The sequence below is a fragment of the Aquarana catesbeiana genome, linkage group LG03 (genome assembly GCF_042186555.1).
Source record: "Aquarana catesbeiana isolate 2022-GZ linkage group LG03, ASM4218655v1, whole genome shotgun sequence".
In the NCBI taxonomy this organism is placed as follows: Eukaryota; Metazoa; Chordata; class Amphibia; order Anura; family Ranidae; genus Aquarana; species Aquarana catesbeiana.
In genome coordinates, this window is record NC_133326.1 from 172,224,846 (window position 1) to 172,369,024 (window position 144,179).

Sequence of the window (144,179 nt, forward strand, 5' to 3'; positions counted from 1 at the left end):
CACCCCCCCTTTTCTTTCCTTTTTTTTGGGGTTAGTTTTGATGTGGTGTGTATATGGACGAATGGAAAATAGAGGTACGAATTAAAGGAAATATAGGTAAAAGGATGTAAGAATTTAAGATAGAAATAGAACTGGAAAGTAGAAAGTATTATGGAGTATTATGGGATATGGGTAATCCCAAACTAGATATATATCCAATTTATCCAATTTTATAATATGCACACACACACATATACATAGTGTATATATATATATATATATATATATATATATATATATATATATATATATATATATATATATATATATATATATATATATACACACTATCTGTATAAAAGTGTTTTAAAATGAATAGAGATTGAAAACAGATTTAATCATTTATCCAATTTTATAATATGCACACACACACATATACATAGTGTATATACATAGTGTGTGTATATATATATATATATATATATATATATATATATATATACACACACTATCTGTATAAAAGTGTTTTAAAATGAATAGAGATTGAAAACAGATTTAAGTATACAGTTATGGTGGTAAATTCAAAATAACAAAATAAACCAATACCTAATGCAATGACCTAGTACCTAGTCTGTGCCACATCCATAACTAAAGCAAAAAGTATATAGGAAAAAATCCTATAGCAATGTCGGACTCTAATGGCACGAGACAAATCACTTATGGTAAAAGACAAAAATGTTATATATGGTTTGTCTCATGCCTCATGCCAGTTCCATTGAAGTCCAACATTGCTATAGGATTTTTTCCTATATACTTTTCACTTCAAAATAAACATCCTTTTATGCAAACATATTTTGGGTTAAAATAATGTCAAGGAGTTTCATAGAACATGTGTAGCTGGAGTCAACAGCTGAAAACAAGTAAGAAATCTAAAAAGTGGTCCTCAAACAGATGAAAACAGCAACTAGTATTAGAGTCAATTTGATTTTTCGGGCATACTTCTGAACATTGAACTTTTAGCCCATTTGGCTGGTGCCGAACTTCATATACACTATATCATCAAAAGTGTTGGGATTCCTGCCTTTATACTCAAGCAGAAAAAAAGAGCAGCGCCGCTCTAAGGGTAGTAGTGTGTATAAAAGACTTTAATAATGTTTAACCGCTTCCCTACCCGGCCATAGACAAATGATATCCACAGATGGGATCTCCCATCTCGGGACCCGGTGCGTGTGCCCGGCAGCCGCGATGTCCTCCGGGCACCCGCGATTGCCCGTTAACCGGGCCGGACAGTGGATCTCTGTGTGTAAACACAGAGATCCACATCCTGTCAGCTCAGAGGAGAGCGATCTGTGTTCCCAGAACGGAGGAACACTGATCGGTCTCCTCCCCTTGTGCGTCCCCTCCCCCTACAGTTAGAAGCATTCCCTAGGAAACACATTTAACCCCTCCCCGCCCCCCTAGTGGTTAACCCCTTCATTGCCTGTCACATTTACACAGTAATCAATGCCATTTTATAGCATTGATCGCTGTATAAATGTGAATGGTCCCAAAAATGTGTCAAAAGTGTCCGATGTGTCCGCCATAATGTCGCAGTCACGAAAAAAAATTGCGATCGCCGCTATTACTAGTAAAAAAAAAAATATATAAATATTTTTTTTTTTAAAATGCCATAAATCTATCCCGTATTTTATAGACGCTATAACTTTTGCGCAAACCAATCAATATATGCTTATTGCGATTTTTTTTACCAAAAATATGTAGAAGAATACGTATCGGCTGAAACTGAGGAAAAAATTTGTTTTTTTTTTTTAAAAATTGGGATATTTATTATAGCAAAAAGTAAAAAATATTGTATTTTTTTCAAAATTGTCGCTCTTCTTTTGTTTATAGCGCAAAAAATAAAAACCGCAGAGGTGATCAAATACCACCAAAAGAAAGCTCTATTTGTGGGGGAAAAAAGGACTCAATTTTGTTTAGGTACAACATCGCACGACCGTGCAATTGTCATTTAAAGTGTGACAGTGCTGAAAACTAAAAATTGGTCTGGGAAGGAAGGGGGTGAAAATGCCCGGTATTGAACCGGTTAAAATATGCACTCACATTTAGACTGATAAAAGCAGGCATGTAGTGTTACTCTTTAACATCATAAGATCACATCCGGTGGACCGCTGGGCTGTGGAGGAATCATTCCCCGGCCGCTTCTGGTGGCATCCGAAGCTCCGAGGTATGTAGTTCCGTCAGACAGTGCGTCAGCTGGTCCATGGCTGGAGATGACAGATGCTGGAGAGCCGGGGGGCGTGGCCGTAGCGCTCAAGTTCAGAGGATGCATGCTCCTTCATCAGGCGTGTGTGACGGCCATGACAAGTCCTGATTATATAGGGAAAAGGGGAGGGGGAAGGGGCGGGGTGCAGAGTTGGATTGATCTGTCACGCAGCGTTAGTGTGTGTGTCAGACACACGCAGGCTTGTGCAATCGTAGTAAGGCAAAGGGAGTTGTAATGAGGTAGACAAATGGAATGATCATGTGGCTCGCAAGGGAGTGTAAAAGAGGATTGTATGGCAGGATGGTTGTGCAAATAAATAAAAAATAAAAAATTGTGAAAAAAATATATAAAATATATAAAAAATAAATAAGAAAAAAAAATGTATTAAAAAATATATTAGAAAATATGAAAAAATATATAGAAAAAATAGGATTAAAAAAGTATTAAAAAGTAAAACATGCAAAAAAAAAAAAAAAAATATATATATATATATATATATATATATATATATATATATATATATATATATATATAAATATAAATATAAAAATATAAATATAAAAGGTGTAAAAAAAAAAAAAAAAATTTATGTGCAGTGGGAGAGAATTGAAAAAACAAAATAGTTAATAGATTATAGGTGACAGATGGGTGAAAAATATGAATGAGTGGAAGGAATAAATGATAGATGCATGGAGGGAATATTATGGGGAAATAAATATGGTAAGGAATATAAATGGCAAGGATGATGAGAATGAAGTGAGAAATGGGGAGGGGTATAAAGCATGTGGGAATGCATGCAGCAAGCGTCAAAAACGCATGAGTGCAAGCACATATGCATGTGCACACGAATGCATGCACATATGCAGCAGATTAATTATAGAGTATAGTGAAGAAGTAAGGGGGCAGGTGGTAATTAGACTATGATATAGTCGGAGGGCAATGTTAAGGGTGGGGTAGCAGGTTGTGTGTATGGTGTTTAAAAGGGGGGGGGTTGGGGAGGTTTAAAGGTGATATGGCCGTGGGAGAATGCGGATGATACGGAAGTATCTAGGGAGTTTATAGAATGGAATGGGTTTCGATCTCTTCGTTAAGGCCTCCTGGCTTAGGGTATATATTCAGAAGGTCTCCCTCTCGGGATGGCTTCTATAATCCAGACCCGCAGCCTATTGGTGGAGCCTTGGTGGAACTCCATGAAATGTCTGGGGATGGTTAAGTTCTTGTTATCTTCAATGGATCGTCTGTGTTCTCCAAATCTCTTGCGTAATGTCCTGGTGGTGCGGCCTACATAAAGTAGGTTGCATGGGCACGAGAGGCAGTATACCACAAATTCAGTGGAACAGTTGAAGAATTGGCCAAGTTGAAATGTTTTATCCTTAGTAGTGAAATGTTTTTGTTTGTGCTGTACGAATTTGCTGGTTAGGCAGTTGAGCTTGCGGCATTGGTACATGCCCTTGATATCGAGGAAAGTAGGTGAGGCAGAAGGTTGGGGTCTGCAGGTTTTTAGTTTGCTAGGAGCTATTTTTTCTTTTAGGTTTTGGGCTCTTCTGTATGTAATTTTGGGTTTTTCATCAAGGCTGTTTTTGAGATGGGAGAACACAGACGATCCATTGAAGATAACAAGAACTTAACGATCCCCAGACATTTCACGGAGTTCCACCAAGGCTCCACCAATGGGCTGCGGGTCTGGATTATAGAAGCCATCCCGAACAATCTCCCTCCAGCTGAACTCATCAAACGTCTGTGCGAGAGGGAGACCTTCTGGATATACACCCTAGACTGCCTAAAGCCAGGAGGCCTTAACGAAGAGATTGAAACCCATTCCATTCTATAAACTCCCTAGATACTTCTGTATCATCCGCATTCTCCCACGGCCATATCACCTTTAAACCTCCCCAACCCCCCCGTTGTAAACACCATATACACAACCGTCTTTCCCCAAAGTTACCCCACCCTTAACATTGCCCTCCGACGATATCATAGTCTAATTACCACCTGCCCCTGTACTTCTTCACTATACTCTATAAATTATCCGCTGCATATGTGCATACATTCGTGTGCACATCCATATGTACTTGCACTCATGCGTTTTTGACGCTTGCTGCATGCGTTCCCACATGCTTTATACCCCTCCCCATTTCTCACTTCATTCTCATCATCCTTGCCATTTTAATTCCTTACCATATTCATTTCCCCATAATATTCCCTCCATGCATTTATCATTTATTCCTTCCACTCATTCATATTTTTCACCCATCTGTCACCTATAATCTATTAACTATTTCATTTTTTCCATTATCTCCCACTACGCATACATTTTTTTTTTTACACCTTTTTTATATATATATTCCTCTGTTTATATTATTATTATTTTTTAATTATTATTTTATTTTTGCATTTTTTACTTTTTAATAGTTTTTTAATCCTATTTTTCTAGATATTTTTTCATATTTTCTAATATATTTTTTAATACATTTTTTTAATTTATTTTTTATATCTTTTATATATTTTTTTTTTATTTTTTATTTATTTGCACAACCATCCTGCCATACAATCCTCTTTTACACTCCCTTGCGAGCCACATGATCATTCCAGTCTACCTTATTACTGTAGGGAGATGTAGGTTGTCTAGGGATATTTTTAGACCCTCGATAAGTCTGCATAAGATGTACCTTACAATCCCCACAGGCCTGTGAGATTAGCCCATTGAGACAATGATAAAAAAAGAATGGACAAAGTCTCGCCGAGCAAATCTAATCTTTATTCTTTGGTGTGAATATTTAAAGGGGGCTTTCAGAAACTACCGCCCCTTGAACGTGTCATACAAATTATGCAATCAAATACAGAAACATTTTATGACAAAAGTGAAACTAATTATTTTTAAGAAATCACGTGCTTTACAAGAAACGAAACACAAAAGAAGATAACAGGAGCATGAGAAACGAAACTAGATTACCAATATGCACCTAGTAATATGTGCAATGAAGTAAAGAAAAACACAAAATGGAAACTAAATTGTAAAATGGATGTGGTTAAGTCATATATGCCTTCAATCCCCTCTTAGATCATATAAGATGATCTCTACATTCTATCTAGTGTTCTAGTACTTCTTTGGGATTGTGGCATAGATTGCCTGATGATTCTTCATGTATGTCATGTAGGATAGAACCTTATCATCAGGAGATTGAATGCGTGCAATTATGCAAATACAACACTTAGCACAATGTCTTTTAACCGTGAAAATATACCTCCAAGCCCAAATCCTGCATTGTCAAATGGACTCCATGCTTTAGCAATGTCCCTAGCTTTCTGCTGGAGCTGGCCTACTTCTTTTCGGTGTTGTGCAATAATATCATAGTAGTCAGGCACCTTAGCACTTGTGTTAGAGATCCAAGTACAGCATTCGTAGTCCTCAGTCATTTCACATAAACCTGTGAGAGCTGCACTCATGCTTTCTATAGCTAACTCATGTAGTTCTAGCTGTTTTCTAATTGCTCTAGTTTCTATGTTTAACATAGCAATGTCATCTGAATTCCTCTCCATTATCTCATCCAATATAATTGAATAATTGTTCAACCTTTTCATCATATCTATACCCCATCCTGTCCAAGAAAAAAACAATGCCCAGGCAATATCTTGTTTATGGAACAATTCCCTTTTGTCGCGGTGTTTGAGGGGGGTATCTGGGGTGTATGCTGGCCTCTAGGTTGGCACAGGGAGATGTTAAATATTGACCTACTACAAATGGAGGAGTTAGTCTGTGTCTCATTCCCTAAATTAAAACACCAATCGGGGGAATGACTTTTACCTGCTATTGGAAAGGTAACAGTGTTGTTTATGTACAGAGTGGATATGTTACTTAAGAAGACAGGAGGAGTCTCGTTGAGGAAGGAGGAAATATTTAAAGGTACAGCCAAAAGGGGAATTCGGGCAGTGCTAGGATGTAATTTGCTACATATCCAACATTCTTCATACCCTGATTCTTTTAGCATAAGCATACTTAAATTTTAGCAAAAGCATCTTATCAGTAAAACGATCTCCAATCTCTCTCTTTGTTCTAGCTTGTGTCACTGTAATGTTCTCTTGTGTGTGTGTGTGTTGCCACAGATACTTTTAATTGCACCCAAATCTTCAGGGTGGTAGATACAGTTAGTGATGATCCAGGTGGGCAGGAACACTATTAGAGAGATCAGGATCAGGAGGCCAGAAGTCTGTGGTGAAATAAGCAAGGTCATCTTCTCTGGCCGGACCTGCTTTCCCAGGAACTCCTCTTTCGTCTGCTTGGACTTCTGCTTGAGGGCCTCCTTTATCCAAGGTCTCCTTCCTGCTCCTGGGGCTTTGGGCAACCTTTTTTACTCGGCTGGCATGGATCCAGGACTGGCAGTTTTCCACTAGGATGGCTGTTCTGGTCACTGCAACCACTGTGGTAGGAGGTCCAAAGGGATACTCTTGCTTCTTATTTCTGTTCAGCTATTGGACCACCGCGGTGTCTCCCACCTTGAAAGGGTGAGTAGCTTCCTGTGAAAAAAGGAGAGGTGCAAGCAACATTTCTTTCGACTGTATCCAATGTTTCAACCATTTTTCTTACATATGCTTCCTATATTAAGTCTAAATCTCCCTTTTCTACCATTAAAGGTGCTCTGGCCCATGGGGTGGGGAAAGGTCTACCCATCAAAACTTCAAAAGGTGACTACCCTGTTGTTTTGGAAGGGGTCATTCTTATTTCTGCCAGGACTGCTGGGAGGACCTTTTTCCAGTTGGCAAAGGTTCCTCCTGTGGCCTTTCTTATCTTGTCTTTTATTGTTCTGTTCATTCTTTCTACTATCCCTGAGCTTTGAGGGTGGTAGGGAATGTGGAACTTTCATTCTATCTTGAGAGTTTTTACCAAGTCCTGGCAGACCCTGGCCATGAAAGCTGGACCATTGTCTGAGTTTATTCAAAGTGGGCATCCCCATCAAGGAATAATTTCCTGAGTGAGGATCCTCACTACTGTCTGTGCATCTTCTTTTGTGGTCACAAAAAGTTCGACCTATCTTGAGAATATTAAAATCTCTACTCAGAAGATCAGCTGTTACCTGTATACCTGCGTGGCCTATTCTGTGGTACTGTAAGATGAGGAGTGATGCACTTGCCACTGGTAAACATAGTTTCCCCTCTTTGCAGAGAAGTCCAGTTTTTGAATCTTTCTGCACACCCTTTTTATCCCAGTCCCCTAACTCATAATTTGATGCATAATCCTGGAGATCTGCAAGTGACTGTTCAAATGGGGATAGGTCAGGTATCAGCATAGCCATTTGGATGTCTGCTGTCTGTGAGATAGCAGCTTGTTTAGCAGCAAGGTCAGCCAGGGCATTTCCCCTGGCTATCTCTGTCTGTTGGCCTGTATGTGCTCTGCAATGTACTATAGCCAGTGTTTTAGGTAGCTGGATAGCTTGTTAGCAGTAACATTATCAAAGAAGAACATGAAATGTTCTTTCCATCTGCTGCCACAAAGCCACGCCTACTTCATATAACACCGAAGTCGTGTACCACGCCGTACCCATACTTCGAGTGTAAATGTTTACATCCTGACCTTCAAAGAGCTGGCATGCTCTAGCAGTGCAATTAATTTAGCAGCCTGTGCTGATTGATATGGGATAGGCTTGGCCTCATGTATAACATCTGGAAGCTGCACAACTGCATACCCTGCATGGTATGTGTGATCGTTTGGCCTAGAGCAAGAACCATTCACAAAAACATTCTGTGTATCTGGTAGTGCTGTGGAAGATAAATCAGACCTGGGTGATGTGTATCTTGGTGAATGAGGTTTATGCAGTCATGTTGTGGCACAACCTCATCCTGTTCTCCTTTTAATCCTAAAAGGGCGTTTAAAATTGGTGCTGGGCCTGCAGTGGGAGAAGCATATTTGATGTGCAATTTTGGATTGGACAGCAAAATCACCTCATATCCGCTCAACCTCTGAGCAGACATGTGCTGTGTATGTACATTTTTCAACAGGATTGACACATTGTGGGTGGTGTGAAGTGTGGTGTCATGTCCCAGAGTGAAAGAAGTGGCCATCTCAACCACCACCGCACAGGACGCTAGAGTTCTGAGACACACGGGCATGCCCTGAACCTGCACCGGGACCATCTTTGAGAGAAAAACTACAGGGCGCAGTCTCCCACCATGTTCCTGGGCCAGTACTCCCGCCATGGTTCTGCAATTTTCCCTGGCAAAGAAGTTATACATTTTGCCATATTTCTGGTAACCAATGCACATTTCAACATGGTAAAAACATTTAACATTTCATCAGCCCATTTTACAGTATCAGACATTTCAGAGGGGGTTGCTTGTCTCAATATATTGTCATAGAAAGAACAGTCAGGTATTCATTGGCAGCAGCAACCAATCATTCCAAGAAAGGTAAGCATGTCTTTCTTGGTAAGTGGGCAGGGCAAACCCACAAGAGCAACAGCTCTTTTTTTTTTTTGACTGACTTTCCTAACTCCCGGAGACAGCACAAACCCTAGGTACTCAACCTCCTGTTTACACCATTTTAACTTTTTCTTAGACACTTTGTGACCACATACATGTGACAATTTCAATAAGGATAGGCTATCAGCTTGGCAGTCCTCCTCTGAAGAACTACAAATAAAAAGATCATTAACATACTGCAACAGTACAGAACCATGAGGGGCAGTCCAAGGCCCGAGGGTGGCTTGGAGTACTATAGAATAGACCACAGGTGAGTCTATATAACTCTGCAGCATTCTACACCAGATAAACTGACTAATGTGTTAGTCAATCGATACAGTAAAAACAAAGAGTGGCCGTGTCTCCTCGTCTACAGGGATGGAGAAAAAGAAAATTCTTTAAATCAATCACAGTAAAATACTCTGCATCGTATGGTATAGCGGTAAGTATTGATGGCACATCAGGCACTATTGGGGCAATCGGTACCACTAGGCTATTGATGGCCCTTAGGTCTTGTACAAACCTATAATCACCATTTGCCTTCTTTACCAGGTTAATGGGAGTGTTGTAGGGCGAGGCAATTTCCCTTAAGATTCCATTCTCCTCTTTTTCTCTGTATGTAACTCCCTCTTTGTCCTTGCTCCCTCCCTCTTTGTATATAAGTTTCCCCTTTGATTTCCTGAGAAATCATTTTGATAATGTGTCTGCACTGGTGTTTGTTTAGGAATGTCAAAACATCCTGCAACATCCTTCTCTGTCAGCTTCTTGCAAAAATCAGTTACAGTGCTTGTAGCCCAATCTGATATTTGCTGTCTTACTAGAAGTGCATGTTTAAGGCCAAGGTTGCTGAGATATGTCTGAATTAAGAGACTGTGCATGTTATAATGAACAAATCCTCCCTATTGTGTCCAAAAGTCTATAAATCTTTTTTCCAGAATTCTAACACAGATTCTGCTAACTTTTGCTTGCAAGCTGTTAAAAAAAAAATTTGTTGCTGTGTGTCTTTATGTGATGAGGTCCTTATCTGGTTGTGGAATGTAAGGGGGAGGAGGCGGGGCACACAGTACAAGCATAGAGAAGGTTGATTTAACCCTTAAATTTACCATCCTATGACTCTGCTAAACCCATCGTGGACAATGTTTGGGCTAGGATGCTATAGGGAGCCTCTTGTCCAGCCGGGGGATCTCCACAGCATGCATTTTTATCTTCATCTTTATTTTTCTTTGTAAGCATTCTAAATTCTTGTAGATACTAAGTCTCTGTATATTATTACTTTTCCTATGTTTATAACCAAACAATTTTTATTTACATTTCAAATTTTTGGCAGAATGCCAACAGGTTCAAACAGTTCCTTCAATTGCGGTAGCACTAATGCCACAAACAATTCCCCACTATCTATTACAGTCAGTGAGATATTAGCACTTGAACCCTGTTGGCAAAAAGCCAAATGTCCAAATTTTGCACCTGACTTTCCCTTCGCAAAAAAAGTCAGTAGCAAAAAGAATTATTCAAATAGCATGTTTTAATTAAAAGTTAGCCCCACCAATTTATGTATTACCTTAATAAAGTGTTATTAACGCTCTACCCATATTTTAATTGGTAAAAACGTCCCTAATGTCACAATACTTCCAAGACCTGGGACAGACTTGATAAGTCTCCCCTGCTTTTGAATAAGTGACATTACTCCCTTCACTGTCAACCCTTCTTAAAACACAAATTTGTTATATAAATTAAACCTTAAAACTTGAACCCTTGGTTTACCTTCTCTAAATAAGGATCCCTTACCTAGTTTAGAATAACCTCCTGGGACACTGGCTATAAGATATGTCCGAGGACCAGTATAACAGAATAACAAACCAATAATACAATCAGGACACTTTAGAGACATTTGTTAGTACATAAAAAGAAATTAACCTCGATACTCACCAATCCAGGGTTCCTTATAAACTCTAAAATTCTTATTCAACTCTATACAGATAAATCAGTTTCTTGAAGCCCACCCAGGACTTATCTATCGAGGTCTAAAAAACTAATTACAGGTCCCTTAAAAGGAATCAATCTCTAAATAAATCATGACAAGATAAAAATAGATATAAATCTAGTTCAACGGGCGTATTATGATCAATTCCGGACGAGCCGCCAAAACTGTAGGGAGATGTAGGTTGTCTAGGGATATTTTTAGACCCTCGATAAGTCTGCATAAGATGTACCTTACAGTCCCCACAGGCCTGTGAGATTAGCCCATTGAGATAATGATAAAAAAGAATGGACAAAGTCTCGCCGAGCAAATCTAATCTTTATTCTTTGGTGTGAATATTTAAAGGGGGCTTTCAGAAACTACCGCCTCTTGACCGTGTCATACAAATTATCCAATCAAATACAGAAACATTTTATGACAAAAGTGAAACTAATTATTGTTAAGAAATCACGTGCTTTACAAGAAACGAAACACAAAAGAAGATAACAGGAGCATGAGAAACTAAACTAGATTACCAATACGCACCTAGTAATATGTGCAATGAAGTAAGGAAAAACACAAAATGGAAACTAAATTGTAAAATGGATGTGGTTAAGCCATATATGCCTTCAATTATAACTCCCTTTGCCTTACTACGATTGCACAAGCCTGCGTGTGTCTGACACACACACCAACGCTGCTTGACAGATCAATCCAACTCTGCACCCCTTCCCCCTCCCCTTTTCCCTATATAATCAGGACTTGTCATGGCCGTCACACACGCCTGATGAAGGAGCACACATGCTCCGAACGCGAGCGCTACGGCCACGCCCCCTGGCTCTCCAGCATCTATCATCTCCACCTACGGACCAGCTGACGCACTGTCTGACGGAACTACATACCTCAGAGCTTCGGACGCCACCGGAAGCGGCCGGGGAATGACTCCTCCACAGCCCAGCGGTCCACCGGATGTGATCTCATGATGTTAAAGAGTAACACTACATGCCTGTTTTTATCAGCCTAAATGTGAGTGCATATTTTAAACATTATTAAAGTCTTTTATACACACTACTACCCTTAGAGCGGTGCTGCTCTTTTTTTCTGCTTGTCTTCACCACAGAGTCCCTTCTGCTCTGAGAAGCTGGCTGCCGCCTACCCCATCTATCTGAACCCAGTACTGTAGGCCTAACGACCACCTCAACGGTTTGCCTCTTGCAAACACCACACTTCCTGATCCACACCACTGTCCGATTTTTCATTTCAATAGTAGCACCTGTCAGCGCTCCATTTCCCATTTGTTCCTGCCTTTATACTCACATGAACTTTAATGGCATCCCAGTCTTAGTCCGTAGGGTTCAATATTGCGTTGGCCCACCCTTTGCAGCTATAACAGCTTCAACTCTTCTGGGAAGTCTATCCACAAGGTTTTGGAAAATAATGTGTAGGTCTTTATGGACCTTGCATTGTGCACTGGTGCGCAGTCATGTTGGAACAGGAAGGGGCCATCGAAAAACTGTTCCCACAAAGTTGGGAGCATGAAATTGTCCAAAATGTCTTGGCATGCTGACGCCTTAAAAGTGCCCTTCACTGGAACTAACCAAGCCCAACCCCTGAAAAACAACCCCACACCATAATCCCCTCTCCACCAAATGATTTGGACCAGTGCACAAAGTAAGTTCCATAAAGACATGGATGAGCAAGTTTGGGGTGGAGGAACTTGACTGGTCTGCACAGAGTCCTGACCTCAACCCGATAGAACACCTTTGGGTTGAATTAGAGTGGAGACTTCTAGACAGGCCTTCTCGTCCAACATCAGTGCCTGACCTCACAAAAAAAAAAATGTCCTAGTTATCAAAGGGGTAAAACCTTCTGGAGGGCAAATAGTGAAGATAACAGATGCTAATATACCTTTTTCTCTGCTCAGCTATACTGTATGTCAACAGCAATTTTACCAGTAAAAGAATATATATACATACATATATACAATAAAACGTAAAACCTTGGATTGCGAGCATAATGGAAACGCAAATGATTCGTTCCACAGCCATTTATTCATAAGTCCTTCATTTATAGTTCATACACAAGGGGATTAGAAGCAAAATCCAGCAGGAGCTACAGTGTATAAAAGAGAAGGTCCAACATTTAGCTACTCACATCTAAGTATGCAGGCATCTGGGGTAAAGCTGTCCACATAGACCATCCCCCACACTACCAGCTCTTATCGCTGTCAGTCTGCAATCGTGACCGGGAAGATTACCCTGTAGTAGAGCGAAGCTTGAACCGCTCATGGAGTGCAGTGTAGAAAGGATGACAACGATGGCGGTGTGGAGAATGGTTTACTGTATGTGGACAGCTTTACCCCAGATGCCTGCATACTTGAATGTGCCTATTTTAATCATCAACCACGTGAGTCTCTAAATGTTGTACCTTTATTAAATGTAACCATATTTCTACACTTAGAGGCACTCTCCTCTCATTTATACTCAGTTGTGACGCTACTTGTATATCAAGATAACGCTTGTATATCAAGTCAAAATTTATTTAAAAATTTTGCGTGTCTTGCAAAACGCTCTCAAACCAAGTTACTCAAACCAAGGTTTTACTGTATATATATATATATATATATATATATATATATATATATGAAAAATGTATTTTCCTATTTTTTGTTTAGTAGTTCTTAGAAGATTGATCCATAGTTTGTGTGTCAAATCAAATAATGTATGTGAAATCAGCCACGAAGAAGAACATCTGGAAGCATTAAAAAGAATTGTATCCCTTTATACAAACCATTCCAATTTGAATATTTTGTATACATATATTCGGAAAAATAATGGTTTTCAGAAATTTGTATAAATTGGGATGTGACAGACTTTGGAATTAGCTGCCAACTACAGCTGGAGCGTATCTTGGAGCGGTACCTTAGATTTATGAGTTTGAGAGCTCCTGCAAAGCTGAGGCTCATATTGCTCTTTACATATTTGTTTTGATGAAAGCTAAATGGGTAACTTGCAGAGTTGCTTATTTACTGTAGATCACATTTAATTTTGTTTTCAGCAGTCTTTTGGCACATTTGAGTGGTTAAAAGTCTATTCAGACAAAATGTAGGTTGTAATAATAGTCTGTAGGTAGGGTTACAGAAAAAACTATATACAATTATTGCTGCTGTCCCAAAAATGGACCATTAAGGATATTACCAAAAGTGTTGGGACGCCTGCCTTTACATGCACATGAACTTTAATGGCATCCCAGTCTTAGTCCGTAGGGTTCAATATTGAGTTGACCCACCCTTTGCAGCTATGACAGCTTCAACTCTTCTGGGAAGGCTGTCCACAAGAAGAGTTGAAGCTGTTATAGCTGCAAAGGGGGGCCAACTCAATATTGAACCCTATGGACTAATACTGAGATGATATGAAAGTTCATGTGTGTGTAAAGGTGTCCGAAATATATTTGACAATATAGTGTATCTCTCCCCGCAGTAAAACCCCCACAGTACAGATCTTTCCCCCCACTTAGTTTATACCTCCTCACTCCATAAAACACACTCACCGATCAAACCAGTCAGATGAGGGAAATCCTCCCTCAGCTGTGTCATGTGTAAAGGCAGGTGTCCCAATACTTTTGACAATATATTGTATAGTACTATTGTTGCTTCCTTAGCAACCATTGATGTCACCAAGCCCCATTCACTTGCTGGCCAGAAATTCCTGACCATTTAAACAAAGCAACTGGAAATAGTTTAAAAGAGAAAACTACATGGGGTTCCCCCCCATAATTCATACCAGTTCCTTCAGGTTTAGTATGAGTTTTAAGGGGAACCTCACACAAAAACAAAAAAGAATGGCATGGGCACCCCCCATAAACTCTATGCCAGATCCTTTGGGTCTGCTATGGATTTTAAGGGGAAATGCTATCTAAAAATCAAGAAAATAATGTGTTGGTTCCCCCAAAAAATCAACACCAGACCTGAAGGGCCAGAAAATAGGGGGAGGTGAGCATATACCCCCCTCCTGAACTATGCCAGACCACATGACCTAAAATAGGGGGATTGGCTTGCCAAGGAAAATACCCTGGCAAAGCATCTTGTTTCTATATTGATAAGGACTAGGGCCTGTTCCCCACCACCCTGGCCTGGTGGTTGTCACTACTTCCATACTGGCCAGGTCAGTATGCCTTATAATGGCAGTGTTCCCCATTCAATTCCCAGTCCCCTCATAAGCTTATGACCACTGAGGTGACCACAAACTCCTCTCAGAATGGTCCTCCTGACTGTCCTGATTAATGAATAGCTATGATTGTAGCAATAGATATAATACTAATAATCATTAAAAAAGTGACCCCCCCCCCCCCCCCCCGCTGCTAGTCCCAAGACCTGCCGACATAGATGAGATCCTACACAAAAAGCACAATTCTGTGTCCCCTGCACAGCCCAATCACCCTCAAATTTCCTGCTTATCTGCCCACCCGTAGCAGGGAGAGAAGGCTGTGCAAGGGGGTAGCAGCCTACACAGCCCTCTGTTTCTGCTGTACTCTCTGCTCCCCCCCCCGAGGAGACAGAAGGATATGCAGGGCAGAAGAGTGCCGGCAGATCAAATGTTCAGGATGGCCCAGCCAGGATCAGAAAACATGTAAGTCTTTTTTACTGACCCTTTTATTGTCCTAAATGAACACAAAGGTGATCAATGTTGGTGTTCATTAATAAATTCTGAGATAGTAAACATGAATGGTTATTCCTGGCTACTATCTATTGCTACAAACAAATTTTGAGGAGGACACGCCCTGTAGAACAAATAGGACTTTCACGGCTGTGTGGTTGTCTGTGAGGTAACACAATACATGTAATGTTTGTATAAAAAAAGGACTTTATTACAAAATAGATAAAAACAAGTTTTAGGTCAAATATGACCATACAAATTCTCCTTTAAAAACATTCTGACTGGAGGACGTGCAGCTTTGAGCTCTTCAGACCTGAGGCTAATCCACCGCCATCCGCAGCCCAACCTTGCCCTGGGAAGCCCCCGGTTTGCATCCTACGGCGCTTGGACTCTCCCCAGCCTGCTACAGGGAGTTAGTTTCTGTACACCTGGGTCGGGATCGGCGCCGGAGGAATTAATAGTGCGGCGGCCCCCGCCATCTTGGGGCCTAGGATCCGTCTGGCGTCCCTTAACTTTTTACGGCAGCAATCCACCTAGGGAGAGTGTACCCGGACCTCCGCTGTAGGATACCCCACCTCCGGAGGGTAGTGGCAATAATAACAGCCGAAAAGCGGAGTGTGAATTTGCTCCGTTCCGCGGCCGGATGTTTCCTGGAGGCCTCCGGCCTCAGCAATAGATCTACAGGCCTCCACCCGGTCCGCAGTGAGTACTATCGCCCCTCAAAAGACAATCCTAAGGGTACCTGTCCCTCTGAGTACTGGCATCTGTCCCTGGCTGGGGGTTTTGGGCCTTAACAGAGCGGTCTTTACACATCCAGCGGCCGCTCCTTAGGAAAGTCCGCGGCTTCGGCCTACTCCTGGAGGGAGGCGGCCATCTTGGTACTCCAGGGACTCTCAAAATCTCTTTCTTTTACTGTGACTTGGCTGCCCACTTTTATCACGAATCTTTAAACATCATTTGCCATAATAAATCACCACCTTACAAGCACTACATAGGCTCACAGAGATACTGAACAACAACTTTCATCAAGTTTAAAGGAGCCCTTTCTTTTGCTATGTAAGACACTGTCCAAGAGGGGGGCATACGCGTGAGCGAAGGAAATGGATATTTGATTTCTCCGCTCCGCGCCGTCGGAAGTAAATACCCGGCCTGATCTGACATAGAAGTCACGAGGGGGAGATTACTTTACCACAAAGGTCAGGGGATTACCTGGAGCCCCAAGCGGTAATGTACCGCTCTACAAAAAACAAGCTAAAAAACAGGCAGAGCAGCAACAAATCCCCGGCCCCAGGCAAAGATCTAAAATGGCGCCTGAACCTCCAGAACCTGATGATGATACACAACTTTCTGATTTGGGTCAAGGATCCCCTGCTGAAAGCCTTCATCTGTTCCCCACGGAGCGCATAAGTCCTCATCCTGCTGATCCTGATGCTACGCTAGCCAAATTCCGTAGCATTGTGAGAGATGAGATAACGGCCGCCTCCCGTAAGCTTTCCTCGGACTTGGTTCGAGGCCTTAAAGAGATAGGACACCGTACCAACCAATTAGAACACCGCATGGACCTGGCTACCACCGTGTTGGAGGGTCATGAAGAGGAGGTGGACAAAATGTCCGCAGAACTGGACGTTCTCAGAGATAAATTAGAGGACGCAGAAAACAGGGCCCGCAGGGCTAACCTTTGTATCCGCAGACTTCCTGAAACGATCATGGACCTGCAAGGAACAGCCACCGCTTTTTTCCAAGAACTGGCTCCTGAGATCCCGGTGGAAAAGTTAGAGTTTGACAGCATACACTGGTCATTGGCCCCTAAGCCTTCCGAAGGTCCCCCAAGGGACGTTATTATCAAATTCCACTACTATAGAACCAAGGAGAAGCTATTACAAGCTGCTCGAGAACAAAGGGATATCTCTTTTCAAGGCAACCACTTTCAAATATTTGCGGACCTCTCGCCGGTCACCATTGCCAGGCGACGAGGTCTCAAGCCTTATCTCCAAGTTCTACATTTCAATCAGATCAAATACAGATGGGGGTTCCCCTTTAAGCTTTCTTTCTCCCACCAGGGTCATCAGTTCCATGCCACCTCCCCATCAGGCCTAAAGCAACATCTCCAGGATCTGCAATTGGGCATTCCTCTGTCTCAACCTGATGCCCAGGTTTCCAATTCTCAACCAGGTCCCTCTAGGCCCCCTCGTAAACCTCCTCAAGCATCACAACGTTCACAATCTGGATCCCAGGCGCTGCGTGATCTGCAGGCCCAAAGATTCCATCAAGCTAATAATGGATGATAATTCCCATTTCTTCATGATGTGCAGTTCATTCTTCTTGGCCGTTTGGTTCTGAGTGTCAATGACTGTTAGTGTTCTGATTTCTACCTTCCAACCTAACTGGAGGATTTCAGCTGTTTTCTTTGGAGGACGTCCCCCTACCGTACCTCTGCCCACTTGAATTGACTGAAGATTTGCTGGGTGGGTCGTTGCCCTATTGTAGACTGCCCCACCTGTGAGATGGCGGTCTTGGGCATGGACCACCCCACATGAAACTCCCTGAGGGGTCTCTGACAATAGTTTGCCCCCTGTACCACCTCTACGTTGCTGATGGCCCTCATGGAGAAGAGGATTCATCAGGCACAAACAAATTACTTTTATGTCCTGGTGGGGTGGGGGGTAAAGGGCAGGTGGTTTTTGGTCGGGGACAAAACCCCCACTGATGGTTGTTTAGGTTGTATGTTAGTTTTCTTCACTCATCGAGTCCCCTTGCTCCTGATCAGTGGGGTGACGGGGCTGGCATTTGGAGTTGGGTGTGGGGTCCCACCCCATCCTCTGGGGGGGGGCGGTCTTGTGGCTTTCGTCCCTGGGGGGCGGGGGGGGCCCTGCATCCACACCCTCAAACTGCCAATATTGCTCTGAGGTTCTCATACTGTAACTCATCCAATGTTGATTGTTTAGTTGCTATCTCTAAGTAGTGTTTAAAATTCATGTCAAGTTTACTTAGTCTGTTTGAACTATCTACATTATAGGCTGGTGGTTCCGAAGGACCACTGCTCCCCTCATGGGTTGGCACATGGCTAAGATTTTTGTCTTGGCCATGGTCCCACCTTATTGTGGGCCTTGCTGCCCACGGCGTGATACGTCAGTGTATCCACTACATATTCTAATTAGAATTTACCTCTGTATTCTCATATCTTATGTTCTTCTCTGCTCTTACCATTTTTTTCTCTCGTTTCTTTCCCCCTCCCTTTCCCTTTTCCCTTGGCCCCTGGGGTGTGTGGATGGAGTAGTCCATAGCGTTATAACTCAATCCCAATGACTCTTCATTGGCTGTCACTGAACGTTCAGGGCATGAATTCCCCACAAAAAAGAGTTAAAGTTTTTAAATACCTTAAGCAACAAAGGATAGATATAGCCTGTTTACAGGAAACTCATTTTTCCTCTTCTTCCTGCCCCAAATATTTCGCAGCAAATTATCCCCAAGTATATTTAGCTAAGGGTCCTACTAAACAGAGAGGGGTTCTTATAGCTATAAGAAAATCTGTCCCATTTATCTGCAATAAACAGATAGCTGACCCTAATGGCAGATATCTTCTATTACAGGGTTCTGTTCAGGACAATGAAGTAACCATTATGACCTATTATGCCCCAAACGAAAATCCGAGCCCATTTCTGTCTCATGTTTGTTCCTTGTTACAGGTCCACCAAAGAGGCACCCTCCTGTTGGCGGGTGATTCGAACGTGACGCTCAATCCGGCCCTTGATAAATACCCGGCGGATCACAAAGCCCCCCCTCCTGCGGCAAAAAAGTTCTGGCGGGCCCTACAAAACTTAGACCTAGTAGACCTATGGCGAGAGTTTCATCCCACAGGGACTACACTCACTATTCTCATCCTCACCACTCTCACTCTAGAATCGACCATTCGTTTATGTTACGGAAACACCTTCCCTTAATAGAGTCGGTATCGATTCTAGCAGTCCCTTGGTCAGATCACGATCCAGTTCTAACTGTATGTCCTACTCTACTCAACAACCCACAACAAGCTCCCTGGGTGATGAATGATTCACTTTTATCTTTCAAACCGATTCTCAATGAAATTAAAGAAGCTACTATGGAATACTTTAGACATAATGCAGGTTCGGTCTCATCCCCAATAACATTATGGGAGGCTTATAAAGCGGTCATCCGGGGTCGCGTTATTCGAATAGCGTCCCAGCACAAGAGGGAAAGAGTTCAGGCCCGACGTAAGTTAGAACAGACGTTAGAGGATTGCTCAACGTGCGCAGAGTCAATGGTGGCCTTTCAGTTCCTAACTTGCAAGCATACTATATAGCAGCGGGCATCGCCCCATTATCTCACCTTCATGCAAAGCAACAAATGCCAGTATGGGCCACCATTGATTTGGTCAATGCACACCCAACACCTCTAGCTTCTCTTCCTTGGCTTCCTAAAGCACATCGCCCCCCTACCATAGGTCCCTGTTTGGCTCATTCCCTCAAATTATGGAATGGGGTTAAATACTCAGCAGGCCTAATTTCTCCTCATCTCCCGTTACTCCGTCTCCTCCACTGTTCTTTATTTCAACCAGGTTGTGATAATCCACTGCAATTTAAGTGGTGGTCCGACAATGGCTTCATAGATATCCATTCGTTTTTCACCCCAACCAAGATCATCTCTTTCGCGGCCTTACGTTCTTCACATGATATCCCCCTTAGGGAGCATTACAGTTACTTGCAAAGTAGACATTTTCTCAGACAACTTACAACATCCCATTCTGCCCCCTTTGTCATGACACCATTTGAAAGCCTTTGTAGATCACGCCTCCCAATCCTTGGGTTTGATTTCTCGAATATATACCGCTATAATTAATTCTAAGACAACACCATTGAGACCCTACCAACTCCAATGGGAGGCTGAGTTCGGGAAACAATTAGACCCGTTGGACTGGCATAGTATGACTACTGCGCTATCTAAATGTTCCAAGAATGTTCTCTTTTTAGAGAATGCGTATAAAGTCTTCTATGGATGGTATTATACTCTGGCTAGATTAGCAAGTTTCATCCCATCTTACTCCCCCCTATGTTTTCACGGGTGCTCACAGGAGGGAACGATGGCGCATATTTGGTGGACCTGTCCCAGGGTCTGCAGACTATGGGTTAGAGTATATGCACTATTACGTAATCTTTTTAATACTAACATAAAGCGGGATCCTTTTGAAGCCCTTTTATGGAAACCAATTGCAGAACTTCTTCGTCCTGAACATCAGTTAGCAACACAGATTTTTAATGCAACTAAACTCACCATAGCAAGAGCCTGGAAAACCCCGAACCTTAGTTTTGAAGCAGTTAAAAATACCGTGAATGATATCATGGTAAATGAGAAACTTACGGCCATATTGCTGGACAATCACGATAAGTTACTCAGGATATGGCAACCCTGGGTGACTTACAATCGCCCATCAAGATTTGATCTAACGCTCCTCTCCTTATAACAAACCTTCGTTCCCCCCACCCCAGGGTCCTTCCTTCCTTTCTCTTCTTTCTACCCCCCTCCTTTCCTACTTTCAATTTCTCTCTCCTTCTCTTTATTCAGGCCCTCGGGCTTAATTCTACAATGATCAGAAAATTAATATAACAAACAAATTTATTACATTCAGAGGTATGTTATCCTCTCTGAGGTTATTCAATTTAATCTGAATTTATTACTGGTTCTTTATATTTTTCTTTATTTTATATTTTTATTTTTATTCCACTTTTTTTTATATTTTTTCATGTAAAGTTAGGTATTGCAACAATATTTCGCATTGTATTTTTTAGTTATTCATGTATGTCTGCAATCATATTAATATGTACTGATATCATACCGCTACGCCAGAATACGTGGGATGTAGATATGCTTTAGTATGCCGTCTGGACTCGGCATTGAATCGCCTGAGTCCAGGCTTAAATCTTTGATCAATAGCTCCACCCGCCGGATGCCGGCAGCCTTATACCAGTTAATTCATGATGTATCCATTACTGTTTTGCACTTTTCTGTTGATATATATTTTCAATAAAACCTTTTGTACAAAAAAAAAAACAAACATTCTGACCACCGTAAAGCAACGATACAATGTTAAACAGCTTGATATAAGTTGATCTAGATCATTCCAGATATTCTGTTCCAGTGCGTTTCGCAGAATATATCTGCTTCTTCAGGGAACTTCTTAGATATCTAGAAAATCATCAATTTCAACAGAATATTATTACATAATTCAATTCCAGAGTACATTGTTCATCCTATTGCAAAACAATAATGCTGACCAACTGTGCGTGTGGTTAGAAATAAATGTTCACCGCAGGCCAAAAAGGGAGAAACCACATCCGCAAACTACCCAGCCCCTGGCTAAATCAACAGGGAGCAACCAGACGGCCACACTTATAAGTAAATGTTTCCATTTTCAGCTCTTGCAGTTGGCTCGGTTGATGCCACCGTTTTCCCCCTTCAGTGGTCCAGTGCCCATCTGGTCGCCCCCTGCTGATTTAGCCAGGGGTTGAGTAGTTTTCGGGGACATACTTAAAAAAGTAAAAAGACACCTTTATTTTGTAAATAGCACTTTCATGATTTGTAATAGAAGTGCAATTTACTGTAATTATGAACAGGACAAATTATAGAAAAAATGGCCACTTTTAGGTTATAGTAACACTAATTGTTTTATAACTACCAGTGAGTAAACTAGAAAAAAAGTTTTGTTTGTTTTGTAACACCATTTGGCTATAGGTTCCATGTAAAATAAAATCATTTTTGCAAGACAACATTGTCCTTCGGTGGTCCAGTGCCTGCCTGGTCGCCCCCTGCTGATTTAGCCGGGGGTTGGGTAGTTTGTAGGGACATATTAAAAAAATGCCACCTTTATTTTGTAAATAGCACTTTCATGATTTGCTATAGAAGTGCAATTTACCGTAATTATGAACAGAACAAATTATAGAAAAAATGTCCACTTTTAGGTTATAGTAACACTACCAGTGGGTAAACTAGAAAAAAAGCTGTGTTTGTTTTGTAACATCTTTTGGCTATAGCCTGCATGTAAAATAAAATAATTTTTGCAAGACAACATTGCCAAAGAAAAAGCCTTGTTTGTACAAAGAAAACATTATATGCATTACTTGGTTATCCTAATGCTCAATTGAACTGTCAGTTTAAATTATCCTAATACATTCTAGGTGCATCAGGTATTGAAAGTCTTATTGTTTATTTTAGAAAAGCATGTCCCTTGTGAGCATGCTGCAGAGTGGGACATTTGCTAGCTGTGGGGAAGCAGTGATCTCTTTTTAAAGGTCTGACACCCCCTACTGGGTCAGAGCCAGAACTCTTCAATGAGCAGAGAGCAAAAGCTTTGCTTATTGCAGAGCTATTGGACCTATTCAGCATGGGGTGTGTCAGACTTCTGCAGAGGAGTTACAGAGAGAAAGGATTCCACACTGCAGCTGCTGGCAGGGGATAGACTTTTCTACTTAGGCTGTAGCTGCTTTAGAATAAAAACAAAAATCTAAAAGTTGTTTGTTTTGATGCACCAGGAGTGTATTAAGCTGATTTAATCTGAGAGTTCAGCTGGGTTTTAAGTAATGGCAAATGTATGGCCAAATCAGTAGCCACAAAACAGAAATTTAAAAATTGCTCTGGTCTATAAGTGCGTCAAACCTAACCCTGCGCACTATTTTATGTATGAATCTTGTTTAGAATGGAAATCAGTCTTGTCTTCAGTAATTGGTCTTTGAACTGTCTCACTTGGCTGCCCAGGAATACAGACACACAGGTCTATAAACCCATCGCAGAGGCTTTGCAGAGGGAGACGCAGCATGATTTGCATCTCAGCATGTCTCCAAAGACATGCTGATAGGTTAATTGGTTTCTGTCCAAAATTGGCCCTGGTATATGGGTGTGAGTTGGGGACCTTGGATTGTGGGCTCCTTGAGGGTAGGGACCGATGTGAGTGTGCAATGTTTGTGTGGAGCGCTGCATTAATTGACAGGGCTATATGGGCACCTTAAATAAATAATAATAATAGATGAGCATCTTAATAAGACACAATGTACAGGGATAGGGACAATTGTAGACATGCACCCACACTCACTCAGGTTGAACTGGATGGACTGGTGTCTTTATTCAACCTTACCAACTATGTAATTATATGTAACTACCGTATTTATCGGCGCATAACACACACAGGCGTATAACACTCACATTCATTTTAAGAGGGAAGTTTCAGGAAAAAAACTTAAATTTTAAATAAGGAACTTTGAAGCAAAATAAGGGTCAGTGCCCATCTGCAGTCTCACCATTGGCATAAATACAGCCTGATCAATGCCCATCTGCAGCCTCACAAGTGCCATCAATGCAACCTCATCAGTCCACATCAATGCAGCAGCCTCACCATTGCCATCAATGCAGCAGCCTTACCATTGCCATCAGTGCAGCCTGATCGATGCCCATCTGCAGCCTAGAGGGGACAGGGAGGGGGGCGGGACGAGCGCCGACAGATTATATACAGTGAGAATCTCCTATGATAGGCAGAACAATGGTCCAATGGCGGCCCAGGAGACGGGACTTCCTTTTACAGAGGCCGCCAAGTAAACAGGAGATTCTCACTGTATGTAATCTGACAGCACTCGTCCCGTCCCCCCACACCGTCCCCTCCGAGGCATCTAAAATTAAAGTATTGTCGTATAACACGACACGCTATTTGCACCCAATTTTTGGGGTGAAAAAGTGAGTGTTATACGCCAATAAATACAGTATGTTGTTAATAGGCTTGATAAATGCCCTCCATTGTCTTAGTATCATTCTGTTCGGCAAAGTTTCTTTAACCACTTGCTGTCTGCACCATAGAAGTTTTACTGATACAGGGCAGCAGCTGTGTGCCAGATCACACACACACACACACACACACACACACACACATATATATATATACACAGTATCTCACAAAAGTGAGTACACCCCTCACAATTTTGTAAATATTTTATTATATCTTTTCATGTGACAACACTGAAGAAATTACACTTTGCTATAATGTAAAGTAGTGAGTGTACAGCTTGTATAACAGTGTAAATTTTCTGTCCCCTAAAAATAACTCAACACACAGCCTTTAGTGTCTACACCGCTGGCAACAAAAGTGAAGTTATACAAGCTGTACACTCACTACTTCACATTGAAGCAAAGTGTCATTTCTTCAGTGTTGTCACATGAAAAGATATAATAAAATATTTACAAAAATGAGAAGGGTGTACTCACTTTTATGAGATACTATATATATATATATATTATATATATATATATATATATATACACACACACACAGTGGGGACTGAAAGTATTCAGACCCCCTTAAATTTTTCACTCTTTGTTATATTGCAGCCATTTGCTAAAATCATTTAAGTTAATTTTTTTCCTCATTAATGTACACACAGCACCCCATATTGGCAGAAAAACACAGAATTGTTGACATTCTTGCAGATTTATTAAAAAAGAAAAACTGAAATATCACATGGTCCTAAGTATTCAGACCCTTTGCTGTGACACTCATATATTTTTAACTTAGGTGCTGTCCATTTCTTCTGATCATCCATGGGATGGTTCTACACCTTCAGTCCAGCTGTGTTTGATTATACTGATTGGACTTGATTAGGAAAGCCACACACCTGTCTATATAAGACCTTACAGCTCACAGTGCATGTCAGAGCAAATGAGAATCATGAGGTCAAAGGAACTGCCTGAAGAGCTCAGAGACAGAATTGTGGCAAGGCACAGATCTAGCCAAGGTTACAAAAACATTTCTGCTGCACTTAAGGTTCCTAAGAGCACAGTGGCCTCCATAATCCTTAAATGGAAGACATTTGGGACGACCAGAACCCTTCCTAGAGCTGGCTGTCCGGCCAAACTGAGCTATCGGGGGAGAAGAGCTTTGGTGAGAGAGGTAAAGAAGAACCCAAAGATCACTGTTGCTGAGCTCCAGAGATGCAGTCGGGAGATGGTAGAAAGTTGTAGAAAGACAACCATCACTGCAGCTCTCCACCAGTCGGGGCTTTATGGCAGAGTGGCCAGATGGAAGCCTATCCTCAGTGCAAGACACATGAAGGCCTGCATGGAGTTTGCTAAAAAACACCTGAAGGACTCCAAGATGGTGAGAAATAAGATTCTCTGGTCTTTTGGCCTTAATTATAAGCAGTATGTGTGGAGAAAACCAAGTACTGCTCATCACCTGTCCAATACAGTCCCAACAGTGAAGCATGGTGGTGGCAGCATCATGCTGTGGGGGTGTTTTTCAGCTGCAGGGACAGGACGACTGGTTGCAATTGAGGGAAAGATGAAAGCAGCCAAGTACAGGGATATCCTGGACGAAAACCTTCTCCAGAGTGCTCAGGACCTCAGAATGGGCCGAAGGTTTACCTTCCAACAAGACAATGACCCTAAGCACACAGCTAAAATAATGAAGGAGTGGCTTCACAACAACTCCGTGACTGTTCTTGAATGGCCCAGCCAGAGCCCTGACTTAAACCCAATTGAGCATCTTTGGAGAGACCTAAAAATAGCTGTCCACCAACGTTTACCATCCAACCTGACAGAACTGGAGAGGATCTACAAGGAGGAATGGCAGAGGATCCCCAAATCCAGGTGTGAAAAACTTGTTGCATCTTTCCCAAAAAGACTCATGGCTGTATTAGATCAAAAGGGTGCTTCTACTAAATACTGAGCAAAGGGTCTGAATACTTAGGACCATGTGATATTTCAGGTTTTTTTTTAACTAAATCTGCAAAAATGTCAACAATTCTGTGTTTTTCTGTCAATATGGGGTGCTGTATGTACATTAATGAGGAAAAAAAATGTACTTAAAAGATTTTAGCAAATGGCTGCAATATAACAGAGTGAAAAATTTAAGGGGGTCTGAATACTTTCCGTCCCCACTGTATATATGTGTGATCTTGGACTTCCGCCCTGCAGTGGGCACATATGTGCCACTGGCAGGCCGCTTCTGCTGTGATAATTCACAGCAGAAGCCGATCTGTGGATGCTGGGCACTCCATTTCCTTCAGCACCCGCTGATCGTTGGCAATACACAGAGAACTGAGATATATTAACAAGGCACATCTCAGTTCTGACGATGGAAAGAATGAGACTAGAATCCATTACTTCTAATAAAAGCAGCACACAGTTAACACACAAACACTGGCTAGGCACACAGTTAACCCCTTGATCGTCCTAGATGTTAACCCCTTCCCAGTCAGTGTCATTAGTACAGTGACAGTGCATATTTTTAAGCACTGATCACTGTATTAATGTTACTGGTTCCCGCAAAAAGTATCAAAAGTGTCAGTGTCAGAACGTCTGCCACAATATCGCAGTCCCGCTATAAGTCGTTGATCATCCCCATTACTAGTATAAAAAAAATTCCATAAATATAGCCCATAGTTTGTAGACTCTATAAACTTAAATCAATCAATATACAATTTTTGGGATTTTCTTAAAACATGTAGCAGAATACATATTGGCCTAAATTTATGAAGAAATTAGATTTTTTTCATTTTTTTATTGGATGTGTTTTATAGCAGATAGTAAAAAAAAATTGTTTATAGCACAAAAAATAAAAAATGCAGTGGTGATCAGATACCACCAAAGGAAAGCTCTATTTGTGGGAGGAAAACAATGGCATACATTTTATTTGAGTACAGTGACTGCGCAATTTTCAGTTACAGCAACGCAGTGCCATATTGCAAAAAATGGTCTGGTCATGAAGGGGGTAAATCTTCCAGAGGTCAAGTGGTTAACCACTTCCCGCCTGGCCCATAGCAGATGACGGCCAGGCGGTGGTTCAGTTATCCTGACTGGGCATCATATGACGTCCAGCAGGATAACATGCCGCCGAGTGCCCGCGGGGGCGCACATCGCGGCGATCGGTGGAGCGGTGTGTCAGTCTGACTCACCGCTCCACCGATCTTGGTAAAGAGCCTCCGGTGGAGGCTCTTTACCATGTGATCAGTCGTGTCCAATCACGACTGATCATGATGTCAATAGGAAGAGCCGTTGATCGGCTTTTCCTCACTCGCGTCTGACAGACGCGAGTAGGGGAGAGCCGATCGGCGATTTTCCTGACAGGGGGGTCTGTGCTGATTGTTTATCAGCACAGCCCCCCCTCAGATCACCACACTGGCCCACCAGGGATGGCCACTAGGACCACCAGGGAAGGGGGCAACATGTGGATGGCCAGGTTTGTACCCCATGGCCATCCACATGTGCCCAATGTGAGCAGTCAGTGCCCAATCTGTGCCAATCAGTGCCCACAAATGGGCACTGATTGGCACCATTATATAGCACTGATGCCCAGCAATGCCACCCTTAAGGGCATCAGTGCCATCAGTGTCATCAGTGCCACCCATCAGTGTCCATCGGTACGACCTGTCAGTGCCCATCCATGCCCATCAGTGCCCACCTATCAGTGCCCATCAGTGCCCATCCGTGCCACCTATCAGTGCCACCCATAAGTACCCATCAGTGCCACCCATAAGTACCCATCAATGCCACCTACGAATGCCCATCAGTCCTATGAGTGCCCATCAGTGCCACCTATCAGTGCCCATCAGTGTCCGTCAGTGCCATCTCATCAGTGCCACCTCATTGGTGCCACCTCATCGGTGCCCATCAGTGCTGCCGTATAAGTGCCCGTCAGTGCAGCAATATCAGTGCCCGTCATTGAAGAAGAAAACGTACTTATTTCCAAAAATGTTTAACAGAAACAAAGAAAAACTTGTTTTTTTTCAAAATTTTCGGACTTTTTTTATTTGTTGTGCAAAAAATAAAAACCGCAGAGGTGATCAAATACCACCAAATGAAAGCTCTATTTGTGGGAACCAAATGATAAAAAAATTGTTTGAGTACAGTGTAGCATGACCGCACAATTGTCATTCAAATTGCGACAGAGCTGAAAGCTGAAAATTGGCCTGGGCGGGAAGGTGTCTAAGTGTCTGGTATTGAAGTGGTTAAATAATGATGTCACAAAAGAAAATGGCATATCTTGTGCTGTACATTCCTGTTTTGACTAGCTTTTCACTGAAAAAAAAGAGTGAAAAACTCTTTTTCCACCTTGGCCAATCAAAGAAACTTTGTAGTTATTGAAAAATACAAGGCTTCCTGGGAATGGCTGAGCAGCGCTCGGACCAGAAAAATTTTGTTGTGACAGCAAATGGGAGGTCGCTGTACTGCTGCCAGAACACAATAGTGTATGCTGTATTTATTTGATGCTAAGTACAGTATATATTACACTGAGAGCAGCCACATCAATTAGTAAAGAAAATAGTACATTTGGCCCACTTGGTCCTAACAAACTATTAAAAGTGAGAGTAAAGATGGAAACATTTACAAAAAAAATGTTGAAATAAATATAGCTTATCTGGGACTGCTTTTCCCTTAACAAAACTGGAATCTCATGAAAGGATACACTTATAACATAATGACATTTTATTGGTAATAAACAAGAACACTTTAAGTAGGAAATGAAAAATTCTTCCTTGAAGTGGGGATGCACCCACACCGCAAGGGTTAACTGTTTAGCTCATTAGCTTGTTTATGCCTAGGGGCATGGAAAAGTAGACTACGACTACTACTTACCTGATACTTGGCTCCAGTCCTCAGCACTGCTGAACTTGTCCCTGCAAGCATCTTTCCCCCCATGCTCCAGTGGTCTAAGGTCTTGATGTTATAAAAATTGATGTAGGGTTCACAGTCCTGTCTTGGACGTGAAGACACGGACACCCTGACCATTGCCAGAGCACGGGGGAGCACTGTTTGCCGGGTGGGAGTGGAGAATTGAGTAAGTAAAAGTGCTTGTACTCTCCCCTAGACCTAAAAGAGCAGATAACCCACACAGTGCGTGCGCAGTCTCACCTCAAGGGAGAATTTTCAAATTTCCTGGAGCTGGGTTTTAACACAATAATATCAAAAAGAAGTGATATTAAAAAAAAAAAAATTGTGAGGATACACAACATTAGCACAAAAGTGTCATTTTATCTTTTTTGTTTGATTATATACACTATATTGTCAAAAGTATTGCCTTTACACGCACATGAGCTTTAATGGCATCCCAGTTTTAGTCCGTAGGGTTCAATATTGAGTTGGCCACCCTTTGCAGCTATAACAGCTTTCAACTCTTCTGGGATGGCTGTCCACAAGGTTTAGGAGTGTGTCTATGGGAATGTTTGACCATTCTTCCAGAAGCGCAATTGTGAGGTCAGGCACTGATGTTGGACGAGAAAGCCTAGCAGTCTCCACTGTAATTCATCCCAAAAGTGTTCTATCAGGTTGAGATCAGGACTCTGTGCAGGCCAGTTAAGTTCCTCCACCCCAAACTCGCTCATCCATGTCTTTATGGACCTTGCTTTGTGCACTGGTGCGCAGTCAGTTGAAAGAGGAAGGGGCCATCCCCAAACTATTCCCACAAAGTTGGGAGCATAAAATTGTCCAAAATGTGTTATGTGTTATGGTATGCTGATGCCTTAAGAATTCCCTTCATTGGAACTAAGGGGCCAAAAACAACCCCACACCATAATCCCCTCTCCACCAAATTATTTGGACCAGTGCGTGTAAAGGCAGGTGTCCCAATACTTTTGACAATATAGTGTAGTTACATAATTAGTCTGGTTGAAAAAAGACATAAGCCCATTTCGCTCAACCAATAGAAGGGGAAAAAATCCTATACAACCCTATACCCACAATTGATCCAGAGGAAGGCAAAAAAGAAACAATAAAGCATGAACCAATTTGCTCCACCAAGACAAACAAATCCTTCCCCATCCCCCAAGAGGGAATTGGTTATTTCCTATAAATGTTAGTATCCAGTTATATTATGTGTATGAAGGAAAGAATCCAGGCCTTTTTTAAAACAATCTACTGATCTGGCCAGAACCAGTTCTTGAGGGAGTCTAATCTACGTTTTTACAGCTCTTACTGTGAAAAAGCCTTTACATATTTGGAGATTAAATCTCTTTTCATCCAGACATAAAGAGTGTCCTCTCTGATGACCTTAAAGTAAATAGCTCTGTTTACTATATGGACCACTTATGTATTTATACATGTTGATCATATACCCCCTTAATCTTCTATTCTCAAGAGAGAATATATTCAGTTCCTCTAATCTTTCCTCATTGCGGAGCTCCTCCATGCCTCTTATCAGTTTGGTTACCCTTCTCTGCACTTTCTCCAGTTCCTCAATATCCTTTTTGAGAACTGGTACCCAAAACTGAACTGAATATTCCAGATGAGGTCTTATTAATGATTTGTACAGGGGCAAAATTATATCGCTCTCTGGAGTCCATACCTCTCTTAATGCAAGAAAGGACTTTTCTCGCTTTGGAAACTGCTTTTTCAATGTTACATCCAATTATAAGACAAGTGAGAAGCTGATATTGCCAAGACAATTCAGTTCTCTATAATGGACTAATAAGGATGGATAACTGGATCAGTGTAATGTCACAAGCATAGGTCAGGGCAGTCAATGGAGTTTTACATTCCAATCACAAGCCAAGGGTCAGAAAAGAGGAACACTGCCAAATCACACAACACAAACCAAGAATACAAAGTCATTTCATTGTAAAGGTACATTCATTTGATTCAGGAACCTGTCATGGGTTTACTTCCAGCATGCTTTGAGTCATTAAATGCATACAAGTCTTGTATATCTACAAGTGCATGCCTAAAGAAAGTGTCTAGAAAATAAGGAGGAACCATTGTAAAATGTATTTGAACAATAACTGTGATCATTGGAAACTAAAGACAAATATATGCTTGGAAGGGGCTCTACTTCCTATTTAAACGCCATTCACTGCTCTCCAAACACAGAACGTGTGCTGCACAGCTTGAGGCCAGCAATTAGTCAGTCCCTATAACCCCCTGCAGTCTAGAATCGTGTAAGAGTGTGCTGGGGACTAAATAGCTGAAACAAGCTATGTAGCGTTTGTGTCGTCGTGCTGATTCTACAATGCTTTACAAACTGTAGGTACAGGAAAGACATTACCTTGATAGACTACACATATCATTTCAGCCTCAGCACTCACACGGGATTAGTAAATGCAGTGGGTTATTGTTATAATTATTTTTATCATTTTGGGGGGTTCCAATTTCCTGGTTTTATAATAAGTGTTATGTAAACTATCCAATGTGAAGTCAGCAGCCCTGCGTCTTAAATTCATAAAACGATTTTCATTGCATGTCCAATAGGAATAAGAAAAGAGCCATTACACAAAAACATTGACGCATTTCAGACCTTATAGTTATGGCTATAGCTCCTTCACTGTAAAGTATAGGAGAGTTTAGTTCTGCTTTAGACCCCTGTCACACTGAGGACCACCCCCCGCTAGCGGTGTTAGCAGCGCTTTACCGGCGCTGTGTAGGCAGGAGCAGGGTGCTTTTAACCCCAAAGAATTGGTTAACAAGGGGTTAAAAGTGGGGTTAAAAGTTCCCGAAAATCGCCGCTGCCCAAGTGCTTTGCAGGTGCTTCAGCAGCGCTGTCAATTGATTTCAATGGCAGGAACGGTTTAGAAGCAGTGTATACACCACTCCAGCACCACCCCAAAGATGCTGCTGGCAGGACTTCGTCCTGCAAGCGCACTGCCCCAGTGCAGGAGCACTCAGGCTTCCACACTGGGGAGGCATGGGAGGCAGTTTACAGGCCCTTTACCGGCGCTATTTTAGCACTAAAACACCTGTAAAGCGCCTTCAGTGTGAAAGGGGTCCTAATGCAAAGTGTCCATGTTAATGAAAACAGATTGGAATTTTGCATCTGGAGTTCATTTTTAAAGCGGTTGTAAACCTCAGACATGAAATCTGAAAAAAAGCACATCCTACTGTATAGTTGTCTCTCTCCAAAGCTCTGAGTGTCATTTCCCTCTGTGGTCTGGTTCTTCTGTTATCGATATGACCCAGTTTTTGTAGCTTTTCCTGACAACAATTAAAATGGTGATAGGGGAGGGAGCTGAAGGGCTCAGCCTGTGATTGTTATCCACAGCTGTGCTTATTCTCCACTGTGTGAAGGGGGTGTGTCCCCTTCCTCCAATCAGGGCCCAGAGCTGTCAGCTGTGTGAAGACTTCAGATCCCCACCCCCTGCTGATAGAACTAAAGAGAAATCCTTTCATTGTGTGGTTTCAGAGAGATCTACAGAAGAAATGGCTGAAGATACACAGCTACAACTTATGTAGGATTTTGTTTCATCTCTGTGTATCACCTCATGCTAGTCACTTCACTGGGTACATGTGAAGGTTTTTCAACCACTTTATAGCTGAAGTTCATCTTTAAAGTGGTATTACACCCAAAAGCAAACATATATTATATTGCAGCTTACTAATTCTTAGATGTGATGGCTGTATTTGTTTTATTTTATTTTTACCTGGTTAAGTCTGTTGTTTTTAAACAGAACAAGTGGTCCTGCAGATGTAGGAGTTAGAGGGTTGAGACAAACCATTTAACACTGGTAAGGGTGTCTACGACGATCAGCTTTTTTAAAAATTTATTTAAAACGTTTATCTCAAAAGAACAAAAAAAAGATGCCCACCTGCTTAAAAGTGTGAGCTGGAGTTTGGTTTCCATTTGTTAGTGTGTCTAAATCTGCTACTGCATCTAACACTCCTCTCCGTCTAGATTACCAATGCTGCTGTCTATAAGTGTCTCTTTGTGCCTTCATCAAGAGTGTGGGCACCCTAATACAGGGAGTGCATTACTGTCCAGATCGCCAAGTGAAAACAGAACAAAAAAAGCCCACAAAAAGATATTTGGTATTGGATTGGTAAACTGCAATATTTAAAATTTTTGGTTTTGGGTTTAATATTGCTTTAACTTTATGTGGTGTCATCCAAATGGTTGTGCTATGTGAAGGGGCTATGTACATCTCAGGATTGGATTAACAGAAAAACAAATCTTTGGATAGGTGCAAAAACTTGCTAGTATACACTATATTACCAAAGGTTTTGGGATGCCTGCCTTTACATGCACATTAACTTTAATGACATCACAGTCTTAGTCAATAGGGTTCCCACCCTTTGCAGCTATAACAGCTTCAACTCTTCTGGGAAGGTTGTCCACAAGGTTTAGGAGTGTGTCTATGGGAATGTTTGACCATTCTTCCAGAAGTGCATGGTGAGGTCAGGCACTGATGTGGACAAGAAGGCCTGGCTCTCAGTCTCTGCTCTAATTCATCCCAAAAGGTGTTCTATCGGGTTGAGGTCAGGACTCTGTGCAGGCAATTCAAGTTCTTCCACCCTAAACTTGCTCATCCATCTCTTTATGGACTTTGTTTTGTACACTGGGGTTTATGGTGTGTGGTTGTTTTTCAGGGGTTGGGCTTGGCCCCTTAGTTCCAGTGAGGGGAATTCCTAAGGCAGGGGTAGGCAGCCTCAGCACTCCAGCTGTGGTGAAACTACAAATCCCATCATGCCTCTGCCTCTAGGAGTCATACCTGTGATTGTCAGGGTCTTGCAATGTCTCATGGGACTTGTAGGTTCACCACAGCTGGAGGGCCGAGGTTGCCTACCCCTATCCTAAGGCATCAGCATACCAAGACATTTTGGACTATTTCATGTTCCCAACTTTGAGGGAACAGTTTGGGGATGGCTTCTTCCTGTTCCAACATGACTGCACAGAAGCACAAAAAGCAAGGTCCATCAAGACATGGATGAGCAAGTCTGGGGTGGAGGAACATAATTTGCCTGACCTCAACCCGATAGAACACCTTTGGGGTGAATTTGAGAGGAGACTGCGAGCCAGGCCTTCTCGTTCAACATCAGTGCCTGACCTTGCAAATGCGCTTCTGGAAGAATGGTCAAACATTCCCATAGACACACTCCTAAATCTTGTGGATAGCCTTCCCAGTAGATTTGAAGCTGTTATAGCTGCAAAGGGTGGGCCAACTCAATATTGAACCCTACGGACTAAGACTGGGATGCCATTAAAGTTCATGTGCATGTAAAGCCAGGTGTCCCAATACTTTTGGTAATATAGTGTATATTTCATGTGTGTATTTAACTATATGCCTGGAGTTCCACTTTAAATACCAACCCAGCTGTCTATGTTTCTGACACATTTTCACATCTGTTTTCACTGAAAGTAATGTCTGCTTTTTGCATTTTTTTTATCATAACCTCAGTTTAATATGTTCAGGTATGTGACAGGGTCATTCTAAGATTTTTTTTATTTTTATTTTATTACTAGTATGCATTGTTTTTTAAATTTTGCACAGGTCTTAGGCAGTGAGCAAAATCCATGATTGTTTCATACGACCTCATTGTTGCATCCAGAGTATATACTATATTGTGTTCACATTCTTCTAGCAGTGACAGTGTTAAAAAAAAATCAGGAGCTTTTCAGTGTAGTTTAGCTGTTTTAGGAAGGAAGCAGCAGAAGTGTCTGTGTAGTCTGAGGTGTAAAACTGCAACCATGGAAACAGGTAACAGGAGGAAAATAAAGCCTCAATGCAGATATCAGAACTTTAAAGCTATAACCTTTTAGAGCTGTATCTCTGAAAAGAGAAGAGAAGAAAAGTTAAAATATATATATATAAAAAAAATAAAAAATCTCTTGTCTTCAGCGCTGGAACAAAATGATGAGAATTGAAATAAATTTGCTTTCTTGTGGAACAAAAGATGACATTGAGTTGAAATTATTCCTTGACATACCAGTGCTTTTTTTTTTTTTCGCAGACTGTGAACAGAAATATTTGAGCTCAGGGCATCTGGGAATCATTGATTTTTTATTGAACTCTGAAAATAATCTTTACCCTGAAAAGTGTTTTTGAATTGTTGCTCTGGTCTCTTCTTTATTAGTCTTACAGGAAGAAAAAGTGAAAAATGTTGGCTTAGCTTAACAGAGCAATGTGAATCTATACTATAGCAATCTATTGAAAGGCTATACTAACCGCTGATAAGTCTATACTTAAAGTGATGGAAAACCTCTGACATGAAATATGAACAAAGCATATATCTCTATAGTGTGTACTTGTCTCAGTCCAGAACATTACATTGATTGTAAACGATCACCTTGTAAAACAACCCATTCAGTTTAAAATAGAAATGAAACGTAAAACATTTTTGCATAGATAAAAAAATACAAATACCCTTTGGCACCCTTTAGTGAGTGTTAGCTAGTAGTATAGGTTTGTTGTTAGAGCGGGGAAATAAACAAGTGACTGTTGCTGCGCCTATCCCTTAAATGTGCGTATGTGTTAAATCCTCCTGCGATATGAATAAACCATAAATATTCCAGCCCTAATTGTGTCCTTATTTGTGTACAAACAAAGACTTGGGGGGCACATCTTAACTATGCATCACATTAACACACTGGACATTTTTGGACATTTTTACAGCATCTGTTTTTGGCTTCAGATGTTTTTTTCTACACTCAATAAACTCGCCATCATGTTGTCCTATGTGTCCATGCACACATAGGCTGTTATCAGCAGTTTTTGGCTGGGGCGTTTTTTGGCTTTAAAGAAACCCCAAATCTAGTGGGTTCTGAGAGGAGTTTTTCAGCTGTAAAAATGCCCTAACATCAAAAAACGCAGATAAAAACGCGGCACACCAACATTTTTTGGCGGTTTTGATCCATTAAAAAAAAAACGCTAAAAAAAGCTAACGTGGAAAACCACTAAAAAACGCTATTGCAAAAACATTGAAAAACTCACTACAAAGCTACTGGCCTTTTTATAACGTTATTTTAACGTCCAGTGTGCATGAGGTCCTTGGTGTTGCCATAAGACCATACAAACAGAACAAAAGATTATAGCGCACACATAAAAAATGTCATTTACATCCTACAAGGCTTTTTAACCACTACAATACCAGGCACTTTCCCCCCTTCCTGCCCAGGACAATTTTCAGCTTCCAGTGCTGTCGCACTTTGAATGACAATTGCGCAATCATGCAACACTGTACCCAAACTACATTTTTATAATTTTCTTCCTACAAATAGAGCTTTCTTTTGGTGGTATTCCATAACTTGGTATTTTTATTTTTTGCTAAACAAACTAAAAAAGACCGATATTTTTGAAAAAAAAAAGTTTTTCTTCATTTCTGTTATAAAATTTTGTTTTCTCCTTCACTGACGGGCACTGATGAGGCGGCACTGATGGGCACTGATGAGGAGGCACTGATATGTAGAATTGATGGGCACTGATAGGCGGCACTGATATGCAGCACTGATGGGCACTGATAGGTGGCACTGATATGCAGCACTGATGGGCAATGATAGGCGGCACTGATGGGCACTGACAGGCGACATTGATGGGCACTGACCGGCAGCACTTATGGGCACTGACTGGCGGCACTGATGCGCACTGATAGGCAGCACTGATTGGCACTGATAGGTGGCACTAATTGGCATTTATGGACACTAATAGATGGCACTGATGGGCAGGTACTGACAGGTGTTAATGCTGACCACTGATTGGCACTGTGATGGACACTGATTGGCACTATGGTGAGCACTGATTTGCACTGTGGTGGGAACTGATTGGCACTTTATTGGGCACTGACAGGAGTTAATGATGGGGCACTGACTGGCAGCTGCTTGGCACTGATTGGCAGCTAATGAGTACATTTGACGGGGGCTGTGCTGATAATCAATGTGCTTGTTATCAGCACAGACCCCTCCTTTGACAGGGAGAGCCGCTCTCTCTGTCAGCGCGAACCTAGGAATGCCGTTTACCAGCACTTCCTGGTTCACGCGATGATCAGCTATGATTGGTCACAGCTGATCACGTGGTAAGGAGCTTCCATCAGAAGCTCCTTACCATGATCGGAGATGCGGTGTGTCAGACTGACATGTCGCACTCGCAATCACCGCGCTGTGTGCTGGCATGTTATCCTGCTGGATGTCATATGCCATCCAGTCAGAATAAGAGAACCACTTCCTGGCCATCATTCGGCTATAGGCCGGGCGGGAAGTGGTTAGAGCACCTGAACATAATAAGCAAATATGGGGATTTGGTTGCACCATATGGCCATACAGTACATTGCTTAAGCCCATTACTCAAAGTACCCCATTTTCAGTGGGTCTTATTAGGTAGGAGGAGTCCTTTTAGTTCTCTCATAAAGAGGAATGTATTTCTCCCATGGATGAGAAGTGGGTTCTTTCATTCTATGAATAGTGTACGACCCACTGAAAATGAGGTACTTTGACGCAGTAGTGGGCTTAAGCACTGTAAGGCCATATGGTGAGACCAAATCCCCATATCTAGAAACAATAGTGGAAGAAGTTCGTGCTATACCCAGAGAGGAGTGTCTGAGAGACAGAGGCCCAGAAACTAGTAATAAAAGTTATGAATGGGGCTTTGTATCAGATTTCCATTCTCAATATAAAGAGGTAGAGTCTGTTTTCAACACACGCTGGCATGTTCTATGTCTGAACAAGACTTTACAGAAAGAACTCCTCATTAAACCAAAGTTCACATATAGAAAGGCCCCAAACTTTGGGGACCGAATCGTGAAGAAGGCGTTAGACCCTCCCAGCCGTCCATCTACGTTTTGGGATAGAAATGGATTCTTCTCTTGAAGAAAGTGTAAGGCCTGTAAAGAGGTATCGAGACCAATGAGAGGTGTAGATTTACATCAACATCTAACAATAAAGAATTCACTATTAAAGAGTTCATCACCTGTAATACAACACATGTTGTCTATGTCCTGCAATTACCCTGCGGGTTGATGTATATAGGGAGAACCAAGAGGCTATTGAGAATCAGGATAGCAGAACATATTCACAACATTTCAATAGTCTTCAAGGATCATAATGTATATCTTCATTTTAAATTACACCATAACCAGGACCCTTCAGGCCTAATCTTTTGGGGTATAGACCATATCAAACCAGCTTGGAGGGGATCCAATCTGATGACAGAACTCTCTAAAAGAGAAACCCAATGGATTTTTTTGACTGACACCCTTGCCCCTAAGGGGTTAAATATAGAGCTTGATATCAATTGTTTTATAAGTGACTTTTGATACATAGCTTTATATGAATTGTGAATTAGTTTCTTTGGTGGGGATATTGATTTTAACTTTATTAGCATTGTGCGATATTATAACTATTAATGAGTAATATAAATTATATAACTATATAAAACCCTGTCTGCCTTGGATAATTTGTGATTTTAACCTTATTTATATGATGTAGTTAGATTGATATTTATGAATTTTGTATTTATGAATTTATATTTCTAATTCATTTAATGACCAAATGTTTATAGTGTTTACTAGCCATGGATGAATTAGAATATATAGGTTATGTTTGATGATGTTTATACCTATGGAGCAATGATGTAATAATATAGTTTTTTATCAAATAAATTTGTATTGTAATAATAGCTGACACAGTTTACAAATTAAGATTGTAATGATCTGTAATTTGTTGTTGGTTATTGTCAATATGTTGGAAATTTACACCATTGTATCATCTACCTCCGCTCCGCTATTGTACATCTATATAGAGTGATTAGGAAGTACATGGATGGTTAATCCTAATTGATTGACCATCAGATAAATTCTGGGATGCCGCTCCGTAAGATCACGCCCTTTCCAAAAATGCAGCGGCTGAAAAAAGCATAGATGTGAATGTGTCCCATAGGAAACCATACTAAATGGACTGTAGTGCATTTCTGCAACCAAAAAGCATAGGTGTGAACCGAGCCTAAAGAGACTATCAGGGATCAGATACAATCTGACAGGAAGAGATAATGAACTAGCACGGCACTTTTTTAAATTATGACAGCTGGGGGGGTTGGGGCGGGGTGGGGGAGAAGATCCCAGCTAGCTGTCAGATTGGGGTATCAGGGAGGTGCAGGGGCTGGTCTGTTCGTAACATGTTATGAAAGAGGAACTTATCCTTCAAGACTCATGCTTCCACAACAGAACAGTGGAAATAACAGCTTAGGCATCCATTGGTGTAAGAGCGGCTCCACCCCCAGAAATTTCCTTCTTCTATGAATGCAGCCTGTTTCATTAATACATTTTATAGGTAGCGAAATTACTAGCTGTCTAGTACTGTATCGATATACTCATATCAATTTTTAAAGGCACGTACATGGATAGTATAGTTCGACAAAAAGGGCTTAGAATATAGCATTTTCTTATTGCTTGAGGTTTAATGTAGATTAGATTGGAGTTCATGTTATATTTTTCTGAGCAAAATATAAAAAAGGAACAACTCTATCCCCTTCTCAAGACATACTGTCATAGAACACCAGTCATATTGGTGGGAGTCACCATGGATGAGGGCCATGAACATGTAGGCCTGGATCATGTTCAGTGATGCTGATGTTCTTCAACACCAGGCTGGTATTTTAAGAAAAAGAACCCAGTTTCCTGGACCTCCGCTGTTTAAAGGCTTATGAACTGATATTTGCACAGGGGGGTTGCTGGGATAAGCCTGGTGCATTGTAGTTGCTTCCCCAAGGGTTATTGTTACTAAAATCTTTAAACAATGTATTATCAATATGAATCTGTCAAGTTCAGGTAAGTTCTGATTGCATGAGCAGATGCGTTCTATGTCAATCTAGTGGATTTTAGGTTAGTTTTTCATCATTTTATCATCAGTTTATTTTCTACTGATAATTTTCTCAGAAAATGTACACTCTAGCTTTGGTTATTAGATTGAAGTGAGGTTGTCAAGCTGTGAAACTCATAAACTTTAACTTGGCAAGCTTCATAAAAGATTTCTCATAGTAATTGAGGAACCCAAGCAGTTCAGGACACTGCTGTCAGGAGCAGTGACGCATTGAATGATCTCCTTTGTAATCTTACAGCATCCATGACCTACCACATACCGTGAAAGGCAAAAGATCCACATTTTCCCATTAATTTGAGGTGGAGAAACTAAAGGGTAGATGAGATGTGAATGCACTCAGAACTCTTAGCCTACAGCTTGATAGCTATCCAGCGCCACTTATCTCTTGTCCATTATGTTTCAAGCCCTCTAGTTTAAGAAAATCTTGAATGTACTGTTGACATTTTTGCTTTTGTATTATTCTATAAAATAAAAGGTTTGGCAAAGAAATCTCTGTACTACATTAAAAAGGGCATACTTTGTAAATGGCTGAATGCATTCCTTTGACATTTTACACAAAAGTGCTTGCGGAAATATGCAAGCTGTGTACAGTAACATTGGGAAGGAAATAAAACTGAATGGACTAGAACTTGCAACTAAAGTTTTATTTCTATAAAAATGCTAGGTGATCCAGAAATCCAGAATTTAACACTAAGTTTACTGGTAATGTTAGCGTGTTCTTCAAGAAATTCAAGTATGGCTAATAGGCTTGATAAGCTAATCTCCTTCTTAGAGTAGAAATTTTAAATGGTAAACAAAATGAATCTGGTCAAATTCAGTATAAGGCCCCTTTCACACGAGGCGGACTCCGCTTCCATGGAGTCCGCCTCGGTCCGCCAGCTCAGCGGGAGATCAGTCCGGATAACAGGTCCCTCTCTGCTCACTGAGCGGGGAGGGGCTTGCCAGGCGCCGCTGCCGCCTATGGAGGGATCGGATGAAAACGGACAGCATGTCCGTTTTCATCAGATCTCACCTGATTCGATCCGCCAGCAACGGACCTGGACATAGGGCCATCCGTCTGCTTTTAGCAGATCAGACCGGGTTGGATGTCAGCGGACATGTCTCTACTGACATCCGTCGCTCCATAGGCTAACATGGAGCGCCCGTTCAGGTCCACCGTCTAAACTGTGTGAAAGGGGCCTTAGATGCTAATGCATAATGTGGATTTGGAAAAATATTTTACCTCTAGACATCTACCTACAAATGTACATTCATATCTAGGCAAGGCACATTTGTATGTGACCCTTTGTGAGCTTTTTTAGCTCTACTTTGACACCAGCGATATAAATAAAATGGACACATTTACATTGCTCAGCATAAATAAGTACACCCCTTTTAAAAAGTAAGATTTTAATCAATATCTCAATGAATACAGGAAGGATGCACTGGAAATGGAGCAAGTACAAAGAAGGGCAACAAAGCTAATAAAGGGTCTGGAGGATCTTAGTTATGAGGAAAGGTTGCAAGCACTGAACTTATTCTCTCTGGAGAAGAGACGCTTGAGAGGGGATATGATTTCAATTTACAAATACTGTACTGGTGACCCCACAATAGGGATAAAACTTTTTCGCAGAAGAGAGTTTAATAAGACTCATGGGCACTCATTACAATTAGAAGAAAAGAGGTTTAGCCTTAAACTACGTAGAGGGTTCTTTACTGTAAGAGCGGCAAGGATGTGGAATTCCCTTCCACAGGCAGTGGTCTCAGCGGGGAGCATTGATAGCTTCAAGAAACTATTAGATAATCACCTAAATGACCGCAACATACAGGGATATATAATGTAATACTGACACATAATCACACACATAGGTTGGACTTGATGGACTTGTGTCTTTTTTCAACCTCACCTACTATGTAACTATGTACTATGTAACTATGTAACTATGTAATTTCCCAAATTTTGCCAAAGTGGGTTTTTTAGTTCATTACATGAAAGTATTGTCAATATTATAACTTACATTACAAAATTTTCAGTTTTACTCAAAATAGTTGATGCAAAAATGAATACACCCAAAACAACAAAAACTACTACATCTAGTATTTTGTATGACCTCCATGATTTGTAAGGACAGTACCAAATCTTCTAGTCTTCTAGGTATTGAATGAACAAGTTGGCGATATATTGCAGCATCTATCTTTTTCCATTCTTTAAGAACAACCTCTTTTAGAGCGTGGATGCTGGATGGAGAGTGATGCTCGTCTCTTCGGAATTCCCCACAGGTGTTCGATTGGGTTCAGATCAGGAGACATACTTAGCCACTGCATCACTTTTACCCTGTTCTTCTTCAGAAATGCAACAGTGGCCTTAGATGTGTGTTTTGGATCATTGTCAGGTCGGAAAAAAGTGCATGATGACCAAGGGCACGGAGTGATGGTAGCACTTTCAATATAGAGCAGTACATCTGTGAATTCACAATACCATAAAGGAAATTCAGCTCCCCAACACCAGCAGCACTCATGCAGCCCCACAGAAGGACACTGCCACCATCACCTTTTCACCATTTCACTGTAGGCACCATGCATTTTTCTTTGTACGCCTCACCTTTGCAACACCATACAGTTTTGAAGCCATCAGTTCCAAAAACATTTATCTTGGTCTCATCACTCCAGAGTACAGAGTCCCAGTAGTCTTCTTTTCAGCATGGGCACTGGCAAATTCTAGGCAGGCTTTTTTGTTCATGGGCTTTAGGAGAGGCTTTCTTCGTGGATGACACCCATGCATGCCATTCCTCTGCGGTGTACGCCGTATTGTGTCATGGGAAACAATTACCCCAGTTTGGCTTTCTACTTCTTTAGCTAACTGCAGTGAACGTGCATGGCGATTTTCTTCAGCCCTTCTCATCAGAAGACTCTCCTGTCGAGTTGTTAACTTTCGTGTATGGCCTGGATGTCTCTGTGAGATGGTTGCAATTCCATCTTTGTTTTTTTTTTTTATCACTTGTGCTACAGTACCATGACTGATAAGTAAAGGTTTGCTGTCATTTCTCTTCCATGTGGTGTCATTGCTGACAGCATGAAATGGGAGGGGTTTTCTTTGTTAAGTAATGCCCTTTTATAATCAACTGTCTGCTGGACACCTGTTTAATGAATAATTAGAATCACCTGTAGTTGAATTCTTGTTAATTAGGATTTTGTTGTCTAAAATGTAGCTTTGCTTTCTTTGGGGTGTATTCATTTTTGTAACATGGCCTTGAAATAATTTGTTAGAAAAAATACTTTTTTGTGTGTGCAAATTAACAAATCTTGGTTATAATCAATGGCCCACATTTGTGGGAATATTTTGTAGTATAGGGTCCCATAGAAAATGTTGATTCTAAAAGGAAAGTAATGTTTTTTTGACAAATCCGTTGGGGTGTACTCATTTATGCTGAGCACTGTATTCACTCCCCTTTACCAAGTGTTGTCAACTTACCAGATTGAAATTTACTGGTAGGACACCCAAAATTTACTGGTACAGCCAAGTTTTAACTGGCATTTCCAAAAGTTACAAAATTACAGTTTTAAGTGCAAATTTCAACATTAAAGCTACAAACAAGTATGCAACTAGCCATGTGATTTAAGGTAGATATTAAGGCAAAAAACATATTTCTTATTTTATTTTCAATATAGTATAATGGGCGACACACATGAAAGTGACTCTCACAGTGACTCTGACAGCAGCAGGGATGATGATGACACCTCACTGACAGGATACACCCCCTCCTGAGTCACAGTGACAGTCTGACAGTGCCAGACGGTCCCTTCCGTCCACTCCAGTGCAAACAGCACTGACAGTCCTGCTCCCGGCTTGCTTTACTCCCATCCTGCAGACCCGCACACGAGGCTCTGGCTGCTTCGCTAAGCTCCCTTGCACCATGACTTCACACAACACGCCAAACCCACTCGCCGCCACCCGAACACACTGTAGCAGGCACTCAGACAGTCCTCTTGGGTTGCCACGGGTGACCAATTTTTGATATGGTTGCTTCTGACAACATGTATGTGGCACAGGCGCTTTTTTATAGTTTGTTTTATCATGATTCACTCTTATTGTTATGCATTTTTTATACTTACACTATCCATTTTTTGTGTTTACCCACACAGCCATCTGACTGTCCATCATTAGGAGACTGGCTTTGAGGGTGTACTTTTTCATTTTGACCACTAGGGGTCATTTCCTGTACTTTGTACATGTCCCCTTGTGATACATTTCTTAGTTTTTGTTTGTGCGTGTCATCATTCACGCCTGAACCTGTTAAACATTTGTTAATAATATCAAACAAGTGTGTTCATACAACCTCGATACACCTAATTTTTGCATATTCACATTTTTAGTTAAATCAAATGCCAATATCCGTGATTGCTGGGAATGATCTTTCTGGGAGTGATTTGACCGCACAGTAACCTGATGTTTTGGCTTAAGATGCCCTATACTGATCATATCAGTTGGCATCTCTATTTATCATATCCTTCATACTTTTTACGTTTTTGTCCTCCTCTCACCTAATTTTTATCCGCGCTACATGTAAGGCTGCCCGTTTGTCTATAACATATGCAAATCGAGACTAGGGGGTGCGCATGCGCACGAGAACTCGACAACCCCCCCCTGAGTGGGTGGATCCCCTCTCTTGAAGTGAGATTGACTGACGTCTATCCAGTCCGAGGTCGCACAGGCGCGGTAGCACTGGGGCCAGGAACGTCACAGGCTCATAGGGAAGTGTAGATTTTGTTTGCGCATGCGCACTAGCAAGAAGTGCGCTCGAGGCTAATGCGGAAGTCCGGCGTGGGAGATTCCAGCGCTGAGGCTAGGCACGCTATGGGCTCATAGGGGAGTGTAGACCCGGTTCGCGCGTGCGCACTAGCAATACGTGCGCTCGAGGCTAATGCGGAAGTCCGGCGTGGGGAATTCCAAGGTGAGGCTCATTGTTTGTCATTTGTTGTTATTTAAGGGAGGTGATGCGGTGAGCAGCTCGTGCCCCTGGAAGACGCATTTTTTTGCGAAACGCAGCGTAGGGCTGAGCGGTATCATCGCGCCACCTCCCACTGTCGCTGTACATCTAACAGGATGAGCTATCTGTGGTCATCCGGCCGGTGCCACAGTTTGTTCTTCCATCTGATGATGCTGATTGTCGTATTTTACATGTGAGTGTTTATACTTTTTTTAAAATAAATTGCTATCGGATTTTACACTATGGGAGCCCCCCTCTTCTTTTTTTCTATGATGACATTGCTTTGCTGAGGGCTGAGCCCCCTTCTTGTGGACCCACCCATCTCCATTCCAACACCTGATGTCCCTTCCAGTTTCCATTTCCATCCTCGCTCCTGGAAAGTTCGGACCACTAGGATCACAAAAGCCCTTCTAGACCCTCTGTAACGGGGGGTCATGGGGTTCTGGTAAGCGGCCAGGCTCTTACTGTCGGTGGTGGTTCTATACAGCTGAGGTCACATGCGGTTGAAAAACCCGTGATTGCTATCTCACTATTTTTGGGTTCTCCTTATGGACTATTTTTAATTATTTACAATGATTTTCTAATAGATTCATTTTGTTTGGACTTTATTTTACATCTGCTTGCACTGATTGTGATTTGTCTGCACTGATTGGTTCCATACATCTGAGGCTCCATGCTTTTAAAAAACCCGTGATTGCTATTTCACTATTTTTGAGTTCTTTTTATGGATCACTTTTAATCATTCACAACGATTTTCTAACAGATTCATTCTGTTTGGACTTTATTTTTATTTATTTTTTTGCACTGATTGTAACATATTATTGCACATATGGTTTATATATTCCCTTACACAGGTTGCATTTAGTGGTTTTGATGTGGCTATTTAGTCACACATTCACTATTTCACATAGCGCTAATCATCCCATTTTTTCTCTTACTCAGACAGTCCTGGCTGGCTCCAGGCCAGAACTGCACATGCGCAGTTCTAAACCAAGTTTCACAACCATGTTTTTTACTGGCACCCTTCTCCTGTCACTGACATTTACTGGCAGGAGAAAAGTTCCCATTTTTTACTGGCTGACAGAAAAAATACAGACGGTAAGCAATACTGCCTTTACCTATGTTATCATGCTGCTGCCTGCTGGCTGGCTGTTTATGCATCACTGTTGTCAAAGGGGGCATGGAGAGAGATATAATTACTTGTAGCTTAGACAGAACTTCTACTATCCATTCCTATGGGAACAAAACTGTAATAGAAAATAGAAAAGGAAAATACAGTATAAGCACTTGTGGATTGGCCCCTGCATGGACAAAACACAGGCGCACTTTAAGCATGTCATAAAAAAAACTAAAAAAAAATGTTTTGTGAAGAAAAAAAAAAAGAATGGCCTTTGAATGATCTATTTTAGTGCTGGTTGCTCTGCCTTTTCCATTGGTCAAAAAGTATTGTCACGGGATTGCTCCCACAGCGACTTGCTAACTGGAGCAAGATCCTTGTTTGGTGGAGGAAAAATATTTATCTGGGGAAAGTAAAACAAGGCTATGAAACAATTATCACAACCTGCAATACTACCAGCCAACAATAGGGAAGCTTGTCCAAAATCTAGCAGGCTGGAAGCACACAGGCAGATACAATTCTTGCATTCAATCTGGTGCACACTAATGCCTCGTACACACGATCGGACTTTCCGACAACAAAACTGTGAATTTTTGTTCGAAGGGTGTTGGCTCCAACTTGTCTTGCATACACACGGTCACACAAATGTTGGCCAACAATTACGAATGTAGTGACGTACAAGGTGTATGATGGCCGATAAAAAGGAAGTTCAATAGCCAGTGTGCCACCCTTTGGGCTCCTTCTGCTAATTTCATGTTTATCTCGTGCTAGAAGTTTGGTGAGAGACGCGCTTTTCAGCCTCGTGCTTTTCAGTTTGTGTCTGCTTTTCAGGTTGTGCTTGTCGGTTCGCTTCTGATTTTCAGTGTGTGCTTGTCCAGTCGTTTCTGATTTTCAGCTCATTCTTATCATGTCCTTTGTGATTTTCAGTGCGTTCTGTCAGTTCGTTTTGAGCAGCCGTTCATTTATTAGCCATGTTGCGGTTATGTACTCATTGTAGAGTTTGTGCTGACGTTGGGCTTGGTGTTGTAGTTATTGCTTTGACCCAAGTCCAGTCCATGAACAGGGGTGGGGAGGAGTTCATCGACCAAGAATTGGTTGCTTAATCCTAACCAATTCTGTCATATGCTTTTGTTGCGGGAGCTCCAGGAGAATAATCCTGATGATTTCAGGAATTATCTCCGGATGACGGAGATTCGCTGACCCCTTATATTACGAAGCAGCACACCTGCATGTGGCAGGCCATCACTCACGAGCAAAGGCTCGTCGCCACCTTGCAGTACTTGGCGATGGGGAGAAGTCTCCAGGACCTGAAGTTCACGACTGAGATTTCCCCTAGGCTCTGGGAATCATTATTCCAGAGACCTGTTCTGCCATCATACAGGTCCTGCAGAAGGACTATATTAAGGTAAGTTTTATCGTTTAAAATTACATTCTATGTATTTAATGTTTGCTAATGTATTGTATTTATTTCATCATTCCATAATTACCATGATTGTAATATGCTGTGAATGTCCTCTTTGTCCTCATGCGTGCTGTAAGCTTTTACTGCTCCTTTTTTGTCCTTCATGCATATTTGCCTTCACTAACCTCCCCAGCATGCTATCCTGGGCCCATACACACCTAGCTCAGTCACTTAACAATGTATTTTGTCAGCTCCATTGTAGTGCTTATCCTAAACACCCCCTAAAATGTGTCCAAATGTTATTGTTGTCCTTAAATTCAGGCAGAGTGCAAGAGGCTTTTTTTGGGGGGCCAAAACACATTTCAACCCCCCCCCCCAACCGCTAAGTCAACTGATACCAATACTCTATTTGCTGACTTTGCCAAACCCATACACACCATACCTACCTCTTTTTGTGGTCATATTTATGGATGAATTCACCAAAGCATGTAGTGCACGTGCCTGCCTGAATACTTTCAAATGGTACTGTTTAAAGTTTTGTTATCCTATTATCTTGATAGGTAATTGCAGAATGTAAAAATGTGCTTCAATTTGGACAGTGTGTATTCATATTTTTGGATTATGACACTTCTTACCTGTCCAGTGGGCTGCCAATAATGTAAGTAAGGAGGGGCTGGCCAAAGTAACACACATTATTTATGCATTCAGCTCTCAATGAAGTGGAGAGGGTTACCTGTCCAAATCATCTCTCCCCACCAGAAAATTTTTACAATGGGCCATCAGAGGGGGTGAGGAATCTGATAAATGGACCCTATACTTTGTCTTGAAATACTCATTTCAATAAATGTTATACTTATGTTGGCCAAGTATGTTTGTGTCTAATCTGCTTGCAATGGTATGTGCAAAAGTACAATTTTATTGTTTGACTCCACAGTTTCCTTCCAACCCACAGGAATGGCAGACTGTGGCCTCCAAATTCCACCACCAGTGTGACTTTCCCAATTGCGGTGGTACGATCGATGGGAAGCATGTCCAGGTCGTCCCACCACCCAACTCAGGGTCATACTACTTCAACTATAAGTGGTTCAGTAGTATCGTGATGTTGGCGGTGGTGACAGTGAATTATGAATTCCTATATCTGGACGTAGGGAGGAATGGCCGTATGTCTGATGGAGGAGTGATCACCCAGACGGAATTTTACCGGCGTCTCCTAAATGGCACCTTGGGGTTGCCACCTCCAGAGGATATTGTTGCTGGCCTCAAGTTTGTTTTTGTGGGGGATGAGGCCTTTGCACTGGGGGAAAATCTGATGAGGCAGTTCCTCATGAGGACACTGACCCCAGAGCAGAGGGTTTTTAATTACCAGCTGGCCCGTTCCAGAAGTGTGGTCGAGAATGCCTTTGGAATAATGGCCAGCTGGTTCCGGCTTTTCCTTACAGCCATTAACATGGCCGAATACAAACTCAACCACATTTGTCTTGGGCTGCTGCATTCTTCACAATTTCCTACGGAGGAATGCAGCCAATTATCTGGCCTCAGTTGTGACCAAGGCTGAATTTCACATGAACAAACGACGGCACTTGAAAGTGGCCATCCTGGCTTGGCCCCCCAAAGCACCTGCGAAGTACGGCAAAACTATGTTGAGTACTTCGTGGGTAGGGGGGCAATTGATTTACAAGAAAATCTGGAAGCTTTGTATTAATTAAAAAAAAAACTAAACTCATATTTCATTTGAATTTCTGTTTGTGTTTCTTATCTGTCTCCTAGGTTGAACAAAAAAGAAAAGGGATACTAACTAGGTATCCCTGGATTGGACTTTGAAGGCATAAGAAACAATAGTGAAGTATGAAAAAATAACAATGTTTATTGAAAAAAGTACTTGACATGAATAACACATTCGAGAATTAAAAATCATATACCATAATACAAAATATACAGTGAGCCCTTGTGCATCAACGCATTTCACCATTAGGCTTCTTCAGGACACATTCAAGGTTTCAAAGATAGCAAAAGAAAGAGCAGATATCACTGCCTGAAATAGAACATATTTGTTTTAAAATTTGATAAACACATATATTTAAAAAGCACTTATCTGTCCACAGGGAAAAGCCAAGACACATATAGGCATAGAAAACCAAACAAACATAGAACGGGATTACCTTAAGAGAATAAGCCCTATGTGTAGATATCCAAATAGTAGGAGTATACAAAAGTATCTGAAAGAAGGGCTGTAATCCCAGTGGTCTAAATATATAGGTATTCGGAAAACGACCAAATCTGGCAATCAATACATAGTCACATAATCAAGTAAATATCCTAATACTCCTAGAGATTTTCTATATATATATAACCATAAGAAATACATATACTAATAACAGCACTGGCGACCGAAGACGTAAACACTAAAGCTAAAATGGAAGTGATACCTGTTATCATAAGTAGATGAGGAATATTAGCCAGGGGCAAAACAGTGCCATCAAAATCATCCAAAGTCGGTAGCCACAGTAGGAAGTACTAAGGCATTGACGCCAAAAATGCCTGATTGCTGACAGAGTATAAACTCCTGCACAGAAGCAGGTAATGTGGTCCTTTTATAGTAATCTAAAGAATGGAAAACCAAAAAGTATACTTATTTTAAAGCATCCACAAAATGGTATGAATAATGCTTATAGACTTATAAAGTAAGGTTACTACTGGAATAGACACATGTTGAATTGCCCCTGGGAGACAGCCTTCTGCTGATCACAAAATACATATGGGAATCCAGTCTGTTTATACCCCCCTATGAAATTCACACCAAACAACTTGCCGCCGGTGATGTCACATCGTGGCGTGAGGTAGAGACCGGCGCCAAAAGACGGACACATTCCGTTGCAGCAGTGATGTCATCTGTGCGGACCAAGGTGAGGAGTACGGATCGCACTAAACACAACCCCTACAGGTAAGTGCGCATGCTCCCCACTTGGGAACAATGTCCCAGGGGGACATGGCAAAAGGTGGGGAAAGGAACGCCCATCGACCAGCGCAGCTGCCAGGAAGTGTCAGCAAAGCAAAACACACATACAAAATGGCATACGACTCAAAACTACATGAAACAGAAGCAAAGAAACAAAACAAATTGACAACTAGTAACATGTTTAGAAAGAAAAATCACAAAAGGCATTCATTGTTCCCCTGGTAGAAAATACCCACAGTGCCAAAAACAGATCCCGTGGACAGACAGCTACAATTAAAATCAGTTAAACGCTTCTATACTTATATGTCATCCAATCACAAAAGTTTGATAATTACAATATATTGTTTCAAAATATGTAGATAATCAGTAGCAATATAGCATTTATTTTGATTATAATCAGAAAAAATATAATAGCATACATTACTTGCTTCATGAAATGTCTTATGAACCCTATATGGGAAAAGTATCTAACCAAAATCTCTGCAAAGGAACAAACAGTAAAATTGTATTAGATAGCATAGTATTTGAACAGACTTCAAATGGGAAAAAACGATGAGAAAATTTATGTTAATGAGTTTTGAGGAGACCTTGTAGATGTTGGGGTCAGGCATGCTAAGAGTCGATACATAATGGGGAGTCAAAGAATATTCATAGTAGGCAGAAATCTATAAAAAGGGTTTAAAGCTGAGCATGTCATTCAAACCTGGATATGTGGTAGCCCTCAGATTATATACCCACTGGGTCTCCCTCTGAAGGACCCTTTGGTCAAAGTTGCCCCCTCGAGGATCTTGATAGATATGATCAAGGGCGGCAAATTTAAAAACCAAAGGATCATATTTGTGTTTGAAGGCCACATGGTAGCCCATGGTGGTATTAAGAATGCCATTTGTGGCATAATAAACGTGGTCCTTCTCCTCCTCCAGAATGGTCTTATCGTTTTGCCAACACAGAAGGCTCCACATTGGCAAAAGATAATATATATCACTCCCCTAGTCTGACATGAAATATGATGCCGTATGGAGTGAGTGTGGCCATTAGGGAGGACAAATGAGGTCCCCTCTGTCACAAGGTGACAGAAATCACATGTTCCACAGCAGAACAATCCCATTTGGTCCTGTTCCTTATTTCCGGATTTGTGGTATTGACTATGTACTAAACGGTCTCTAATAGAGCCTGAACATCGAAACGTTATTTCAGGTCTAGGTCCTAGGTATTTGGTAAGTATGGGATCTGTTGATAGAATGTGCCAATGTTTTTCAATAACAGATCGTATCTTCTGATGTTGCTCAGAGTATGTTGTGGTGAATCACACTGTGTTTGAATCATTCTTTTTTGGTCCTGGAAACAGGGCTATATTCCTTGGTCTTCCTTGGGCTTTATTAAGAGCCCTTTTTAAACAAATCCTACTGTATCCCCTGGCCAATAGTCGTTCATATAGAAGATCAGCTTCATGTTTGAAACAAACATCACTATAGCAGATAGTATAGCAGATCGCGGATGTGCACTTGACGCGTGTAAAATCACATTCCCAGCAGTGGGTTTACGATACAGTGATGTGTTAATAGTGCCATCTACATTGATGTTAATGGTAACATCAAGGTATGCAATTGTATTCGTACTGGTCTGCATTGTAAATTTGAGGTTGTAGCTGGTAATACTTAACATTTTCATAAATTGATCCAAAGCTTCCACTGGCCCCGCCCATAGCATCAAAACGTCATCTATGTAGTGGAACTACCGTAGGACATAAGATAAGATTCACATGTTCCTCACTTGAAAACAAATCTTGTTCCCACCCCCCGGTACAAGTTCGCATAATCCGGTGCACAGAACGTGCCCATAGTGACTCCTTGTACCTGGAAGAAGTGGGGCTCTTTGAACGAAAATACATTTTTGGTAAGAATGTGGGACAGAAGTTGAAGTACAAAGCCATTGAGGCCCGAAGACTTAGGGCCCCTTTCCCCCAAAAATCTGGAAATAACCTCCATCCCATAAATATGTGGGATGGATGAATAAAGGACCTCAATATCAATGGCCACAAGTGAGATCCAGGGGGCACACTCAAGCCATCCAGATTTTTAAGGAGGTCTGAGGTGTCCTTGATGTCTGACGGTAATGTAACTACATGCGGGCGAAGGCATTCATCCACAAATTTACTCGCCCTTTCCATCTTTGAACCCACTCCTGAGACGATAGGACGTCCTAGAGGATGTTTCAAATTTTTATGTGTTTTAGGGAGTGAGTAAAAGGTGGGAGTTTTGGGATAGGGAACCTGTATACCCTCAAAAATTTCCTTGGTGATCAAGCCGTCGGCATAGGCGGAACAGATGGTGTCATCATATTGTTGATTGAACCCCGAGATAGTATTTTCAGATATTGGTTTGTACCAAGATCTGTTTTTGAGAATATCCCAACGCATATTTCTGTATTGTAACTCATCCATTAACACCACATTACTGTCTTTGTCCGAAGGCTTTATCACCAAGTGGGAATTCTTGCTAAGATTGCTAAGTGCTGTCCTTTGTGCCTGATTGAGATTATGTCTGACTGATTTTAGGAAAGAAGATAATCCAATTTCCCTAGTCATCTGGGTAAGAAAAGTATAAATATTGGAATTGGTATGCAAAGATGGAAATTGACTAGACCTTTTTTTGACCGCATTCCCTAAAGATTTAATTTAATTCTGATATTGGGCCATTTGGACCCGAAGGCCCAAAGCCTCATCAGATTCATGGCCGCCTTCCTGTGTAGTATTATCCTCATTTTCCTCCAATAAGAGGACCAGGTTTTTCAGTGCTCTGAATTCAGCCACTGTAAAATCCTTCCAAATGTTTTAATTACTGGCTGGCCCATGCCAGAAGAGTGGTCGAGAATGCCTTTAGCATAATGGCCAGCCGGTTCCGGCTTTGCCTTACAGCCATTAACATGGCCGAATACAAACTCAATCACATTGTCTTGAGCTGCTGCATTCTTCACAATTTCCTACGGAAGAATGCAGCCAACTATCTGGCGACTGAGGCCGACTTTTCACATGAACAAACAATGACGGCGCTTGAAAGTGGCCGTCCTGGCTTGCCCCCCTCAATGTACCCGTGAAGTACGGCAAAACTATGATGAGTACTTCGTGGGTAGGGGGGCAATTGATTTACAAGAAAATCTGGAAGCTGTCTAATAATTAAAAAAAAAAAACTAAACTCATATTTCATTTGAATTTCTGTTTCTTATCTGTATCCTAGGTTATCAAATGGCCTTTTATTTTTGGACATTTTCTTCAGTAGTGCAAACTTAACTTATTTGATATATGAGGTGACAATCTCTTCTTCAGCTAACTATTATGTTGTGCTGTGGGTCTGCTACACACACACACAATGTTATTGTTATTAATGTATGTAATGCATTAATGATAAAAATAATCACCCTTTTCAACTCCATGAATTAATTGCTTGGAGTCCCTAAAATGGCCTGATTTAGGCAAATTTTACAACACAAACGCAAATCCGATTGCACTACAAGTGCACTGCAAGTGCACTTGAAAGTGCACTTGCAGTGCACTTGTAATGAAAAGTGGATTTGCCTTTAGTAACTAACCCCCACTGTCACTGTAACTACAGCAACTTAAAAAATAAACTGGTATTGAGCACTGATATAAGAAGCCACACATTGTTGAGTATAAAACATTTTACTCCAAGCACATTCACATGTGCGTTATAAATGGCTTTGGAACAAACTAAAATCTTGGTGTATAACATGTATGTTTGACATAAATTTGCCTTTTTGGGGGCTAAACAGGCATGTTTAAAAACATAACATAGACATCACCAACTCAGGAACTTACAAAGTTCAACTTGTGAAGGCCATATGAGACATTAGTATATCAAAACTGTGTTGACTGTGCCTTCATCATATGGGGTGAGCTTACCCCTGTAAAAGCAAAATTTTGAAGATGCACACACAAATTTGGATTTCACTCCTGATCCCATGCCTAAAATGTGCGTATTTTCCCTTCATATATTTTGCTAAAGCCACAAAACACACACTGGGGTTGATTTACTAAAGGGAAAAAGACTGTGCACTTTGCAGTTGCCCTCTCCAAGAGCAGTTGCTTCAGAGCTTGGTAAATGAGCAGAAGCTCTGCTGACTTCTATCATGCAATCATGTGCAAGCAAACTGCAGTTTTTTTAATGTTCCTTGCACGGGATTGGGTACTCTTCGCAAAGTGAAGCCTTACCTCATTTACTAAGCTTTGGAGCAATTGCACTTGCAGAGGGCAACTGCCCTCTTCAAAGTGCACAGCTGCCATCATAGGATATCAATATACGTTTTTTTTGGATACAACCCCTTCCTCCAAATGAAAGTAGGTGAGAGGAAGGGGTTGCACCCCCAAAACACGTCCATTGATCCCCCATGATGGGAGCTAGCACATGTTGACACACTGGGCCTTATTTCAGAAAGGACAATCCACTTTGCCCTACAAGTGCACTTTCAAGTGCACTTGCATTGCACTTATAGTGCAAAGTGGTTTTGCTTTTTTTAAATAAGCCAGTGTGTCAACATATGCTAGATCCCATCATGGGGGATCAATGGACGTGTTTCAGGGGGGACAACCCCTTCAGCTCACCTACTCACCTGCACTTTCAAGTGCAGTCGCTTTAAATCTAAAGGGTAGATATGAAATGAGTGGAAGCTCTGCTGATTTTATCATCCAATCATGCATATAATGCTATTTTTTATTTTCCTTGCATGTCCCCCTCGGATCTACAGTGACTTTACTTACAAGTGCACTTTAAGTGCATTTTCAAGTGCACTTGCAGTACAAAGTGGATTTCCCTTTAGTAAATAACCCCCACTGTGTGCAGCTTCAAAATTTGGCTTTGCAATTCATTTAAAACTGTAAAAACATATACAACAATAATGACAACTTAAAAATTAGTTTTTTAGATTTAGATTTTGCCTAAAATATCAATAATGTTGCTCAGTCTTTTTTGAACATCATGGATATTTTGCTTCATCTTTTCCAAATCACGATTGCACACCATGATCTCACTGATGAGTACTTGTGCACTTGCACTGCTGAAGTGAGTTTCTTCTTCAACAACATCCACATCACCTAAAAATAAAAAACACACCATGTATTATAAATATGCAGGCATCCATCTATTTCCTGAAGCTCTGGTCTCAGACACTGACCTGTTGTTGACACCATTTTGACCACTTCACCCAGCAATTCCTGAACCTCTGTATCCACAACCTCATGATGTGTGGTGAGTTCCCTTTGTTCATTAGGTGTGGGGTTACTGGTGTCCTTGGATGTCCTGATTCTTTTCTCCACTATGTGAATACAAAAAAGGTATACTTAGCAGACAGATATTTTAGGCTAGAAATAGTAATATGAAACATTGCTTGGAAGTGTCATCCAATTGTCTGTTTTGACAGAGTTCCAAGCTGAAGACATGATTTTTTCCCTTTCAAAAACTGGAATAGTTTAACACATGGAGAGATCCCTAGCATCCACTGGATCACCTGCGTGGAACACCATAACAAGGTTGTTATGCTGTCCCACACTAGTGCTCCTGTGTTCAGATGTGTAAACAGCTGCTGAGTGTCCTCTCCTTACACTGAATCAAACTGTCATTTCCTTATAGTTTCAAACACATCTAGACAACAATGTAATAAACTTCTTTTAATCAAAATAGGCATAAACAAATGTAGTTAACCTGCATCTGCCAAAAACGTTGTATAATTGTATTAGTGGTGGAACGAACAATGTTTAATATGAACGATTCCTGTGCCCACGAACCTCAAACTTGGCATTTTAAACTGTATAACAGTAAAGAAAAGCACATGTACCAGCACGAAAGTAATAATAATAATAGGAACACACGACAAATACTTACTTTTTTGCAGTACTTTCTTGATCTTACTATACTGATCTTGCTCCCTCAATTTCAGGTATGACCAGCGTTTCCTCAATTGCTCCTTGGATCGTCATACCCCAAAAGTCCTGTGCAGACTTCCGACAACTTTAGTCATGATCCTGGCCTTTCTCACATTAAGGTTTCTGTACGGTCCATGCTTCCCATCATAGTCCATCATCTTCAAGATGTCCACCATCTCCACCATCTCTTCAAAGGACATATTTGAGGCCTTATATCTCCTCTTGGATCTGGAACTGCCTTGCTCCGGGATTTCCTCATCGTTGCTGATAACAGCACACACCTGCTGTGTCTCCGCCATGTGCTCTCCCACTGCCCGAAAGAGAAGAGGCGGGGAATACACGAGAAAGAAGGACAGGGGCAGAGTTTCATGCATGTGCAGTGTATATAAAGCATAATACGTGGGCGACGTATGTACGATCTGTAAGTGGAGGACGGAGGATCGTTAGCGCCTATCATTCAAACAAAGGTACAATTGTAACTTGGGGCATCAGTGGTTAGTGTCCTATACCACTTATAGATTGAGGCCTATATTGGGACAAGATTAGGAGAGTTTAGCCTGACATTAGGGTTTGTCTTGTGTTGTGTCTTGACAAATTCACAGCCCCTGATTTCCTGCCCAACTTTATAGACAAATACAGGGAGCTGCCATGTCTCTGGCAAGTCCAATGCAGGGACTATTCGAACAAGCAAAAGAGAAAGGCAGCACTGGATAAACTGTTGGAATTGGTGAAGCCTGTGTATCTCATGGCAGACATCACCTATTTGAAGGCCAAAATTGGTAGCCTGAGGAGCACATAAAATAGGGAGCGCAAGAAAGTCCAGGATTCCCTGAGAATGTGGAGCAACAGCAGATGATGTACATGTCCCCAGGCTGTGGTATTACGACAGCTTGCGTTTTTCGTCCAACCAGACGGAACCCAGGCCATCGCTATCAACACTTCCTTCCACATCAGCTGAGGCTCCTGAGGTCCAACCTGGGCCTTCCACCCAGGAAGAAGATGTGGAGGAGCCCAGCTTGACCCAGATATAGCATTGTTGAAGATATTTCTTGTCAAAAATTGAATGATGTTAACTAGATGTTATTGATCACAAATTTCTGATTTAACAAAGTGGTTTACATATCATTAGACAATAGTAGCCAAAAATGATTGAGACAAGAATGAAAAATGCTGGGGTCAGAATGATAGTCTTTTCTATTTGTTAACATTCAATTTGCAACAGTCCTGAGCTCAAAATTTTTTGTGATTGATGACCAAAAACCTAAAACTATGTACCATTTTCGTACACAGGAAAGTCTCAGCCAGGAGGAGGCAGTGGCAAGCAGACTGACTGAATCCCAGGTTCCTCCCCTCCGCCCTCTAACCAAAAGGACCAGGAAGGCAAGGAACCTGGAGGAGTCCGTGGATGCTTTCCTAAAACAGGCTACTGCGGCAATTACCACGACCCCTGGTGACCACGAGGTGTTTTTACTGCCAGTAAATTAGAAAAGATGGAGGAGGCTCAATGCACTATATGCGAAGAGATTATTCTGAAGGCCCTAAAGAAGGGGACAAGGGGTGAACTCACACCTCAAACACACCTCTGTGCGTTGGACCATGCTCCTCCACTACCTCCATCAACACCACCAACACCACAGATGCCCCACCCACCAGAGCAGCATTGAAGGAAGCATGGAAGGAAGTGTTGAGAGTGATGGCCTGGGTTTTGGTGTGGTCTGGCAAACAATGCAGGCTGTTGTAAGACCACAGCCTCGGGACATATATCTGCTGCTGCTCCCGATCTCTCAGAGTCCTGGACCGTATTTTGCTCCCTATTAAATGTACTCCTCAGGTTACCAATTTTGACAGTCAAATAATTGATGTCTGCCCTGGGGTACAAAGGCTTCACCAATTCCAACATAGTTGTATCTTAGAGTTTAAAAAATACAAGATAATAATGGTGCTGTGGTAACATGACACACAAAACGAAAAAAAAAAAATATTCTGGAGATCACTAGAAAAAACACAAGAAAAAATTCTGGAGATCACTAGAAAAAAAACACAAAAAAAATTATTCATGAGATCACTAGAAATAATAAAAAATACGTTTGTCAGAACTCTGTGAATATCAGCAGCAAAGCAACTTCATTATTATAGCATCATAAAGAAGAAGAGAATGCGCTGCATTGAGAGATTTCATAATTTGCCGCTTCACAAATGTGATATCTCCATTATGAATGCTAGTTTCCGGGTCATATTTGATTCCAAGCATTCGTGAACTTTTGTGTGACGGACTTGTGTACACACAATCGGAAAGTCCGACAACAAAGTTTTGTTGCTAGCCAACATTTGTTGACGGGAAGTCCGACAACAAATGTCCAATGGAGTATACACACGGTTGGACTTTCAGCCAACAAGCTCACATCCAACATTTCCCGTCGGAAAGTCCAATCGTGTGCACGCGGCATAAAAGTTTGGGGAATGCTAGGTGATTTACAAACACTTCTAAGATTCCCCCAGCTATTCTGTGAGCTGGAAGCTTTGGACACTTTCACCTTTTCCACAGCTTATAATCCAGATACATAAATCAAGGTACTTTTCCACCACCTGCAGTTTGTCAGCTTACTGGTCTGCCAAGCAAATACACTCGCTCCCTGTTGTTGGCAATGAGATCTATCCCTGACTATAGCAGATAAGATTCCACACACTAATATTAATCTGCATGTAAACAGATTGGTCATCTCATTCTCTGTCAGCCAACCACTGAAATTACAGAGAATATGAGGGTGCAGCCACACAGTAAGCATCAGTGAACAGCAGTGAAATTGTAACTGAGCGTACAGGCATTAGTACTATAAAGCAATCATCTCTCTAGGAGTTATTAATTCTTAGTACATAGAAGGCCACCTATTCATTTTCTTTTTTAAAATCCCTAGGTGGGCAGTGCTTAGAAATATGTATAGAAATAGAAACGTCACGTTCAGCAGTCAACCCCATTTAGTTTGCCCTTTTGCCAAAACAAAGAACAAGCAAAGTTCAGACCAAATTCAACTTCGGTCCATACAGTACAGGTCATATTTACTTTTTATTTTATATCTAATAACAAATATTTTTGTATGGCATTTTCTTTCTAGTCTTTGTAGATGTCAGTTTTATTGTATTTTATTTATTGTGTACATTATACATGTGTACCACTTCACAGGCATGTTCAAGGCATCCTTCATGCAAGTTTTAAAGGCATTGGGCATTTTAATGTTTTACTTTTAACATGAATAAAACCCATGCTGTCTGCAAAATGGTATTTAAAAAAATTGCACTGATATCCCCCTGGCGGAGTCCAACCCTCATGCCATTTTTTGACAACCTCTTGCCTATTAGCATTAAAGATGGTCAGAATTAATTTTGACGATTTGGCTGTCATTGATTTTAACCCCTTTACTGCCCCCAACATATGTCATATGTCAGTAGCAGTGGCTTTTTTACTCTCTAGCTTTATGATTATGATTCTAACCTGCCCCCAGGTACATGCATATATGTATGTATGTAAATGCACATGGCTGAGGCCTATGTTTGAAAGGGCCTATTGCTCTATATATGTTACATATCACCACGTACGTTGGAGTGAGAGCAATAATACTAGAGCCATTATTCATGTTAATTCTCCTGTAAGAGCGTTCAAAGTGTTGCAAATGGAATAATTTATTTACCAAAGTTCATCATCTTCTAGATTGCAAGCTCTAACGAGCAGGGCCCTCTGATCCCTCCTGTATTGATTTGTATTGTAAGTGTACTGTCTGCCCTCATGTTGTAAAGTGATAGGTGGTAGGTCCTATTAGATACGGCACCTCATACCTATTCATAAATAATCAAAGGGAAGATGGGGGGGTGGGATTATTATGATGCCACAAATAAAGTAGAACACTTTTATTATAAAAATCTTTTTCTTTTTTATTATTATTATTATTTTTTTTTTAATCGTATAAAAAAAGCTAAAAAATGTACATTAGACATACATATATAGAAAATTACAGAAGCAAAAAGGCACAATGTATAATTCACAATAATGACCATCACCAAGGATGTTAAAGGGTAATCGCTGGTCACTGGTTCCCAACTAGTTTCGCCAAAACATTGGCTTCATCAGGGGAATATACAGGTTAACACATGAAGTAAAAACACTAAAACAGGAAAAGAGAAAAAAGAGAAGGATATGTAGTTAAGTTAGGTCCACACAATCTGTATCATTGGGGTGAACTGTCATGTCACAAAACGTCACACCCATGTCCCCGGCTCCCCAGTCCCCACAGCCAGAACATACCATGCAGGAACTCCGGGACACAAGGAGAGCACCCCCAGGGCACTGAGAACACTTGTCACATTCAACCCTGTATTTGGCTACAGGGGAATCAAAAGGAGCCTAAAAGGATGAAGATTAGCATATAAGTATTCATTTTTTCATCAGTTAGTCAATAGGGGGGACTAAGCCTCAACCACATACCCTGATTATATGCAACAAAAACATCCACTGGTGCACGGGGAAAAGAGTTCAATACGCAATGGTTGAATACAAAGATCACAAAATTGCTTATAGCCAAAAGGACTGGAAAAATGACAAAATGATGGTGATAATAAAGTGATCAAGATTTTATATAAATCAAATAGTTTAGTGATGGATGCTTATACATGGATTTAAAAGGCTTGTTGAATGGTTAATAAATTTAGAGATGCTTCCCAAAGGAATGCATATGGCTATAAGCAAAGATGCAGACTAGACAGGAGATTCCGCCAATATATAGGCAAGATATAGGAACCTCCCCCACAATTCCTCAAATGGTATCAGCTGAATTAAGTGATCTAAAAATCCAATGCAGATGGAAATGCTGTCAGCATAAAAATTAACCAACATAGCCACATGTAACGGCAGCAAAGAAAATAAAGAGGTTAAAACGAAAAAACAAAGGAGAGAAAGATGTAAGGTTGTTACCTTTAACCAGCGTCGCCTGACCGCCACACTTATCCCACAGCAGATAGGTAAAAATTGCTAGGATTTGACTGCCTTTTAAATCCCCCACCTGATCAGCATGACAAACGTCAGCCAATCAGGAGCGGACGAAAAGCGGACAGGGCGCATGCGCAGTGACCAACGCCGCCAGCCTACACTACCCAGCGTGCCGCGCATTGATCGTGTCATATGGCAACAGTTCCCAATGACGCGGTCAATGTAGATGTGAATATGGCAATGGGCCAATCCGAGGAGAGGGGGAGGAACGGTGGGATCCCCGCAGTCATCCATGGAAAGGGAGGCATGGGATAGGCATTGGGATCTCTGCGATGGTCCCGGCCGAGGGGCGGGCTGACTACAAAGTCAGCCCTTGGGCGTCCATGCAGCCAAAGGCTGTAATGAGACAGATTCTGAAGCGGAGTGGAAGCTAACCAGCCAGGTATACCGGGTCCACACAGCAGACCGAAGGGGGGAAGAAAACAGAAGAACCGAGGACATAGGCAGGACAGCCTGTCCATTGGACAGTTGTTGTCACCAAAAATGACCGGGATATGACCGGGCAGAGCACCTACAACATCAGAAATGTGGACCCAAATAACAAAAACATACTGATTAAGACAGTGTTATAATCCAATAATAAACTCAATATTTTAAATTTTATATGACTTATACATAGATAACACTCATCATTGCCAAGAAATATTTAATCATCAATACAAAATATCAATACTTTAATCCAATAAGCACAAAGTAAACAATACATTAAAATAAATGGGATCTTTTTTATATATACATATATATATTTATAAACTTGAGAAAAGCTGAGAAATGGTAGGAAACTACAACATCCATTGTTAAATTTGATATAATAAAACCATCTAGCAGTTTGATGACCAAACCCTAGGGGACCAAATTGACCAAAGGGTCGGTCAGGCAGCGGGGAGGCAATTGATGGACAGACTGATTGGACTCTATATTTTGGGCGGTGAGTCTTGTCATTCGGAAGAGAGGTATTCCTAGAATTATAGATAAAGGGACAAAGGTCACATACACCACATGGAAAGGTACCGACATTGGAATAATCCACGGGACCTCGTATCATGTGGTGACTGGTAACTGATTTCGGGATATGGTTTGAGGAATTTTTTAATAGTATTATCGGCCATCAAAAGTGGCCAATATTTTTGAAGGATCCCTCTCATCTGACCATGTTGTTTGGATACTTGAGTAATAATCCTAACAGAAGGGTTTGATTTGCGTGGTTTGATTAGGTGAATAAGATCATGTTGCACCTCTATATAAACGTCTAACTACCACAGCCCTGAATAGGCATATTGTAATGGAACATAACTATGATCCAGATGTTGTCAGATTTGCAGCCCTTTACATGCCTCCCCGGGCATGTTCCTTTACATGCCCGGGGAGACAATATTGACAACACCTTACTTCAGATGGAGACTAGATGGATATATATATTGGACGCTGTAAAATTCCCTGGCTTAAATGAATATATCAGTTTTAAATCCTTTCTCTAGAATGGTATACATTTATTTATGTTAATCATTTTAGCTTTTTGCTGTCCAAACGGTCTGTCCATCAATTGCCTCCCCGCTGCCTGACCGACCCTTCGGTCAATCTGGTCCCCTAGGGTTTGGTCATCAATCCTGTCCTCATTTCCTGCCCCTATCCTGTGCCCACTGCTAGATGGTTTTATTATATCAAATTTAACAATGGATGTTGTAGCTTCCTACTATTTCTCAGCTTTTCTCAAGTTTATAAATATATATATGTATATATAAAATAGATCCCATTTATTTTCATGTATTGTTTACTTTGTGCTTATTGGATTAAAGTATTGATATTTTGTATTGATGATTAAATATTTCTTGGCAATGATGAGTGTTATCTATGTATAAGTCATATAAAATTTACCCTATAGCCAATTTTTAAGGCTTAGAAGGAATTGCACTCAGGACTCAGATTTTTATCTGGCAGCTGGTGACCTATATGAGAGACTTCGTCTGCGGGGATACAGCCGTTCTTTGCTGAAGAGGTCTTTCAATAGAGTCACTGAACGAAACAGACATGATCCTATTCACCTAACCAAACCACGCAAATCAAACCCTTCTGTTAGGATTATTACTCAATTTTCCAAACAACATGGTCAGATGAGAGGGATCCTTCAAAAATATTGGCCACTTTTGATGGCCGATAATACTATTAAAAAATTCCTCAAACCATATCCCGAAATCAGTTATAGACGTGCACCATCCATGAGAGACCTATTAGTTCACAGTCACCACATGATACGAGGTCCCGTGGATTATTCAAATGTTGGTACCTTTCCATGTGGTGTATGTGACCTTTGTCCCTTTATCTATAATTCTAGGAATACCCCTCTTCCGAATGGCAAGACTCACCGCCCGAAATATAGAGTCCAATCAGTCTGTCCATCAATTGCCTCCCCGCTGCCTGACCGACCCTTCGGTCAATCTGGTCCCCTAGGGTTTGGTCATCAATCCTGTCCTCATTTCCTGCCCCTATCCTGTGCCCACTGCTAGATGGTTTTATTATATCAAATTTAACAATGGATGTTGTAGCTTCCTACCATTTCTCAGCTTTTCTCAAGTTTATAAATATATATATGTATATATAAAAAAGATCCCATTTATTTTCATGTATTGTTTACTTTGTGCTTATTGGATTAAAGTATTGATATTTTGTATTGATGATTAAATATTTCTTGGCAATGATGAGTGTTATCTATGTATAAGTCATATAAAATTTAAAATATTGAGTTTATTATTGGATTATAACACTGTCTTAATCAGTATGTTTTTGTTATTTGGGTCCACATTTCTGATGTTGTAGGCGCTCTGCCCGGTCGTATCCCGGTCATTTTTGGTGACAACAACTGTCCAATGGACAGGCTGTCCTGCCTATGTCCTTGGTTCTTCTGTTTTCTTCCCCCCTTCGGTCTGCTGTGTGGACCTGGTATACCTGGCTGGTTAGCCTCCACTCCGCTTCAGAATCTGTCTCATTACAGCCTTTGGCTGCATGGACGCCCAAGGGCTGACTTTGTAGTCAGCCCGCCCCTCGGCCGGGACCATCGCAGAGATCCCAATGCCTATCCCATGCCTCCCTCCCCCTTTCCATGGATGACTGCGGGGATTCCACCATTCCTCCCCCTCTCCTCGGATTGGCCCGTTGCCATATTCACATCTACATTGACCGCGTCATTGGGAACTGTTGCCATATGACGCGATCAATGCTCGGCACGCTGGGTAGTGTAGGCTGGTGGCGTTGGTCACTGCGCATGCGCCCCGTCCACTTTTCCTCCGCTCCTGATTGGCTGACGTTTGTCATGCTGATCAGGTGGGGGATTTAAAAGGCAGTCAAATCCTAGCAATTTTTACCTATCTGCTGTGGGATAAGTGTGGCGGTCAGGCGACGCTGGTTAAAGGTAACAACCTTACATCTTCCTCTCCTTTGTTTTTTCGTTTTAATCTCTTTATTTTCTTTGCTGCTGTTACATGTGGCTATGTTGGTTAATTTTTATGCTGACAGCATTTCCATCTGCATTGGATTTTTAGATCACTTAATTCAGCTGATACCATTTGAGGAATTGTGGGGGAGGTTCCTATATCTTGCCTATATATTGGCGGAATCTCCTGTCTAGTCTGCATCTTTGCTTATAGCCATATGCATTCCTTTGGGAAGCATCTCTAAATTTATTAACCATTTAACAAGCCTTTTAAATCCATGTATAATCATCCGTCACTAAACTATTTGATTTATATAAAATCTTGATCGCTTTATTATCACCATCATTTTGTAATTTTTCCAGTTCTTTTGGCTATACGCAATTTCGTGATCTTTGTATTCAACCATTGCGTCGTGAACTCCTTTTCCCGTGCACCAGTGGATGTTTTTGTTGCATATAATCAGGGTATGTGGTTGAGGCTTAGTCCCCCCTATTGACTAACTGATGAATAATTGAATACTTATATGCTAATCTTCATCCTTTTAGGCTCCTTTTGATTCCCCTGTAGCCAAATACAGGGTTGAATGTGACAAGTGTTCTCAGTGCCCTGGGGGTGCTCTCCTTGTGTCCCGGAGTTCCTGCATGGTATGTTCTGGCTGTGGGGACTGGGGAGCCGGGGACATGGGTGTGACAGTAATTTGATCGTTTTGTGACATGACGGTTCACCCCAATGATACAGATTATGTGGACCTAACTTAACTACATATCCTTCTCTTTTTTCTTTTTCCAGTTTTAGTGTTTTTACTTCATGTGTTAACCTGTATATTCCCCTGATGAAGCCAATGTTTTGGCGAAACTAGTTGGGAACCAGTGACCAGCGATCACCCTTTAACATCCTTGGTGACGGTCATTATTGTGATTTATACATTGTGCCTTTTTGCTTCTGTAATTTTCTATATATGTATGTCTAATGTACATTTTTTAGATTTTTTGATACGATTAAATAAAAAAGAAAAAGATTTTTATAATAAAAGTGCTCTACTTTATTTGTGGCACCATAATAATCCAATCCCCCCCATCTTCCCCTTGATTTTATATATATATATATATATATATATATATATATATATATATATATATATATACGGCACAACCAAATCTTTTATGTTTTATCAAAAATGTAGTAACATATTGCATTTGTGTGCACTAAACTATTGGTAGTGTATATTTTAATAAAACTTTGCACTTGATAAACTGTTTGGCTAATATTATGTGACATAAAAAAACTGGAAACACCATCACAAAACATTTTCTAAGTAGTGATGTGGTTTGCCACAGTGCTCTTCAGCAAACTTCGGGTGCACAGCAATGTTTTTTTGGAGAGCATTAGCTTGTAGAAAGAGTAGGCACAGTACTGTACTGTCTCCATTTATAGACAATTTGTCTAACTGTCGACTGATGGATGCCTAAACACTTTGAGATTGCTTTGTATCCCTTTCCATCCTTATGCAGGTTAACTGCTCTTTATCATATGTCTTCAAAAAGCTCCTTTTTGCAAGGAATGGTTCACATCAGCTAATGCTTCTTATAAACAGCAGTCTTAAGATATTTGAGTGTCTTTTATCAATCAAAGTAGCTCTAAACCACACCTACAAACTAATTTCATTAGTTGGACTGCAGGCGTGCAAACTACTGACTCCAGATTTAATTGAAGTAATTAGTCTATGGGTTTATAGGTTCGCTTACATTTTCCTCCATCTCTCTGAATGTTTAATGGGCACATTCAATAAAGACAGGAGAAATTTGAATAGTTTGTGTGTTATCAACTTAAGAACATTCTGTTTGTCTATTGTAACTTAGAAAAGGATGAAATCACATTTTATGGCAAATGCAGAAAACCAGTTAATTCCAGGGAGTTCGCCTACCTTTTCTTGCTACTGTAGTTCTATGATATACTACTGTACGTCATAAAAATGGTTAAACATCCACAGTGCTTTCCCAAGTAGTTATATATATACAGTGGGGACGGAAAGTATTCTGACCCCCTTAAATGTTTCACTCTTTGTTATATTGCAGCCATTTGCTAAAATCATTTAAGTTCTTTTTTTTCCTCATTCATGTACACACAGCACCCCATATTGACAGAAAAACACAGAATTGTTGACATTTTTGCAGATTTATTAAAAAAGAAAAACTGAAATATCACATGGTCCTTAGTATTCAGACCCTTTGCTCAGTATTTAGTAGAAGTACCCTTTTAATCTAATACAGCCATCAGTCTTTTTGGGTAAGATGCAACAATTTTTTTACACCTGGATTTGGGGATCCTCTGCCATTCCTCCTTGCAGATCCTCTCCAGTTCTGTCAGGTTGGATGGTAAACAATGGTGGACAGCCATTTTCAGGTCTCTCTAGAAATGCTCAATTGGGTTTAAGTCAGGGCTCTGGCTGGGCCATTCAAGAACAGTCACCGAGTTGTTGTGAAGCCACTCCTTCATTATTTTAGCTGTGTGCTTAGGGTCATTGTCTTGTAGGAAGGTAAACCTTCTGTCCAGTCTGAGGTCCTGAGCACACTGGAGAAGGTTTTCGTCCAGGATATTCCTGTACTTGGCCGCATTCATATTTCCCTCAATTGTCGTCCTGTCCCTGCAACTGAAAAACACCCCCACAGCATGATGCTGCCACCACCATGCTTCACTGTTGGGACTGTATTGGACAGGTGATGAGCAATGCCTGGGTTTTCTCCACACATACCGCTTAGAATTAAGGCCAAAAAGTTCTATCTTGGTCTCATCAGACCAAAGAATCTTATTTCTCACCATTTTGGAGTCCTTCGGGTGTTTTTTAGCAAACTCCATGCGGGCTTTCATGTGTTTTGCACTGAAGAGAGGCTTCCGTCAGGCCACTCTGCCATAAAGCCCTGACTGGTGGAAGGCTGCAGTGATGGTTGACTTTCTACAACTTTCTCCCATCTCCCGACTACATCTCTGGAGCTTAGCCACAGTGATCTTTGGGTTCTTCTTTACCTCTCTCACCAAGGCTCTTCTCCCCCGATAGCTCAGTTTGGCCGGACGGCCAGCTCTAGGAAGGGTTCTGGTCATCCCAAACATCTTCCATTTAAGGATTATGGAGGCCACTGTGCTCTTAGGAACCTTAAGTGCAGCAGAATTTTTTTGTAACCTTGGCCAGATCTGTGCCTTGCCACAATTCTGTCTCTGAGCTCTTCAGGCAGTTCCTTTGACCTCATGATTCTCATTTGCTCTGACATGCACTGTGAGCTGTAAGGTCTCATATAGACAGATGTGTGGCTTTCCTAATCAAGTCCAATCAGTATAATCAAACACAGCTGGACTCAAATGAAGGTGTAGAACCATCTCAAGGATGATCAGAAGAAATGGACAGCACCTGAGTTAAATATATGAGTGTCACAGCAAAGGGTCTGTATACTTAGGACCATGTGATATTTCAGTTTTTCTTTTGTAATAAATCTGCAAAAATGTCAACAATTCTGTGTTTTTCTGTCAATGTGGGGTGCTGTGTATACATTAATGAGGAAAAAAATGAACTTAAATGATTTTAGCAAATGTCTGCAATATAACAAAGAGTGAAACATTTAAGGGGGTCAGAATACTTTCCGTCCCCACTGTATGTATATATTTATATATATATATATATATATATATATATATATATATATATATATATATATAATAGAAACATGTGTCCTTCTATGTCATCTGCCTTTGTTGGTCTTGGTATTAATGCTGTTAATTGAGGTAAAGAAAAAAAATTAGTACTTTATTCCAATGTCCATTATAAAACACCCTTTTCTCTAATAATATTTTATAGAAGACTAGTATCGGTAATGTAATATATCATTACTAATACTAGTTACTTGGTGCCCAAATTGCAGCTTGTGGTCTGCGTACATCCCTTTGATATTTATTGTGCAATTCTTGGGGCTCCTGCAGACAATAGTCTATGTCTATTACCTAGGTGCTAACTCAGGCCAGTGAATGAAAATATTCTTAGAATGGTAAAGCCCTCTGTTGGGGATGTTATGAGAAATTACCCTCACCTACCAGGATATTGCACTAAACCTGTAGGTAAATAAGAGAACCAGAAGCTTTGCTAAAGAGAAAAGTGGGTTTGATAATAAAGTTGGCAGTGCCTCCACCCAGGATAGGGCCTCTATGAACAGATAGGGTTCCTTTCCTGGGGAATTAACCAGTAATCTAATCAAAATAATTGGGAACAGAGGAATTACTGCAACCAGCATATAACATTAACCATTTCTATTCATAAGTGCACACCAGTATGGAAATAATACAAGCTTTATATGAGAAAAGATTAATAATAGTACCTACATCCAATGTACAAATAGGTATTTTTAGCAAAGTGCCCAAGAAGAGTCCTGCTGGAATTGTGCACATTTATTCAGGTATATATATTTATTTTTAAAGATACCTCCAGATGAATGTTACAGCAAAGTTTAGTTGCAGGGGCCTCTGAGAATGATCATGATGCAGTGCTCTTCTTTGTGTCGGAGACCCATGGAATGCGGCTCTCCATGGGGGCACTCGAGAAGAGGAGGAGCCAGGAGCGCCACTAAGGGACCCCAGAAGAGGAGTATCGGGCCACTCTGTGCAAAACCCTTGCACAGAGGAGGTAAGCATGTTTTATTTAAAAAAAAAACCCTTTACAATCCCTTTAATAGTCATATATGCTTGTCAATGAAGCTGAAAATATCTGCTCATGTACTGTGAATGTTTTTTCAGTTTATGTAAATTATAAATGCTAACTGCTTATTAGTAAAATATGTTATGTTAATATTCAAACTACAGGAAGCACAAAGACTCCCTCTGGGATTTCAGTGTGCTGTGGTATAAAAAAAATTGAAGAAAAGCATTTTATCTCCAAAATAATGTATACCCTGCAGACAATTAGTAATTATTTTTCTAGTTAAAAAAATGTGTATATATATATATATATATATATATATATATATATATATATATATATATATATATATATACATATATATATATATATATATACTGCTTTTAAAAAATATAGTGGGAGTCATTTACTATACTGCTGCAGCGTTAATTAGCGCTAATTACCGCAAATCACGCTGATTAGCGCTAAAACTGTATTCACTATAGCGCTGGTAAAAAATACTCCCAAAATCAAATTTACCATAGTAAAACAAATAGCGCCCAAACCCTTAATCTGCTAAAACCTGGAGTAGTGCATGTGAAAATAATGTTTAGAGCATGATATAATTGCCTAAATGGTACTGAAATACGTGGTATATTATTTAAAGATAATCTGCTTTTAAACTGTGTGAAAAAGTAATTTCTACACTGAAATATTTTTAAAAGTCTGAAAAGAGATAAATTCCCCGTTTTTGTACAACTAGGTGCCAACACAACTGAGCATGCTCAGACCTGCAAATAGCTCTCATTTTAGCTCCAATGTCTTTTTTGCAGGGAGCTATAGTACATACCAGAATTAATGCTGTGTTAAAGAGCATTTTTTGGGAGTGAAAACCGGCACTATTATAGTCCAATGCAAGTTTTAGCCATTGATTCTAATGGTACAATTGTAACTTCCCAAAATAAATCCTTTTGATGTTGAGATAAAATGTATCTTTCTCTGAAATAATTTTTTCTTTGCAACATTGTTGCTTCTACTTCAACTATTTTGTTTTTAAGAATGCTAGAATGTGGAATATTTTGATGTTTTGGTAAAATATATTTTTCTCTGTCATTTTCACTTGTTACTCTCCATCTCACAACAATCTTTACCTAAACTCACACAGGTGTCTTTACAAACCACAAACAATACCATTGCTGATGCAAATTTAAAATGAGTCACAATTTTTTGTGCTTTTTATTATTTCCAAATAATCATAATTTGAGCCCAAAAAATGTGATACGTGTACCAACATCAGAAATCAAAATGTAATTCCCAAAAATTTGAGGGAAACATCACTATTCTACACTGATAAAACATACAGATCTGTTGCGCTTAAAACACAATACACAACAAAACAGCAGCTGACACTATATTGCTGAGCACAATGACAAAAAATTAAATGAAAAGGTGTAGCGCTAAGAAAAAAAACAGTAAATTCATCAATGATGAGCTGTTGAAGACAATTGAAACAAAGTCCACAACTAGATAACTCCAGATAAGAATGGATAGAAAAGCCACCACCAGGTCCCAATACTACTGACTCTTACCACCAGTGTGTAGGGTAAACACGATAAATGTATTAGGTAATGACACCAACGATCTTCCTGCACGGATCGATCCTCTTCCCATTCGGCAAAAGAACTCAGAGACCACTTCAATTCATTTAGGATTTCAACAAATAAACTCCAGCATCCAAGAAAGGAACGCTCATTGCGCAGGCATCCAAGTAAACAATTTATTGAATAAGAAAAGGCTAGTACACTCACATGTTTAAAAACTACTGGCAGGCATATGGAAACGACCAGCGTTTCCAACTGACAAGATGGCCGCCGTGTCCTGGTTTACGTCCTACGTCACACGTTCTTAGCTCCACCCAACATGTCGTCATGAAAATGCATCATCGGGGGTGTGGTTAGGTCGTGTGATACTTCTAATTATAGGGGATGGGCCGGCTTAGACACTGGATGTTTGGTGCGTTACACAAACTGGAAACTACTTGCATTCCGGAAACTTAAAATCACAACCAAACCCTGGTCACAATTAAAACTGGCTAATATTTGTGTAATTACACTAAAAAACGTAATAGAAACATCACTCAAAAGTAATTAGTGAACAAAAAAGACAATGTGAATTCTAAACTGAAAAAAATTAACATGGACAGGCGGACTTAGGAAAAGGCGGCATCTTGTGGTGAAAAAAACAATATTACACCAACAGAGAATACAGAGGAATTTAGTACAGAGAATGTGAAGGTATTTGATACATATCAGTCTAAAGGATAAACACATATATCTGCACACCAAAAAGGTACAATTACAAATCTCTTCCAAACACCTACAATATACTAAATAGCGACAGGATAGATTGCAAGCATTAATGCAATTCAACCATTATTAATAAAGGAATTAATGTCCCATTCAACATTCATTCCAAAGTGAGTGAATGTTTGGGCTTGGTAGATCCACCTCGTTTCTAGTCTGGAGACCTCCCTGACCATATTGCTCCCTCTCCAATGGCCAGAAAACGTCTATTCCCAGAAAGGTGGTACCTTCAGGATTACAATCGTGCTTCAAGGCATAGTGTTTGTTAAGACTATGCTTAGGGAAACCCCTCTTATCTACGTGCAGAATACAGGTGTGGCCATGGGGGCTAAATTTGCCCCCAGTATGGCCAATCTCTTTATGGCCAAATGGGAGGAGGATGTCCTCTATCAGGAATCCAGATCAGAACTGGTATTCTGGAAAAGATATATAGACAATATCCTCCTCCCTTTTTGGTGTGCAGATTTATGTGTTTATCCTTTGGATTGAAATGTATAAAATTCCCTCACATTCTCTGTACTAAATTCCTCCATATTCTTTGTTGGTGTAATATTGTTTTTTTGCCACAAGATGTTGCTGTTTCCCAAGTCCATCTGTCCACGTTTAATTTTTTCAGTTTAGAATTCACATTGTCTTTTTTGCTCACTAATCACTTTTGAGTGATGTTTTTATTATGTTTTTTAGTGTATTTACACAAATATTAGCCAGTTTTAACTGTGACCGGGGTTTGGTTGTGTTTTCTGGTTTCTGGAATGCAAGTAATTTCCGGTCTGTGGAACGCACCAAACTTCCGGTGTCTAAGCCAGCCCATCCCCTATAAATAAAAGTATCAAATGCCCTAACCATGCCCCTGACGACGCATTTGTGGTGTGATTTTTTTTTTTACATTAGTGCAGAAACCTGCACAGAAGTCTCTGAAATTCCCCCCCGCAGTTGGGACTGACATGCGGGAAGGACATTGTGTGAGTTCAGCTGAACTCACATGATTTCCTCCCACTGTCAGTGTGAACCAGGGCTAAAACTGGGCCTTTGTCTTTGTAATTCACCTGCTGAGGGACACCATTTCTTATCGAACTCCCTTAAGTTTACCTTCAAATATCATATGTAGAAATACAGATTTTCATATCTGCAAATAAAGGAAAAGAAAAAAATTCTAATCGTGGTTGCAATCAAATATTCGCAGCTGCGATCAAAAGAGCTCGGTTTCACCTTCTGACCCGGAAGGGAGTCATTGTAATCACCCGGAAGTTACTGTGCTGGTCAGGCTCTCCATCTAGGATCTCCATCTAGGTGGACATGGCAAGGTCCCCCTTTAGCAAAGAGGAGGTGCTGCTCATTTTCCGGGTGTGCTTACTTAATGTGGGGGTGGATGTGGTAGTTAGATTTGGTGTGGGTGGGGTTCATTGATTTGTTTGGCATCACCGCACATTTGTTTCTGGCCCATGTGCACACTTCACTTCCTGCTTTTGTTTTGCTGATGTAAATCAGTAAGGACTATGCAAATATAAATGAGAGCTCATTTCTATTAAAATATATATGACTTGTTTCACAGTTGGGTGACTTTTCCAGCAAATTTGGACCTCTGAGTTGTATGACAAGTTGTACCCCATGATTCTCAATGATAACCATTCATATCTGTGCTATGTCAAGTTGCAACAACTTCAAAGTAGTCCCTGTACTACTTTGGTGTGGCTTTCATGTGACTTGAAATACATAGGGCGCAATAATACACAGGCATTCCCAGAAGTTGGGGCCAAGTTGCAGCAGCAAAGAAGCAGCAAAACAGTGTGACTTTCAGGTCGTAGCAGTGTGAATGAGATTTATGGATAATACTTTTGAATTATCCACCTTTTGCTGCAAAATCGTGTTACTTTCAGGTCGCGCAAGTGTGAAAGGGGCCTTATGGACCTCAAGTTGTATGAAAAGTCTGCCAAGTGTGAAAGGAACCTAATGAGATTCATTGATAACACCTTTGAATTTGGCCCCATTTGCACTTGTGCGACCAATGCCTGTGTAATCTTGTGGCATATGGGCCTCAAATCGCATCAAAGTCAAACCAAAGTAGTGCAGGGACAAATTTGACCCACTTACAGGATGCACAAGTGAGAATAGTGCCTAATGGAGGAGGTCCAAATTTGCTGGAAAAGTCACCCAACTGTGAAACAAGTCATATATATTTTAATAGAAATGAGCTCTCATTTATATTTGCATAGTCCTTACTGATTTACATCGGCAAAACAAAAGCAGGAAGTGAAGTGTGCACATGGGTCAGAAGCAAATGTGCGGTGATGCCAAACAAATCAATGAACCCCACCCACACCAAATCTAACTACCACATCCACCCCCACATTAAGTAAGCACACCCGGCAAATGAGCAGCACCTCCTCTTTGCTAAAGAGGGACCTTGCCATGTCCACCTAGATGGAGATCCTAAATGGAGAGCCTGACCAGCACAGTAACTTCCGGGTGATTACAATGACTCACTTCCGGGTCAGAAGGTGAAACCGAGCTCTTTTGATCGCAGCTGCGAATATTTGATTGCAACCACGATTAGAATTTTTTTCTTTTCCTTTATTTGCAGATATGTGAATCTGTATTTCTACATATGATATCTGAAGGTAAACTTAAGGGAGTTCGATAAGAAATGGTGTCCCTCAGCAGGTGAATTACAAAGACAAAGGCCCAGTTTTAGCCCTGGTTCACACTGACAGTAGGAGGAAATCGTGTGAGTTCAGCTGAACTCACACAATGTCATTCCCGCATGTCAGTCCCAACTGCGGGGGGGAATTTCAGAGACTTCTGTGCAGGTTTCTGCACTAATGTAAAAAAAAATCACACCCCGAAGTCGCCAACAAGTAGTACAGAAACTACTTTTGGAAATTGCAGCACTGCATCAATTATAATGGTGCAATTGCCGCCAATTTGAGATGTCAAATTGCACCAATGTGAACCAGAGCTGACACATACAACACTGCCTATCCACTAGCTGAATTCATTACCTGCAATTCTCCACAGCTGTTATATATAAAGATTCCACCTTTATCATTTACTTGCAGGTGTGCTGAAGAGATTTGTTTTTTTGGTGCACAAATACGTATAGAAATTATAAGATATAAAAGAACGATATTCCACTTCCCTAAAACCACCACCCCCAAAACTAATTAAAAAGAAGAAAAAAAAGAGAAAAAATGAATTTACATTGATTTACTAGCTTCAAAAAAAAAAAAAATCTACAGGATACATGGTGCTACATTTAGCAAAACAGTTAACAATTGGGTTTTAAGGGCCCTGCTCATAGGAGCTTACAATCTAAAATTTTTGAAATTCCACATCATAATATTTTTGAATAATTACATACCATTGCATGCATTTGAAGAGTTAAAATTATGGAATAAACTAAACTGATGTGCATTTGCTAATTATGCTGCTGAGTACAAAGTACATTTTCAGGAGGTGATACCATTGGTGAGATTCAAACCCATGGCTTGAACCTTTGAAGGTAGCAGGGCATACCACTACACTATGGAATTAAGCATGATCATACGTAGAAAATACTATTACGAATGTTTGATTATTTTCATTGTATACAATAAGGTTTTGCATTTGAGGCATTAATATTATGGTACCAACCATGCTCATGTTCTATTGGCTACTGGGTAGGAATGAGCCGAACATCCCTGTTTCACACCAGAACTTGCAAACAGGCAAAAAATTTGTGCGAACACTGTTATAGTCTATGGGATACGAACATCAACAATCAAAAGTGCTCATTTTAAAAGGCTCATATGCAAGTTATTTCCATAAAAAGTGTATTGGGACCCGGGTCCTGCCCCAGGGGACATGCCGTTTTTTAAGGAGCAGTGATTTTAATATTGCTTAAAGTGAAACAATAAAAATGAAATATTCCTTTAAATATCGTACCTGGGGGTGTCCTTAGTATGCCTGTAAAGTAGCGCATCTTTCCCATGTTTAGAACAGTACTGCAAAAAAATTCCAAAAAATAAAGAGGGCGGGCTTTTTGTGTGACGTCAATGGATGGTCACGGCCCACGGCTGTGTAAGAGACGCCAGACACCGGGTGACAACACAACGGAGGAAGACGGTGGCAAGGAAGAACACAGCAGCGGGAGAAGTAGGTGGTGGCGAGAGAGACAGCGACAGAAGATGGCGGCAAGAGAGACAGCACCAGGAGAAGATAACAGCGGGAAACATGGATCGGGGGAGAAGACCACTAGACCAGCTATTTTACAATAAAGGAATTTTCTAATTAAATACATTCTGCTGCTCCTCCTGAGTATAGTGATACCACATGTGTGAGACTTTTACACAGCCTGGCCACCTATTACAATTTTGAATGCCCTGGAGCACCAGGTCAATGGAAACGCCCACAAAATGACCCCATTTGGGAAATCTAACACCCCAACGTATAATCTATGAGGCATAATTAGTCTTTTGAATGGTTCATTTTTTTCCCGAAGTTTTTGGAATATGTGGAAAAAAAATGAAAACGCATTTTTTTTATACAAGGTTGTCCATTTATAAGATATTACCAACACATAGCATGTACATAGCAAAACTGACACCCCAAAATACATTCTGCTTCTCCTCCTGAGTATGGCGATACCAAATGTGTGAGACTTTTACACAGCCTGGCCACATACAGAGGCCCAACATCCAAGTAGCACCGTCAGGCGTTCTACAAGCATAAATTACACATCTCATTTCTCAACCACCTATTACAGTTTTGAAGACCCTGGTGCACCAGGACAATGGAAACGCCCAAAAAATGACCCCATTTTGGAAAGCTAACACCCCAACGTATAAGCTATGAGGCATAATGAGTCTTTTGAATGGTTCATTTTTTTACAGAAGTTTTTGGAAAATGTGGAAAAAAAATGAAAACGCATTTTTTTACACAAAGTTTTCCATTTATAAGATATGTCCAACACACCGCATGTACATAGCAAAAAGGACACCCCAAAATACATTCTGCTACTCCTCCTGAGTATGGCGATACCACATGTGTGGTATACCAGTTACAAACCAAAATACATTCTGCTGAGTAAAGGGTAAAGAAAAGATTACCTGAGGTTTTAGTAGTGCAGTGGTCCACAGAGAAGAGCATCGGTCCAGGCAGCAGGCAGGAACGTGGACACCGACAGCAAAACAGGCAGCAGGCAGGAATAGTCAGTACAGGTAGAGATGTCAGCACAGCCAAAGCATTAGTCCAGATAGCAGGCACGGATGTGGTCAGCAGCAAAAGGATCAAAGGATCGTCCATGCAGCAGGCAGGAATAGTGTCCATAGTTAGTACATGCAGCAGGCAGAGGTATGGTCAGCACAGCCAGAGTATTTGTCCGGGGAGCAGGTAGTACCATCAAGCTTAGGGCATCGGTCAGGAAAGAATGGGGACAGGGGTAGAGGCTTCTCCCACCCAAATCGCTTTGAAAGCAAGCAGACCCTGTTATGGGAACACAGAAAACCAAAAACTGTTTTTCTGAACTCCGAATACTATTCTGGAGCCCCTCACATATGTGAGACCCCTGTGTAGCAGGATGAAAGATCAATCCAAGGGGCAGGCAAAAACATGGTCAACAGGCCGAGGTCAGTGCCGGTAAAAGGCAGAAATAGACGGTAGGCAGAGGCATAGTCGATACAGTCCAGGGTCAGTTCACGTGAAAGGCAAAAACATGGCGGAAAAACAATGCAGATGGTAGGCAGAGGCATAGTCGAGAAACAGGCCAGGGTCAGTTCACATGGAAGGCAATGATATGGTTGGTTGAGGAAGGGAAATATTCAGGACAGAAATTAAAAACGGGGAAATGGCAGTATTAGAAATATGGACTAATAATTTTCCAGAGTGTGATATCGCTTAAAGCATTCTCCGATGCAAAGGCCAGGTTGGGAGGGACAGTCGGGACAATGGAAGCCGGTATCTTTCCTAATTCCTTTTTTGGTGCACACCCGACATTTTTTTTGGCGTCGTCTTCCGGATCCTGTTGGTGGAATATGGTCCAGGAAATGGCGCTCATGTAGTCTGCTGACAGAATCGGAGTGAATGCTTTCTGGGGGGGATACTTGCTGATAAATCAGGGGAGTGACAATGTCTTCAATAAACGTTATGAAGGTTGTGGGTGTTTCTGTTGATTTTTGGTAGATGATGAAAGAATTTAAAAGGGCCAAATGAAAAAAGTAAATTGCGACTTTTTTGTACCAGAAGAGGGATTTTCTTGTTGAAAGATAGGGCTGCAACAACTGATCATTTAAATCCACCCCCCCATGTATTTATTGTACTCAGTGATACAGGAAGGCTTGCGAACGGTACCGCATCTTCTGTGAAGTTCCACCGAGGTGTCATCGTGGATGGTGGACATGATGTACACATCTTTCCTATCCCTCCACTTCACAGCCAACACTTCTTCGTTCCTCAAGTTTTTCGATTTCCCCCTTTGAATGGTTGTGGTGACAAGACGCTGTGGGAAGCCCTTTCGGTTTTTTCTTGTTGTACCACAGGCCAAAGTTTGTTTTAGATATAGATGGCGGAGAAGGCGCAAACTAGTATAATAGTTGTCCATGTAAATATGGTACCCCTTTTGGAGGAGTGGGAATGCCAACTCCCAAACAATTTTTCCACTTATTCCCATGTACGAGGGACACTCAGGGGGCTGGAGCTGGGAATCTTTGCCTTCGTACACGCAGAATGAGTGCACATAACCGGTGGCACTTTCACAAAGCTTGTTAAGCTTCAAGCTGTACCTCGCCCTCTTACTGGGGATATATTGCTTGATTCCCAGCCGGCCTGTGAAATGCACCAGGGATTCGTCCACAGATATATTTTTGTCAGGGACATAAACTTCGGCAAACTTCTGGGAAAAAAAATTAATTAGGGGGCGAACTTTATATAGTTTGTCAAAGTTTGGGTGATTTCGGGGGGGGGGGGGGGGCACTGTGAGTTGTCACTGAAATGCAAGAAGCGCATTATGATTTCGTATTGGGACCTGGACATGGCCGATGAAAAAATTGGCATATGGTGGATGGGTTTGGTTGACCAATACTTATGCATTTCATTTTTTTTGTAAGCCCCATGTTGAGGGTTAGGCCTGAAAACAATTTTAGCTCTACTACTGTTAGGGGTCTCCATTCAAAAGGGTGGGCATAGCTGGAGCTGGGGTTGGTTGCAATGAATTGTTGGGCAAAGAGATTAGTTTGGTCCACGATGCCTTGAATCAATTCGTTAGGGAAAAATGAATTAAAAAAATCCATTTGGGAAAATCCTGCAGTGTTGACCTGCACACCTGGCTGTGCTGTAAAAGGGGGGGATTGTGGCTGACCCTGTGGTAGAAGGCAGCCACAATGGGTTTGCCAAGGCATCTGGAAGCTGGGTTTGGGCCCTAATTCTTTGGCGTGCACTTGTGCTGGGCCTTTCCTCCTGGGGTCTAGCAGCGCTTGTACTGGGCCCCTCCTCCTGGGGTCTACCGCCGCTGGCACTGCTGGTAGCTGCTTGGTGTTCAGACCGTCGTCTTTTTGGACGGACTGCTTCCTCCTCTGATTCGGATCCTGATGTGCTGCCTTCGGGGGGCTCATATTCCGAACCAGAACCAGAATCTGAATCAGAACTGAGCGGTGAGAGCTCCCCATTGCTCTCATCAGTCAGACTGAGTATTTGGTATGCCTCTTCTGGGGTGTACACCTTTCTGGACATAGTGGCTAACTGGCTGTTTGTACTCTGGTGGCAGGTACTCTGGTGGCAGGTGGTGAGGTGGCGGGTACTCTGGTGGCAGGTGGTGAGGTGGTGGGTACTCTGGTGAGGTGGCAGGTACTCTGGTGGCAGGTGGTGAGGTGGCAGGTACTCTAGTGGCAGGTACTCTGGTGGCTGGTGGTGAGGTGGCAGGTACTCTGGTGGCAGGTACTCTGGTGGTGAGGTGGCGGGTACTCTGGTGGCAAGTACTCTGGTGGCAGGTACTCGGGTGGCAGGTACTCTGGTGGCAGGTGGTGAGGTGGCAGGTACTCTGGTGGCAGGTACTCTGGTGGCAGGTGATGAGGTGGCGGGTACTCTGGTGGCAGGTGGAGAGGTGGCGGGTACTCCTGATGGACAGGTACTCTTGATGGACAGGTACACTAGATGACAGGGAATTCTAGATGACAGGTACTCTTTATTTAGGGGGGGCAATCTGGGCACAGTAGTACATATATGTAGGTAACTCACTGTTAGCTGAAATCTTCTCCTCACACTGGATCGGTGTGTGAGGAGAAGAGCCCAGCAACAGCAGTTACACTGTGTTTGTTTACATTAGTGACCGGCTGTGATTGGACACAGCCGGTCATGTGGTGAAGAGCCATCTCATTGGCTACAGTGATCGGGGCTGAGCTGTATCCAAGGGAAAAGCCTCACCCCCCCGATCACCGCTCTGCGCGCCACCGGAGGCACCGTACACGCCGCTTCCCAATGTCGCTCTGCATTGTGACAGGTCCGCCGCTCCCGACGCTCCGCCGCCGCCGCTTCAATACCCCCATCGGGGAACGGCTGTGTCCCGAGGGACACAACGGTACCCCGATCGCCACTCTGTGGGCCCCCGGGGGCCCGCAGTAGCAGCGGAAAGCCAAGGCCATCATATGACGTCCACCCAGGATGGGAGATCCCATCTGTGGACGTCATTTGACTATGGCTGGGTATTGAAGTGGTTAAGAAGCCTGTGGAAGGCAGCTGGCATGCATGCCGCTAACGGGAACCACGGCTCTGGAGCTATCACTCTCCCGTAGATGTAGATCTTCTTTGCGGATATTTCAGTATATGGAATGCTTGTTTTTATTTATATTTTTAAAACTTTTTTTAGATTCTGTTTATATATTTTGTTTTTTTTCTGCTGGTTATTTTAAATAAAAACATTTTCCAAATTTTTGATACTACACTATGGGAGCCCTTATCTAATTTTTTTGCATGAATACCCCTATCTGCACTGGAAAGTGGTGAGAGAAAGAAGTATAGTTGGGTGTTTTACTCCTGGAGATTCCACCTGCACGCAATCTGATCCAGACGAGAGATATCCTTGGGTGACCCATAGAAGTTGGATATTGGATGTCAATGCTGGAAACACCATCTGGGCACTAAGGCTGTCCTACATGCCAGATACCCCTGTAGGGGTGATTGGAGCTGGTGAGTGGGGACCTAAGAGGGGGGAGCACCAAAAGTCACCTGGATTTTTCCTGTGTTCATAGTCACAAAAGGAAGTCACCAACCATCTAAGAATTATAAAAGACTCTTGTTTTGTTGGTCTTTGAAGGAGTTTGGATGTTACAACTTGGACTTGGTCTATCTACTTATATCTCACATCTATTTCTCACATATATTGGGACTGGATTCCTTTTTGTTTTTGTGGCGTTTTTTGGGTTTATTTTGAATATTTGTGTATGTCTTTGAGTATCACTCTTTTCTGGATATAGTTACTTGTATTTATCACTGCCATTATCACTTATGGTTAGTGTATTACACTTCTGTCACATGCATTTTCTATGATATTAGTAGTGGTATATATTACCACAGTAGCACATTTCACTACATAGGCGATTTAGGCGTGCTGCCTTTTTTACTGCATAGCGACTCTAGCGATTGAGGCTTGTCGCTGATCACTGTTTAATAGTGGTTATTATATTTATTTATCACATTCATCAGTTGCACATTTTTATCCTTTCACTACATAGGCGATTTAGGCTTGTCGCCTTTTTACTGCATAGCAATTCTACCAATTTAGGCTTGTCGCTGATCACCATTTTTTATCACATTCATTAGTTGCACATTTTTATCTCATCACCTAGTGTTATGTCACACCACATTAATGATATGGGTTTGTTGTTTGTTTATTTTATATAGGTAGCGTCATATTACTCTTAATTTTATTTTTATTCACACTCTAGTCTCATTTTGGGGACCTAGCAGGGTAGGCTGCACACCTATTGCCCTTTAGACCTAAGCGTGGATTTTTCATCTTATTTTATATTCTTCCTCCAGCTGATTCTTCCCCCACTTCTTCCTCCATCTCCCTCCACTTCTTCCTCCAGTCTTCTCTATCTTCCTTTGGCTTCTTCTTCTCCTGCTTCATCCTCCGGTCTTTCTGTGCTCCCGCCACCGACCCGCTGAACATGAAAACAACAACTCCCCACTGATGCTGCGGCCAGCCGACCTGTCCGCTTCCATAGCGCACATATCATATATAACTATGGGGCGTGGCCGCCTGATGATGTCAGCAGGAGACCCCACCCCCTTTTGGAGGTGAAGTCACAAGGGGCAGGGTCTCGGAGTGACGTCCTGCGCCCCATCGAAGCATTGGAGGAGGTTCATTTTTTTAATGTTCAGCGGGAATGGCAGCAGGAGTGGCGGAGGAGAAAGACCGGAGGACAAAAGATAGAAGAAGAAGCTGGAGGAAGATGGAGAAGACCAGAGGAAAAAGCAGAGGAAGATGGAGGAAGAAGCAGGAGGAGAAGCAGCTGGAGGAAGAAGGAGAAAACCAAAGGAAGACCGGAGGAAGATGGAGTAAGAAGCGGGGGGAAAGAAGAAGACATTTTTAATAAAGGAATTGTCAGAAACCGGCTATTGTCTTTTGTCAAATTTCACTGCTTTTTTAGGTGAATGGGTAGGGGTACAATATACCCCTACTTATTCACATGGGGGGCAGGATCTGGGGGCCCCCTTGTTACAGGGGGCTTCCAGATTTCGATAAGTCCACCGCCTGCCGACTCCCACAACCACCGGGCAAGGGTTGTGGTGGGGATGAGGCCCTTGTCCCCATCAACATGGGGACAAGGTGTTTTGGGGGAGCCCCAAAGCACCCTCCCCATGTTGAGGGCATATTGCCTGGTATGGTTCAGTAGGGGGGCACTCACTCATCCCCCATTTTCCTGACCTGCCAGGTTGCATGCTCGGATAAGGGTCTGGTATGGATTTTGGGGGGACCCCTAAGCTAATTTTTTTTTACATTTGGCATGGAGTTTCCCTTAAAATCTATACCAGACACTAAGGACCTGGTATGGACTGGTGGGGGGAACCTACGCCATTTTTTCTTAGATTTTTACTCTATATCGCCGGGAACTGGCAATTCATTACAGCTGCAAGCAATTTTAAATGACTTTTTTCCTTTAGAAATGTCACTTTGCTGCGGTACAGATGCACTACTTTACACTTTACTACTTTGCACTACTTTACAGGCATACCAAGGACACCCCCCAGGCACGATATTGAAAGGAATTTTTAATTTTATTCTATCACTTTAAGCATTATTAAAATCTCTGCTCCTTAAAAAAATGTTTGATACATCTCCCCTGGGGCAGGATGCAGGGCCCTATACACTTTTTATGGCAAAGAACTTGCACATAAGCCTTCAGTGAGAACTTTGGATTTTGCAGGTTCGAGCCCCATTGACTTCCACTATTCCCGCATATGTGATATGACAGACATGTTTGCCGACAATAACGCTGCTATCCATTTGAATTAGCGCCCAGTTTCTGAGAGTTGAAGTCTTAATTGACTGCAGGATCATTTATCAGCGCTATAGTAAATGACCCCCAGTATGTCCTGGTGTATCAGGGGTCAAGTCGCAGATGGGAAGTTTTTTCTGAACAAAGCTGTTTAACCACTTCAATACCCGGCTATTGTAATATGACGTCCACAGATGGGATCTCCCATCATATGATGGCCTTGGGTTCCCGGCCGCCTAGGGGTCACGCGCGCCCGCCCCGTTGCTCGGGACCCACCCGGTGCGTGTACCCGTCGGGCGCGATGTCCGCTGGGCACCCGCGATTGCCCGTTAACCGGGCCGGACCGTGGATCTGTGTGTGTAAAGAAATATGAGTGGTGTGTCCGCGCAACGGAACAGAAAATTAAAAAAGTGGAGAAAATGGAAAAAAATGGAAATAATGGAAGAAATCGCATAAAGGACTGCTGCCTCCACAGATGTGATTTCCACCTAGGTGGAAAAAACAGAAGGTAAGTGAAGGGTTAGTGTGTGGGTGTGGCGCTGTCCTAATTTATAGAAATACTTGGTAAATTGTGTGTAGCCAAATCCCATATATAAAGTCGCATAAACCAAAATTGCAAATAAAAGAAAATTCAACGAAAATAAAAACAAAACATAAAACAGCAAAGTGACTCCCTTTGGAGTGTGTAGGTGTAACGTTGTCCTAGTGGAGAAAAAAGTGGAGAAAATGGAAAAAGATGGAAAAAATGGAAGAAATCGCATAAAGGACTGCTGCCTCCACAAATGTGATTTCCACCAAGGTGGAAAAAACAGAAGGTAGGTGAAGGGTTAGTGTGTGGGTGTGGCGCAGTCCTAATTCATAGAAATACTTGGTAAATCGTGTGTAGCCAAATCCCATATGTAAAGTCGCATATAAAGTATAAACCAAAATTGCAAATAAAAATTCAACGAGAATAAAACCAAACATAAAACAGCAAAGTGACCCCCTTTGGAGTGTGTAGGTGTAACGTGGTCCTAGTTTAAAAAATACTTTGTAAATCGTGTGTAGCCAAATCCCACATGTAAAATCGCATGTAAATTATAAACAAAATATAAACAAAATCGCATATAGCAAATTTAACGGCTAGGTTAGCCCCCTTTGAATTGGGGGAGGGGGAAGGGGAACAGGGGATGAAATCAAAAAATGACTTTAGCCAAAGCTATTCCATCTGCATAAAAACCCCATATAGTGATTGACAAACATAACATTGCTGAATAATTACATAGGTTAAATTGTGACTAGTGCTCAGTGCAATTTAAGTGAAAAACTTGACATCTTTGTAAAACAAGGCAGGTATTTGTATAAATCTTGGTGACCAGGTGCTCGTGTCTTGTGATCATGCAGACACTCACCAGCTTCTTTAACCCCTGCCGGGGTAATGCGCAGTCACAGTGTATGCCACTGTGCGGCAATCCACAGGCAGTTTCTGGGTCACGGTGACGTTTTAGGCAGCTTCTTTAACCCCTGCGGGGGTAATGCGCAGTCACAGTGTATGCCACTGTGCGGCAATCCACAGGCTGTTTCTGGGTCACGGTGACGTTTTAGGCATAAGAGAAGAAAGAGGAGATTCCATAGCGTAAAACCATAAAACACTCTTTTCTTGTGATCATGCGGACACTCACCAGCTTCTTTAACCCCTGCGGGGGTAATGCGCAGTCACAGTGTATGCCACTGTGCGGCAATCCACAGGCAGTTTCTGGGTCACGGTGACGTTTTAGGCAGCTTCTTTAACCCCTGCGGGGGTAATGCGCAGTCACAGTGTATGCCACTGTGCGGCAATCCACAGGCTGTTTCTGGGTCACGGTGACGTTTTAGGCATAAGAGAAGAAAGAGGAGATTCCATAGCGTAAAACCATAAAACACTCTTTATTGAACCCAGATGACAGAATGGTACTCACATTTAAGCAGTTTATAATAGGCAACCAAATGTCATCAAAACAGGACGCTCCAGTTGACGTCCCTATGACGAAACGCGTAGGGCGTGGCCTATTCTGACGCTTTTGCATCATCTCCCAGAGGATCACCAACCTAAATCTGACGCTCTCCTGTTTTGATGACATTTGGTTGCCTATTATAAACTGCTTAAATGTGAGTACCATTCTGTCATCTGCGTTCAATAAAGAGTGTTTTATGGTTTTACGCTATGGAATCTCCTCTTTCTTCTCTTATGCCTAAAACGTCACCATGACCCAGAAACAGCCTGTGGATTGCCGCACAGTGGCATACACTGTGACTGCGCATTACCCCTGCAGGGGTTAAAGAAGCTGCCTAAAACGTCACCGTGACCCAGAAACTGCCTGTGGATTGCCGCACAGTGGCATACACTGTGACTGCGCATTACCCCCGCAGGGGTTAAAGAAGCTGGTGAGTGTCCGCATGATCACAAGACACGAGCACCTGGTCACCAAGATTTATACAAATACCTGCCTTGTTTTACAAAGATGTCAAGTTTTTCACTTAAATTGCACTGAGCACTAGTCACAATTTAACCTATGTAATTATTCAGCAATGTTATGTTTGTCAATCACTATATGGGGTTTTTATGCGGATGGAATAGCTTTGGCTAAAGTCATTTTTTGATTTCATCCCCTGTTCCCCTTCCCCCTCCCCCAATTCAAAGGGGGCCAACCTAGCCGTTAAATTTGCTATATGCGATTTTGTTTATATTTTGTTTATAATTTACATGCGATTTTACATGTGGGATTTGGCTACACACGATTTACAAAGTATTTTTTAAACTAGGACCACGTTACACCTACACACTCCAAAGGGGGTCACTTTGCTGTTTTATGTTTGGTTTTATTCTCGTTGAATTTTTATTTGCAATTTTGGTTTATACTTTATATGCGACTTTACATATGGGATTTGGCTACACACGATTTACCAAGTATTTCTATGAATTAGGACTGCGCCATACCCACACACTAACCCTTCACCTACCTTCTGTTTTTTCCACCTTGGTGGAAATCACATTTGTGGAGGCAGCAGTCCTTTATGCGATTTCTTCCATTTTTTTCCATTTTCTCCACTTTTTTCTCCACTAGGACAACGTTACACCTACACACTCCAAAGGGAGTCACTTTGCTGTTTTATGTTTTGTTTTTATTTTCGTTGAATTTTCTTTTATTTGCAATTTTGGTTTATGCGACTTTATATATGGGATTTAGCTACACACAATTTACCAAGTATTTCTATAAATTAGGACAGCGCCACACCCACACACTAACCCTTCACTTACCTTCTGTGTGTGTAAACACACAGATCCACAGCCTGTCAGGTGAGAGGAGACCGATCTGTGTTCCCAGAATGGAGGAACACTGATCGGTCTCCTCCCCTTGTAAGTCCCCGCCCCCTACAGTTAGAATCATTCCCTAGGTAACAAAATTAACCCCTCCCCGCCCCCTAGTGGTTAACCCCTTCACTGCCTGTCACATTTACACAGTAATCAATGCAGTTTTATAGCATTGATCGCTGTATAAATGTGAATGGTCCCAAAAATGTGTCAAAAGTGTCTGATGTGTCCGCCATAATGTCACAGTCATGAAAAAAAATCGCAATCGCCGCTATTACTAGTAAAAAAATAAATAATTTTTTTTTTTTTTTTAAATGCCATAAATGCCATAAATCTATCCCGTATTTTGTAGACGCTGTAGACTTTTGCGCAAACCAATCAATATACACTTATTGCGATTTTTTTTACCAAAAATATGTAGAAGAATACGTATCAGCCGAAACTGAGGAAAAAATTAGTTTTTTTAAAAAAAAAATTGGGATATTTATTATAGCACAAAGTAAAAAATATTGTGTTTTTTTCAAAATTGTCGCTCTTCTTTTGTTTATAGCGCAAAAAATAAAAACCGCAGAGGTGATCAAATACCACCAAAAGAAAGCTCTATTTGTGGGGAAAAAAGGACGTCAATTTTTTTGGGTACAACGTCGCATGACCGCGCAATTGTCGTGTAAAGTGCGACAGCGCTGAAAACTAAAAATTGGCCTGGGAAGGAAGGGGGTGAAAATGCCCTGTATTGAACCGGTTAAACATGACATCTATCACTTTCTCGTCATGTCTTCTCTGCTCCTTCACAGGTAAATGACTGCTGCATGGAATACCCATATTTCTTTGCTGTGTATGATTGATAAACAACACTGCTATTGCTTTATGGAAAATGATTGCTGCTTGGAATACCCATGTTTACCTATCTCCATGCTATATATCATTGATAAATTACACTGCTATTGTTTTATGGTAAATGTTCTAATATCCTTTAAATGTGTCTATATTTTTGGTGATTGAGTCTCACCTACTTTCACCTTTAGTGATCAAAGAATCAATTATCCATTCTCCATTCCATCCACTGGAACTCTCTACCTCAATCTCTACCTCAATCTCTACCTCAATCTGTCTGGCTATCTTCTACCCTGGCCACCTTTAAGTGATCCCTGAAAACTCATGTCTTCAGGGAAGCCTATCCTGCCTCCACCTAACAACTGAAATCTGAATTTTTCCATCAGCTCATTCCTCACAGTTAATACCTTTTGTACCACTTGCCTCACCCTATTAGACTGTAAGCTCTTATGAGTAAGGCCACTTTAACCCTCTTGTATTTTATTGCATTATAACTGTATTACCGCCCTTTATATTGTAAAGCGCAAACTATTGGGTTTATATAAACCCTGAATAATAATAATAATATAAATACAATCAATTCATGCATGTGACTATGAATGCTTGTAATTTTTCCTTGTCAAAAGAAGTTTATTGAGTATACAATGTTATAAAGATACATAAAGTAAGTTTACAAGGATCTATAAAGTAAGCTCATTGTTTTACAGTAGGGTTTATATAGGTAAACATCATGAAATTTCAAATATTAAACATTGGGTTCACGTAAACCTAAATTAAAGATATATATCATTTCCTTAGTTACTTTTGTAGGTATTTAAATGATTTATACCTACTATACATATTGTTTACAAGTAGAGTGTATATAGGTCAAATAAATTCTGATAATGAGCTTTAATCGTAAGGTGGAGAAAAGGAAAGAGAAAGAAGAAAAAGGGTTGAAAGGTAGAGGTATGGTCCACAAGGTTGTCCCGCTCGTCAGTTTATTATTCTTTTTAGTTCTCTTTGAAGCCTTAGAATGGGTGACTCTGTAAGTCATTTAATCTGTTACCATGGCAACAGGACAGAGTCATTGAAGTTTGACAGGAACTGTTGTTTTATCCAAGGATGCCAAAGTTTTTCAAATTTTGGAATTTGATTTTGATCGATGGCTACCATCTTAGCATGGGACATTGTATTATTCATTCTGTGAATTGTTTCTGCTAGTACCAATGTAGGAGATTTTCATGCCTTGGCCACTGTTTGTTTTGCAGCCGTTATTAGTTGGATCATAAGTTTGAATTGAGAGAGTGTTAACCATTCCGGTTTTAGATTAAGTAAAGTTAAATATGGATCTGGTTGTATTATTTTTTTAAATATTTTAGATGCAATCACGAAGACTTCCTTCCAGAAGGTTTGGATTACTGGGCACGTCCACCATATGTGTAAATGTGTGCCTATTTCTGGGCATCCTCGAAAACAAAGAGCTGAGGTATTGGTGAATATTTTGCCACTCTAGCGGGTACAAGGTACCAGCGAGTTAGGACTTTATAATTTGTCTCCAGTGCTAAGATGTTGGGTGAAGATGACTTAGATGTGAGCCATATGTTAGACCAGTCCGTGTCTTCTAAAGTTCGTCCCAGGTCCTCCTCCCACCTCTGAACGTAAGAGGGTCTATTAAGATTTGCTACTCCATATAATTGATTATAAAGTGATGAAATTGTACCTTTAGCAAATGGATCTTTTGTACAGATTGATTCAAAAATGGATAATTGGGATAATGGTGTATCCCCCTTTAGGAATGGTGTATAGAAATTTTTGATTTGGAGATATCTAAATATCTCAGAGTTTGGTAGATCATATTTTTCTCTAAGCGATGGGAATGAAAGGAATGATTTAGATGCTATGAAGTCATTTAGTGTCTGAATGCCTGATGTTGTCCAAGCTTTAAAAGAATTTGGGTAGATCCATGCCGGATAAAAGGCCGGATTTCTGATAAAAGAAAGGAGAGGATTGTGTGGAGTTTGTAACTGATATTTGGTTTTTAGTTTATCCCAGAGAGATAAGAAGTGTATAGTTATGGGATTATGAATTTTAAAGCGGTCTTTAGGATCAAGCCATAATAAATTTGATATTAATAGAGGGTCATTTTCTGAAGCCTCTATAAATACCCATAATGGGATTTCCTGTTTTGCATGGTATTTGGACAGACTGGCCAAATGTGCTGCTCTGTAGTAGTTAGTAAAATTAGGGTATCCCAGGCCTCCTTTATTTTTGGGAAGATGTAGTGTGTGTATAGGTATACGTGGTTTAGAAGAGCCCCATATAAACGAAGTTGCTCTTTTTTGTATTATTCTCAAAAAATAGGAAGGAATTGGAATAGGGAGGACTCTGAATAGATAAAGCAATTTGGGTAGAATAGTCATTTTGATTGCATTAATCTTCCCTATCCAGGATAAAGGAAGTTGCGACCATTGTTTTATTAGATTTGTGATCTGTCTTAATACAGGAGGATAATTGGTTGAGAATAAGTCAGAATGAGATGCTGTTAAATGAATTCCAAGATATGGGATTGATTTTTCTGCCCATGTGAATGGGAGTGCAGCCCTAGCCGGGATCAATTCCATGTTTGTGAGTGAAATATTAAGCACTAGGCATTTCTTAGGATTAATCATAAGGCCGGATAGGGCTGCAAACCCATCAAGAGCTGGTATTAAGTTAGGACCAGAGACCTGTGGTGATGATAGAAAAAGTAATATATCGTCTGCAAATATACATAATTTGTGTGTAATACCTCCTACTTCAATGCCAGTTATAGTTTGGTTTGTTCTGATGTATTGGGCCATGGGTTCGAGTATAAGGGCAAATAATAAGGGAGATAATGGGCAACCCTGTCGGGTACCTCTTTCGATATTAAAGGCTTCAGATTTATATCCAGCATATTTTATATAGGCTTTGGGTTTATTATATAATGCTTTGATCCATGTTAAAAAGTGGGGTCCAAAACCCCATTTTTGTAATGAATATTGCATATATTGCCAGGATACTGTGTCAAATGCCCTCTTAATATCGAGAGATAGAAAACATAAAGGGATTTTCCGTTTTTTAGAATATGTGCCAATAACACTGCCCTGCGTATATTATCGCCTGCCTGTCTATTTGGCATGATGCCTACTTGATCTCTATGTATTAATTTTCCTATAATGCTATTGAGGCGTTTTGCTATTATTTTTGCTAATAATTTAATATCGAGGTTTAACAGAGAGATAGGCCGATAATTCACACAGGAAATATCATCAGAAAGGGGTTTTGGGATCATACAAACAATTGCCATTAGTGTTTCTTGCCGAAAAGAATGTCCATCTAGAAGTTTGTTAAAAGTTTCAGTGAGAATGGGAGAGAGTATTTCTGAGAATGTTTTATAGTATAAAGCCGAGTAGCTGTCTGGGCCTGGTCTTTTGTTAAGTTTTAGGTCTTTTATGGCGTTAGCAACTTCATCTATAGTTATAGGCTCATCCAAACTGCTTTTTTGATTTTGAGATAACTCAGGTAAGGTTATTTTTGAGAAGAAGGATTCAGCCTCTGTAGGATTAAATTCATTGTTTGTCTTGTATAAAGTTGCGAGATGTGAGTGAAATTTATGGACTATTTTAACTGGATTACAAGTGTAAACATTTTTTGATAATTTCAAACGTATTGGTTTGAAAGATTTGTTAGTTGAATTTAATGCCCGAGCCAAATATGCACCTGGTTTGTTTGTATTCATGTAGAAATTGTGTTTGGAGCGTTTGAGGGATTTATCAACTGACTCCGTGAGAAATAGATCGTATTCCAATCTAGATTTTTCCAGATGAGATTTTGTACTCTGAGATGGATTATCTTGAAATGATATGTAGGCTGCATTAAAATTGAGTTCTAGTTTTTTTGCTAGATTTTTGCGTTCCCGTTTAAATAGTGCCATTTGTCTTTGTATTGTACCACGCAAGACAGGCTTATGAGCTTCCCACAGTGTTATTGGGGAGATGTCTGTTGTATTATTAATTGATATGTATTCCTTTAAAGCTTGTTCAATGGCCATCTGATGTAGTGGGTGTTTGAGTATTATGTCCGGTAAGTACCACGTTGGGTCATGCGCTTTTGGTATGGCTGAGGCTATAGTAGTGTATACTGCATTATGGTCAGACCACGGAATCGGAATTATATCTGATGCAATAATTTCTGGTATCATTCCTATTGTTAGAAAAATATGATCTATTCTGGTGAAGGTTTGATGAGGGTGCGAGAAATAAGTGAATTTCTTTTTCATTGGGTTACTTTCTCTCCATGAATCTACCAGATTGTATTTGGAAAGAAGTCGAGAAAAGGTAATCTAGAGGTTATTTTGGATGGTGTAAAAGGTGATTTATCTAGAAATGGGAGGAGGACCTGGTTTGAATCCCCACACATTATCACTGTTCCTATTTTGTGTGTATTAATCACTTGTAATATATGTGAGAGGAATGGTGTAGGTTGTTTGTTAGGAGCGTAGTAGGAAATCACCGTGATTGCTGTATCCATTATATAACCCATGAGTATCAGGTATCTACCTTCTGGGTCTTTAATTTCTGATGATAAGGTGAATGGTGTGGATCGGTGAAATGCAATTAGAGTTCCCCTTTGCTTGGTACAGGCAGAAGCCGTGTAAATTTGTTGATAAAAAGGAGAAATATATTTTGGAGTAGAATCTTTGGTGAAGTGTGTTTCTTGGAGGCATACTATGTGAGCCTTCTTGTTATGGAAAGTACGGAAGGCTTTGGTCCTTTTTTGAGGGACATTTATTCCCTGAACATTCAGGGAAAGTATATTCAGTGGTGCCATGGCAATAGATCAAATAGTTTTGACTTACTTTTTGTTATGCAGAGCTGACTGCGCAGATCAACCTGTGTGGACTGAAGAGATGAATAGATAGAAAAGAAACCAGTGAATTCTGGAGTAAAGAGTAAACAAAAAACATACGAGATTAGATGATACATTGTATAAATTATTTTTTGCAAGTAATCACAATTTACCCGTGAAAGAGAATAAATATCTCTCTCAGGGGAATAAGTGCCTTCGTCACACTCCCACATAATATGGTTGGGAGAATGAGGAGGGCTAATGGGGGTACACGGATCTTCCGCTTACAGGAGAGAAGTGCTATGTCAAAAGACATCAAAATGATGTTTCATTAATTGGAGTGCAGAATATAGTTTTTGTTGAAATTATTTATTCCAGGGTGGTTGTATATGGTTAGTCTTGCCCTAGGCTAAATAATTCAGTTAGAAAGGTACTGTTAATAACTTTGGTATTGATGAAGATAGTTTGAATTATTTTGGGATTTTGACCCTTTTAGAGTAAACAATTACATATTTTATTCATATGTAACTGTTTAGATATGTTAACTCATAAAATTGAGGTTGTATTGCTTCAGATTTGAATAAACAAAAACATAATTCTAGGAACTAGTTAGGTAATAATATATTTGTTTTAAGAAAAGAAAGAAAAAGCTTCCATTACTTCTGGATTATTGAACATATTTGTCCTAAAAAGTAATAAATCTATTGTTAGTACCTGATAATATATAACTGAACAAGAATTTCCTTATTTCACTTTTATATTCTAAGGCTATATGAATCAGAAGTAATAAGAAATATAACTGGAATGTAACATGATCCCACACAGTGTGTGACTATCAGAATGCAGTTACATTCAGTTATAAATATAGGTTTTTTATAGAGAACCATCTCTTAGTATAATAAATGAAGAGATATCAGGAATTAGGATGTCAGTCCATTGAATCTTCTTGGTCCATGGATGATGTGGCATAACGGCCTCTTTTGTGAGAATGATGATTCCCATTTTGTTCTGAAATTTTCTGGGTGTTGCCTGAAGGTGAAGATGATGCCATTCTTCTGCGTGTGGGAGTGTTGCTGCTTGTGGGTTCTGTCAGATTTAATTTTAAAAGGGTTTGTTGTAGTTCATCTGCTGATCTGCTTCTGTAAATTGTACCTTGGTTGGTAAATCTGACTGAAAAGGGGAAGCCCCATTGATACATAATGTTGTGGCGTTGCAGTTCCATTAGTTGGGGTTTCATGGATCGTCTTTTAGTAATAGTAAGTTGGGATAGGTCAGCAAAAATTTGATAATTGTGTCCTTGAAAATTAAGTTCCTTTTTTTCTCTTGCAGCAATTAGTATTTGTTCTTTCGTTCTGTAATAATGAAATTTTGTGATTATATCACGTGGGGGTCCATCTTTCTTTTTGGCTGTGAGGGCTCTGTGTACTCTGTCCAGTTCTAAACGTTCAATAGGGATATCTGGCTTTAGTTCTTGTAATAGAGCAGTAATAGTAGATTGCAGGTCTGTCACAGTTTCAGGTATTCCCCTTATGCGTAAGTTTGAATGTCTGGCTCTATTTTCGTAATCTTTGAGCTTAGTTTGAAGTATTAAATTCTCTTTTTTTAATTGTTCCAATTCTGTTATATTTTCTTGGGTTGTAATTTCAATTTCATCCATTTTTATTTTTAAAGCTGCGGTGCGGTTTCCCAGCTCTCTTATTTCTTTGGTTAGGCTTTTTGTTATTTGGTCTGAGGTTTGTTTTAAAGCCTTATGAAGCATCTTTTCAAATTGTAATAATATTACTGGGGATACTGAGGAGGCTTGTGGAGAAGTTTGTGAGAGGATTTGTTCTGTATCTGACTCAAATGGAGAGTCTTGCTGTGACATTTTCTGTCTGTGAGAGCGCCCTGATGCTGTATCTTGTGAGGTGACTGGAGCTGCTTCAGCTGCAGTGAGTGCCTGTGAGCTCTTTGTGAGGTGATTTTTATTTCTGCCACGGTTTCCTCCCAGTACCATATTTCCTGCCCAAACTTTCACAGTTTGTTCCCTGGGGCAAAAAGGTTTAAATGGATACCTTTTGAGCCTGCAGGCTCCGCTTTGTCCTTCTCTTCTCTCCTCAGCGGTGTGGAGCTCTAACAATGCATGTCTGCTCTGCTAGGCTCCGCCTCCTGCCCTCCTGAATGCTTGTAATTTTTATGTAAAATGCAGAAGATACATTGATTTTTTAATATAATTTGTAATCTATAATAAATAAATCTTCAAGTTTACAATACAACATACTATTTGACTACAAGGTATCAGAAATCCATAAAATGCTCATCAACCCAGAGCAAGTGGAATAAAAAAAAAACAATATTTCAACTTTAGTTTGACAGTGGTGTCAGGAGCATGTAACGCTCCTGCTCCTGATTCCAGCATGCTGGTTTTGGTTGTGACATTCTCCTTGTCCGTTCACCTGCAAGGTAATTGACATGGCCAGTCTCTGGGTGGTGATCAAACCTGATTTAAGCCAGCCAAGCCTGCAGTCTCATGTTTGTGATATTGCGTTTGTTACACGTGTTCCAAACTCCCTGTTTGTCTGCCCTGCTCTGTTAGATATCAACTACTCTGCTTGCCTTTTGACTACAGATTTACCCTGATGATCTAAACCTTGCCTGCCTTGTATCTGGACTGTCATTGAACCACTCTTCCTGTCTACCAACTGCAAGTACCTGTTTGCTTTTCTCAGTTTGTGCCTGCCCAGGCTTGGTGGCCAGGCATTATAGCATTGTGCATAAGTCCTGGTTGCAACTGAGTACCGGTAGGCCTGCTAGCCTTATGGGAAAGGGGCTGCTATAGGTGAAGAAAACAGAAGCTAGCCATAGTGTCTGACCACCTGCGTTAGGGGTAAGCTTGACTAGTGGTTTGAATTGCTCAGTGGAATCCTATAACTTTTGGAAATGTACATTTTGCATGTACTTGCACACTTAAAATATTATTAGTCTATAGAAGTAGCTCTCTGTCATATCCTGGAAAGATAAAAAGAAAAGGGCGCACCAGCCTTGTGCATTATCCCAAGATAATTTATTAATAAAAAAATTATTCTAGAAATCAGAGAGGAGGACCTCAGAACCACTGCTAGCAAGCAATGGTTCTGAGGTCCTCCTCTCTGCTTTCTGGATACTGTCGGCTCTATGATTGATTGCCACATCCAAGTGGTCTTCACAAGCTTTTTCTTCATCACATGTTTGTGAGTAGTATTTTACAGAATTATTTTATAAATAAATTATCTTGGGATAATGCACAAAGCTGGTGCGCCCTTTTCTTTTTATCTTTTCTGTGACTACTAGGATATCCCCTATCCAGGAGGGCAGCAAGGCCAAAGACAATATCCCTTGAGTCATCAATCACCCGGCCATCACACTAATGCGCAAGAGTGTTTGTTTGCTATTACTCTGTCATATCCTGCCCTGAGCTGTGCCTGTAACTAAGAAGTGTTCAATGAGATGCAGGTTGCTTGTCAATGTAGGGAGCAAATGTTAGTTATAGGCGATTATTTTGGTATTTTTTCTTCCTAAATTTAGGGAAGGTGCAACAAGGGGTGGGGAATTTAGCTCCAGTATTATTTACCATTATTGCGGCAATAATCTAAAGGTATTCTTCTAATCTTCAGAACCCAGTATATCAGCAATGGGACTCAGAATCTTCACCAATAACAGTAAAAGTTTTTTAATGCTTTTTTTTTTTTTTTACACTGACTCTAACAGCAGAAATGCTTCTGCAAGTTAATTAGCAGTGCTAGCTGTCACTTACTTAGCACTTCTTCTGAATTTTTATGTGGTTCAGGATAAGTCAGTCATTGTCACACACAGATGCAACTTCTAGCTGTCACTAATATAGTACTTCTGCCTTTTTTGAGTGGCTCTGGGTAAGTCAGCCATTGTCACATACAAATGCAAAAAAGCTTTATAGTCAGATTTGTTGTTAACTGTTGATGAAAATAGGTATGGGAGTGAAAACATAAGTTTTAGGGAGTTAAAAGATCAGGGAGAGTATCATATTTGCCTTCAAAAACCTTATGTTCATGTGCAGTGTTCTTCATTTGGTGTAGCCTGAAACAAAGTGTTGAAATACACATTTAATCCACCAACAGAGTCTTTTCTACTACTTAAAAAATAAAGCCAAAACATATAAAGGGATGGCAAATTATATTAATTTGTTGTAGGGCAAGAAATACTGCCAATGATGTGGCAAAATAATTAATTGCACTTAATAAAGCCTTGCTTTTATCCACATGTATTGTATTGTATTGTATTGTACTGGAAATAGGTTTCTTTTGCATTGCCTCATATACATTTAAAGAGATTAATTTACAATTAAACAATGGATAATAAGTAAAGACCAACATGGAAAGATATACTTAAAGTAATCACTGATGATTTTATAATTATTATAAGATAGCTTCTAAAAGCTAACTGCCTAAATAGCAAGCAATTGTGCTGCAAGTTTGAAAATGACTTGCTAAGCTATTGCTAGATGTGCCAGGCTTCACAAGTTTGTTGCACAATTGCAGCAAGTCCACAGCGCATGATGAGTCCAGATCAACTTTCTTTGCAAACATTCTGCAAGTTCTCGTTCATTTATGTTGTGCAATAGTTATCCCACCACAGGGGTCACTGTGGATGAATTTCCATGCTGTAGACTTGCAGAGCCCTTGTTGTAGACTCACCACTGCAACTTTGCTCTTGCTAGAGACTTGCTATGGAAATTTTATATAAATTGGAAACGTCAACTAGAGCTTGTGCTTCAAGTGCTCTGCAAGTGTACAATTTGCCAGTGAAAATGTGCAGCAAGTTAACAAACTTACAATTCAACACTGCCACAAATTAGTGGCAAGTTATCTATGCTATCTGGGTTTGCTTTTACTTCTCTTTATGTTTATTGTACATATACAAATGGAACATTTGAGTGTTGAAACTAGACCTTTGACTACAAAGGACCACTGCCAAGTCTTAGGACATTGAATCATATAAACCAATCAATTAAATGGGTTGCGTTACAAGACACAACCATCCATTACCGAAACGTTGGCTTGTCAAAGTTTCTTGTATGGTACAATCACCATGTGGGGCTCTTAGGAGCCCCATCTATGCTAACATTTATATACACCTTCTAGATTCCTTTGCCCAGGTGGTTCCATGCCCCTGCTGCCTAGTTCCAGAGATACACATTTTGCACATGCTGCTAATCAGCCTAATTGTTCATTAAGCCATGCACAGCTTGTACATACTAGTTTTTTGTTTTACAGTCTTTCTTCTCTTTTTTTACCCGTCTTTCTATTGCCTTTCTTCTCTTCCCACCTCCAATACCCTACCTCCCCTATGCTGTCCTTGGGTCCCACAGGGTCTGCCATGCCACATCTTTATTTCCTTTACATTTGTAATGGCTCCTATTTGGCTTTTCTTAAATGCAAAAGGTCTAAATTCTCCCCATAAACAAGATAAAGTATTTCTTTTCTTGAGGAACCTTAATATAGTTTTCCTATGAGAAGCATACTGTATTTATCCTCCTCCTCCTCCATCCCAAAATATTTTTGATACCCATTAACCCCACATATTTCAATCTAATACAATACCTTAGCAATGGGGGGTTTTAATAGACTTTCATAAAACCTATTCCTTTTACAGTAAAAAGCAGACAGCTGATCCGAAGGGTAGATACTTCTTTCTTCAGGGCACACTGCAAGACATTAAATTCACTATCATCACTTACAATGAGAACCCTGGCACCCTTTTGACACATATCTTCCTGCTATTGACACGCCATCAAGCAGGAACCCAGAACATTTAAATTTAACCACTTGAGGTCCGGGCCATAGCCGAATGACGGCTACAGCGCGGACCTCAATCTCCGGGAGGACGTCATATGCAAGCGCACCGCGCGCACCCTGCAGGGCGCGCGGTGTGCGCGCTGTGATCACCGAGTCACGGAGACTCAGATGATCACAGATCCGAGTAAGGGGCCGGTCCCGGCCCCTTACCATGTGATCAGCTGTCAGCCAATGACAGCTGGTCACATGATGTAAACAAAAGCTCGGTGATCGGTTTCGTTTTCTCCTCACGCTGACAGCGTGAGGAGGAAAAAAAAGCCGGTCACCGGCTCATGTCAAAGGGACATCGGTCCCGAAGAGGAAGGAAGCACAGATGCCTCATCTGTGCCTCCACAGTGCCCACAAGTGCCACCTATTAAAACCCACAAGTGCCACCTATTAAAGCCCACAAGTGCCACCTATTAAAGCCCACAAGTGCCACCTATCAATGCCCACAAGTGCCACCTATTAGTGCCACCTAGCAGTGCTGCCATCAGTCAGTGCCCAATCAGTGCCCAACACTGCCACCCATCAGTGCCCATAACCGCCACCCATCAGTGTCCATCACTGCCACCTATCGGTGCCCATCAGTGCCGCCTCATCAGCGTACATCAACGAAGGAGAAAAATTAACTGTTTGCAAAAATTGATAACGAAATATAAAAAAATATATAATTTTTTTAAAAAAATTCTGTCTTTTTAAATTTTTTTAACAAAAAATAAAAACCATAGAGGTGATCAAATACCATCAAAAGAAAGCTCTATTTGTGGGAAAAAAATGATAAAAATTTCATTTGGGTACCGTGTTGTATGACCGCGCAATTGTCATTCAAAGTGCCCAGTAAGCAAGTGGTTAATCTTAAACACAAAATTTAATAAATATCCCTTCAGATTTGTTACTTCCTTACACAGATTCCAAACAGTTTACCCGCATCTTAGCTCATTAAATTTGGTTGACAATTGGCGACAACTTCATCCCTTTACTAGAGACTATAAACACTATTCACATCCCCACAACTCACATTTATGTATCAATCACACCTTTATCCATAGAAAATCTCCCCCAAAAGAGTAATTTCAGCTTCAATTCTTGCAGTACCCTGGTCTGACCATGAACTCCTATTTATATCCTGTCCATCTCTCCCACAAAGTCCTACCTTACCCTGTGTCAAGAATGACTCCCTATTTTCTATTGCTCATATTGTGGATGACCTCCAGTTGAAATCAACAGAATATTTTAATCTAAACAAATGTCCAGTTCCTTCAGTTTCTACTCTATGAGAAGCCTACAAAGTTGCCACATTATCCAAATCACATCACAAAAAAATGACATATTTCATAGAAATTAGAGTAATAATTAGCGTACACTGCTTTAAATGTTTTCCCACAGTAGTCAATCATAAAACTCTTGCTCAGACATGAACCAAACTTAACCAATTTAAATGTGTAAAATAAGGTACTACTACTGTACTTGTGCATAAAAAAATTGTGAAAATACCCTTTATGATACTGTGAAGAACACAAACATATATAACAAACACTTTCATATACCAATATGCCAGAATACTCTAAGCAATTTTTTTTAACAAAGAATCGTAGTATCAGTGTCCATGAAATCTATAAGATAGTTTCCACTATTTCAGCAGATAACTCTTGTGCAATTCATCACTGCACATACTGTAAATGTGTAAAATAGCCCCATACACTGTGCCTTATGGCATCACTGACAACTTCTTCACTCAGCAGACTCACGTGGCCTTAAAGAGTAGGGATGGGCAAACGGTTTGGCCCGAGCATAAGTTCGGGCCGAACTTTGGTTGTTCAGATGTTCGGCGAACACCGAACAATATGCGGTGTTCGGGGCAAATTCGAAACAGCGTTAAAGTCTATGGGACACTAACATGAAAAATCAAAAGTGTTCATTTTAAAGGCTTATATGCAAGTTATTGTCTTAAAAAGTGTTTGGGGACATGGGTCCTGCCCCAAGGGACATGTATCAATGCAAAAAAAGTTTTTAAAACATCTTTTTTTTTGGGAGCATTGATTTTAATAATGCTTAAAGTGAAACAATAAAAATGAAATATTCCTTTAAATATCATGCCTGGGCGGTGTCTATAGTATGCCTGTAAAGTAGCGCAGTTTTCCTGTGGCCCTTTGGGTCTGGTATGAATATTAAGGGGAACCCCAAACCAAAAAAAAAAAAAAATTGTGTGGGGGTCCCCCCAAAATCCATACCGGGCCCTTCAGGTCTGATATGGAAATTAAGGGAAACCCTGCACCAAATAAAAAAAATGGAGTAGGGGTCCCCCCCAAAATCCATACCAGACCCTTCAGGTCTGGTGTGGATTTTAAGGGGAACCCTGTGACAAAATTTAAAAATAATGGCATAGGGGTCCTCCCAAAATCCATACCAGACCCTTATCCGAGCATGCAACCTGGCAGGCCACAAGAAAAGAGGGAGGACGAGAGAGTGCCCCCTGAACTGTACCAGGCCACATGCCCTCAACATGGGGAGGGTGCTTTGGCATCACCGCCAAAGCACCTTTTCCCCATGTTGATGGGGACAAGGGCCTAATCCCCACAACCCTTGCCTGGTGGTTGTGGGGGTATGCAGGTGGGGGCTTATCAGAATCTGGAAGCCACCTTTAACAAGGGGACCCCCAGATCCCGGCCACCCCATGTGAATTGGTAACCTACCAATTCACAAAAAAAGTGTCAAAAATAGTAAAAAAGACAGGAAACACAGTTTACGTCACAGAGTGGCCCCGCCCTCAGCTATAAAAAAACTGTCAACTAAGAAGAAGCGTCACTCAGCCAGAGCCTCCCATGGAGGCAGAGCTGTTGCGTTTTTTTCTTTTTTCGGCTCATCGGGCAGCATGATAGAAGATGAATGGACATCATGGGACATTTTTATTTTTTTTTATCTTTTAATAAAGGACTTGTCCCTAAGTGTCTCCTGTCTTTTTTACTATTTTTGACACTTTCTTTTGTGAAATGGTAGGGGTACAAGGGGGCCGGGATCTGGAGGACCCCTTGTTAAAGAGGGCTTCCAGATTTTGATAAGCCCCCCACCCACATACCCCCACAACCACTGGGCAATGGTTGTGGGGATGACGTCCTTGTCCCCATCAACATGGGGACAAGGTGCTTTGGGGGGCTACTCCAAAGCACCCTCCCCATGTTGAGGGAATGTGGCCTGGTACGGTTCAGAGGGGGCGCTCTCTCATCCTCCCTCTTTTACTGGGGCCTGCCAGGTTATGTGTTCGGATATGGGGTCTGGTATGGATTTTGGGGGGACCCCTACGCCATTTAAAAAAAAAAATTGGTGCAGGGTTCCCCTTAATTTCCATACCAGACCTGAAGGGGGGTATAGATTTTGAAGGGGACCCCCACGCAATTTTTTAAAATATTTTTGGTTTGGGTTTCGTCTTAATATTCATACCAGACCCAAAGGGCCTGGTAATGGACTGGGGGGGGGGACCCATGCCATTTTTTTTAATGAGTTTTATCTATATTGCTGAGACCCGACAATTAATTACAGCTGCGATCAGTTTTAAATGACTTTTTTCCTTTAGATATGTCCTTTTGCTGTTGTACTGTTCTAAACAGGGCCAAACTGCAGCACTTTACAGGCATACTATAGACACCCCCCAGGCACAACATTTAAAGGAATATTTTTGATTTTTATTGTTTCACTTTAAGCATTATTAAAATCACTGCTCCCAAAAAAACGGCCGTTTTTAAATCTTTTTTTTTCATTCTTACATGTCCCCTGGGGCAGGACCCGGGTCCCCAAACACTTTTTCTGACAATAACTTGCATATAAGCCTTTAAAATGAGCACTTTTGATTTTTCATCTTCGTGTCCCAGAGACTTTAACGGTGTTTGTGTGTTCTTCCAAATTTTTTGCCTGTTCGAATGTTCTGGTGTGAACCGAACCGGGGAGTGTTCAGCTCATCCTTATTAAAGACCTACTAAGCCTTTCAATTATATCATCAGGGAAGATACAGTAAATTCAGCATATAATGTGCCCTCATAGGCATCTCATCTCTCGCATCCAAGAATCCCAAGAAAACATAAGTAGATCGATAGTGCAGCACATTTTTTTAAAATACAGCAAAATAAAATCAAGTCATTTGCTGTATTTTAATAAATGTGCTTGAATGCAAATAGGAGATGTGCAGGAGGAAAATCTTCTTTTGCTCAGGCTCTTTTACTACCAACTGTTTTCCCCAGGCATTGAATGTCCTTCACAGTTCCGATGGTGGCCAAATCATGGGTTATGCCCATGAGTTATGCTTCTATAGTGCTGTCTAAATTAACTATTACCGTGACACACCAAATTGGGTGGAAAACTGAACTTAACATGTCCTTGAAGCCAAAAGACTGGCACACCATCTGGAAAGACATGAGCAAATGTTCTAGAAATGTTATAATTCTTGTAAACCCTTTTACAATCAAATTTAGGTGGTATTATACTCCAGGTCATCTGGTTTACTAACATGCCTTTCTACTTCCTTCTATTGCTGTTCCCACTATAGCACAATGAGACACATTTAGTGGACTTGTCCAATAGTGAGCAGACTCTGGATATAGATTTAAAATCACATGGGCATGCTGCTCCAAACAAATCTCCCTACAAACCTTTATGAACCATTGATCAATAAACCTATACCTGACCTTTTCCATGGGATTTGGTCCTCCATATTTTCTCTGCCACCAGACTGACAAAGCTGAAGCCTAGAAGACTCCCACCCTAAGTTTTGAAGCAATAAAAAACAGGTTGACTGATATCATGATAAATAAAAAATGAATGGCAATTCTGGATGATACCCACGCTAAATTCCTTCTCCTTTGGCAGCCTTGGCTATCTTACACCCAACTTCCATGACTTGAAGATTTGATATTGTCTATTTAATTTCATAGGGGGCTGACCCCCTAGAGCCCCTCCCCTTGCATTCCTTCACCCCATGTCCTCTTCTTGCATCCCCTTTTTTCTTCTTATCTTTTTCTTCACTTCACTTTTTGCAACTCCAACACCCTCTTCTTAGATCTAAAGCCCTCTTCTTTCTTTATTGGTTATTAGCTACACCTGGGACATTACAACAACTCTGGTATCCAAATCCATCCATGTACCTATAAGTTTATTCTGTTGACTCGGTATCCTTCCTAACCTAACATTTATCAGACTGTGCAACTTGTTATTGTTGTTACTTTATTGCTATTTCTGTATAATCTTTGCATGGCCATTGTCCTAAAGTGACAGTGGGGCATGTCTGGACAGTACACAGATTAATCAAGTTTTTTTATTACTTGTATTTTTACAATTTTGCCTTACAGTGTCACAAGGCAAAATTAGAGTGCATAATAAATAACATTTTGCAGAACATGAACCTGCAAATTCTCAGCAAATCTAGGTTCAGCCAAATGTCAACAAGAATAACATTGAATTATTCACTGCATATGAACTGACAAATTAAAAGGCAAATCTAAGTTTGGCAACATTTTACACTCACCCCTATACATCACAGAAAATAACACTTCCCTAGAACCTAAACCATTGCATTAAAAATGTAGATAAAACATGCACATTGTCCAGGTTGTTTTAACCTGACAACGTACAGGATATATTGCTGGTTTATAATTTTTCAAATAATTAACAAAATCATATCGCAGTTGAAATAGTCTGCTAATCTTAAAGTGTACATAAACTTGAACTTTTCCTACTTCTGGTCTGCTAAATACACCAATAAATGTTTTTTTTTTTAATATCTTATCAATACTTTCAAAAAATACCTGTTGACTTTGCCAGTAATTTCGTGAGCTGATAGCTTCCAGTGGTCTTTGCTTATGTACAATGAGGAATTATGGAGATGAGGGGTTGGGTGGAAGGGCAGTGCGTTTTTCTTTATTTAATCAAAAATGAAGTAAGTAAAGCTGATAGTACCCCATTTAGAACTTAAAGCTGAAAATGCATTGTGATATCCTCTCAAAGAGGAAAGTGGGAGTACACTAATATTTTGGCACATCAACAGTTATTTTTCTTTACCTGTCTAAAATAATACATAAGGAAATACACATTTATTGAAGAGATGTACCAAATATGTTTTTATTTTTATGCCTTGCCATACACTTTAATGTCCCTTTAATCAGAAATACGTGACTTGTCAAAGAAAATTTCATCCCTTTTTAGTAAGTCCATAATTTAGTATCCAAACAAAATTTGCTTTATTTAAGCAGTGAATGTTATCATACCTTCTAATCTGCTGGGTGCCTTTATTTATTGTGATTTTACTTGTTTTACCATCTGTTAGCGTTCCACTCTTTAAGGTCTCTTGCTGTCTTTCTGGCAGAAAACCTTCCCTTGTTCAAACATTGCTGTTTTCTTGCAAAACACATACGCATTCTTTAGTTTGTCTTTGAAGTATTTGGTTGTATAGTCACATGGAGCAACATACAATAAAAATTCTTAAGGATAACTGTATTATCATTATTATTTAAAAAATTACAACATGTTTTAGTTGATTTCCATTTTTTTCATTTGCAGACTAGAATAAAACTTTTGAAGACTCCCAATCAATTAACCCCTGGTCCCTGGTCAATTAACAGTATTCTCCAAATAATCAATTTTTAATTATTTGGTGTCGTATAGCATATTGAGAGATCTTGTTGATGTAGGGGGATAAAACTTGAATATCAATTTTACCCTTATTCTAGGCTAGTAAACAAAAAGTCAGAGGGAATTGTGAGCTTGCCATTGCCAAAAAGAAAAATGTACAAATACAAAAAATCCTTTTTATGCAATTTTGAGGGTAACATGAGAAAAACACCAACCCAACCCAATTACATTCTTGGGAGATGCCTTTAAGTCTTTAAAGCCTTTAAAATGTAAGTGGTGTTAAGGAACAGTACGATTCACACGGAGTCAGCAACACCATATTTTGGCATTGCATATTTTGCTATTTTAACATTTTTTTACTGTTACTATTACTACTAAAAAAGGTGTTTTAGATAATTTTTGCTGCAACGTGATTTTTTTCCAGTGGTAATAGACTTGCATTGAATGGTGGAAGTGGGTGCCACAACAAATTAAAAAATAAATCTAAAGTCTTTCACATCATATAATTTGGCCAGTGGCATAACAGTTTAACTACTTTGCCACTTTGGATGTTCTACTTATGTCCAGAGAGGGACACATTTTAGACGAGCTCATGGTTGCAAAAATGAAAAAAAATTTAAAAAATGAAAAAAAATTTAAAAATTGAAGGAATAATAAAATGTAATAATAATAAGAAAAGAGATTTAACCCTGTTGCCTTGCACACACCCACAAATGTAAACACACATACATAGGCTAAGCACCCGTATATAAACCATGATTGCACACCGCATGTGAGGTATCGCCACGAATGGGAGCAATAATGCTAAAACCACAATTCATAATTTACTCTAAACTGATGAGCTGAAAAAAGTGAAAGTGTAAAAAAAATGTAAGCGCCCCCCCCATACTTGCACGCAAAGATGAACACATGGATGCAAACAGACCTGCTGTGTAAACCTAAAGTGTAACCTGTAAAGGCTTTTAAAGCATTGCCTATGGATAGTAAAAATTGTTGTTTGTCACTGTTGCATGGGTGTGCACAATTTTAAAGCTTGACATGTTTGGTATATATTTACTCAGCGTAACATCATCTTTTATATTTTACCAAAAATTGGGTTATGGATTGCATTTTTTTTTGCATTAAAAAGTGTATTTTTTCCCAATAAATTGCATTTGAAAAACCACTGCACTGTGTGACATAATAAATTGTAACATCCACCTATTTATTCTCTAGGGCCTCTGCTTTAAAAAAATATATGTTTGGCGGGGTTCTTACAAATTTTTTTCTAACAAAAAATACTGATTGTTACATGTAAACAAAAAGTGCCAGAAAAGGCCTGGGGGTCAAATGGGAGACCGTGCAGGTTTTTAATTAATCAAATATAGCGTTATTTCCCAAACAAAAGACAGAAATATTGTATATACACTTAATGCATGCTCTGTAAGCAGATTTAGTAGACCACAGATTAAGAGGGAGAGACCTGACAGGTTTTATTGTGAAATAAAAATTAGAGTGTACTGTATTATTTCAGATACAACAGCCATACTTATTGTACAGACCCACTGCACACTATGTAAGCAGTTTTATTTGGCCACAATTTTAGAGGGAGAGATCAAACAAATTTTTAATCAAGTGTTCAAAATCACAGTGAATTATGTCAGAGAAAAAAGCCCGAAATTTTGTACAATCTCAAAGCACAGTATAAAAGTATGTAAGCAGGTTTTGTAGGCTGCTGTTTAACCGCTTCAGCCCCGGAAGATTTTACCCCCTTCCTGACCAGAGCACTTTTTAAAATTTGGCACTGCATCGCTTTAACTGACAATTCTGAGGTCATGCAATGCTGTACCGAAACGAAATGTGCGCCCTTTTTTTCCACAAATAGAGCTTTCTTTTGGTGATATTTGATAACCTCTGTGTTTTTTATTTTTTGCGCTATAAACAAAAAAAGATCATCAATTTTGAAATTAAAAAACAATATTTTTTACTTTTTGCTATAATAAATATTCCCAAAAATGTTTTTAAAAATAACAAATTTGTTCATCAGTTTAGGCCAATATATATTCTTCTACATATTTTTGGTAAAAAATCGCAATAAGCATATATTGATTGGTTTGCGCAAAAGTTATAGCTACAACTTTTGCGCAAACCAATCAGTATATGCTTATTGTGATGTTAATAATAATTATTATTATGCCTATGGCAAAACAGAGATTGGTGATGTGTTGCAAACAAAATAGCTTTGACTATGTTGAGACAGCTTCCCACTGCAATAAAAGAAACTAAGCCGTTGCAAGTTTATATTAAAAGAAAAAATACCTCCCTAAACCCCAATCTTAAAACACTGACTCTCTATATGTTTTTACCTAACTGAAAGTAGAACAAAAAGCATGAAAATGTGAATTAGAAGAAAAAACTTAATAAAGCACACATAAAATTAAAGGTAGCAACAGCTAAACAGCAAGTGACACACAAAAGAAGGTAGTCCTAAAAAGGATAGTTAGGTCTATGCACTGTGATCACAAGAGAGGTACAAATAATATGTAGCCAAACATACTGCAAATCACAGTAATGTAGCACAATACATCACTGTGAAAATGGGGAGCGGGCACACTAATATTCAGCCCTCCACACTGCAATTCACAGTAATATAGCACAATAAAGCACTGTGTAAAACATTGTTGAACACTTTAAAGCAATGTATAGCACTGTATAGCACAACTATTTCTCCCAGCAAGCACTGATAACTTTTCATATCTACTCCAACACATACTGACAAATAACTGCTGGGAACCCTGCCTTTTATAGTGAGGGGATGGCATGTTAGAAAATGCAAGAAAAAAGACCTCTCCTGCGCTCAGGTGTCCATGAACTGGATATGTGGTGCAGCCACCTATAGAAGTAATGCCTAGCGTCTTGCAGCCCTCATTTGAACAATGGGTATTCAAGCTAAAAAGAAACAGAAAAGAAAGAGGGCGCACCAACCTAGTGCATTACCACTGATAAACTTTAATGCAGCATAAAAACAGTAAAAATTATACTCACAAACGAGCTAGTATAAATAGCTTTCAAAAGGGCGCAAAAGCGCTGTTTCTGTGGATCGATACCCTGGGACCTGTTGCCGAGAGGATAGGACCAGCGCAAATGGCTGATGGTCCCATCAGCCATTTGCGCTGGTCCTATCCTCTCGGCAACAGGTCCCAGTGTATCGATCCACAGAAACAGCGCTTTTGCGCCCTTTTGAAAGCTATTTATACTAGCTCGTTTGTGAGTATAATTTTTACTGTTTTTATGCTGCATTAAAGTTTATCAGTGGTAATGCACTAGGTTGGTGCGCCCTCTTTCTTTCATGTTAGAAAATGCCCATTATTGGTCCTTCCAAGCCACCTGACCACAGTTTAAGTTTTTAAGTTTAAATGTATTAATGGTAATTTGGTGCTATAGTGATCAACAAACACATTTATTTGCAGTTTTTGTGAATTGAGATGGGCTCATTTTGGACCCATGTACAGCCTAAATCTGAAGCTTATCCCTGATGGTGCCACTACCAATCAGGTGAGTATCATAACAGATTTGTGGTAGGGAGTGGTAAATATTACTTTTTTTCTCACAAATTTGGGCTTTAATGACTTACACCAGGCATGTACACTGGTTAAGTCTAAAATGTTTAAAACATGAGAATTATTTAAACTGGTAAAAGAAAAAGAAAAACAAGTTAACTACACACACAAACACACACTTTACTGGTATGCACAAGACAAAAATCAACAAAAGGTCTTGCATAGATATTTTTAAAATGTCATGCTATAGGAATCAGAAGTCACTCAGGTATCTTCTGAAATGTTATTTTTACAAAGAACATATTCTATATTTTATCTGAATGCCACCATACCAAGTATTCTTACTAAAAACTTTATGATAAATTAGCTTTGGATTTGGTTTTGACTCATTTGATGAAATCTCAATCCTTTTTCGTACCTTCCTTTATCTTACATTATATGGTCCAGACATATGCCACATACATTTTAAAAAGCACATTTAAAATCAAAATTGTATCAAGAAATTTTTAATGTATGAGGGCTTCTGCTCCCCAAAATGTTATCATAAGCAAGATTACCTTTTTATATTCTGCTTGATGACATTCCTATGTACTTATAGCTAATCTATCAAATAATGAAAAGGTCATATGCAAAACACAGGGATACTTCTCATCTTTATTGCTTAATTATAATGCACTGGGTACTCTAAATTTTATTCTTATTAAAGAATCCTCTTACAAAAAGAGCAACCTTACAAATGCAGCACTGCCTATGAACAGACAGGATAGACATACTACAGAAATATTTTTAATATTTTCTACAATTTGCTAAAATACCATTCTCTAGAACAGGATTTTAGGGTTTTTAACAGGGTTAGAGTGATAATGCACTGTTATCAGAGCTATAGTTCTCAGCATGGGGTTTTGGCACCAAAAGAAGTAAAATCATTTTTCCTTTGCTGCTAACCTGTGACCCAGCCCTTTCTGTTTAGATCTGAACTCCAGGCAAACAGGTAAATATACAATTGAAAGACATATACAGTATGCAAACTATTTTACCTGAAAGGATTTATAATTCTGTGCAGCCAGTCTTCTGATCCATGCAACATGGCCAAACAGAACAGCAAGGTCCTTGACCTCCAATGCAGTGGCAACTTGGTCAATGACATGCCCCAGGCTGCAGATTTGACAATAAAGGAGCAACAGCACACTTATAAGTCATTACTTTGTTCTCACGTTCTGTCAACATGTTCCCTGTCAGCCATGGATGAACCAAGTCTGTGGTGCTGAAGCTGAGACTGTCACTGCCCGCATACGGGCTCCTGTCACTGTTACTGGCTCCTGCTAACTGTCACTGCTCAGTGCACTGGCAACCCAGCGCCCGCTCAGTGTTTTGGGCTCCTGTCACAAAGGATCTGTATGTGTCTTGACTCACCATCACACGCAATTTCTGCTGCTGGAGACTGTAGAGGTAGACTGCCAGTTGTGGAGATATGCCTGTAATACCTTGCTATGTGAGTAAAACATTTCTGTTTTTTAATAACAATTGAATAGCAGTCTGCACTATCAGGTATCTATCTTTCCCTTTTTTGAGGCTCATCTACTCCTGAGGATCTGATCATCAGGAATCTGCCACGCATGGAAGAAGTCTGATTCAACACATGTAAAGGAAGGTGTATTGGACTTAATATTTTATGGACTATATGAACTATATGTAAATATTTTAATGCACTACTGTTTGTAATATATTTATGATATTTAACACAGGGAAGAATGTTTTGAATAATGTTTTATTTTGAATTTGAATATTTATTCAATAGAATTGCACAGGTCGCTTTAACATATTATATGTAGCTGTTGTTGAAAGTGCTTCACCATTTTTATTTATTTACACAGTGTAGTGATGATACAGGTAGGTGGTAGCAGCTTTCTTAATCTAGTGTGTTTCATATAGATTTCACCTAGTAGCGCAGAGATATTGTTAGCTTTTTTTGTTTTATTTAACCACACTGTCAGGAAGGGCATGCCAGCAACCAAGATGGTAGCTGCAGAAGACATCCTCAAACCTTCAGCTCCTGTTAGGAGAATGCTGCACGTGCGCCTGCGCTTGCCGGTGTGCACGCATGCACACGTCGTGGTTTTGCGCGCGCACCTTGTAACAGTTTATGATGCCAAAATAGGCTATTTAAACTGGGTCAGCACCCAGACTCAATGCTGTCTGCTCTACAGCGTTCCCCATGTGTCCCTGCTATCCAGTATCTGATATCTGTTCCTGTTGTTTGACCCGGCTTGTTCCTGACATTCCTGCCTTCTGCCTGCATCTGACCCCGGCTTGTCTTTGACTCTGCACCTGCCTGCTCCTTCTGCTACTTTGCTGCAAGCCTGTTACCGATCTGGCCTGTGCCCTGACTCTGCTCCAGCCTCTGCATTAGTTCCTGACTTGTCCGCCTGTGTATGACCCGGCCTGCCTGTACCTGCCTTCTCTCCAGCCCTTTGGGAGCATCCATTCCACTCGCAGCTGCATCTGCTCCTCAGCCTGTGGTGTTCCAGTTAGGGATGAGCTTCGAGTTCGAGTCGAACTCATGTTCGACTCGAACATTGGCTGTTCGCAAGTTCACCGAACAGCGAACAATTTGGGGTGTTCGCGGCAAATTCGAATGCCGCGGAACACCCTTTAAAAGTCTATGGGAGAAATCAAAAGTGCTAATTTTAAAGGCTAATATGCAAGTTATTGTCATAAAAAGTGTTTGGGGACCTGGGTCCTGCCCCAGGGGACATGGATCAATGCAAAAAAAAGTTTTAAAAACGGCCGTTTTTTCAGGAGCAGTGATTTTAATAATGCTTAAAGTCAAACAATAAAAGTGTAATATCCCTTTAAATTTCGTACCTGGGGGGTGTCTATAGTATGCCTGTAAAGGGGCGCATGTTTCCTGTGTTTAGAACAGTCTGACAGCAAAATGACATTTTGAAGGAAAAAACTCATTTAAAACTACCCGCGGCTATTGCATTGCCGACAATACACATAGAAGTTCATTGATAAAAACGGCATGGGAATTCCCCAAAGGGGAACCCCGAACCAAAATTAAAAAAAAAAAATGACGTGGGAGTCCCCCTAAATTCCATACCAGGCCCTTCAGGTCTGATATGGATATTAAGGGGAACCCCGGCCAAAATTTAAAAAAAAAAATGACGTGGGGTTCCCCCTAAATCCCATACCAGACCCTTCAGGTCTGGTATGGATTTTAAGGGGAACCCCGCGCCAAAAAAAAAAAACGGCGTGGGGTCCCCCCAAAAATCCATACCAGACCCTTATCCGAGCACGCAACCTGGCAGGCCGCAGGAAAAGAGGGGGGGATGAGAGTGCAGCCCCCCCTCCTGAACCGTACCAGGCCACATGCCCTCAACATTGGGAGGGTGCTTTGGGGTAGCCCCCCAAAACACCTTGTCCCCATGTTGATGAGGACAAGGGCCTCATCCCCACAACCCTGGCCGGTGGTTGTGGGGGTCTGCGGGCGGGGGGCTTATCGGAATCTGGAAGCCCCCTTTAACAAGGGGACCCCCAGATCCCGGCCCCCCCCCTGTGTGAAATGGTAAGGGGGTACAAAAGTACCCCTACCATTTCACTAAAAAACTGTCAAAAATGTTAAAAATGACAAGAGACAGTTTTTGACAATTCCTTTATTTAAATACTTCTTCTTTCTTCTATCTGCCTTCATCTTCTGGTTCTTCTGGTTCTTCTGGCTCTTCTGGTTCTTCCTCCGGCGTTCTCGTCCAGCATCTCCTCCGCGGCGTCTTCTATCTTCTTCTCCTCGGGCCGCTCCGCACCCATGGCATGGGGGGAGGCTCCCGCTCTTCTCTTATTCTTCATCTTCTTCTCTTCTTCTCTTCTTCTTTTCTTCTCTTCTTCATTTTCTTCTCCGGGCCGCTCCGCACCCATGCTGGCATGGAGGGAGGCTCCCGCTGTGTGACGGCGCTCCTCGTCTGACAGTTCTTAAATAACGGGGGGGCGGGGCCACCCGGTGACCCCGCCCCCTCTGACGCACGGTGACTTGACGGGACTTCCCGTTATTTAAGAACTGTCAGACGAGGAGCGCCGTCACACAGCGGGAACCTCCCTCCATGCCAGCATGGGTGCGGAGCGGCCCGGAGAAGAAAATGAAGAAGAGAAGAAGAGAAGAAGAGAAGAAAAGAAGAAGAGAAGAAGATGAAGAAGATGAAGAGAAGAGTGGGAGCCTCCCCCCCATGCCATGGGTGCGGAGCGGCCCGAGGAGAAGAAGATAGAAGACGCCGCGGAGGGGATGCTGGATGAGAACGCCGGAGGAAGAACCAGAAGAGCCAGAAGAACCAGAAGAACCAGAAGATGAAGGCAGATAGAAGAAAGAAGGAATTGTCAAAAACTGTCTCTTGTCATTTTTAACATTTTTGACAGTTTTTTAGTGAAATGGTAGGGGTACTTTTGTACCCCCTTACCATTTCACACAGGGGGGGGCCGGGATCTGGGGGTCCCCTTGTTAAAGGGGGCTTCCAGATTCCGATAAGCCCCCCGCCCGCAGACCCCCACAACCACCGGCCAGGGTTGTGGGGATGAGGCCCTTGTACTCATCAACATGGGGACAAGGTGTTTTGGGGGGCTACCCCAAAGCACCCTCCCAATGTTGAGGGCATGTGGCCTGGTACGGTTCAGGGGGGGGGCCGCACTCTCGTCCCCCCCTCTTTTCCTGCGGCCTGCCAGGTTGCGTGCTCGGATAAGGGTCTGGTATGGATTTTTGGGGGGACCCCACGCCGTTTTTTTTTTTTTTTTTTTGGCGCGGGGTTCCCCTTAAAATCCATACCAGACCTGAAGGGTCTGGTATGGAATTTAGGGGGAACCCCACGTCATTTTTTTTTTTATTTTGGCCGGGGTTCCCCTTAATATCCATACCAGACCTGAAGGGCCTGGTATGGAATTTAGGGGGACTCCCACGTCATTTTTTTTTTAAATTTTGGTTCGGGGTTCCCCTTTGGGGAATTCCCATGCCGTTTTTATCAATGAACTTCTATGTGTATTGTTGGCAATGCAATAGCCGCGGGTAGTTTTAAATGAGTTTTTTCCTTCAAAATGTCATTTTGCTGTCAGACTGTTCTAAACACAGGAAACATGCGCCCCTTTACAGGCATACTATAGACACCCCCCAGGTACGAAATTTAAAGGGATATTACACTTTTATTGTTTGACTTTAAGCATTATTAAAATCACTGCTCCTGAAAAAACGGCCGTTTTTAAAACTTTTTTTTGCATTGATCCATGTCCCCTGGGGCAGGACCCAGGTCCCCAAACACTTTTTATGACAATAACTTGCATATTAGCCTTTAAAATTAGCACTTTTGATTATTCATGTTCGTGTCCCATAGACTTTAACGGTGTTCGCGTGTTCGAACGAACTTTTTTCCTGTTCGCATGTTCTGGTGCGAACCGAACAGGGGGGTGTTCGGCTCATCCCTAGTTCCAGTACCAGTCTGTTTCAGCTTCCTGCTTACCACTGTTCCTGGTCTTTTGCTGTGTAGGTGTTCCTCCACAGTCCTGCTAAGATTTCCAGTCCAGCTCTGCTGTCAGTGATCCTGCCAGGCACTCGTGTGACTCTGCACTCCCGCGCCTCCTGTCTGCTTTATCAGGGGCCTTGAGTCAGAGGTGTAAGTAGGCCATCCTCTGCATATCAGGCTCTACCACCAGGTGCATGACACACACCCCTTAAAGTCCCTCCCGTTGTTAAAACTATTTGGTCACATGCAATGTTTACCATGGCACACTATGCCACCACATTATCATTATACTTGAGGTCCCCGAAGGTGTTCCAAGATTTTTACAAACCTAGCAACAACCCTTGTACTATAAAAACCATGCCCTCTCTTCTCCACAGAGCACTAAGCACACCACATTTTTATTTATTTTGTATCCTGCCTCCATGCTGCCAAACAAGCCTACTTTGTCTCTCTTATTAATACCTTGTCATCCAGTCCCCGTCGGCTCTTCTCAACCTTTAACTCTCCGCTTCGTCCCCCACCCCTTCTACCCACTAAATCACTCACTGCCCAAGAGATTGCCAATCACTTCAAAGACAAGATTGATGCAATTCGTGAGGACACCTCCACTGTGCGTACATCTTACCCACCCAACATACCTTGCCTAACAGCACATTCAACACTCTCTTCTTTTGAATTGGCTACTACTGAAGAGGTTACTAAATTTTTCTCAGATGCCCACCAAACCAATTGTCCCTTGGATCCTGTCTTCTCACAACTACTACGGTCACCCTCTTCTTCTGTCCTATGCTCCCTCACTCACATCTTCAATTTCTCCCTCTCTAGTGGCACCTTCCCCTCCCCTCTAAAACATGCACAGATTACGCCCATACTTAAAAAGCCCTCACTGGACCCCACCAACCTGAACAACTTAAGACCCATCTCATTGCTCTCATTCACCTCTAAACTCTTACCTCAGTGAAAATAACCTACTTGACCCATTACAGTCTGGCTTTCTCCCACAGCACTCCATGGAAACTGCCTTACTAAAACTCACTAACTATTAACTAACTGCTAAAACCAACAGCCAGTACTCCATACTCCTACTACTTGACCTCTCTACAGCCTTTGATACTGTTGACCACCCGCTCCTTCTCAATAAACTCCATTCTCTTGGCCTCCAAGATTCTGCTCTATCCTGGTTCTTTGCCTATCTATCACAGCACTCCTTCAGTGTTACCTACAACTCTGTCTCCTTCTCTCCATTGTCCCTTTTCTGTGGGGGTCCCCCAAGGCTCTGTTCTTGGACCCCTTCTCTTCTCTATTTACACCTCCTCCCTCGGTCACTTGATAACTACCCATGGCTTCCAATACCACCTATACGCTGATGACACCCAAATCTATCTGTCTACTCCTCACCTCACTCCTTCAGTCTCCTCTCGCATTACTAACTTACTAACTGACATAACAGCATTGATGTTGCACCACTTCCTTAAACTAAAACGCTCTAAAACTGAGCTAATAATATTGCCCCCCGCCTGTGCCCCTCTCCCTGACTTTTCCATCAAAATCAACAATGCAAAGATCAGTAGCTCCACTCATGCCAGGGTACTAAGTCTAGTCCTAGACTCTGACATGTCATTTCAGCCTCAAGTCCAATCCCCGTCAAAAGTTTGTAACAAATGAAACCACCAAGCTCCTCATTCACTCCCTCGTTATCTCTCGCCTTGACTATTGCAACTCCCTTCTCATTGGCCTGCCTCTCCATAGGTTATCCCCTCTTCAGTCTATCATGAATGCTGCTGCCAGACTTATCCACCTTACCAACCCCTCAGTGTCTGCCAACCCACTCCTCCAATCCCTACACTGGCTCCTAATCACTCAGCAAATTAAATTCAAAATACTAACCACAAAATACAAAGCCATTCACAACTCTGCCCCAAGCTACATCACCAACCTTGTCTCCAAATATCACCCAAACCGTCCTCTCCAACCTTCTCAAGACCTCCTACTCTCAAGCTCTTTCATCTCCTCCTCCCATGCTTGTCTCCAGGATTTCTCCAGAGCCTCTCCCATCCTCTGGAACTCTCTACCTCAACCTGTCCGGCTATCCCCTACTCTTGCTACCTTCAGGCGATCCCTGAAAACTCATCTCTTCAGGGAAGCTTATCATGTCTCCAACTCATCTTTTACCACTTCCATCAGCTCATTCCCCACAGCTACAACCTTTTGTACCAACAGCCCCACCATTAGATTGTAAGCTCTTCTGAGCAGGGCCCTCTTAATCCTCTTGTATTTTATTGTATTATAACTGTATTGTCTCCCTTTTATATTGTAAACCGCTGCGTAAACTGTTGGCGCTATATAAATCCTGTATAATAATAATAATAATTATAATGAAGCAATGGGGTCCAACTTACTGCACACAGGCCCACTAAATTCATAAAACGCCCCTGCTGTCAGCACATAAACATTGCAGCAGAGCCTAATTGGTTTTAAACAACATCCCTCTTTTCCTAGTCAGAGTGATGTAATATAGAGGATACAGAAGGCTGGCATCAAACTACTTTAAAGTGGAAATAAAGTCTGCAAATACTTACTGTACCTTTGCTCCAGTGATGCAACATCTGTGAGCTTCAGTACCTGCACCAATATCTTCTTGGTTATCTTGATTGCCTAGTGCAGGATGATGTAACACCCATGGATGTGTACAGGGGTTCACTCATTCCAGCACCAAGCATGCCAAGAATGTATACTGAGCTGTGCATAGCATATCTCTTCTATAATAAAGAGCCTTCCTGCTCAACATGTTTTACTTTTTACCTTCCACGATATGTTTAATAATTTTTGGGTTAAAGTAATTGTAAACGGTCACCTTGTAAAACAACCCATTCAGTTTAAAATAGAAATGAAAGGTAAAGCATATTTGTATAGATAGAGATATATATATATATATATATATATATATATATACATATATATATATATATATATATATATTAAAAAAAAAACATTATAAATAAAATTTCCCCTTTTTTATAAGTGATCACATTCCCTCTGTTCTCAGCTGCATAAGAGCTAGGGGGAGGAGAAGCAGCAGCACACTGAGCTTCCCAGTGAATGGCTGTGCAGCAGGGGCATATCAGGACAAGTCTGATAATTGGAGAAGATCATACTGAGATCTCAGCATAGCTAGAGAACTGACCACCATATGCTCTCCTGCTTAGTGTGGTCAGTTTTTAATAGTAAAGCAGAAGGACTGGCAGGAACACTAGTGATTTCACATAAAGGAAGCAATACAAAAAAAAAATGATACTTCCTCATACAAGTACATGGTACAGCAGGCACATATCAGGAATATGAAGTGTTGGGGTAACAAACACTTTAACACATAACTGCATTACTATGCATGTCTTTTTTCCTGCCTGGATATTAACATTAGTCCTCCCACAACCTGAACCTTATTGCCCTGTACACACGGTCGGACATTGATCGGACATTCCGACAACAAAATCCATGGATTTTTTCCGATGGATGTTGGCTCAAACTTGTCTTGCATAAACATGGTCGCACAAAGTTGTTGGAAAATCCGATCGTTCTGAACGCGGTGACGTAAAACACATACGTCGGGACTATAAATGGGGCAGTAGCCAATAGCTTTCGTCTCTTAATTTATTCTGAGCATGCGTGGCACTTTGTGCATCGGATTTGTGTACACACGATCAGAATTTCCGACAATGGATTTTGTTGTCGGAAAATTTTATAGCAAGCTCTCAAACTTTGTGTGTCGGAAGTTACTATGGAAAATGTGTGATGGAGCCCACACACGGTCGGAATTTCCGACAACGGAAAATCCGACCGTGTGTACAGGGCATATCACTTATCCTTATCACTTATCCTAAGTTCTAAGGTTGGGTTTACACTGGAATTTTGGGCTGAATTCGGACCTGGAATGGATCCTGTGCAGTTCGCTCTGAAGCCATTGCATAGATGTGTGAACCTGCGTCCAATTCGCACTGATGTGAACCCAGCCTAAAAGTTATATAAGAGGCATATAACATAAGCATTCAAAACCAGTGCTGAGGTCTAATGATCTGTATTAGAGATAATATACCCAATGTAGAGGACGTTTATACTCTAAGATTAAAAACATAATACTAATAACAATATATACTTTTTTATTACTATTGTTTAAATCAACTCCCTCGATTCCCCAGGATTGCACCTACACTGGACATGTTTCCTGTAAAATGAAGTTTAGGAAGCTATGTTTAGGAAGCTTAATCTACACTGGTTTTGTGTCCACATAGACTCTTTTGTGTTCCAACATGGCCCACTGAACACTGTTCTCATAAACAGCACTCCCACTCTCTGAGTAGCATTGTTCAGGGTAAAGGGTATTGGAGAGTTGGGCTGCTGCTTGTGTATAGAAGCAACAATTCAACTCTATTAGTGCTGTCAACACAATATTTTTTTATCACTATCTGGAGCACATGGCAGATATAAAAACATAAAAAGGAGCCAAATCCATTACTGTATATGCAGACTGACTACATTACAATAATACATTATTTAATTATAAGGTTTTATTGGGTTTTAAATGCTTGCACTCACTCATTATCCCTACTTATTAACCCTTTGTGGGCCAAATGTTACAATCAATGTAGGCATTTTAAATGATCGGTCCATCTAAATATTTGGTTGAATTTATAAATATGTAAGTGAATAAAGAATAACTGCATATGGCTATATCCCTACAATATGCCTACAGTGAAAATGCAGCTGAAGACATGTACACTGTTTAAATTAAATGTGTAAATTTGTATTGGTTCCTGTACAGGGTCCTCCACCTCCTCCCATCTATTATGCCCTTTCACAGCAGTGCTAGTCAATTCCCCAGTGCTCAGCCCTCCACCCCCCAGGGAATTTGGCTTTGCATTACACTTAGGGGTTGATTTACTAAAACTGGAAAGTGTAAAATCTGGTGCAGCTTTGCAAAGAAACCAAATCAGATTTTAGCTTAAATTAACAAGCTGAAGTTAGATGCTGATTGGCTACCATGCAGAGCTGTACCAGATTTTGCATTCTCCAGTTTTAGTAAATCAGCCTCACGGTCTCTCCAAATATTTGGTTTTGTTCATAATAATTTAAATAGATAATGGATAAAGTATACATTCATATGGTTATATCCCTACAGCCAAGATTCATCATCTTGTATGCAGCTGATGGTAATGGCACTCTTTTATTATTGTTATCTTTTGTTGATTTTTGTTTATATATTTGTTAAAGTTAAAAAGACAAAATGAGTAAAACATATTATAAGAATGCTCAGAACAAAAAATAAAGTAAAAAAAAAATAAAAAAAAAAACAAAAAAAAAACTAACAAAAATACCTAGCTACCTGAATCACAAATACACAGTATATCCTATGTAGCTGTTATCAAGTCACAGGACATCGTTACCTTTGTGATTGCATTTGACAAAGATCAAAGCTAACCATCAGAATGCCAGTTACATGTGAAGAACATCTAAAGAACAGTGAAAACCATCAATACCAATAATAAGAACGTAGCATAGTTGGATAAGTGAACAGATAACAAACAAAACAATATAAACACACCAGACACACCAGATTCTGAGAATTATTCAGATTGTAATGAATGCAGGGTGAGGGGACCATCAGTGGCGATAGAGCACAAGTCAGCTGAGCCATAAGGCTAACAATCCCACACATGCCATATTTGGTTAGTAATCAAATTTGTCCCTTACTTTTGTCATAAGATATTTCATATCTGCTATGGTATTTAGAAGTTGGGAGTAAGATGGGGTCACAGTGGTTCTCCAATAAAGCAGAATAAGTCATCTGACAGCAGTCAAGATATGAGCAGCCAGTTTTTTTGAGTATTCGGAGATACATAACACCCATCTCATTATCTGCATCTCACGTACCCAAAAAGATTGTATAAGGAAACACTGCCAAAAAATTTGCTGTAAAGTACCCGTAACCTGGCCACACCTCCAGCATTCTTTTGGTAGTGTTGGGTCATAAGCATTCAAAACCTCAGGAGTCCTGTACCAGAATATCTAAATCTTATCAATAGCTTCTTTGTATATAACACATAATGGTAATTGCACTGTTTAAAGCACAGCTAAACTTCTATACAACTGTAAAAACCCTGTATGGGTTTATCCACCTCTCTCTCATCTAATATTCCCCACATAAAAATGCTAGCCAAATCTTGAGTATCAAGCTTGTGACTATGGGGGTCATTTACTATAACTCCAGGAAGTACTGGGCACTATGGCAAATAATAGAGCCCATGTTAGCCAAATGGAAACAAAACGGCGAATTTGCTCATGAAAATCAGCGATATAAGCGGAGAACAAACATTTGTAAATTCTAAATTGCCGCTAATTAGCGCTTCCGCGTATATACAAATGCCAATTCTTATCAAGTTGTTATATAGCACTGTACTGTAGCCATGATCCATGTATGTGAAAGAAACATTTTTTATCAGAGATGTGCTCTAATTCCCGTGCATCTATTGATTAAGTGTTCTTGCATAGCAAGACCACTTACTGTTATCTCACATATATATTATTAAGTGTTCTTGCATAGCAAGACCACTTACTGTTATCTCACATATATATTATTCTTATTATTATAGCCAAATTTACCACCCTAACTCCTCCCACAGTTTTTACACTACATAGACAAGTAATATACCGAAACGTGCGGATTGTTCCCGAATGGTGTGCTATTACTTTGTGGAACGTTTCGCCGAATGGTTCACGAAATATCGTCATTTTTGCGGCGAAATTGGTCCCATAGGAATGAATGGGGAAACTAGAGTGGGAGATGACAAAAGCTGGAAAATCAGAACATGATTTCTAAACTGCCGCCACTCCCTCATTTTCAAGCCCACCTACACAAACCTTATATCAAAACGTTCAGCTATCCCTGCTGCCACTAAACATGTCCACGGCTAAGCCATAGTCCTGATAGTTTTCACAATATGACCATTTGTTTGCAACTCACGCCGTCCATTGACATTCATTGAAACTACACTCTAGCCCCCTCCAAATTTGAAGGGCAATTTCTAAACTGCGACCGTGCCTTCAATTTTAATATTTCAGAGACATACTATGTATCAAAATCTAGGTCTGGGTCTTGTGATTCTCACAATATAAAGATCTTCGCTGTAGGATGTATAGTTTTTAAAATACGGCCATTTGTTTAGAGGTCATTTCAGGAAATTTTAGCCATTAATCAGAGTGTACTGTTAGTGTTTGTTTTGTTGCCATGGTTACCAAAGCTTCTGTTATACACAGGGGGGAAGGTGGCTGGAGCATCTCAGCTGATTACAGAGCCCGGGGGAGGGGACAGACACACCATGTACTGATTTATAATAGAGGAATATGATGGGGCAGTTTTGATGGGGTAATTCTGATGGGGCAGTTTTGATGAAGCAGTATTTGGGAAGCATAAACAGGGCATGAGCGTTGCTAGGAAACAGTGGTTGTAAACACAAGATGCTGAGACACTCCAAATGCATGTGACTTCATCTGCTAGACTTGATAATGCTTGTAGACTCCTCCCACAGTTTTCACACTACAGAGACAAGTAATATACCGAAACGAGCGGATTGTTCCCGATTGGTGTGTTATTACTTTGTGGAATGTTTTGCCGAATGGTCCACGAAATGACGTTTTTGCGGCGAAATTGGTCCCATAGGAATGAATGGCGAAATGTTCAAAACTAGAGTGGGAAGTGACAAAAGCTGACAACCCCATGATCAGCCAAAACATTATGACCACCCCATGATCAGCCAAAACATTATGACCGCCCCATGTAAAAAAAAAATATTTTTGAAAAAAAAAAAAATTTTTGAAAAAAGTAAAAAAATAATTTTTGAAAAAAAAAAAATCATTTTTGAAAAAAAAAAAAAATATTTTTGAAAAAAAAAATATTTTTGAAAAAAAAAAATTATTTTTGAAAAAAAAAAAATTATTTTTGAAAAAAAAAATTATTTTTGAAAAAAAAAAATTATTTTTGAAAAAAAAAAATATTTTTGAAAAAAAAATTTCTTTTAAAAAAAAAATTATTTTTGAAAAAAAAATATATTTGAAAAAAAAATTATTTTTGAAATAAAAAAATTCATTTTTGAAAAAAAAAAATTACCTTTGAAAAAAAAAATTACTTTTGAAAAAAAAAATCATTTTTGAAGAAAAAAAAATCATTTTTGATTAAAAAAAATTCATTTTTGAAAAAAAAAATTACTTTTGAAAAAAATGTTCAGCTCTTTCAGCGAATGATGGAACTTTTTTACTACTATTTATACTTTTTAAAATATTAAGCTTTTTAACACTTTTCACAGTTACTCAAGCCACTCCACCCCACCCAGTTACTCCGCCCACTCCAGTTGTAGAGGCAAGAACACTTTCACAATTTCCCCAGAAATTGTACCTTTTCTAGTTCTTATTATTATAGCCAAATTTACCACCCTAACTCCTCCCACAGTTTTTACACTACATAGACAAGTAATATACCGAAACGTGCGGATTGTTCCCGAATGGTGTGCTATTACTTTGTGGAACGTTTCGCCGAATGGTTCACGAAATATCGTCGTTTTTGCGGCGAAATTGGTCCCATAGGAATGAATGGGGAAACTAGAGTGGGAGATGACAAAAGCTGGAAAATCAGAACATGATTTCTAAACTGCCGCCACTCCCTCATTTTCAAGCCCACCTACACAAATCTTATATCAAAACGTTCAGCTATCCCTGCTGCCACTAAACATGTCCACGGCTAAGCCATAGTCCTGATAGTTTTCACAATATGACCATTTGTTTGCAACTCACGCCGTCCATTGACATTCATTGAAACTACACTCTAGCCCCCTCCAAATTTGAAGGGCAATTTCTAAACTGCGACTGTGCCTTCATTTTTAATATTTCAGAGACATACTATACATCAAAATCTAGGTCTGGGTCTTGTGATTCTCACAATATAAAGATCTTCGCTGTAGGATGTATAGTTTTTAAAATACGGCCATTTGTTTAGAGGTCATTTCAGGAAATTTTAGCCATTAATCAGAGTGTACTGTTAGTGTTTGTTTTGTTGCCATGGTTACCAAAGCTTCTGTTATACACAGGGGGGAGGTGGCTGGAGCATCTCAGCTGATTACAGAGCCCGGGGGAGGGGACAGACACACCATGTACTGATTTATAATAGAGGAATATGATGGGGCAGTTTTGATGGGGTAATTCTGATGGGGCAGTTTTGATGAAGCAGTATTTGGGAAGCATAAACAGGGCATGAGCGTTGCTAGGAAACAGTGGTTGTAAACACAAGATGCTGAGACACTCCAAATGCATGTGACTTCATCTGCTAGACTTGATAATGCTTGTAGACTCCTCCCACAGTTTTCACACTACAGAGACAAATAATATACCGAAACGAGCGGATTGTTCCCGATTGGCGTGTTATTACTTTGTGGAATGTTTTGCCGAATGGTCCACGAAATGACGTTTTTGCGGCGAAATTGGTCCCATAGGAATGAATGGCGAAATGTTCAAAACTAGAGTGGGAAGTGACAAAAGCTGACAACCCCATGATCAGCCAAAACATTATGACCACCCCATGATCAGCCAAAACATTATGACCGCCCCATGTAAAAAAAAAAATATTTTTGAAAAAAGTAAAAAAATAATTTTTGAAAAAAAAAAATCATTTTTGAAAAAAAAAAAAAAATATTTTTGAAAAAAAAAATATTTTTGAAAAAAAAAAATTATTTTTGAAAAAAAAAATATTTTTGAAAAAAAAATTATTTTTAAAAAAAAAATTATTTTTGAAAAAAAAATATATTTGAAAAAAAAAATATTTTTGAAAAAAAAAATTATTTTTGAAAAAAAAATTACTTTAAAAAAAATTATTTTTGAAATAAAAAAATTCATTTTTGAAAAAAAAAATTACCTTTGAAAAAAAAAATTACTTTTGAAAAAAAAAATCATTTTTGAAGAAAAAAAAATCATTTTTGATTAAAAAAAATTCATTTTTGAAAAAAAAAATTACTTTTGAAAAAAATGTTCAGCTCTTTCAGCGAATGATGGAACTTTTTTACTACTATTTATACTTTTTAAAATATTAAGCTTTTTAACACTTTTCACAGTTACTCAAGCCACTCCACCCCACCCAGTTACTCCGCCCACTCCAGTTGTAGAGGCAAGAACACTTTTCACAATTTCCCCAGAAATTGTAGCTTTTCTAGTTTATATTGCAATTAGTATTCCTAGTTTTTTTTCCTTCTTTTGCTAAGAAATGCAGTTCTGAATGATTATTACATAGTAATGTCTGCTATTCTGTAAAGTTACATGTATTAATCATTTAGGTTACCTATTTGTTGTATGTTGTTTTTTTCATGTTTTTGATTTATTATTTATTAATTTAGTTGACTATAAAGCAGTAATTATTTATGTTCATTCTTTAATAATACTACACTATTATGCAGGTCTTGTACTTAGCACAATGGCTTAGTGGTCTGCTTGGATATCTCCACACCACTCATGGTATGAGTTCAAACAACAGCCAACCTACCATGCACCAGCTGTGTTTATTTTTTCAGTGCACAAGTGAATTAAAATAAACAAACAAAGAAATGTAAACTGCCCTTTAGCTAGTGTGTGGTGTTTGGAGTGTCACATCATAATATAATTGAATACTTACATACCATTGCATGCATTTAAAGAGTTAATACAATAAAAACTTTCACATTAAACTGCATTGGCTACTTGGCAATCACCTATTTTCAGTAAATATATATGCACGTTTATTTGTGTTGCTTTGGCTAATTGGCATTCTCCTTTTCCCACCAATGCAATCTTTTAGGATTTTTCTGTGGGATTTGAACCCATGAGTCTTTCAATACCTGAATGTTTGAAGGTAGAGGTGCTAACTGCTAGCCTATTGGGCTGAGCACAATTATGCATACAAAATACTTTTACTAGTGTTTGATGTGTTATATACTATACAATAAAGTTTATCAAATGTAAACTGCTTGTTAGCTAGTGTGTGGTGTTTTGGAGATTCACACCATAATATTAGTGAAGACTTATTTATTTTTATTTAAGGTACTTCTATAGTGCCGTCAATTTACGCAGTGCTTTACATATACATTATACACTAATATGGGCCCCTACCCTGCCGCAGCCGGTTACCCACTAATAAAAAAAAAGCCACTCTTCTTGTGGCGGTCTTCTGTGGCCATCCGATAATGTCACCCGGAGAGTCCGCTCCATGGCTATGTAAGAGACACTACACAGCGGGTGACAACACAGCGGAGGAAGACCACCATGGAAGAAGAGCAGCTTTTTTTTATTAGCGGGTAACCAGTGGTGAGGAAGAACACAGCAGATGGCGGCGGCAGGAGAGACGGCTCTGGGAGAATACAGCTCGGGGAGAAGATGGAGGAGGGAGAGACAGAGTCTGGAGAAGATGGCTCAGGGAAGAAGACAGCTCGGAGCTATTCTACAATAAAGGACTTGTCAAAAACCGGCTATTCATTTTTTTACATTTCACTGCTTTTTTTGGTGAATGGGTAGGGGTAAAATGTACCCCATACCTATTCACATAGGGGGCAGGATCTGGGAGCCCCCTTGTTAAAGGGGGCTTCCAGATTCTGATAAATCCCCTGCCTGCAGACCGACAACCACCGACCAGTGTTGTCGGGAAGAGGCCCTTGTCCCCATCAACATGGGGAAAAGGTGCTTTGGGGCATGTGGCCTGGTAAGGTTCAGAAGGGGAGGGTGCTCACTCGTCCCCCCCTATCCTGACCTCCAGGCTGCATGCTCAGGTAAGGGTCTGGTATGGATTTTGGGGGCCCCACATCAAATTTATTTTACATTTTGGTGTGGGGTTCCCCTTAAAGTCCATACCGAAGGGCCTGGTATGTACTGGGGGGACCCTACGACATTTTTTTCCTTGAATTTTGGAATTCCATACCATATTATTGAATAAGTACATACCATTGCATGCATTTGAAGAGTTAAAATATGGAATAAAGCAAGCTGATGTGCTTTGCCTAATTATGCTTCTGAGTACAATGCACAATTCTGGGAGGTGATGCTGTCAGTGGGATTTGAATTCATGGCTTGAACTTTTGGGGGCAGTAGGGTATACCGCTATGCTACAGAGCTGAGCACTAACCTACAGAGAAAATACATTTACTAATGCTTGATTCAATACAATAATGTTTTGCATTTCAGGCATTAATATTATAGTAACAACCATGCTCGTGCCAATGTGGCTTTGGCTAATAGGCATTTGCCTCTTTTCAGCATATGCTGCTGAGTACAATGCAAGCTTTCAGTAGGTGATACCATCTGTGTGATTTTCAGCCATTTGAGCACAATTATATTGAGAACATATGTTTACTAGTGTTTGATGGTGGGACTACTTTATATTCTAGGTATAAAATAGTACTCAGCACAGTGACTTAGGCACCTTTCACACTTGTGCGACCTGAAAGTTGCGAGATTTTAATGCGACTTTAAGCAATGCCTGTGTAATCTTGAGGTCTATGGACACAGGAGTCGCAGGGAAAGACACGCAACTTTCCCATGATTTTGCATCAGCAGTTTTGCCGCAATTCCAGGGAATGCCTGTGTAAACTTGAGGTCTATGGACCTCAACTCGCATCAAAGTCAGACCAAAGTAGTACAGGGACTACGTTGAAGTCAGTGTTACTTGAAGTCGCACAGATATGAATGGTACACATTAAAAATCATGGGGTATGACTTGTCATACGACTCTGATGTCCAAAGTCGCACAAGTGTGACTCAGCCCGACTTTGTCAGCGATTTCAGAGACATCAGTGCACTTTCCTGCACAGATGTCTAGTGAAATCACATAGGTCCCAACTGTTCTCCTTTAAGAAAGTGTCCTATGCCTACCTACTTTTGCTAATAGGTGTCCCTTATACCCATCTCAAAAAGTTGGGAGGTAAGAAATCGCCCCTTGAAGTCGCCCAAAGTAGTGCAGGAACTACTTTTGGGAATCATTGTGGCGTCGCACCAATTCGGACAGTTCCATTGCCATCAATAGGCGCTGATTTGGCCTACAATTTGACATGTCAATTCAGACCTATGTGAACATGGGTGAAGTTGCATAGATATTAGAGCTGCACGGTTCTGGCCAAAATGAGAATCACAATTTTTTTGCTTAGAATAAAAAGATCACGATTCTCGCGACGTAAAATCTTTCACATTATCCCACAAAAAATTGGGCTAACTTTTCTTTTTTTTTTTTTTTAATTCATAAAAGTACTTTTTTCCAAAAAAAATTGCATTTGAAAGGCGCAAATACAGTGTGACATAAAATATTGTAACAACCACCATTTTATTCTCTAGGGTCTCTACTAAAAAAAATATATATATAATGTTGGGGGGTTTTAAGTAATTTTCTAGCAAAAAAAAAAATGATTTTAACCTGAAACCAACAAATGTCAGAAAAATGTTTAGTGTTTAAGTAGTTAAACTTTCCTCACTTACACAGAATTCTATTTAATTGACAAATTGTTACAAGGTTTCTAGTTAAGTTCACTGATAAAGAATGTTCTAATTCTTGGCAGACTTCCTATTTTTTCGGCTGTGGCTTCAGAAGAGCAGAGAGAGTTCTTTGCATAGCAAGAATCGTGAAACTCTTTTTTCAAGATCGTAAAGGGGAAAAAAAATCACGATGACGATTAATCGTGCAGCTTTAATAAATATGCATGGAAATCAAGGGGGACAACTTTTCATGTGACTCTGAGGTCCAAAGCTCCATGAAAAGTCACCCAAGTGTGAAAGTAACCTAATGAGATTAATTGATAACACCTTTGAATAAGGCCCCATTTGCACTTGTGCGACCTTAAAATTGCACAGCTTTGTCATGACTTGAAGCAATGTCTGTGTAATCTTGTGGTGTATGGACCTCAAATTGCATCAAAGTCAAACCAAGGTAGTGCAGGGACGAATTTGCTACACTTTCAGGATGCACAAGTGACAATAGGGCCAAATTCAAAGGTGTTATCCTTGAATCTCATTCACACTTCTGCGACCTGAAAGTCACACTATTTTGTTGCCACTTTGCCACTGCAACTTGGCCCCAACTTCTGGGAATGCCTGTGTAATATTGTACCCGATATACCTCAAGTCACACCAAAGTAGTACAGGGACTTCTTTGAAGTTGGTGCGACTTAAAGTAGCACAGATATGAATGGTTGTCATTGAGAATCATGGGGTACAACTTGTCATTCAACTCAGAGGTCCAAATTTGCTGGAAAATTCGCCCAGCTGTGAAACAAGTCATATATATTTTAATAAAAGGAGCTCTCATTTATACTTGCATAGTCCTTACTGATTTACATCAGCAGAACAAATGCAGGAAGTGATGTGTGCACATGGGACGGAAGCAAATGTGTGATGATGCCAAACAAATCAATAAACCCCACCCACACCAAATCTAACTATGACATCCACCCCGCATTGATTAAGTACAAGCACATATCCTACACTTACCCGGCCAATAAGCAGCACCTCCTCTCTGCTAAAGAGACCTCGCCATGTGCACCTAGATGGAGATCCTGACCAGCACAGGAACTTCTGGGTGCATACAATGAATAATTTCCAGGTCAGAAGGTGAAACCACACTTTTGATTGCAGCTGGGAATAGTTGATCTCAACCATGATTAGTATTTTTTATTTTCAGACATGCAAATCTGTATTTCTACATATATTTGAAGGTAAACTTAAGGGAGTTTGCGAAGAAATGGTGTCCCTGGGTTAGCAACAGGTGAATTACAAAGGCAAAAGGCCCAGTTTGAGCCCTGGTTCACACTGACAGAGGGAGGAAAGCGTTCAGCTGAACTCCCACAATTTCATTCCTGCATGTCAGTCCCGACTGTGGGGGCAACATCAGAGACATCGGTGCAGGTTTCTGCACCAATATCAATACAAATCGCACCAATTAGAACAGTGCAATTGCCACAGATTTGACATGTCAAATCACACCAATGTGAACCAGAGCTGACACATTCAAACACTGCCTATCCACCAGCTGAATTCATTACCTGCAATTCTCCACAGCTGTTATATATAAAGATTCCACCTTTATCATTAACTTGCAGTTGTGCAGAAGCCTAGGTTTACATTGGAGCGATTGGTCATGCGATTTGAGAGATCAAATCGCATGACTATTGGCAATGTCACTGTTCCAATTGATGCAACATTTTTTTTGTGGCACCGCATCAATTTGCTAAATTAGTTCCTGCACTACTTTTGCCGATTTCAGGTGCGACTTCAATAGACATTTGTGTATGAAGCCACCTGAAATCACGCTGACCTTGCTACTTTGAAATCGTGCTATTTCAAGTGAAGTAGCGCAATTTCAAAGTAGCATGTGAACCAGGGCAAAGAGATTAGTTTTTTGGTGCAAATACATATTGAAATAAAATATAAAAGAGATATTGCACTTCCCCAAAACCACCACCCACAAAAACTAAAGAAAGAAAAGTAGAAGAAAAAAAAAAAAAAAAAAAAAAAACCCACACACACACACACACACCACAACAAAAGCTCAATGTACTTTTATTTTACCAGCAGAAAAAAAAATAAATTTACATTTACTAGCTTCAAAAAAAATTTGGACAGGATATATGGTACCACATTTAGCAACGGAATTTTAAGGGCCCTGCTCATAGGAGCTTACAATCTAAAATTAGACAAAACCTTAGCGTGGACACAGCTTTAATTTCAGTGTATAACGGGCAACACATCACATTATCTGAAAGATTATAGAAACATACTTAACAGTCATTCTTACAAAGCATTCCAACATAATATTGCAAAAGACTTATTCAAAACACCCACCACCAGCCCACAATCCACACATACATACATTGGTGACCATGTTCTGCTGGAAGCTGCATTTCGGTGTACACAATTAAACGAGATCAAAAATAGTAGGTCAGCAGATGCTTCCAAACGATGTTTGCATTATCAGACAGGAACAATACACCCACAACATTGACAGCATGGCCACATAAAGCCACTTTTGATTGAAAAAATGCACAAGAATTTCATCAAATCTCCCAATATCATTCCTTCTCCATCACAACAAAAAACCTGACCTTCTCAGGCCAAATGAACCCCCCCCCCTACTGCAAGCCTTTATATAAGAGAGGTTGTATTGTTAGCACACTGACACACCCAATAGAAGTACACGCCCACCAGTATCTTTCAATCTGTCTCTTCATGTATGTCTAAAGTGATTGCACCTGATGAGCAGGAACACATAATAGTATTCACAACTGTGTTAGCCTTGGCTATGTGCATCAAATCTCCAACTACAGGACAAAGATCAAAGTCCATTTGCATCCACATAAACAAAGAAACAGTTTTCTAATCATATGTACCTGTGCAGTGTAAACCCTAAAATTTGAAATGTCCAAGTCCCTGGGCATGATTAGTGCTAATAAACATTAACATCAGTCCCTGGCTGCAATGAGCTTCCAATATAAAGTCCAAAATTAACTTTCTTACATTAGAACCTATTTCAACAGGAGACAAATAAGGTGCCAGCATGTCTTTAGATTGTGGTGAGAAACCCACACAGGGAGAACATATAAACTTCAACACAAGCATTAGCATGTTGGGGAATTGAACCAACATCCCAGGTGCTGCTAGACAGAACTGCTACCCACTTAGCCACCAGGGCAGACCCACACATGTTCTCTGCATCTCTGTGGTGTGAACCAGCCCTAAGTCCATAGCCATGCTCAGTGTCACAAGCAATATACAGTATATTGGCGTAAGTATTGGGATGCCTGCCTTTAAACACACATAAACTGTAATGGCATCCCAGTATTAGTATTGGGTTCAAAACTCATTTGGCCCACCCTTTGCAGCTATAACAGCTTCAACTCTTCTTGTCCACAAGGTTTAGGAGTGTGTCTATGGGAATGTTTGACCATTCTTCTAAGTGCATTTGTGAGGTCAGGCACTGATGTTGGACAAGAAGGCCTGACCTACAGTCTCCTCTCTAATTTATCCCCAAAGTGTTCTGTTGTGTTGAGGTCAGGACTCTGTGCAGGCCAGTCAAGTTCCTCCACCCCAAAATCACTCATCCATGTCTTTATGGACCTTGCTTTGTGCACTGGTCCAAATGATTTGGTGGAGGGGGATTATGGTGCGGGGTTGTTTTTCAGGGGTTGGGCTTGGCCTCTTAGTTTTAGATAAGGGAACTCTTAAGGCGTCAGCATACCAAGACATTTTGGACAATTTCATGCTCCCAACTTTGTGGGGACAGTTTGGGGAAAGCCCCTTCCTGCCTGTTCCAACATGACTGCACACCAGTACACAAAGCAAGGTCCATAAAGACATGGAATAGCAAGTTTGGGGTGGAGAAACTTGACTGGCCTGCACAGAGTCCTGGCCTCAACCCGATAGAACACCCTTTGGCTGAATTAGAGTAGAGACTGCAAGCCAGGCCTTCTCATCCAACATCAGTGCCTGGCCTCACAAATGCACTTCTGGAAGAATGATCAAACATTCCCATAGGCAGACTAAACCTTGTGGACAGCCTTCCCAGAAGCTGTTCTAGCTGCAAAGGGTGGGCCAAATCAAATTTTAACCCTACGGACTAAGACTGGGCTGCCATTAAAGTTCATGTGTGTGTAAAGGCAGGCGTCCCAATACTTTTGGCTATATAGTGTATCTGGAAAAGACTTACAATGGTGGTGGAACCCTCCTACACATCACTACTACAATTAGACATAGTTATAGGACCTGGGAGATAAGACAACTTCTCTACATGAAGTAACATGGTTGGGATTTGAACCCAGACCCTCAGAGATACTAAGCAGAAGTTCTAACCTCTAAGCCACGGAGCTGCCACGTGTGAGACCCTCCTACACATAACTACACATAAATACACATAAAAACACATCATAAATACTACATTTCTATGGACATACAGGTGATGGAATTACATTACTCAAGAGTTATTCTTCTTGATTTATTCTGTGATATTTGGTGTTTTTTTGTGGGTGACAGTAGAATATTACCCTTAAATTTTTGGGAATTACATTTTGATTTCTGATGTTGGTACACATGTCACATTTTTTGGGCTCAAATTATGAATATTTGGAAATAATAAAAAGCACAAAAAATTGTGATTCATTTTAAATTTTCATCAGCAATGGTATTGTTTGTGGATTATAAAGACACCTGTGTGAGTTTGGGGTAAAGATTGTTGTGAGATGAAGAATAACAAGTGAAAGTGACAGAGAAAAATATATTTTACCAAAACATCAAAACATTCCACATTGTAGCATTCTTAAAATCAAAATATTTTAAGTAGAAGCAACAATGTTGCAAAGGAAAATTTATTTCACAGAAAGATACATTTCATCTCAACATTAAAAGGTTTTTTTGTGAAAGTTAGAATTGTTCCATTAGAATCAATGACTGAAACGTCATTTGGACTAAATTAGAGCAGATTTTAACTCCCAAAAAATGTTCTCTAATTAGCTCTCATTTTGGTATTTACTATACCTCCAGGTAAAAAAGACACTTGAGTTAAAATGAGAGTTATTTTCAGGTCTGAGCATGCTCAGTTGTGTTGGCACCTAGTTGTCCAAAACGGGGAATTTTTCACTTTTCAGACTTTTAAAGATATTTCAGTGTAGAAATCACTTTTTCACACAGTTTAAAAGCAGATAATCTTTAAATAATATACCGCATATTTCAGTACCATTTAGGCAATTATATCATGCTCTAAACATTATTTCCATGTGCAATTCTCTAGGTTTTAGCAGAGTAAGGGTTTGGGCTCTATTTAGTTTCAGGGAGCTATAGTAAATTCGATTTTGGGAGTATTTTCTCACCAGCGCTATAGTGAATACCGTTTTAGTGCGAATTAGCGCTATTAGCGCTAATTCGCGCTAAATTGCCGCGAATTAGCGCTAATTCGCGGCAATTTGCGCGAATTAGCGCCATAGCGCTATAGTAAATGACCCCCTATATGTTATGTAGAAAAGAATGAGAAAGCCTTCACCCAAAAGATACCCTGTAGGGATGAGCTGAACACCCCCCCGGTTTGGTTCGCACCAGAACATACCGAACAGGCAAAAAATTCGGCAGAACACATTAACACAGTTAAAGTCTATGGGACACAAACATGTCCCATAGACTTTTGCATGCTCAGATAAGGGTCTGGTATGGATTTTGAGGGGGACACCTCTCCGCCATTTTTTTTGTAAATTTTGGCGCAGGGTTCCCCTGAAAATCCATACCAGACCTGAAGGCTGTGGTATGGATTTTGGGGGGGACTCGTACGCCATTTAAAAAAAAAATTGGTGCAGGGTTCCCCTTAATTTCCATATCAGAAACGAAGGGCCTGGTATGGATTTTAGGGAGACCCCCACGCAATTTTTTTTTTAATTTTGGTTCTGGGTTCCCCTTAATATTCATACCAGACCCAAAGGGCCTGGTAATGGACTGGGGGGACCCCATGCTCTTTTTTTCAATGAGTTTTATCTATATTGCCGAGACCCGACAATTCATTACAGCCGCGATCAATTTTAAATGACAATTTTTCCTTTAGAAATGTAATTTTGTTGTGGTACTGTTCTAAGTATGGGAAAAATGCGCCACTTTACAGGCATACCATAGACACAGGCATACCATAGACACCCCCCAGGCACAATATTTAAAGCAATATTTCATTTTTATTATTTCACTTTAAGCATTAAAAAAATCATTGCACTGTTAAAGTCTATACACTAACATTAGTGCTAATTTTAAAGGCTTATATGCAAGTTATTGCCATAAAAAGTGTATGGGGACCTGGGTCCTGCCCCAGGGGGACATGTATCAATGCAAAAAAAGGTTAAAAATAGCTGTTTTTTTCAGGAGCAGTGATTTTAACCGCTTCCCGACCGCCTCACGCAGATATACTGCTGCAGAAAGGCATGTACAGGCAGATTAATGTACCTGTACATTTTAGTTTAAGAGGCAGCTTGCGGGCGATCGCAGGTCCCGCAGACCCGATGTCTGCGGGGATACCCACGATCATCTCACCGTGAGGAAGAATGGGGAGATGCTAATGTAAACAAGCATCTCCCCATTCCGCCTAGTGACACTGTCACTGATCAGTTCTCCCTGTAATTGGGAGCACTGATCAGTGACGTGTCACACACAGCCCCTCCCACCCACAGTTAGAATCACTCCCTAGGACACACTTAACCCCTACAGTGCCACCTAGTGGTTAACCCCTTAACTGCCAGTGACATTTTTACAGTAATCAATGCAATTTTTTAGCATTGATCGCTGTATTAATGCCAATGGTCCCAAAAATGTGTCAAAATTGTCCAATGTGTCCACCATAATGTCGCAGTCACAATAAAAATTGCCGATCGTCGCCATTACTAGTAAAAAAAAAAAATTATCAATAAAAATGCCATAAATCTATCCCCTATTTTGTAGACGCTATAACTTTTGCATAAACCAATCAATAAACGCTTAAATATGTAGAAGAATACAAATGTAAAAACAAAAATAGCTGCGCTCTATACCATAAACCCTAAAACTAAATAGTGACTGAATAACCTGTAAAAATTACTTCCCCAAAAAACAGTGAATGTTATAAATATTAAGTGATAAAAAAATGGAAAAAAACAAAATTGTTCAAGCAAATTTCAAATAGAAAAGTCTTTATCAAATTAATGCAGATATTGACTTGTGATCAATCCAAAGAAGTGTTTTCTTGCAAACCAAATGTGATTTTTCTTGCAAACCCACCACCGTATAGATTGTGCGCAACAGACAAACAATGCCTGTGGCTAACACCCAGCCAGGGCCTTTTCCTCAATGGAGTTCCAGTCTCAATCCGATCACTGTGTCTGTGGAGGGATCTCCCGGACCAAATGACAGCAGACCCGAACCTCTGATGCAAGCTTGTATGCAGCTCGGTATATGGTGGATCAGGCATGGATCACTCTGCTGGCCATCTTCTCCCGGTGAACCCGCCCCCGCATACTAAGAACACCCCCAGGCACGATATTTAACCACTTCAGCCCTGGAAGGTTTTACTGCGTCGCTTTAACTGGTAATTGCGGGGTCATGCAATGCTGTACCCAAATGAAATTTGCGTGCTTTTTCTCCCACAAATAGTGCTTTCTTTTGGTGCTATTTGATCACCTCTGTGCTTTTTTTTGCACTGTACACAAAAAAGAGCATCAATTTAAAAAAAAAAACAATATTTTTTACTTTTTGCTATAATAAATATCCCCAAAAATGTTTTTAAAAAATTCTTCATCAGTTTAGGCCAATATATTTAATTCTACATATTTCTGGTAAAACAAAATCTAAATAAGTGTCAGGTCTCTCACTTACCAGACCGGTGAGTCCGCTTGGGCAGAGGGTAGGCTCCCTTACGTATACAACTCGGGGCCCCTGATAGAGCAGACAGGAAGCCCACAAGTGCGGAGTGGTATGAGGACCTGGTGTAAGGATCTGGAAGAGAGGTGGTCTTCCAAGCAGCAGGTAGTACTCAGGAACACTGGGAACTGATGCTGAGCAGGAGCTGTAAGGCTGGTCACACACAGACAGAGGTCGGCAACGGGCTGGCAGCAGAAGTACAAGCGGAGCAGGCAAAAGCGGGGTCAAACAAGCCGAGGTCAGGTTCAGGCAGCAGTAGGCAAGCCGGGTCACAATAGATATAGAATAGAATGGGCAAGCCGGGTCACAATAGATCAGAACTTCGGAAACACAGGAACGCAGAGAGGATCACGGAACTTGGCACAAGAGCTGTTGATCGGGCAGCACCGATCAGAGATAGCAGCAGACCTAAATAGGCTGATTGGCGCCAAACGCCGCACTCGTGCACACGCCGATACGCACAGACGCCCGCGCACCAGCATGCGCTTGAGCGCGCCCCCGGACACCAGTGCGCACACCAGGACCACCAGGCACACGTACGGCAATGTCCGTAGGCAGACGCACGCTAACGCGTATGCGCGCGCGGCCGGACACCACCATGCACAGCACGGCCAGCCGGATTAGACACGCCAGTGCCCCCAGAAGTACGCACCCCAGCACGCAGAGGAACGTGTGCACCAACACGCCCCGGCGTGCACCGACGCCCAACCAGGTAACCTCTTTGACAGTGCCCCCTCCTCAAGGGCAGACTCCGGATGCCCAGCTGGGCCAACTTTGAGGCATGAGAAGCTTTGAATGACTGCAAGAGCTCTCTGGCGTGCAAGTTGCTTTCTGGCTCCCATGAGTTGTCTTCAGGCCCAAAGCCCTTTCACTTTACGAGGTATTGGATTTGCTTGCGTCTTCTTCTGCAATCTAAAATTGCCTCCACTTCAAACTCCTCTTCGCTGTCAACTAGGATAGGCATGGGTGGACCGATACTACGGCCAACAAAGGAATTGAGAGTAACCGGTTTCAAAAGAGACACGTGGAAGACTGGATGTATCTTCAGGGAGTTAGGCAGGTCAAGTTCATAGGCCACGTTGCTAATCTTCCTCTTAACCAAGAAAGGGCCCAAGTCCTTAGGGCCTATTTTTCTGGACAGACAGGCCAACTTCAGGTTAGCGGTGGATAACCAAACTGGGTTGCCGGGTTCCAAGACAAGTTCTCCACGCCTCTTCCTGTCGAACATCCTCTTGTAGTCTTCCTGAGCTTTGGCCATGGTGTCCTGTAGTAGTTTATTGTTTGTGGAAAAGAAATCCAAAGTTTCAGACACTGCAGGGCGGAGCACTCGGGTATTGACCCAGGCAAAAAGGACGGATGGAAGCCGTAATTAGCATAGAATGGTGTTTGATTGGTAGCTGAGTGCAATGAATTATTGTAAGAGAACTCTGCAATAGGGAGCAGGGAGGCCCAATCGTCCTGGGAGAATGCAGAAAAACAGCGGAGATATTGCTCCAAGGTCTGATTCGTCCTTTCAGTTTGCCCATTTGACTGGGGATGATAGACCGAGGAGAATGCTAATTCAATTTCCAAGGAGCCGCAGAGGGCTTTCCAGAATCTGGAGGTGAACTGGACACCACTATCAGAAACTATGTTCGTTGGCACTCCATACAATCTGATAATTTCTCTGATAAAGATAGTAGCTGTTTCCATAGCTGAGGGGGTACCCTTCATGGGAAGGAAGTGGGCCATCTTAGACAGCCTATCTACCACAACAAAGATGGAAGAAAAACCTTCTGATGGGGGGAGTTTAACAATGAAGTCCATTGAAATCATGGTCCACGGCCTCAGGGACCACAATTTTGTTTTCATACCAAAACAGTCCATCTTTGGCACGAGCTTCAGCAGGTGGTGTCATTTCCATAGAGGCCCGTCTAATTTGAGAGACAAGATCTTCTTGAAGCAGCAGGAAATTCCCAGAAGGGAGGATGGTGTCTGGAGGTAGGGCTTTTTCTGAGTCGTGGAACATGCGAGAGAGTGCGTCAGACTTGACATTCTTGGATCCGGGTCTGTAGGTAATGTGGAATTGGAATCGGGAAAAAAAAAGTGCCCATCTGGCCTGCCGAGGTTTTAGTCTCTTAGCCGTTCTCAGGTATTCTAAATTTTTATGGTCTGTGTAGACCAAAATGGGGTGAGCAGCACCCTCCAGAAGATAACGCCATTCTTCTAAAGCTGCTTTGATTGCTAGAAGTTCCTGATCTCCCATGTCGTAATTCCTTTCTGAAGATGAAAGTTTACGTGAGAAAAACCCCACAGGGTACAGGAGGGCTTTGGCACCTTGTCTTTGCGAGAGCACAGCTCCTACCACAATTTCGGATGCGTCAACTTCCAATACGAAAGGTAGGGCTGGATTGGGATGTTTAAGAATGGTGACTGAGGTAAACAAAGCCTTGAGTTCTTCAAAGGCCAGCTGCGCTTTAGGAGTCCAGCAAAACCGGGACCCTTGTCTGATGAGTTCAGTGATAGGGGTTATTATCGAAGAAAATCCTTTGATGAACTTCTTATAGAAATTGGTGAAGACAATAAAGCGCTGTACTCCTTTCTTATCTACATGTGCAGGCCAATCCAGGATAGTGGATACTTTTTGAGGGTCCATCTTGATACCCTCGGGAGAGTTGACCAGGCCTAGAAACTGATTAGATTGGAGCTCGAACTCGTCAAACTCACATTTTTGGAGTTTGGCATAAAGCCCATGTTGCCTGAGTCGGCTAAGTACGTTTCGTACATGTCTGCGGTGGTCGATCAGGGAAGCGGAAAAAAACTGAATATCGTCCAGATAGACTATGACGTACAGGTCCAGAAAGTCATGGAAGACATCATTAACGAAGTGTTGGAAGGTGGCTTGTGCGTTACACAGGCCAAAGGGCATGACGAGGTACTCGAAGTGCCCAAATCGAGTACGAAAAGCCGTCTTCCACTCGTCCCCCTCTCTTATGCGGATCAAATTGTAGGCTCCGCGGAGATCCAACTTGGTGAAAACTGTAGCGGACCCCAATCTTTGAAACAGTTTAGGTACTAAGGGTAGCGGATATCTGTTTTTTTATGGTAATTTTATTTAATTCCCAGTAGTCAATGCAGGGACGTAGGGAGTGATCCTTCTTTTCAACGAAGAAGATGCCCGCACCTGCTGGAGAAGTGGAGGGGCGAATGAATCCCTTCTTTAGGTTTTCATCAATATAGGTTTTCAGGGTGCCCAGCTCCTGCTCAGTTAAAGGAAAAATCCTTCCGAAGGGAACTTCAGTTCCGGGTAAGAGTTCTATCGGGCAGTCATAGGGCCTGTGTACCGGGAGAGTCTCTGCCCCCTTCTTGCTGAACACATCCAGGAAATCCCGGTAGGGCTCGGGAAGGGATTGGTAGAGCTTGGTATCAGAGTCTAAGCAAAGACACTGAGATGGTGTTATGGGTGTTCCCAGTAGACAGTGTTGTTTGCAGTAATTGGAGAGAAACTGAATCTTTCCTGTGGACCAGTTGATGCTGGGATTGTGAACTTGCAGCCAAGGCATTCCTAGGATGATTGGAAAGAGGGGAGAGGAGATGACATCCAGGCGTAAGAGTTCCTGATGTTCCGGGCCAATAGCGGCCAGTAAGGGAATGGTCTCCTGGGTAACTGGTCCGGAGCTGAGGGTGGAACCGTCTGCTAAGAATACTGCAAGTCCCTGGGCCTTGGGTTGGAGAGGAATACTATGGTTATCAACGAAGGTTCGGTCAATGAAGGCGCTGCATGCTCCTGAGTCAATAATGACCGGTACCGGATGTTCCTTTCAGGAAGCTGTAATATAACAGAAAGTGTCAAATGGTCACCAGATCTGGGTAAGACAGGTGCACATAAAGAAGAGGACGGCAGGCACTTACGTCTCTTGTTGGGGCAGGCCCTCACAAAATGTCCTTGTTCTCTGCAGTACAGACACAAATTGAGCGTACATCTGCGCGTCTTTTCTTCTGGGGTCAGGGATGGACGGAGCAGACCAAGCTGCATGGGTTCTGGAGCTTCTGTGGCCGGAGCAGAAGAGGCGGGAGGAACTTGATTCGGAGCACTAGGAACCCTGGGCAACATCCAAGTGGGACGTGGGTGGCTAACGGACCTCTCTGAACGTCTCTCTCTCAGCGGTCAATCTGGATTGACAAGTTTATGAGCTCATCCAGCGTATCCCAACACGTGCCAGTTCATCTTTGAGGGGATCAGATAACCCCAACCGATATTGGTGACGCAAGGCAGCGTCATTCCACTCTGTATCAGAGCTCCAACGTCTGAACTCTACGGCATAGTCTTCGGCCGCTCTGTGACCTTGCTGCAGGGAGGGCAAGGCAGCTTCAGCAGTAGCCGTTAGTTGGTCGTCCTCATATAGCTGAGACATTGCTAGGAAGAGGTCATCCAAGGAATCCAGAGATCTGGATTTTTGCTCCAGTAAACGGTGAGCCCAAGTTTGAGGCTTGCTGGTCAGTAGTGATATGACGAACCCCACCTTTGTGGCTTACAGAGAAAACGTGCGGGGTTGTAAGGCAAAATAAAGCTCACATGCGTTGCGGAATGCTCGGTACTTGCAACGTTCTCCAGAGAACGTTTCTGGTGTGGGTACCCTGAGCTCCGGGGGAGCATTACTACAGAGGGTGCTGCGGAAGGGCCGGCAGACGCTGCTCCTTGAGGAGATGCTGAGAGGGCCTGGACCTGTCCCTCTAATATGGTATAGCCTTCTTGTAGGCTTTAGACTGCCTGGGTGAGGCCCGCTAGGTGCCTACAGAGTTCATCCATGGGGGAGGCCCCCTGCCCGGACTCAGTCATGGCTGCCTGATACTGTCAGGTCTCTTACTTACCAGACCAGTGAGTCCGCTTGGGCAGAGGGTAGGCTTCCTTACGTATCCGACCTGGGGCCCCTGATAGAGCAGACAGGAAGCCCACGAGTGCAGAGTGGTATGAGGGCCTGGTGTAAGGATCCGGAAGAGAGGTGGTCTTCCAAGCAGCAGGTAGTACTTAGGAACACTGGGAACTGATGCTAAGCAGGAGCTGTAAGGCTGGTCACACACAGGCAGAGGTCGGCAACGGGCTGGCAGCAGAAGTACAAGAGGAGCAGGCAAAAGCGGGGTCAAACAAGCCGGGGTCAGGTTCAGGCAGCAGTCAAGAAGGTCCAATAGGCAAGCCGGGTCACAATAGATCAGAACTTCAGAAACACAGGAACGCAGAGAGGATCACGGAACTTGGCACAAGAGCTGTTGATCAGGCAGCACCGATCAGAGATAGCAGCAGACCTAAATAGGCTGATTGGCGCCAAACGCCGCGCTTGTGCGCGCGCCGATGCGCACAGATGCACGCGCACCCGCACACACCCAAGCGCGCCCTCGGACACCGGCACGCACACCAGCACCACCAGGCAAACGTACGGCAACGCCCATAGGCGGATGCGTGCTAACGCGTACGCGCGTGCCCGGGCACCACCACGCACAGCACGGCCAGCCAGATTACACAGGCCAGTACCCCCAGAAGCACGCGCCCCAGCACGTTCAGGAACGCGTGCACCAACGCGCCCCGGCACGCACCGACGCCCAACCAGGTAACCTCTCTGACAATAAGTGTATATTGATTGGTTGGCACAAAAGTTATAGCGTCTGCAAACTATGTGAAAGATTTATGGCATTTTAATTTTTTTTTTACTAGTAATGGCGGTGATCTGCGATTTTTTAGCGGTATTGCGGCGGACAGATCGGACACTTTTGACACATTTTTGGTACCATTGACATTTATACAGCGATCAGTGCTATAAAAAATGCACTGATTACTGTGTAAATGACACTGGTAGGGAAGGGGTCAACACTAGGGGGCGATCAAGGGGTTAAATGTGTGTTCCCTCAGTGTGTTCTAACTGTATGGGGATATGACTGAGTAAGAGAGGAGACATTTCACTGTTCCTACTTACTACTTTACACACACAAATCCCCGTGCTGGCGCTCATGCACACAATCGCACGTGGCCAGCAGCAGCCGGCCACGAGCATCGGGTCCCCCGTCATGCAGCGGGTGCGCACGCGCCCTCTGGCAGCTCTTAAAGGAACCCCGTACCTGTACAGGGTTTTGCGCAATGGTGCCATTGTGCCACAGTATATGTACGCGAGGCGGTCGGGAACCGGTTAAATGAATATTTCATTTTTATTGTTTCACTTTAAGCATTATTAAAATCACTGCTCCTGAAAAAAAGTCCATTTTAAAACTTTATAAAACTTTTGTTTGCATTGATACATGTCCCTTGGGGCAGGACCCCATACACTTTTTTGGCAATAACTTGCACATATGCCCTTAAAACTTGCACTGTTGATTTTTCATGTTTGTGTCCCATAGACTTTAACGGTGTTCTCTTGTTCGTATAAAGTTTTTACCTGTTTGTATGTTCTGGTGTGAAGGGGGGTGTTTGGCTCATCCCTAGTTGAGAGCACATTATGGTTGAGAGCACAAACAATGGGAGTGTTACCTTTTCCGGCACATGCCGGAAATTAAACTGTTTTATGAATGGGTTTACTTCTGCTTTAATATGTAATTTTAAGGAAATGCAAAATTATATTTTTTCGTTTTGGATAGATTAGGGAAAGGTTACAACCAAATTCAGATTTTTATTGAAAAGTCATGTTTGCATATGACATAAGATCAACGCTAACCATTAAAGTCTTCTAACAGGACAGTATTCTGGAGACAGCTGTCAGATTTATCTTCTCTTTAAATTGTAAAACAATCTCCCAAAAAAGGAGCAGACTAAAAAAATGACAGGGGGTCTAATCATTAATCTATTCTATCTGAAAAATAAATAAAACAAAAAAAATATATATATATATATATATATATATATATATATATATATATATATATATATATATATATATATATATATATATACATATATATATATATATATATATATATGTGTATATACACAGTATATATAAAGTTTTGCCTTTAGATATACTTTAAATATAACACTTGACATTCATAAATGAATGAATAACACTGAAAACTGTCTGACAAGGTTAAACAGAGCAAGACACAATGTTTATTACAAGATCAATGGTTTCATCAAAAAGAAAGAGGACCGTTAAGGGAAATTGCAGAATGGTAACGATAAAGACAGATTCTACAAAAGATCAGTGGGATTGGAGATTTAAAGAGGGAAACATTAATAGCATAGGATAAAACAACAATATAAAAGTGAAATTTATACATGTCATCTTTCCTTGTAATAATAAACTCCTTATTATAGAGTTTCTTAAAAACAGAGTTGAGTAAACCTAATAGCGGAAAACCCAGACTCCAAATCTAACCCCCAATTAACCATATCAGGAAATCCGTAAGTAGTTATGAACAAACCAGCCAGCTGCAAACAGAACCAGAAGGCTTTACCAAATTGCAAAGCAGCATCTGTTATTACACATGAGCATAGTTCATCATCAATATTAAAAGTGTTGACTGATATTAAAAGTGTTGAATGCCGCGTACACACGGTCGGATTTTCAGACGGGAAATGTTTGATGTGAGCTTGTTGTCGGAAAGTCAGACCGTGTGTATGCTCCATGAAACATTTGCTGTCGGAATTTCCACCAACAAATGTTTGATAGCAGATTCTCAAATTTTCCGCCAACAAAACTTGTTGTCGGAAAGTCCGATCGTGTGTACACAAATCCGTCGCACAAAAGTTCACACATGCTCTGAATCAAGCAGAAGGAGCCGCACTGGCTATTGAACTTCCTTTTTCTCGGCTCATCATACGTGTTGTACGTCACCGCGTTCTCACGCTTGGAATTTTTGACCAACATTTCTGTAACCAAGTGTATGCAAGACAAGTTTGAGCCAACATCCTTCGTACAAAAATTCATGGTTTTGTTGTCGGAAAATCCGATTGTGTGTACGCGACATTAGACTCTTTGAATCCTCCCTTTTGGAGAATGTGGGGAAAGAGGATTTATTCAGTATAAAATTGATAGCTGAGTGAAAAACAGCAACTTATGCTATGGCTCATCTTCCCTGAGAGCTTGAGCTTACATGTGATGTGAAGGAGAAACTGTATGGCCATGTGTCTATTGTAAACAGGATCACCCAACTGGAAAGAAATTATGTACTAATTTCTAGAAAAGCCTAACTTGACTATTAATTCTTGATTTTCATCTTTTGCCAAGTGAACAGGTTACCTAATGGTCTAAAAAAATATTGAAATTAAACATAAGGCCCATTTAAAACCTGGGGACGCGCAGAGACTGGAGAAATTGCGGGCCGACTAAAAACAGTTGCTCGATCAAAAAGTTCAAAATAAACATAGATACTTTGCCCACCGATTCTATGAACAGGGGAATAAGGGCGGGAGACTATTGGCTAGACAACTAAAGAAACAACATGATTCACGCCATGTTCACACTATAAAGACAGGCGATAAGCAGATAGTGGACTCCCAAGCAATAGCAGCTGAGTTTCATCGCTTTTATGCATCTCTATATTACATAGACTCAGTTCCTGTGGAGGCTGAGGAGGGTGGACATTTGGATAGAATTTGGGAATATCTTGAGGCCTCAGGTTTACAGGCCATTCCATCTGCTGCCTTGGAGGAAATGGAAAAAGCAATCTCCATTGAAGAACTGGGCGGAGCAATTGCGGCTTTGCCATTAGGTAAAAGCACGGGACCTGATGGTTTTACAAATATGTATTATAAAAGTTTTCCTCGATCCTGTTGGTTTGCAGATACCTTTTTTTTTTCCATAAAGATTTTATTAAACATAAAGAAGTAAACATACAAAGCATCCTCACGCAACATATGTTAAAGCATGTTTAGGACAAACATTAGTACCTTCAGACAAGAAAGCTGGGAAATGAAACTTGGAGAGACGAGTCCAGGAGCCAGATGGGTAAACCCAAACATTAGTGATTGTGGGCAGAGGGTCACATTATCAAATTTCACCTCCCCCTGTTTCCTCTCCCGGCACCATTAGGAAGAGGAAAACCAGCATTAAATCGTACCTGGGA